Genomic DNA, 144,179 nt, shown 5'->3' on the forward strand with positions numbered 1-144,179 from the left:
GTACCCTCAGACCAACAACATGCTACCTGGACTGTCTCACACCAGTGTTCCGAGTCAAATGAACAACATTGCTTTAGGAAGAACTAAACCTCGCTTAGTTCATTAAAGCAACAGAAATTGCCCTAAGTGGTTGCAATGGCTATTCTTGTTGTCAACTTGAGTAAACTAGAATTAACTAATAACAGTATAAAAATACTGCAAGTTACTGGGTGCACCTGTGAGGGAATTTTTTTCTTAATTGAATTATTTGAAATGGGAAGACACACCTTAATCCAGATCTCTTGAGGTGGGAAGATCTACCTTTAGTTTGAACCACACCTTCCGGTGGCAGCCTGTATAAACGGCATGGAAGAAAGAAGCCTTTGCTCTTTGCCTGCTTGCCCTCCATCTCACTGGCAAGTCCACTAACATTAGTATATACTTCTGGATTCCAGAATATACTGAAGACCAGATGAGACATCCATTCTTGTCATCTGAATAACTACTCTATTCTTTTGCTTTCCATTGGTAAATTGTTGAACTAGCTGGTCCACATGTGTAAGCCACTCCAATAAACCCCCTTTCTTTATAATCACATAGATTTATTCTATTAGTTATGTTCCTCCGGAGAACCTTGACTCACAGTGGTTTAATCACATTTTTATTATAATATTTATCACATTTCTATGTTTGTATGACTAAATGTATTTATTGTACACAGAATTACTCTTTGGAAGACAGAACATATGAACTGAAGAACTAGTCCTTTGGAGTCATTTGGCTTAATTTCTGAGTAGCCTTTCTAACCACATAAACTTGAGCAATCTACTTAATTAAATTTCTGCAAAATGTCAATAGGACTTGTATTTACTTTCTATGATCAGAGAATTTGGTGGAATAGAAGAGTAAATGTCATCCAGGGGAACGGAATCAGTAGGAGATATATCCAGAATCTACATTTTTGTCCCTAAAGGGATTTATTATCAAGAAATAGAGGTTGTTATCCCCAAATTTCAATGGGATGAGTCAGCATGCTGGAGAGCCGGGGAAGTTGGAGGATATAGTCTCATCCATGTCCGAAAGCCTAAGAACTAGGGATGAGATTCCTAGCTCAAAGCCTAGACAGTACAAAAGTCTTAGTTCAAGTCTCCGAATAAAGGCAATGTCCCAGCCCTAATGCATTTAAGAAAGAAAAGATTCATCCTTAACTGAAGAGGGCTACCCTTTTTTGTTTAATTCAGGCTTTTAACTGATTGAATGAGATCCACCTACATTTTGGTGAACAATCCACCTTTCTTGGTCCACCAAAGGAATGCTAATCTAATTCAAAAACACCCTTGCAGGAATACTTAAAACACTATTGCATTTCTCTTTTAACTGATGGGGCCCTAGTACCTTATTTTTCAAAACTCCACTAAGGAATATATATATATATATATATATATATATATATATATATATATATATATATATGGTTCTTTTTTTCGGAGCTGGGGACCGAACCCAGGGCCTTGCGCTTCCTAGGCAAGGGCTCTACCACTGAGCTAAATCCCCAACACCAGGATAATATATTTTAAAAAGTCATCTCCTTAGCCATTCTTATGTGAGTTCCCTTGATTGATCTCAGAAAATCAGTAGCTTAAACCACTACACTTTTTCTATACCATAAGTAGTGTGCTCTAGCATATTCCATCAGTGAGAGGGATACCTAATCAAAGAACACATGAAGCAGGGCGTGTGGCATCCCGGAGTACATCATACCACTGAAAATATCACATGCACAGACATAATCAATCTGGCTCCATGGCAAAGCTAGCGCGATTACCCAAGATGTCTTTTTTAAAGTTTACTGTTGTTTGATGTTTCTTGGGGACTTTGTAAGCATCTTTTCTTTGCTGCAGTTGATTTCTGTATGTATCAAACGAGTCTGTTCTTGAAGTGTGACATAATCCGTTCCAGTAAACAAGTAGGTATTGAAAGATGCTGGGATGGCCTTACCAGTCATGATCTCTATTGCTTGTTTTCAACCTATGAATCTTTTTAAGTGAAAAGTCAAGATGAGAAATGAATGCTCTGTACAGTTCTCTCAAGCTGCAGTGCCATATATCACTGAGAGTGCTGCTGCCTAGAAATTACTTCCCATAGTTCTGCTCTCTGCCTAGACTTTGCATCGCAGGCAGAAGACACCTTTCACCATAGAAAATCTTGCACTTTCAAAATTTCACTCCACTTGCTTCAAGCAATTTTAGGCAAATTAAAATCTTGAGCTTAAAGAGGTGACTCCCATAAAGGTGTTGTTAGTCTTGAGGAGCTACAAAGAGTACACATAGTGAGGTGCTTCAAAGGACAGTGTGAAAATGCCTGCAGAGATGGAGAGGACTTGGGGGAAAATGGAATGAAAGCCCAGGGGCAGAGGAGAAGAGATTCAAGAGACATGAGTAATGACCTGGACCTGGGGGCAGCATAAGGCTATTAGATGTTTATAGATAGTAGTTTAGGAATGAGGTATTAAGATGTTGTGTGACCTTCCTCTAGTGGGGTATGGTTAAAATTGCATGGCTTGAGAAAACCAACTCAGAAAGTGGTAGAGAGCATGAATTGGGCAGCCAGGAAAAGGCAGGATTCCCCAGATACCTGTTATTTCCTTTAGTGGTGTCTTGATTGGGGCTTTCTCTAAGACAAGGCTGAAGAAATAGAAAGGAGAGATGACCATCAGGGGATTTTGAGATGACCAGGGTCCTTAAGTTTCTTTTCACTAGGAATGATTAACATCGGAAATGGCATTAGATTACTGCTGTAAAAAAAATGTAAGTAAAACCACCAGTACAAGCACATATGTAATTAAAAAGTTTTAATAGCCACATTGGGGAAAGGGAAAAAGAAATTTGTACACTTAATTTCATTAATATATTTATTTAACTTAAATTTGAAAAAAAACATTTTGACATGTAGTCAACAGAACAATTATTTTTTTTTTTTTGGTTCTTTTTTTCGGAGCTGGGGACCGAACCCAGGGCCTTGCGCTTCCTAGGCAAGCGCTCTACCACTGAGCTAAATCCCCAACCCCAACAGAACAATTATTAATAATGAGTGTTAACACTAACATAAACATTGAGTAACTGGTAACTGAATTATTAATGCAGTAATTAATCATAATGAATTATTAACTTTATTTGGAATTTTTTTCTCACCAAATATTTGGAATCTAATACTTTATATTCAAAAACATATCTCAACTTAGACAAGCCACAGGTCAAATGCTAAAGAATTATGTGGACTAGTTCATGACAATTATACTGGATACAACAGACCAAGATAAACAATTACTAATGTATTTATGACTACTGCTGTTTATTTAAATGGACTATACTTGTCTATGTACCTCTTTTATATCATGTTAATTGTCCTGGCTGCTTTAAGTTCCTGAAAAGATGTGTTCTTGGTTTTGGAGTGATGCTAGGGATCCCAGCCAGTTAATAGACTACTTTAGGAGGCAATGCGCTATGATTCTAGCTTGGTTCTAGCTTGGTTCATTGTAACAGTCAGAAATGTGAATGATCTTTTCCAAACCAGAAAAGCAAATTTTCCCTGGAAAGTGGTTTGGGAATTGTTACTTTATTTAATTACACAGGGTATGCACAGACAAGAAGTCGCTATTTCAAAATTTCCCTATGTTAAGAAAGAATCACCTTCAGTGCTAAAATTCATTTTTCTTAAAGGGTGATTTTAATTCTTTTCCATCTTGGAAATGTTCCTGTTTAACCTCTTGCACATGATTTCCATCGTTCCATCTGCTCCTCTGCCCTGGTACTTGGTATTTTTACTATTTGCACATGCCCAAAGATAAATTTAGAACTGCCCTAAAAGATGTCTTGGAGGGTTTTATATGTGCTTGCGCATTGAGTAGAAGACACCCAAGGAAACTAACTGAGGAAATGGTTGTGGTAATAAAAAGAGAGCGAGTAAATACTGCTTAAACATCCCATCAGGATTTTATTACCTTACTTACTTGCTGTTGCTATAACTGGATGCTACCCACTGAGAAACTTATAAAGAACAGAAGGTGATTTAGCCTATATTCTAGAGCCTGAAAAGTCCAGGTGAGTGGTGCAGACATCTGATATGGATAGTTTGCTACAATATAACATGGTGGAGGGCACCATGTCACCTGGTGAGACACCATAAGCATGCTAACTTGAGCTCTGTCCTTTATATGATGTTTACTGAGGGGGCTCCACTCTCATAATTGTATCTAATCCTGATTATTCCATAGTATTCACATCCAATTACATTTAACATATAAATTTGAGGAATCAGTTTCCAACTATATACATCTGGGGGACATATCCTGGCCATAGCAGTTATGAAGCCACCCAGCAACTAGCAGGAAGCTGTTTCCAATGGGGGCTAATGATCTACTGCTACTTAACAATCTCAGTGGGCACATGAGTCTCAGAGGGGCAAACATACTGTGCAAGCTCATAAATGAGGTACAGCTTAGATTTGAAGTAATGTCATTCTTAAGCTATTATCTACATTCTCATGGTCTTACCACATTTGTCTCTACCAGGAGATCTAACTAACTCATGAGAGAAAAAATGAATTAAAATGTGGTTGGAGAGATTAAGAATTTGTCAGTATGTCATACTTGAATGCACAGCCTATATTTAGATACTATGTTTAGCAATCAAATATATGAAAATAAAAAGCTGTACATTTTATATGGCAATAGTCAGAACATAGATTTTAGTGACTTCAGGGCCATTATGTGGAAGACCAAAACAGAAACACTGAGAACCAAGAGATATTTCTCATGTGAGGAAAGGAAGCAGAAGTCTACACAGAAGGAAGGGTCTTAAGTAGCTGCTAAAACAAGTTGAAAAGAGAGTGGAAAACCTTTTTTGTTTGTGGTTTAGAGAAACTTACAACTCACCGTGAGTTAATGTATTTCAGAAGCATACTATATTAATGCTATAACTCAGTCTGCATTTATGAATTTTTTTATGGAAACAGGAGCTTTGATACTTTGGAATTAAGAAAAATAATTTGGGAGTTTCCTAGGCAGAAACTAAAAGGAAAGGAGTGTGAATAGAGACAGAAGTTTTGCTTTTCATAGCTGCTAGAGAACCATCAGCCACAGAAAGATCAGGAATAAAATGTTTAAGGTTAACACAGTTCAATACAGATAAAGGAACAGACATGAAAAGAAGGGTGGATATGAATAAAAGCTATATGAAATGGAAAGAAAGTTAGTGTTTTCAGGAAGTTTAAGTTTGCTTATAAACAAATGATGTGGACCAAAAAGCAAATATGACTGGGTCTTTGCAATTTAATTGAAAGGACATATTTTATTATCATAAGTGATTACTGAAATTATTTTTGCTTTCAACAATTTATGGTTTAATGAGTCCCAGTTATGCTTGGGAATGGTTTCTGTGTCTCATTGATTATTTCAAATTAGAGAAATTGAACACACAATCTCTCACTGTTTAAATGATAGATTTCTCAGACCTGGGAACTTAGATTCAGAATTTTGAATAGACATGGGGTGAAGTGACAAGAGGTAGATTCTCAGAATGATCTGTGTATTCCAGTCACAACTGCTCTGAGCAATCTCTGTTATAGATTACTGGAGAGGAGGAGACATCAGAGAAAGGGTTTCCTGTTGGAGGGAGCCATGAGTTCTGGAAAGTGACACATGGCCTCTGCTTAGCTACAGTTTTAGGCTCTCTTTATCTCCCTGTTGTTTAGTACAGTACTGGAGCTAACGGCATACCTCTTAAGGTTATTTCTTTTGAACAAAAGAGAAATTTTGTGGATTAGTGTCTTGAAAATGGGTAAAATTTTTCTAGTTCTCTAGTCATAAGGACCCACATAAAAGGAGAGACTCCCAACAATAGAGAAAAGATGAGTCAGTTGGCAGTACCATCAGTTGTAAACTTCTCGGCTTCCTAGAGTGAGATCAGCTTTCCCCAGGGACCCAGGACAAGGCAGACTCAACATGATGAGCACAGCAGAACTCAGGACTGGCAAGCTACCAGGAGACACCTTTCCCCTTGAACACAATCCAATTTCCTTCCAGGAAAAAAATCCTGATTAAGGCAATCTGGGATGATATTTCCTCAATCATTTTTCTCTTCCATTCTAGACTGGAGAATATGTGCTTTGTGAGAAAAAAGAAAGTCTAAAATAGTCTCTCAGAGAGTGTATTGATTATTTTTTTATAGCTCTGACATATAGCTGAGACAACTCAGAGGAGGATGGGATCATGTCTGAGAGATGATCTTGTGTATTATATGGATACGTCAGCTGTCAGTTGAAAATCTGTGGTCAACGTGGTCAACAGTTTAGGCAGGAAATAGAAGGTGGGGCATCTGGGAGTAGAAAGAATTCTGGGATAGAGACAGGTGTGGGAAGATCTGCCTGGGAAGTTATGAGGAGACGGACTCGTGGTACCTGAACACAAATAACCAGTCATGTGACAGAATATAGATTAAAATAAATGAGCTGTCTTAAATTATGATTCTAGTCAGATAAGAGCCTAGCATATGGCCAAGTTATTTGTAAATATATTTTAATTCTGAGTTTTATTTCTGGGAGCATGGGGCTAGGAGAAAAAACCAAGCATAATGTCTACACACAGTTTGAGAAGTTTCTGCCATGACCACTGGTTTTGATGATTCTGGGCTATAGCAAAGTAGAACATCATGGTGGTAAGACCATGTGACAGAGGGTGCTCATCTCAGAGTGGGCAGGAAATAGAGAAAATGGTAAGGTCAAAAGTTCACCCTAAGGACCTACTTCCTCCAGAAAGAATCTGTTTCACGGGGTTTCCATCACTTCCCAATGCAATGCCCAACCAACGTTCAAGTCTTGAACACATTGAGGCCACATTGGGACACCCTCTGTTTAAACCATAGCTTCTGGAAAGGTGGTGATTCAGAGGTGCTACCCTGGAGAATTCATAACCCTGAGGCTATGAGCACCAGCTTTAAAGAGGGCCATTCACTCATTGAACATGTTTACTCATGGCTAACATATGCCACCTGCTCTGCCAGAGCCCAGGAGACCGTGATAAACAGCACAGCTCCAGGCTTTGCCTATGGGAACTCGCTCAGGGGAGGCCGATGTCCCACAGCATTGTTGTCCAGTGAGTTAGCTGAGCAGAGCCCCTGGAAAGTAATCGGTTAATCAACCAGAACCATGAAGCTTGGATCATAGAAGCACCTGAAATATCAGAATCTGCTTCTAAAGACCGAGAGTAACATCTGATGGTTAGCTTCATGTGTAGAATCCTATAGTGCATGCAGATAGGAGAGACAGTGGAGAGGAGGATGAGAAACTTCACCTTTAAATAATAAGATGCAACACATTTAAAAAAGCTTTTTTTTTGTTCTCTATTCAGACAGGCATAAATATCAGGTAGAATCAAAGGCCATTTACGAACTGGCATTTGGAAATCTTGATTCAGATATAACACCAATTTCTTGAGACATCATTTTCTAAGCTGTTAGTTGAGCTCTATTTATTTTGCTTGGGGCATGGAGCTGGAACCAGATTTTTCTTTTTCTTTTTCTTTTTTCAGATTTCTAAGCTTTTTTTATTTGAAGAAATAAGAACATTGCAGACAAAATTTTCTTTATCGTTTAGTGTATCCTGCTGCTATTTGCCTAAGATGGGGGAAAGGGGTTTTGCAAGGCTATTGTGTTTGTTGATTTTGATTTTAGTAAGAATGTTATGATTTTATACCAGAAACATCAGATTGTAGGAAATTTTATATGCATGCATAATATATTAATATATATGATTTATTGTAACACACCATGTCTTATATTTCATTAATGATATGTACATTGTGATTTTTTCTGGTGCTTCCTTTTACTTAGTGATTGTTCTGTTACCCCAAGTTTATGGCCTTCTCAGAGAAATGATAAAATATCTCTAAGAGAAAAACTACCAACTCAAGCCTTACTCTAGATTTTGAACTTTGAAATTCTTGCCTGTACTTGAGAGGCAAAAAGGGAAGAATATGGCTTGTGTATGCCTCTAGTAAGGAGAGCACAAGTGGCTCACCCGAGAAGTAGGTCGAATGAAGAGCCTTTTCCCTAAGAGGCACAGTGAGAAAGGAAATAGGTAGAGCCAATGAAGCCAGAGATAGGACATATTCTCAGTGGCTATAGGAAAATCCACTTTGGTATGACAAAGAACACGTCAAGATAATATAGTACGAAAAGTTCTAGTCACCAAAGGGGGGCTGCAGGTAGCTTAATTTCCACTGCCCTAATGTTGGGGAGAAGCTATAGGCTGAGCCTGCAGGGCCATAAGAACACAGAATTCTTGAGAGTGGGTTGGATCTAAGGGCTCCTGCCATCGGGAAGTGTGTTTGAGACATGTTTGGTAGAACAATAGTCTGTGATCTAATGAGATTAAAGACTGCCAATGGATGCTTCATACGTTTCCCCAGGCTATACACAGCGCTGTGGTGCTGCATAATCCCTTTGGAATTTATATGTCACCTAAGGACAGGAAGAAGATTGCTGATTAAATTGGATTTTCACCCTTCAGTAGAATGGAGCTGAAAGTAGAAATTGAATTCTGCTTTTAGGAAAATAAAATATTTCTTTCTAATAAAGTTTTGGCCTAAAGTTTGCACTTACCATGGTAGCTTTCTTTATGTGTGCACAGGAGTGGGGTTTGAGGTAAAATATGTTTAAGGAGTGAGGGGTCATTGTCCCTGACGTTCTTCCTACCTTTGTAAGCTGTGATCCTTATAGTAGGAGGCCTTTGACCCTGGGCATTCTCTTGGCTTACCTAACACTGTCCACTGACATCTGTTATTGCTTGCCATTGTGTTCAAAAACAACCGTGACGGCTGAATTAAACCTAGAAACTGTCTGAGGATACTATCATCCTTGGGTAACTCCCATTTTACAGAAGATGCGAATTGGGACAATTCTACCAGGTTCTGAATGCGCTTCCTTTGTGATGTTCCAGCTGTTTTGCTGATAGGATTCACAATCTTTATCAGTCAGGAAACAAATCGAAAGCACAGGAAAGGCACAGAAAGAAGGGAGAGATACAAGCAGGGATACAAGGCTCGAGGTTTCAGTTAGGAAGAAGGCAAAACTATACTTCCATTTCACTAACCTGCCCTCTCCTCCTGGGCGCCAGGGGAGGGGTGGGGGGTGGGAGGGATTGTTTTTTTTTCATGTGGAACTGAGTCAAATCTATGTTTCTTGTAGATACTTTGGTGCAGATGCAGAAGCACAGTATTGTCTGGGGAATTGAGAATTGGATTTGTTTTTAGAAGCTTTTTTTCCTTTGCCAAGTTAAGTGCACCCCCCCCCCCGGAACCCCTGTTCTTCTTGTTCTGAGCTGTTTGCTGGCTGCTTAGCCACCTTTGTTAAGTGGCAGGCAGAGAGCAGTGCAAGGTCACCATTTCTATACCCAGAGCAACTGAAGTAATTATTTGGATGACAGCAAGAAACATTCTGTCGTCATTCGATTCCTTATCCGCCCTACTATTTTTTTATTGTTGAGGAAAGCCCTCAGTGACAAGCCTTTGCAACCTCACTCAGAAACCCCAGCAGGTGTGTTCTCTCTGGGGACTGCCTGCTACTCTCCCTGTCAACTTAAGTGGAAACTGCTTGTGCTGTGGCCAAACTGAAATGGAGACCTGTGGACAGCCTTCCTCACTACTCACAGCCACAGGGGAAATCAGCCCTGGTTTGTTTGTCTCAGGTAGCTGCCTGTCTGCAAACCAACACCACAGCACGCCTTAGAACAATTTAGAGCAGTCGATAGTAAGTACTGGGAACGGGGTGGGGGGAGGGGGATGTGTGTCCCTGGGGATGTGTGTCCAGGCAGCAAGTCTGCAGGAAGGAGCCCAGTCAGCACTCAAGCCCTGGCGATTAGCTCCTCAGTTGGGAGAGCAGTAAAATAGACTGGAATGAGCAGAGAGCCTAGGGTGTGGCAGCAGCCAACACAAAGGAGCACAGGGGCTGGGGCTGCAGCAGCCCTCTGTCTGCAGCATTTGCTTTTCTTCCTCTTTACCTGTCGTTTCCCATGCTGTTGCTGTCCATTAAATATTTTTCATGTGCATGAGTAAATATTCAGGAAGAAACAGTTGATTCGATATAAAATCGCTTTAATAACAAGCTGAATAGCATTAACATAGGGCACTAGTTGATTTGTTTTTTCTCCCCTTTTCTCAGATGTATTGTTTTTGTATTATTAGTTATTAAAATTATTTTGTTATTAATTAATATCAATATTTTATTAATAACACATCCATGATGGCCCATCACAAACTTCTCCCATAAAATATGTAAGCGTCCACAATTCTGTCCTACAGAATTGAGAGTTTCTAGGAATGCACTCACTTGCTGAAGAAAAAGGATGTCTAAAGTGTACACTATGCATTGAGATACAACTGATGCTCTCTCCTTGGTACAGGGGTCCACATACAGGATCTGAGTGAAGGTACTTGGTTTGTTCCCTATGCATGATCTGATGGCCTTGGCAGAACCATGTTCCTTCAGTAAGGAGAGCACTACATGGAAATAGTCCAGGAAGGAAGCAAGGTCTAGAACATAATGAGGTTGAGCTCTTATTGCTTGGATGATAAAGCCAGTTCCAAGAAGGGAGCAAAGTGATTTCATGGGAGCTGGTACTCCTTGAATTGGAGCTCCGGGAGCTCCTATCAGTCATTAAGGTTCTCCAAACTAGAGTACACAGCCCATGACCTCCATTTACACCCAGCCAAAGCCTGGTCAAAGAAATACTCCTATATGCTTTCCACCTGGCATGGGGTGGCAGGCCGGGCTTGAAGTGTGCAAGAAGAGATGACAGCATCAGTTGATGTTTTCCCATACAGGAGGAAAAGAGTTTTGCAGAAAAGAAAGAAAGGATCTGGGGAAGCTAAGCTCCCCACAGGGATCTGAGAGTGAAGCCTAATGGTGGAGGATGTGCTGAACATGTGGGTACCCTGTGTTCCATCCATCTCTCCAAGAGAACGTGTTGTGCTGGGAAGGCAGGGTCAGGGCCAAAAATTCCCAGGTAGAAAGTTTCTTCCAAAAGTGTAGAGAACAATTACCTGATGCCTTTTTATAGTTTAAGGAAGCAAGTTGATTACATAAAAGGACAACCCTTTAAAGTATTTTATATTGTTTTGCTTGTTTATTTATTAGTGCATATTAACTACATAAAATAGTGGGTTTTATCGTGACTTTTCTATACCAGCATGTAACACATTGGTCATGTCTACTCCTGGACTACTTAGTTCTCCTTTAGGATGCTGTGATGGCTGAGATTGGTTGTCACCTGACTAGAAGAAGACATACTTGATGCTAGTGAAACATACCTTTATGTGCCTGTAAGGATGCTTTTAAGGAAGAATGATATGTAGACAGTGACTGGAGGGGAAAGGCCTGCTCTGAATGTGGGAATCTGGATGCAAATGGCAGCGAGGAAGGCAGCATGGGAATACTAACCCCTTTCTTACTGCGGGAGTGTGCATGTGATTGCTTCCATGTCTGCTGAAATTCAGTTGCAACTTGTTCTGCTTATTAATGTGAACTCCATACCAGTGAATCCCCATGGATTTTCTAAGCTCAAAACATCAGACTGGGCCTGCTGAAGCTTCCTTCTTCTTGAATTGAGCAGCCACCACTTTTGCCACTTCTTCCACATGCCCATGGCCATTGTTGCAGCTACTAATCCAACAAGCCCCCTTCGTTATCTATATTTGTATGTATAACTCTATGTATAGCTGTATGCATATGTACATCTAAACCATCTATTTCTATCTATAATGGTATCACCTATATCTATCATCTGTTTGTCTGTCTGTCTATCTATCTATCTATCTATCTATCTATCTATCTATCTATCTATCTATCTATCTGTCAACTACCATCTCTCTATGTTGTTGGCTTGTGTTCATCTAGAGAACCCTGACTGATATACTCACCTGACCTTTCATAAAAGGTTATTTATGCTTCTATTGGAGTGCAAAATCAGTCCTCAGGTGTGAAAGGGAACTACCAAGAAGCCAGAAAAGTGAGGTTTCAGGGCCTCTTGGTCTCTGGATTACTCAGCAGAGGGAAAAATACCAGAGTGAGCCATGTCCCTTCAACAGCTTTGTCTTAAAAGATGAGGTTGCTGATATGCAGTGATGGATTCTGGTTTGCTCCTTCAGGGAAAAGGGACAAAGACTACAGAAAAGCGTGTTGAAGCCTATGTGTGCCACACTCATCTCACAGGCTTTCTAACCAAAGAGGCCAGTGCAATAGTGCAAACCAGAATTTGTCTTGCTATTTCTTTTCAAGGAGTTGGAAGCAAGTATCATCTATCTGCTTCCGTTTAAATTATAGCATATGTGATACCCTTAAATGATGCTCCACATATCCCCAAATAGAATATTAGATGACAAAATTAGACTACTTTTTTTGCAAGCTGTTAGAATTTCATTAGGCAGCTTTCTGTTTACTTCATACTTCTCACCAGAGATTGGGTATGTGACCTTATTTTCAATTCTATTAGTCCCTCATTTGTGAGCACTTAGGCCAGCACATTTCTCAGTCTCTCTTTGCTGCTGTTTTGCTTTCCTGATAGGAAGCCACATCTGTTATGTGTATCATGTAATTATGTATGACACTGCTTGGAGATTGTGGGTTTACTTGACAGGAGCACACCGATATGTTATCCTGCATGCACAAATGGAAGCATGAGATCAGTGTCTTGTTAAAGTCTAGTTCTTCCTTGCAATTAATCTTCTGTTTAAATAGTTGATATTTCCTTACTAATTATATTGAGTTAATTTGTCACTCGGAGCCTTTTCTCAAGGTGAACTGAGTTCATATTCATGCTCTGATTTTGTTTATAAAGTAGCTTGCTATTTATGGTCCATACCATAAAGTACTACTTTGATTTATTTGAATTTGAACTCACCCGTCCAGCTTGCAGAGAAAAACCAATAGTACAGCTTCTGAAAATTCACCTAACGCACACATCCATTTGGCTCATGTGGGCGCACATTTTATCTCGTCATTATATCTTTAATAATATGCAAAAGGCTTCAATATTTCTGATTGCATTCCACATTTTCTAGGTTCTTGAATATAATTTAGTCAATGATTATTAGAACAGTGAACATACGATTATTTTCTCTATAAGTAAGTGGGCTGTATTTCAAATCAATCTGATGAGGCTCCATTTAGGATGTTTAGACATTCTACCAGAAGAATATATAAGCTATTCTATTTGTGTAGTAGACCTTTTTTTGTAACACTGAAATGCCTCAGAGGGCATCACAACCTAGGAATCCATGAGGGCATTAGGGAATCTTAAAGGGACCAAGAGCAATTTTATTTTGAGTGTGAGTATTTGTCTGAATCCTGTAGTTTAACTTACCCTGGTTCCTTCACATGTCTTTTAGAGCAAGAAGCCAGTAGAGTTGAGAGATGATGTATCCATTTCTGTGAGTTTCTGATGGTGTCGTCCTGCTGTGAGGCAAAAAGTGAGAGAAGGTAAGTCGGACCCAGCACTCCTATGTTAGCCATCCCAAACAATAGTCTTTTGGTTCTGAACTGACCTTGATTGATTGTGTAGGAGGATAGGAGTCAGGAAAAAGAATAATCTACAACAGTCTTCATGTGAATTAAATGGTCAAGGACTATAAGAATGTATAAGGTGGTAAGTAATTTAAATAATTTTTCCTGATTCTACTTGCAGAATGGTAAAATCTTCTTTGGGAGGTTGGGAGTTTAAGGTCCAGTGAGGTGGAACACTGGAGAGAAAAAATAAGCTCAAATACATGAGAGTGATTTGTAAAGTCTATTGGGAAGACCAAACAGAACTGCTGTTATTATTCTGTCTAATTTCTTTCTTAATAATCTTCATACGTTTGTGGTTTTCTGATTCACATTAAACTCAAAGGCAATATTCTCTAGTTGATTTTCAGTGTAATTGAATTTTTATAAAGAGCAAGATTGCATAGTTACTTTGCATTTTAATAAAATGAAAGGTCTCAAATTCTTAATGTATTGCATGCAAAAGCAGTATAATTTCTTTGGAAATTTATGACTATGATCTTAAGGTATAATTTGAATAGCTCAGTTCTTTTAATGTCATAAGAACTTTGCATTATTTTGAAAAGGATCATTTGAAATCTCACTTTGGTCTTGTAAGCAATAAAACCCATTCTTCCTTAACTGTGTAGATATTATACTCTGCTAATTCAGAATACCTAGTTTCTGTAAATTACTGTTAATTGAGTTTTTCTTTAAAAATTAGTTGTGTTGTGAAAATTACAATTTAATGAAATGTGGATGGAAGTGCATAGAACCTATATACATTCGTTATTTAGCTTGAGTGATTTTTCCCACATTTGTGAGTTCGAAATCTTCAGAGTAAAAGGTTATACACCAAAGGCCACTGTATTATTGTTGTTATAGCAAAGAATAATACATAATATAAAGCACCATAAAGATGGGAACAACTTCTTCCAATATAGTCAATGCCTGACATAGTGCTAGTGACTATGAAGACTTCAGACCATCACCTTTTTATAGTTGTCAGCCTCACGCTTTCTGCTCGTGATCATTGGTATGAACAGGCTGTTTTAGTTTTGCATGAAAGTTACTGAGAGATGGGCTCACACCTTTCCTCTATTCCAGCCAGGGATGGGAGTTGCTCCCTGGCACATTTGTCAGTGGGCAGAAATCGTCCAAGTTTTTCAGTTGAAGAGATGCTATTGACATTTCAGAAATCAGATATAAGGTCTTCAATGCATATTTACCCTTGGATTTCTTTCCGCTTCCTCGCTGGATGTGTTAGAAGAAAGTCCTGAATTTCTGAGTTGATAGAAATGGATTTGTTAACACCGAGGTCATCTAAGTTGTCCTTTGTTAACCCATTTGCCATACCACCATCACTGAATGTGGATACAGTTGTGTTCTAGGGAGAGCAGACTTCTCTACATGGCTCTGCTTGACATTGCTCCTACTATAATGCTGATCTTTAACCTCCCCATGGGTGCTTAAGGAACTTTTCCTGTGCCACTTCTAATGAACTAGAGACATTCATGCAGGACACCAGAGTCTCTATTTCCAGAGAATAGGGAGTATATATTAAAACAATTTAGTTGTGGACACAAATTTCTAAAGGAGCAGGGAAATACTTTCATGGATATGAAATCTTTCCTTTATCATTTTTAGTGTAAGTGTATTTTCAGGTTAGTTATCTGCTCCTTACTCAGGGTGTAGCTTGTGTTCCAGACTTCCTTCTTCGGAAGTTTGTGTTCAGTTCTCCCAGTTTTCTGTCTCTTTGAATGTCATTTCATTTGTTCACACAACTACACACTGTAGCCAAGTCCAAGATTTCCTGTCATTCAGGAAAGTGTTTTCCCAAGCAGATCTATGGAAATGCAATATCAAAAGATCACTGAAGATATTTTCTGGGTGTGTGTTTCTATGGGCAAATTATTTTGGTTTGTTTTTTACTAGTCTTCTAAAGAGCTTTCAAGCGACAATGACAGAACAGTGATAGAAGTAATGACGAGAATAGTATTTCCCCAACTTATTTCAATAGTTATTTTCTCCACTGGAAGAATTTTAACCACAGTCAGATGAAAAGTCGCATGGAAGATTTACAGTTTTGATAGAGTCTATGGCTATAATTTAGGCATCCTATTTTTGCTCAATGGCTGAAATATTAAGTCAATAAAAATATTGTTAAGGAACTTACATTTATCCCACAAGAAGTTTGAAATTTTCTCAGTAGAGTTGGGGAGATAGCTCAGTGGAAAGAACTTGTTTTAGACCACAATATTGACATTAAAAAAAGCTGAATGTGGTCACACATGCCTACAAGCCTAGAACTATATGGATGGACACAGGGGGATCTCTAGGGCTTATGACAATTTAGATCCAGGTTCAGTAAAAGACCCTGCCTCAAAACAATGATGTAGAAAGTGATAAAGCAGGACAATTTTCTTCCTTCATTACCCTCTGTGTATGTATGACATAAGTGTACACACTAGTACATACATGTGTACATATATCATAGACATTAAATGCATCACACTCAAACATTCTCTCTATCAATGTCTAGCTCAAACACTCTCTCTCTCTCTCTCTCTCTCTCTCTCTCTCTCTCTCTCTCTGCAAAAATTGAAAGTACCTGCAAAATCAAGGTCTCTTAGAAATGTCATTGTGTGTTTCTAAGAAAGCCAGACAAAGCATTATCTCCTATAATATTGCTATTTATCTATGAAACTCTACATTATCTAAAAGTAAATCTCAAAGGATTAGAGAATACATGGAATACTTTTGGAAAATTACATAATGACCAAGGAAACTGAAACAAATCATCGATGTAATTATGGGATTGCAGGAAACTGGATCTAGGGAGGTCATGTTACCTGAGGTCAGTTTATTTCTACTGTCCAGAACCTTTTCTATGTATTACTTGTCCCAAAGCCCCATTTCCTCTCATTTTTGTTTAGTAATAGAAGACTTAAAATGGAGCAAGATTTATTCTATGTCTGAATGTAGAGAGAAAAACAGTCTGTGTAATGTTACATATATGAGATTAGCCAATAAAGCAATGCATGTGTTTCTATTTTTCATTCTTTATAAACATCATGAAAACCTTTGTGCTTATCAGTATGCTCAGAACTTTGAGTAGCTTTACTTGAGAAGATTTTAGTTAAAGTCTTCTTGATTTCTACGGTATAAATGAGAAACTTCTTTGGGCTGCAGTATTTTATTATCTGCAAAATGGAGAATAAGAATTTCTATAAGAAGTGGGGCTGGAGAAAGGGATCAATTGGTTAACTGCTTTGAGTTTAATTCCCAAAACCAGTATTTTAAGAAGCCAGGTGTGGTGTTGAACATTTGTAATTCCTGCACTGAGGAGGTAAAGCCAAATGGGTATGTGGGACTCATTGATCAACAAGCCAAGTCCAATGGGTAACTCCAGGATCCTGTGCCAAAAATAAAGTAGACAGCGCTCATGAAGAATATCAGTCAAGATTGTTCTCTGGCTGACACACACACACACACACACACACACACACACACACACACACACCTGCATGCACAGAATACATAGAACTGTAAATATGTCTTATGTGAATCTGCACTATGTAGTCGAGTCTCTCTGTTGTGGTAGATGTGTATAAATCTCTGCTTGCTTGCTATTCTAATTGCCATTTCCATTCAAGAAGGTTCTAGTCCAGAGATTAAAAATTAAAAAGTCAAGGTAAGAGGCAGTACGGAAGTGAGGCTGCACACTGACCGGTGGACCAAGAGGAATTGCTGACCTAAACACAGCTGATTTATTTTTTCTTGTCTGCATCGTGTGCTTTAACAAAACCATTTTCATAGAAAGATGCTGCAAGTTTGACCAAATTATGTTCCATCTTAAGACTTAGGGTAAAGGTCTGGAATATTAAATGTTGATTTGTGAAAATAAATTCTGTTAAAATAGCCTAGTTGCTTCAAAAAGCAAAAACAGTACAATCCTGCATAAAATTTGCAGAAGTACATTATGACTGTTATTTTTATGAGCATCTATTACAATTGTAATTTAACATGGCACACACACCATGTATATGCCCTATGTGTCACCAAAAGGCTTTTTATCACTTGACTTGAATTACTCAAGAACAGGTTTGCTTGTTTGTTTCTTGGTGGTGGTGGTGGTGGTGGTAAGACAGACTTCTCTTAAACAATTCCTATTTAACATAAGATCCTCCTTCTTCTGCCCTTGAAAGAGCAGACTGCCATTTTGTACAAATAGTCGTATGTCAGACACTAGCCTGGAGTTGACAGTCCATAAGAAAATGTGAACCCCTGTCCTGCAATTACAATGAACCAACTGTTGGGGATAGCTTGACTTGATTAGGGAAGGATATTGAAGAAGAGGAGGCTCTAATTCATTTACCCACCATCCAGCTATGAAGGCCAAGAACACACTGTGGCAGAGGTTGAGTGGGGGATGCTGTAAGCTATAATCAATTACTCACCACATAGCACTGAAAACTAACTTTCTCTTACACAAGTTTTACAATAAATTTTAAGTATAGTGGTATTTGAAACTGAATGTAAATATTTTGCTTCATATATATTATTTTGATCAAATTAATCAAGGTTAAGACATTTAATGAGATTATTTTACATTTCATATGTGATCACATTATTTCAATTAAAATTAGGATGAAACCTGAGCATGGCTACATCTGTGTTATTTTTTAAAATATATGTGAATTACTTAAGTGATTTTTGAGGCTTATTTAAACTCTATTCTTTGAAAGCTTTTGATGCAAAGCTTGTGATAAAATTGTCTTTGTAGACCCTATGTTTTATGTATACTATAAACTACATGATAATTCTGTGACATTTTATTTTTCATTTCAGAATATTAGTAACAAATTTTATGACCCCAATAGCATAAGAAATAATCCTAGGAATGACACATGAAGTATATTAAATCAAAGAGTTTCAGTTCAGAACAAAAAACTATCACCAGCATGGACAGAATGAGAGAATATATTTCCCAGCTATGTTTCAGATCAAAGGATCATACTACAATATATAAAGAGCAGTAAAAACCAACAAACAAACAAACAAACAAATATCAACAACAACCTCCTCAGTCTTGCAACAATAATGAGCCTATTTGAACTATATAGAAAGTTCCCCAAAGAAGAAACATAAATAACCAATAACTATTTTAAATGTTTAACATCCTTACTCATCAAAGAGATGAAAATTAAATTTACTTTTAGATTATATTTCACCATAGCCACAAGATTAATATCAGGAATACAACCAGCAAATGCTGGTAAGAATGTGTGAGAAGAGGAATTCTTATATACTGCTGGCAGTCATATAACCTGATGCAGCCACTGAGCAAATCACTACAGAAGCTTCTCCAAAAACAAAAATTATAATTATTATATGACCCAGTTATACTACTCCAGGGTAAATACAGGGCAGACAGTAAGTTCTACCACAGCAATACTTGCCACCTGTGTTTAAGGCTGCACCATTCAAAACAGCTACAAAATCAGACCAATTTAGATGCCCGTCAACAGATCATAGATAAAGACAGTCAGGTATACCCACAGTGGGATTTCATTCAGTCATAAAGAAGAATGAATTTGTGTCATTGACATTGATTGAAATGGAAACTATTGTGTTACACAAAATAAGTCAGACTCATGCAAACAAATACCACATATGAGGAAACTGGATTATATATATATATATATGTATATATATGTATATATATTTACATTCTACATATTATTTAAATACAATATTTACATTCTATATAATTTAATCTCATGTGTGTTTTATGCACATGTGCATGAGTAGAGTATATATATATGCACAACTGTGTTGGGATGTAGGCCATGAAACTAGAAAGAGGACTGTCTAATGGAAAGGAGTCTTTAAGGGGAATAAGAGGGCAATAGACAATATGCGACTTTTCCTGTTGGAGAAGTGGTGAGGTAGCAGAGGTGTGGGGGAGTGGGGAAGGATGGTCAAGAAGAATAGGCAGTTATGAAGATATCACAATGAAACCCATTACTCTGCACACTAATGGAAATACTAAAAAGAGAAATGTTTGGTTGGTGTTCCTTTTATTCACTAATGCTCTATAAATCAGAGTCGTTGGAGGCTAGAAAGGATAGCATGCATAGTTCTTCCTAAAGTGTGCATAACAGCACACTCCTATTTTGAACTAGACTACAGGTATTTTCAAAAGGGCATTACAAGCAGTAAAATTAATTATGCTGGACTATGCTGACTTGTCTTTGAAGCATTTTGCTCTGTCATGCTCTGCCCTTTGTTGCTGTTATTTGTGTTTTATGAGCTATTGTGGTTGTCATGGTTTACCATCTAGAGGCTGGGTTTTATATTGTGTGCCTTTTCCAGAAGAAAACATGAATATAAACCTTGTGTGGTGATTCAGAAAGAAAACATACTAGAGAGCCAATAAAAGCTCCCCGAATGTAAACTATGTGTTACCATGACTTCGATTTTAGCCTTTTCGTACTATCGTCAGGGAGTGGTCACCTCGGGTGACCTTGCTCTTGCTCTAATCGACTGCTACCTTGATAAAGAGTGTTCAGGGAATTAAGCACCTCCACCCTGTAGCATATTTTCTTTTTTGGTAGATATCCTTCTGTCAAAATGTACAAACATTCCACCTCCTTCAGAATCATTTCAGCTCTTATTTAACCTTCAAAGAAGATGTTTGAAATACAAGGAGAGAATGAAAATTGTTAAGGTCATGAGGACTGGATCGTGTATGACTGAGCTCAACGTTAAGACAGCTGGCCGCAGTGGTCCATACTGCCTTGATGATCTGTTGTTTTTAAGTCAATAACAGTAGTGTGACTTAGAAAAATAATATTCCCTTGCCTGTTTCTATTGTTTTAGACTCTTAACACATGAATGTCTGATTTGTAATCTTGTAAGCAGCAAGGGTCTTTAAATGAGATTGATTAAGCATTTCTTTTCATTTTTCTTTCCTAAAGCCTTCCCTCCAGGAGAGCTGTCAGAAATGGAATATTATTACTGAGGCTGCCAGTGGCTTCCATTAACTGGGCTGCACCTTGAGGTTTGCTAATGAGTCTAGGAGGTGTTTGCTGACATTGTTGATGACTTGAAAGCATGCTTTAATGATCTCTTTCCATTGATTGTGGATGCTTTCCTCATGCTCTGCTGGAACTATGCTGTATCCGTATTTTTCACTTGGAAATTTTCCTTTGTAAGTTTGTCTGTTTGCTTGACATTTTGTTGTTGCTAGTCATTCTGCTTTGGCAGGCAGCTAGGGTCAATTCGCTTTGCTGCATTTTATTTGGGGGAAGATGATTTATAGGTCTTTATATTGAGTTAAACTCCTCCCTTTCCCAGTATATTGCGGGTAAAAGCCCCTGATGCTGCAGTGGTTGCTAAGTTACTCTTTCAGAAGGAACAGCATGGTCTTGGATCACCTCTAAGTGCATCTTGTAATAGCAATGCAATGCCCTCCTTTTATTCAGGGGTTAGGCTACTGTTATTTATAAATATTTTGTACTGTTGGATGCAGTTTAGTGTTTGGCCATGTGAACTCGTTATTGTATCAAGCACTAAGTGACTCCCAATATACAAGCGGGTTTCCCCTTTGTGGTTACTTTGCGTGTTTATAATTCAGCAATACTTGGCAGAGATCTCATATCTTTTAAGCTTACACAACATCTGAGTCACCTCAGGTTTTGTCCAACACTGTAACGGAAGCCCACAGGGGAGAGTATACTCCTCTGGTCTTCCGTAGATACATATCACCAGGTATCACAACCTTCCTGTCAGCTAGCGAGCTGTGTCACCATAAGCAGGTTTCCTGTAAAGCGTGCACCATAGACTCTCAGGTTTCTCAGTGGTAAGTTACTGTTCATTTTCCTAGGCATGCACAAGCCTGCAGTGGGAAGTGTTGCATGTGTGTAGAAATGAACAAATACCGAGTGAGGGCTGACCTTTCCCCTGCTGTTGCTCTCTGCACAGAAAGATGGAAAAGGATTGTAATATAGCAGTTTGTACATATAACCAGAGCTTGATGATTGCATGGATTTGTTCACAGGGTCACTTTTCAGTCAGTCTTGGACCCCCTTTTATAGTATTGAATGCTGCCTGAAGGAAGACAGCAGGTATCACCTTCCCACCTCTATTTGCTATTCTATCTGTCCAGCCAGTTACGGTGGCAGGGACTCAGTCAGAAGGGGGCCAACCCTGCACTATTGGGAGGCCAAAGCACAGCAGAAGAATGAGGCGGGGCAGTGGAAGGCAGTGAGTGTATGATGACGGACCAGCCAGAGCAGAGGGAGGATGGAAACACCATAATGAAAGCCATCACGTTTAGCAAGAGCTTTGAAAGAACTAATTTAAAAAGAGAGCAATTCTTTTTTTCAGAAGTAAAGACTATGAATAAAGAGACCGTGTGTGATTGGGTAATTGTCAAGACAGGACTCACCCTCCTGCTTTAGCTTATTGTGGCTTTTAGACCTGTTACATCAGTAACTTTCATCATTATCTTTTTCAAAACCCTGACAAAATCTGCTCAAAGGAGAAAGGGTCTATTTTGGCTTACGGCATGTGGCAATTAAGTCCACTAAGGGCAGAGGCTGTGGTAGTGAGAGATGCCTCTGCAGCAGGCTGGTGTTGCTGAACACCTTGCCTCTAGGTGGAACTGGAAGTGAAGAAAGGAAAATGGCGCCACTCAGCTGGCTTTCTTTTTCTCTTTTTGTTCAGGTTAGGACAACATCCCAGAGAGTAGTAACACCCACAGATGGGACAGCTGATTCTCTCCTAATTTTCTCTGGAAAAAACACATTAAGTTTTCCTTAACTTGATTTGACCAGTAGTTACAATACTCATCATACCAGTTAGTGCACAAAGAAATGATCTTTCTCCCTTTGGACCCTTAGTCATCTGACTATTATTGGACATCCACAACTCTTTATCCTGTAAAGAGAATGAAAACAACAAAACAAAACTAACAAATAAAAATGATAGGAACAAGGTTTTTGTTCAAATTTGTGGAAATAATAACTGCTGGGTGATGTGTGCGTGATTGAACACAGACAGTATGTTATGTTGCTCTTTGCTCCAGGCCAGCAATGGAGTGTTGACACTATGCCCCATTGAAGACGGGGCAGCTTTTGTCAGGATTTGTGCTGGAGTCTGGGAACAGCCCCAGATTTGACAGGATATCCATCATTGTTAGCAATTCTCAGAACTTTCCCTTTGGAATTTATTTGCTTCTAAACTTCTGCCTAGGACATGCTTTTGCGTATCCTTCCACTTTCTCAGTGGGGTTTCTGTGCCTTAATAAATGTCTTCCAAACCACAGAGGTCACATACTCTTGACCCTCTTCCTATTTGTCCTCTCTATGACCTTTCAACTGCTAGATGTGTTTGGTGCACAAAAGAGCATTTCAAAGTAAATTCCCAATAGCTCCATTTTTACATGTCTCAAGCAAACATAAGCTGGTACTGAAAATCATCACATAATTTCAATTAATGTTGCACACCAAGAAGGCTTGCTAGTAGCATAAATACTTATGACTTCTTAGGTGTATGAAAGCGACCTAAAATTGCTTTTGATCTGCTAAAAATAATGTAGAATTATTTAGGAAGTTTCAAAAGCTGTTGCACTCCAACATTTCTTTAGCACCTTTAAAAAAAGAAGAAGAAAAAAAGGAAGACTCATATATAGCTATGTGCCACATACTGACATATGGACCAACAGTAGGTTGTGTATGTGATGGTGGTCCTGTGAAGCTCTGATGTAGGGCATTGCTCATGTGTCCAAGTGGATATGGATTTAAATCAATATACTGAGTTATCAGTCATGCAAAAATATGCCAATACAGTGATATAAATTATTTGATATTAGTCAAATGTGGTGGTAGATGCATTTAATCCTAGTACTCAGGTGGCAGAGGCAGACTGATCTCTGAGTTCAAGGCCAGCCTGGTCTATGTAGTGAGTTCTAGGCCAGCCAGAGCTGTATAGTAATAACCTGTTTCAAAATAAAATAAAATGAAATAAAAGTACATTAGATGTTATAAAAACATATATAATAATATTTAATATATTATAATATATTATAATAATATTTTACTAAAGTCTGTACTTCCTCTGCTATATTAGTCACTTTTACATTCCTCTGACAAAATAACTGACAAAGATAACTTAAGAAAACAATGATTGATTTTGGCTAACAGTTTAAGATCATAAAGCACCCCAGCAGAGAAGGTATATGGGAAAATAGGTCTAAGCGTGAAAGGAAGAACATGAAGGCAGCTAGTCTCAGCACCTCCACAGGTAGGCAGCAGATAGCGATGTCTGCTCATACTTAGTTACACTTCTGATGCAGTCTGGGACATCAGACCATGGGCTGGTGCCAACACACACAAGGTGAGTCTTCCCTCCTCAGTTTAGCCTCTCTGGAAACTCATTTATACCTCTTGGGTGATGCTAAGCCACAAACCAAATGGACAATGAAGATCACTGTGAACCCCAACACTTTAGTCTTGGTTTCTCAAAAGGCTAATGCATAACTTAGTGTTTGGTTATAAGAGTCCCTTAAGTCAAACCATTCGAATTAACATATTTTCAATATTCAATGGTAAGGAATACACTCTTAATCCACAAATGAGGAATGGGGATATAGCAAGACAATTAATACCAAGACAAACCCAAGAGTGAGACTATCAAGTGCTTCAACTCTATGACTGACATCTGGTATTATCTCGATCTAAAAACCTTGGATGATTATAAATATTGTCAAATGACAAGGAAGGATAACACAGGTCTTGTTTATACCAATGTTTTCTGAGTAGTTGTTACAGAGTATTCAGTGAGGGTGCTGAAAAGAAAAACAACATTAAATGTTTAGTTATCCTATTAAAAAACGGCTTCAGAGCTAAACAAAGAATTTACAGCTGAGGAATGCCGAATGGCTGAGAAACACCTAAAGAAATGTTCAACATCTTTAATCATAAGGGAAATGCAAATCAAAGCAACCCTGAGATTTCACCTCACACCAGTGAGAATGGCTAAGATCAAAAACTTAGGTGACAGCAAATGCTGGCCAGGATGTGGAGAAAGAGGAACACTCCTCCATTGTTGGTGGGATTGCAGACTGGTACAACCATTCTGGAAATCAGTCTGGAAGTTCCTCAGAAAATTGGATACTGAACTACCTGAGGACCCAGCTGAACCTCTCTTGGGCATATACCCAAAATATGCCCCAACATATAACAAAGACACGTGCTCCACTATGTTCATAGTAGCCTTATTTATAATAGCCAGAAGCTGGAAAGAACCCAGATGCCCTTCAACAGAGGAATGGATACAGAAAATGTGGTACATTTACACAATGGAATATTACTCAGCTATCAAAAACAATGACTTTATGAAAATCATAGGCAAATGGAGGGAACTGGAAAATATCATCCTGAGTGAGGTAACCCAATCACAGAAAAACACACATGGTATGCACTCATTGATAAGTGGTTATTAGTCCAAATGCTTGAATTGCCCTGATGCACAGAACACATGAAACTCAAGATGGATAATCAAAATGTGAATATTTCACTCCTTCTTTAAAAGGGGAACAAGAATACCCTTGGCAGGGAATAGAGAGGCAAAGATTAAAACAGAGACAGAAGGAACACCCATTCAGAGCCTGCCCCACATGTGGCCAATACATATACAGCCATCAAACTAGATAAGATGGATGAAGCAAAGAAGTGCAGGCCGACAGGAACCAGATGTGGATCTGTCCTGAGAGACACACCAGAATACGGCAAATACATAGACGGATGCCAGTAGCAAACCACTGAACTGAGAATGGGACCCCTGTTGTAGGAATCAGTGAAAGGACTGAAAGAGCTTGAAGGGGCTTGAGACCCCATATGTACAACAATGCCAACCAACCAGAGCTTCCAGCGACTAAGCCACTACCTAAAGACTATACATGGACTGACCTTGGACTCTGACCTCATAGGTAGCATTGAATAGCCTAGTAAGAGCACCAGTGGAAAGGGAAGTCCTTGGTCCTGCTAAGATGAACCCCCAGTGAATGTGATTGTTGGGGGGAGGGCGGTAATGGGGGGAGAATGGGGAGGGGAACACCCATATAGAAGGAGAGGGGGAGGGGTTAGGGGGATGTTTGCCCGGAAACCGGGAAAGGGAATAACAATTGAAATGTAAATAAGAAATACTCAAGTTAATAAAGAGAAAAAATGTTTAGTTATTGCAGGCTAAAAGCTTAGCTTTACTATTTTTACTGAAAATGAACCATATGGACTCTCAGTTTAGTCTTACCCCCTCTCCTCACTCTGACTTTTTTTCTTGGGTGAATATACTTTATTGTTAGTTTTGGGAGATGCTAATGAGACAATGGAGATAAGAGTATAATTCAGTGAGTTGGATAACATTTGCATTTGTGAAAAGTTCAGAAGCTTCTCTCTTAGGTCATCTATGTGATATCAAGATTTTTGACTAATGGCAAATATGGTGTTATGCTTAAAATTTGGAAAAAAATCAATCCATTAAACTATGAAGTCTTATGACTCCTTTATTAAGTAGTAAGGTTCTATTTTTTCATTGTGTTTCTTTTATCATTTCATGTATTCAACATCTATGGAAAAACTTTTATTTTGCTTCAGTAGCATCTTTACCAGGAACTTGGGTGGGAAACCCATATGAGTAAGTAGTATAGCCTCAGGGTTTACTTTGGTTCTTCTGTGAGAGCAGTGTAATTAAAATGTTTTCCTTAACCATTTCTGAATGCCTTATTTAAGACATAGCTCAGTCCTAGTTTTAAATTATCCTTTATTTTTGCTGTACATGTTTTAAGTGCGTGTGGATCTGTGCCAGACCGAAGCGTACGTGTGAAAGACAGGAAACAACTTGTAGAGTCCATTTTCTTCACATTTTTGAGGCAGTTCTCTCTTTTTTTCTTTTGCCCTGTGTCATCCATGCTAGCTGGCTCTTGAACTTCCAGGTAAGTCTTTTATATCTTCCTGCTGTCTCAGTGGAAGTCCCGAGGCTGCATATGCACACCACTGCGTCTGTCTTTTTGTGGTTTCAAAGGAGACTCTGATCCTCAGCCTACAGGAACTACTTTTATTTGGAGCCATCTCATTAACCATTTTGGAATTCTTTTAAAACGTAAAATAAACATGAAAGAGTAATATAAAATGTATTATTTATAGACAGAACAAATGTGAAAGAGTATTATGAAATGTATACAATTACTTATGTGTATAAAAGTACGAGAAGGAAACTGCCTTTGACTGTCTGCCTACTGGTCCTTCAGGTAGTGTGAGAAGCTGGTAGATGCCATTTCTTCTGATTAGTTTGAATTTAGCTTTAATGTTTCAGCAATTCAGTGCAGTTAATGAATGGCTTTAACTGTTTATTTCCATACTTTAAGTAAGTACAAAGCTCCACACACTTTATGAACCAGGCATTCCTCTAATCATGTTACATTTACTAATCCTGTGATGAATTCTCAGAACAATGTTGTAGTAATCGTTGCCTTTCTCCCATTTCATAGATCTGAGGAAAATGAAACAGACTAAGGACTAGACTACAAGCTACAGAAACAAAATTATTCTTTCCTTGTTCTTGGCTTTTCTTTATTTTCAAACATTTCATTATATATATGTGGCGATAACATCTATTTTAAATGATAGTATGATGATTAACTTAAAACAGAACTCTTCAAAGGAAAAATATGTAAAGATTAGACTAAAAAGCCATATTTACATAAATCAGTTCACAATCCTATTTTGAAGAAAATCAGATTTTAAACCTTAACGAGTCATACAATGAACAAACCTACGAATGAGAGCTGCATTAAAATACTGCAGGGAGCAGCGAGCCTTACGTTACATTAGGAGAAACATTACTGGTGAATTAAATTGTAAACTACCAGTGCCATTCAGAAACCGATTTTATTTTTATTGCGGTACAGATTAGATTATTAAGCAGAGGTCTTGTTCAGCCATGAAATGTGGACGGGTGGTTTAATAGTATGCAGGTAGATAACCTTTCTAATTAAGCAGAGGGTGGTCACTACAATGAATTTAAAGATAAAAAAAACTGCCAGAGCCTTATAATGCTGCATTTTAAGTGGCATCCATCTTCATCCTTTTCAACTGCTTGCTCTAACAGAAATAGGATTAATTTTGTGTTGTGGGAAACAAAATAAGGCAAACATAGAATAAGTTAAGGTGTCACCTTGTCTGCTGTCTTGCAGTAGGCTTATGTACGAAAGGAAATGGTATAGTATAATATCAGACTATAAATTAGGATTTTCAATACATTTATTACAGATCTCAAGCCATTTACTAAAATCTGCAAATCTAAGGCTTACCATAAAAAAGAAAGCCTAAAAGTAGAAAAAGGGAGATTAAAATCCTTAGCTTTTAACAACCGTCTAGTACAGTAGTTCTCAGTGAGGGTGATTTAGCTCAGAAGGGGATGTTCAGTCCTGTCTGTAGATGCTTCTGCTGTTGCTTGAGGTTCACGTTGCTTTGTCATCAGTGTGTATAGGCCAAGGATGACGCTAACCATGTTATCCACAACAAAGGATTGCATTATTCTGGACCACAGTGATGGGAAGATTAAGAAGGTTCAGTTTAGAGATTTTTGAAGAATTTGCAGTTAAAACTACACTCTTTAAATTATTTAGCTCAATTTCCCCTGTACGAGTTTTGGGGAAGAAGTGAGCAAACAATCAATTAGTGTATCAGTGATGGACCAAAGGAATGATTTCATTAAAATTCAGTGAACCAGTAAGGTTACTGCCATTACTTGCAAGGCCATGAGTGACTCAAAGTAGCTACATCACCAAAAATCACGGCTCATGGAAGCTACAACCCTGGAGCTCTCTGTATAACTTCCCAGCTGATGCTACCCTTTCTTTCCCTAGCAACTGTTACTGCATGATTTTTCTTGACAAGGGATTTTTTGATCCTGTGAACTTCTGGAGCTTCCAGGAAATTGTAAATTGCCAGGAGCCAGTCCCGATGGGTCTTCTTTCTTGTTCTTAGCTCTTCTTGAGGCAGTGGAGGGGGAAGTGCATTGGTAGAGATAAGACTTGGTCTTATAAGATAGTGAGGGTTGCTGTATAATAATAAAAACATTTACCTATCTAAGTCTAAGTTACTTTGCTGATCTGCCTGAGTCCCTTTGAGGCCTGAAACTGCAGACCCTAGCATTGATCATCCCATCCTAAAACATCAGAGTATTAAGTAAAGGATTAATTGCTAGAGCCTTTTATCCAGATACCTTTCACTTGTCAGGCTAGAGAGAAATTTGTGGCAGTAAACTACTGAATCAGAAGAGACTCATGCTTACAGAAGGAAATACTTTTACACAAGAAAATATGGATTAAACGTACATAAATTCATATATAGGTTCATGCATATAATTTCTTAAATCTCCATTCGAACCAGCTGTGCCTACCTTTCATACTATCTCATAATTACATACCCCCCACATCCACACTTAAATATGTATATGGAGCAAAAGACCAAGAACCAGTGGAGAAAGAACAACTCATTCATTCTGGATGTAAAATGAGCTCCAATCTTTATTGCGTAGAGAAAGAAAAAGCTTCTATCCCTTTATTGCTAGATGAATTAAACACAGGTCTGTAAGGAGAAAGCTTTGTTTTCTTTAATAAGACTAAAGCCTTGTTATTAAGAAAACACCTGCTTTGTCCCATGGTAAGGAGAAGCCTTTTTGCTCCTTCTGCTCTCCACAGCTTCTTCTCTTTTCTTCTTTCCTTCTGCATTCTGTATATTGCTCTCTTAGTTTTTTTAAGTTGCCTTATAATTTCTAGGTTATTCCACTCTGAATTTTCCTTTTAATCTTGCTCTCTCCTCCTGCTCTGATGTCACAATAATGCCCTTACTCAATATCATTACTACCAATGCTATGCCTTTACTTCTGAGGTCTTCTTGAGTTCTGTTCTGTCTAAAACGTTCTTCTCAGCTCAGTTCTGTCTAAAAGGTGCTGTGTCTAAAAACAGTGTCCTTAGCTCTGTTCTGATTTCTTTCTTTGTCCTCAGCATTTATACATCTTTCAGGATACATGATCACATGGTAAAAGTTTTGCCACAAGTTTACACATAAATCCAAACCATAAATTGAATAAGAAGTTTAAAACAGAGAATGTTTACATGCATAGCTATTAAGAGTAATTATCTGCCTAAACATTTACCACCTATTACCAGCTCTGCAGATTCACAGAGTTAAAAAAACTCTTATAACCAAGGTATTAATGAAGATTTGTGTAGATAAACCCAGTCAATATTTCATTTTCTGTCCTATTATCTATAATAAATCATTAGTTCCCCTTTTATGAGCTTTGTTTAATGATTTTACAACCTTTTGGAATAATGTGCTTTAAGTTGCAGAATGCCTGCTTACTATCTCAGAAGCAATTAACTCATGACACTAAAGACTAGCAGAGTTCTCAATGCAGTTTTGATTATCAGAGAGAAACTAATAACAGTCCCATTATAAAAGAACTTAATAAATACTGTTACAATTTTGGGAATTCTTATAGGATCCTTGTTAAGAATTAAGAAGTCATCTATTTGTGTTTACAGTATCATTACAAGACAGTGCATCTTTGTTGTTCTGTATAGATCTGCTCAAAAGAGTGGGCTAATACCTAGTGATTATTCTATATGTGTAGTAATAACAGGAAAAGTATATTAATAGCAGGAATCGTTCCTAAAGTGAATTTCTCCTAGGTCTTACTTATTAGAGGTCCGTCATTGATTTTAGATCCAAGGAAGACCATCTCAGGAAAATTTCCTGCTAGTTTTTAGTTTTTCTTATGATGGCTCCTGGGAGTAAATTTTCCTGAGTTTTGCAAGCTTCATTTACTTCTTGAGTCTTTTTTTTTATTGGATTTTTTATTTACTTTTCAAATGTTATTCCCTTTCCAGGTTCTCCATCCATAAGCCCCCTATCCCATCTCCCTCCTCATTCTTCTGTAAGGGTGTTCCCCTTCCCAAACCACCCCCTCTTCTCACCTTCCCGGCCTGACATTCTCCTACACTGCAGGGTCCAGCCATGGCAGGACCAATGACTTCTCTCATCAGTGCCCAACAAGGCCATCCTCTGCTACATAGGTAGCTAGAGCCATGGGTCTGTCCATGTATACTCTTTGGGTAGTGGTTTAGTCCCTGGGATCTCTGGTTGGTTTGTATTATGGTTCTTATGGAGTTGCAAGTTCCTTGAGCTCCTTCAATCTTCTGACTCCTCCAATAGGGACCCTGTTCTCAGTTCAATGGTTTGCTACTAGCATTCACTTCTGTATTCATCATGCTCTGGCTGAGCCTCTCAGGAAACAGCTATATCAGGCTCCTGTCAGCATGTGCTTCTTGACTTATTGTCTAGGTTTGGTGGAGATATATATAGGCTGGATCCCTGGTGGGCAGGCTCTGAATGGTCATTCCTTCCAGTTTTACTTCCTGAGTTTTATAAGTCTCATTAAAGGCAGGAATGCGTAGATTTAGAAAAAAAATATCTGTATCCCAACATATGTACCATATGCATGTACAGTACCAGTAACAGTTTTGTACAAAAGTTAATCAATGAAGATGTGTAGATATGATTGATATTTTATAGCGAAAGGCATTTTATACAAATTTGTAACAGAAATGAGAGTCAGGTTTCAGTTATTAGAAGACAGATTCCTAAATTGACTTTTCTAACCACCCTGATGGACTTCCAGAATTTTCAATTAGACTAAGTTTCCTAGTAGAACACTTTTTTGGAAAGAATTTTAAAGAGTTCTTATTCCCTCAGAAAGTAAAGTTTATACTATCAAAAAATTGTTGAAAAATTCCGTGGTATTTAAAAAACCAATTATATAATTATATAAAGGATAATTTTTATTGCCCTGGAAAATTAATAAAATGAACAGCTAGAAGGAGGTGATTTTAGGTAGGACATATGGAGATAGAAACCTTTGATGGGTTTAGGGTATCTTAGAATTGTTTAAATCTGGATTTCATCTACCATGGTAAGTTTTTATTAGCTTAGGACAGCAAAGCAGAGTTTTAACTGATTGTTGCTGAGTTAACGCCTGTTATCTGGACCCCTGCGCTCCTCATTGTGGGCCATCTTTATCTCAAAGAGACACATGGCAGTGGAAACATTTCTAATTATGATCCAAAGACCAAATAATTGTGCCAGGAAATGTTACAGATTCTTTTTTTGTAGCAGAGAAACAATGCCATCGATAAGTGTGCGTGTATTAACTACAGAAGCCCAACTTCATGTAGTGACCAGAACATCAGAAAGGACAACTGCCATTGACAAGCACAACACTTTGTAAGGATAAGAGGCCGTATGGGGTTAGTGTTGTCCTTTCTTCCAGTCAGGACTTCACTTGTGTGAAGAGGAAGAGAGCAAGGCAATGATGATTTGGAAAATTTCATGTCTGAAATAACAGAGTGAACAGTTCCTGAGATGAAATGTTTCCCCAACACTGTGATAGAGACTGACAATGGAGACCATGTGGTGAAGGAAAATAAAAAATTAGATTTTAGAGTTTTAGGTCTTTGCAATTCAAATATGCTACAGGTGTGTGTACAAGACACCATATAGCATAGAGGCTGACAGTGTCTTAAAGAGGAGGGAGATGCTCTTTTGGTTTGTAGCCTGTTTTTTTTTTAATCAATTTTGGGGTTTGAATAAATAGTAGTAAAAACACTTAATTTCATGCATATTGAAATCTTTCTTTAGTTTACAGAGAAACATTCAGACTTTCTGTTAACCTTCTGCAGTGCCAACCCTAAGATTTCTTTTGCTACCATACTTGGGATTCTCTCTTTACCTCCAAGAGATCCATTACATTTCTTTCAGATATCCAGATATAGCTTGAATTTTTGTCTTGGTAGAAATGGCATACTTTTCTGCAAGGTCTTATTCCCAAGGTTGACTGAGTGCAACCTAGACAACGTTTCTCACTCTGCAGAAGTTACTCTCCTCATCAAAGAGCACACCCCATTATTAAAGAGTGCATTCCTATGGTCAGTGGAGAAACATATTTTATACTTATCTTGTTTGGACAGCATATAATCTGGGTAAATATTATGCATCTGATCTTAATGTGAGTTGGTAGAAATTGTTCTAGGGATTTGTGTTATGCATTTGGTCAATTGACAAGTATTCAGGAAACGTAAATCAAAACCAGTGTTATGCAATAGCTCATTAAGAGAGGTGTAGTCTGCAAAGATTGTTTGCTGGAGGATCTGTAGTCTCCATGGATATTCTGTCTGATAGGAGTGACTTTATTTACCTGTGATAAAGAGCTTACTTCTGGGAGATGGGACAGCTACATGAACAGGATTAACCGAATATCAATTACAGCTCTGGGCTCCAAAAGCTTGAATTGGTATTTCTAATTCACATATTTGTTGTATACAGTACTAGTGAAGCAACACATCTGCTATTGTTGGGGTAACAGATTCTCGGGTTTTCGTATCTTTTCTAGACTCTTCTTCTAGTCTTACTTCTGTATTCTCCCTATGGCTGATTCTAATGTATGTTTTTTACCAAGTAAAAACTAACCATGACAAGACGGATGATCAAAATGTGAATGCTTCACTCCTTCTTTAAATGAGGAAAAAGAATACCCTTGGCAGGGAAGGGAGAGGCAAAGATTAAAACAGAGACTGAAGGAACACCCATTCAGAGCCTGCCCCACATGTGGCCCATACATATACAGCCACCCAATTAGACAAGATGGATGAAGCAAAGAAGTGCAGACCGACAGGAGCCGGATGTAGATCGCTCCTGAGAGACACAGCCAGAATACAGCAAATATAGAGGCGAATGCCAGCAGCAAACCACTGAACTGAGAATAGGTCCCCTATTGAAGGAATCAGAGAAAGAACTGGAAGAGCTTGAAGGGGCTCGAGACCCCAAAAGTACAACAATGCCAAGCAACCAGAGCTTCCAGGGACTAAGCCACTACCTAAAGACTATACATGGACTGACCCTGGACTCTGACCCCATAGGTAGCAATGAATATCCTAGTAAGAGCACCAGTGGAAGGGGAAGCCCTGGGTCCTGCTAAGACTGAACCCCCAGTGAACTAGTCTATGGGGGGAGGGCAGCAATGGGGGGAGGGTTGGGAGGGGAACACCCATAAGGAAGGGGAGGGGGGAGGGGGATGTTTGCCCGGAAACCGGGAAAGGGAATAACACTCGAAATGTATATAAGAAATACTCAAGTTAATAAAAAAAAATGCATGAAAAAAAAAACTAACCATGAACAATACAACATTTAGTGAGTTCTATGTTTCTCTCTTGAAATACTGAATCTTAGGGTGTTTTTTGAAACCATCCACCAACTAATACTTTTATATAGTAATTACTGTCAGTAATGAGAATATGAGCACACAGACTGTATTCCCTCAGACTTTGTAGTGAACCAAATAGAAATCACATATTCCTTAGAGATAGTCATGAATGTTCCAACCTGTCTTTTTCTGGGTATATTATGTTAGGTATATAAAAATGTGTAAATTGTTGTATTAAGTAACTAAAAGGGAGATTATTTGCTAATGTAGTTATAACCTTAACATTGTTACTGGTGAACATATATTTTAAGTGAAAGTTTTATCTCTGAAATTAGAAAGACAAAGCTACCTAGCTCATATTGGGTGGTATTTTATGTAGAGTTCACTCATTGAACTTACTTGTTATCTTTCAATATAACAATGCAATCTATATTGCAATAGTACAAGTCAGTCAAAATTTCAAACCCATTTGAACTGATATAAAAATGTACAACTGACTGGTTTCTTATATACAACAGAACATAAAGTGTCATAATTTGAAAGTTGTGGAAGTATAAGTTAAAAACACTGGCAGACTTGGTGTCTGGTGGACATCTGCTTCTTGGCACCTGGATGAGGTTTTCTCATCATTTCTTCACATGGTAGAAGGGACAAGGAATTTCTATAAGCTTCATGTATCAGAGAACTGACTCCATTCATAAGGAATGCAGCATAACTCACTGAGCATAGTCAATTTTAAAGGATTTTTCTAGGATTACCATTTTCATCTTTATACTTTACATTATATTTCCTTGACTAATGTGATTATTATTCACATACAACAGTTGCAGAATGTTTTGAGACTGAATGTCATAAAAGCCTCAGTGATAAGAGGAAGTCTTCAGGCATAGGAGAGGAAGGAATATTCAGCCAACTTCTGTATTAAGTGTCACGTGAAAATGGAAAGTGTTAATTAATAGGAGACAGTAATTAAATGACTGGTGAGAAGAGCCCCTGCAGTAATTGATTAAGAAGATAGGTTTGAGGTCAATGCTCATACTTTCATACATTCACAAAATCACACAACTGTAAGGCCTTTTAAAACCACTTAATATTTCTAGTCATTTTTCCTGTTTCATTTTAAATTATAGAATAATGAAAATTCATCATTAGGAGAAAGGTACAGCAGCAAAAATGCGGGAATTGGAGAGTTGTTGCTGTGTCAATCAAATCTGAGACAGGTGGTGACAAGGCATGAAGATGAGTTGCATCTTCGTGCTATAAATGCAGTACTGGTGGTTTAGTGTGTATCTTAGTAGAGTAAGCCAATTATGTGTATTTTAAACAAGAAACTACTGGAAGTTCTTGATTTACCTGAATATTTTAGATGCTTTAAAATTATGCTTCACCTGTGTATACCTCAGTGTTCATATTTCATGAATATACTAGATTGGGGTATACATCTCCATTAATTAAGACATCTCCCACATTCATAAAAACTGATGGATGTTGACAGTATTGATCCTGCGACTATTGTCAATATAGAATCTAACTTATGAGGGTTTATTAGTACAGCCTTATTACTTTACTAATGAAAACTTCAAGTTACCAAAAAATGAACTCCCATCTTAATACAAACAACTAATCAGGAGCAGTGCTCATTTAGTAAGCTCAAAGCTACTGTCTCTACCAGTCTGCACTTCATGTCTGTTCTAGTTGGGAAATTGTTGCACAGTGTTTCCGTTTACTTCTGAGAACATTTTCTACATTGTTGCTCACAATATGTATAAAAAAACTAATTTTTCTTTTCTAAACTCTCAGAAAAATTATATGAATTCTTTTGTAATTTGACTTTTTTACTTCATTTGAATTTAATGAACACTTTTTATCACAGTTTTAGTAGGAATGCCCCCATAGGCTCATGCTGGAATTCCTGGTCATTAGGACATGGTGCTACTTGAGAGGAATTAGGAGGTGCCTTGTTGAAGGGAGAGTGTCACTGAGGGTAGACTTTGGAGTTTTAAAAGGTCTACCAAGGACTAATGTCTCTCTCTTCTTGATGTTTGCAGACCTATTTATAGAACGCTCAGATACTGCTCTGGCATCATATCTGCTTGAATGCTGCTTCTTGCCATTCTAGTAATGTACCAAACCTCTGATACTATAACCAAGTCACAGGTAAATGTTTTCCTTTGCTTAAATTACTGTAGTAGTGGTTTCACTTTTCAGCAATAGAACACTGAGTAAGACAATGAAAGACTATGAATAGTATCTTACCTGAGCCACTTGCTAATTAAGACACTTTTCAAGATCAAGAAATGGGAAAGTAGATTCTAATAGTTACCCTATGTCTATGCTTATGTAGATATAAAGTATCTGTACCTTAGATTATTTTTAATTGTTTTTAAATAATATAATATTTTGTTAATTCTTTGAAACGTTCATGTAAATTGTTGCATTCACTTTCTCCCACCCCCTAGTTCTTCTGAAACCACCCATATCCCCTTAATCTTTTCTCACAGTCTTCTAACTCCTGTCCCATTTTTCCTTTCAATCCTGTTTCTTTAATTCACATAGGCAACAAAAATATCAACTGTATACCTAATACTTATCCAATAACACTATGCCTTTTTCCAAAGACAGTATACATTGTCCTTCTTTGAAGGCAGTGTTTCGTTTGATACTTCCCATGGTCCATTGACCCATAAAGGTATGGTCTTCGGTATGTCCAATATACAGCACTCAAATTTCCATGATTATCATATAGTTATAATTCTAGTTCAGAAAAGGGGATATTGGTATGTACTATTGTTGCATTGTCTGTCTGTCTGTCTGTCTATCTGTCTGTGATTTAAGCTCTCTATGGAAGAATTTCAAGTTTGTTCCTCTAGAAATAGTTGTAGATGGTAAATTTTATACAACTTAGTGGAAGCTAACCTCCAGAGAAACCTGTAAGGAACAAAGTAGGGAGCAGCAGGAAGGCAGCAAAAGAAAGAGGAAGTCTATTTAATAGTAGCCTGGGCACTTGGGAGTATGAACAGCAAGCTGGAACTACCTTATCTTAAAGCTGAATAGTGAGGGGGTGAGGCTTGAATGGTTACTTATATTCCTGGTCTTTCCGTGTTGGTGGCCACAGAGTTCTATGTAATTGTTTTGCTCTCTGTGGATCACAGAAAGCAATTCCCTGGTGAAGGTCACATCTGTGAGCTGGTAGCAGCCAAGAATGCAGCTTTAGGCCCTGGAAAAAGAGATCAAGGTAGGTACCAAGCACAGTCCATAGCAAGTACCTTTGGAGAAGCTTTGCCTTCCTTAGCTCCTGATTCTGTCTTCTAGACATAGATTCTGTTTGTTGAGTTCCTCTTCTACTGTTTCTAAGGTTGGCTGTGGAAAAGGTGTCTTTTGAGGAGGGGTTTGTTTCTCAGCATTTTAAGAACTAGTGTGCCATTAACAGGCCATTTAGAGCCATTGCTTAATGGGCACTGAATCCAGACCTTATTGTAGAGGTATACCAGCTGTGATGCCCTCATGCCGGGGGTTAGCTTTAGAGATTTTCTAGGAGACATCCCAGAGTGGAACCTGGAGGCACGGACTAAGACGACAACAAGGTACCCATTGGGTGATGAGGATGTTATCGAACTATTTGTACCAGTGTACAAGAAGCAGTTCAATAACAAATTATAAACGCATAGCCAGGCTAGATGTCCAGGTCATCACATGGATGACCTGAGCTTAGGTTTTGCTGCATGACTGCTAGAGCCTGAGGAGGGGTTATGAAAACCACTTTCTAGTGGGGAGTCACCGAAGGGTCGAAGTCCTATTTTGTATGTTGGCTAGGAAGCTGGTCATATGGACCGTGAACTGCCAACCCCTAAACCCACAGAGGTTGGCTGAACCTCCCTGGGGGATGGGACAGTTTGCCGACTGGAGGGTAAACCTTACCATTCTGCTGATGCTTGTGGGAGAAAGTCCTGGTAGCAGGAATAGTGGTTTTGTGAGGCTGGTGGACCTGTCTAAATGAGGTTCAGCCTGTGGGGATTAACCCATGTGGCAGCAGCTAGCCCAAGTGGTGGAGGTCTGTGTGCCCTGCAGTGGTGGTGGCTGCTGTAGTGGTCTGTGGCAGCGGTGGTAGAAAAGCGGTGTGGTGGTGTTGGTGGAGGCGGGAGAGGCGGCGGCGATGGCGGCGGCGGTGGTGGTGGTGTTCAGTTGGTTGTGGTCACCACCGGTGGTGACTATGGCTGCAGCGGCACACCTGGGTATCGCTAGCGATTCCTGAGTCTCAGCACCAAATGTGTTAGAAGGAGGCTCCTATCTGGACAGATCACACCAGGCCCGCAAGAAGTTTATTTGGGGGAAAGCAGGAAGAGAAGAGTAAGAAGAAGGGGACAAAAGGGGCAAGGGGATTGGGGTCTCTGTCTTTTATCTGGGCTGTGATGTAATCGCGTGCACCACCACACACAGGTGAGATGCATGCCAGGAATGTGTGGTGGTTACACAGGAGGGTCCTTGTCGCCATCATCACTGGATTCGGAGGCAACCGTAAAGCTGTTTCTAATGTCAACACCTGTAACATGAGATTGACTGGTTTCATTTACTGATCTTGTCAATAACACTATATTCCATCAGAATGCTAATGGGGATTTCATCCTTTGCTTATGACACTCATTGAACTCCACACCATTCACTACAAAATCAAATCCAAGGACCCACACCTCTGTAGCTCACTTTATTTTCCTTCCTCTAAGCTGTTTTGACTAAATTATATCAGATCAATGAATAAGCACCAGGAAATTGTAGTAGTAATGGTAGCATATTTTTAATTGAGCGCTTTCTGTTACTTTGTTATTCTAAAGACTTTACAACAAATCTATGGGAAACTTTTAAAAAGTCTCTTTTAAAAAAGACTGAGATGTATGATGCTATCATAAAATTAGGAGAAAGTTTATTCTTCAAAAATTAGACTTCTTAGTTTCAGTGATCACTTTCTTGATTTTCAAAATAATTGTTTTCTATTCAATTATTAAATGAACAAATGGATGAGCTTTCTTATTCTCCATATCTGACCGGCTTGTTCTCTACCCAAATCAAGTAAATGTCAGTTTGGCCACTTAAAAAGAAATTAGCTTTATTTGAAAGTCTCTCATCATGATAAATATTCCTTAACTGAATTTTCATTTAGGGCTATTTTTGTCTCTAGTGTCTTATTCCCCCTTCTTATTCCCAAGATTGCAACTAATTCATGGCCAAGACCACCTATCAGTGTCCTGTGGCCTGGGCTGACCCTAAGGATATAAAATGATTGTGTTTCTCTTTGTTCTTGTGAATCTCATGCCAGGGATTATTGAAATGAGAACTCACCATCCTGCCACTCTAGACAGTGGCTGACCCTAATGGCTGAAACCTGCCCCTTTTTCATCAGAGTTCTCTACTCTCTGGCTTCAGGACATTAATTAGACTCCCACATGTTGATGTCACAAAGGCTCATTCTGACACCAGGATGGATGGTGGATTTTCCTGGTTTCCACTCCTTTGTGCCATATCATATAAAATTACTTCATAAATTTTTTGTAGTGTGTGTTGTTGTTTCTTTCACACTTCTCTGTCCCCCTTTCAGAGACACAGATTACCTTTTCACAGGTATATTTTTTGGTAAGCTGTCTTGCCAGGTAGACTGTTCTCAACATGTTTCTCATGGTGCACTGCATATAATAGCGAAGTCATGTTCTCGGACCTTTAAGTTTTATGGCTTAGCTTTGTTTTTGTCAGGATCTCATGTGTCCTAAACTGGCATTGAAGTGTTGATCCTTCTATCTTTATCTTCAGGGCTCTGGGATTTCTTAAATGCACTGCTGCCTAGCATACATGATACTATGCATGGGCCTCATGCATGCTGAGCAAGCATTCTTCCCGCCAAGCTATATCTCCAGCCCCGTCTTCCCAGGTGCCTCTTTCATGAATTTCTTTGTGTCACTGCAGGTGGACTTGGAGTTTTCAAATGCTCAAGTCAGACTCAGTGTCTCACTCTCTTTCTCCTGAAAACTCTCAATTCCTTCTCCAGCACCATGTCTGCCCATGTCTGCCCATGTCTGCCCATGTGCTGCCATGTTTTCTGCTGTGATGATGATGGACTAAACCTCTGTACTGTAAGTCAGCTCCAGTGAAATGTTTTTCTTTATAGGAGTTACCATGGTGTCTCTTCACACCAATAGAAACATTAACTAATGGAAAAGTAGGCATTAGATGGAGAAGAGGGTAAAAAGTTAGGGAATAACAGAGAATATGGGGAAGGATAACTCATGCTAATGGCCTACTGAGATTCCATATCAAAATTTACTACATAGAGATATTGAGAAAAAAGAATTTAAATATAGTTACCATGAAATAGGGGATACAACACATTGCCCGAAGGAGACATCATATACTAAAGAATAAAACACTCAGAAGCATAAATAAGTTACATTTTTCTTATTTTGGCCAAAGGGGTTCTATATACCTATCCGATATTTCAAGCTATTGATGATACTATTGACTACCATCTACAAACTGACAATAAGATCCTATTGCTAAGGAAAGCATATGCATATATAATCCAATGTGGAGAAATTGAGCTGTTTCTCAGTTAGAAGCTTCACCCCTATTGACTAGTTGTGGTGGTTTGAATATGCTTGGCCTAGAGAGTGGCACTATTAGGAGGTATAGCCTTGTTGGAGGAAGTGTGCCACTGTGAGGGCGTGCTTTGAGAGATCTTTCTCCTAGCTGACTCAAAGACAGTCTCCCCTTTTGCCTTTGGAACAAGATGTAGAACTCTCAGATCTTCCAGTGCAATGCCTGCCTGGATGCTGTCATGCTTCCTGCCTTGATGAAAATGGATTGAACCTCAGGACCTGTAAGCTAATCCCAATTAAATGTCCTTTATAAACATTGCCTTGGTCATGGTGTCCCTTCACAGCAATGCAAATCCTAACTAAGACAAAAGTTACCAGAGACTCAGGTACTGCTGTGAAAGGCCTGACCATGCTTTTATTTGGAGAAATGTTGATTTTGTGACTTTGAATTTGGAAAGCAGCAGAATGCTTTAGGTGGGGTTTAATGGGCTATCCTAGTAGGAATGTGGAAGACTTTGTTGCTGAGAGTGATTTGAACTGTGAAAGCTTGACTCTAGAGATTTCAGTGGACACAGATTTCAGTATGTGGCTTAGAGACTGTTTTGTGTTATATTGGTGAAGAATGTGGCTGTTGTTTGCCCTTGTCTGAGGAGTCTACCTGAGGCTAGGGTAAAGAGATTTACATTAATTCCATTGACAAAGGAAGTCCCCCCAAAAAACCCATTAGAGATTCTGCTCTCTGATTTAGTCTCATGAAGAACATTTTGATTAAGCAAAGCAAGCTTCAAAAGGAAAAGTATAGAAGGTATGGTTCAAAGAATAAAGGGGCACTAAGAAGTAGAATGGAGCTGAATCCTATGTTCCAGGAGGTAATCAGATTAAGGGAGTGATGACCTTGAGGCACGACCACACCTAGTTAAGCTTATTGTGTATGTGCTTGCAGTTGAAAAGGGGATAGTTACAGCATGCAAGGCATTGTTACCTCATTTTTGTTTTCATTTGGACTTTTAATCTGAATTCAGAAAATGGAAGTCGCCTCTGTGATCTAGATCTTGAAGCAGGAAGACATAGGCTTTTGATGCAGATCTTGAGGCATAGTAGCCATGAAAAGCTTCGGCTTAGTCATGATGGTACATATCTTTAATTCCAGGAGAAAAGGCTAGATCTCTGAGTTCAAGCCAGCCTGGTACAGATTGAGTTCCAGGTAAATAAAGGCTTAGGTCCAGGCATGGGAGTACATGTCTTAATCCCAGAAGTCAGGAGACAGCGGCATGCAGATGTCAGAGTTCAAGGTCAGTTTACAGAGCAAGTTCCAGGACAGCCAAGCTTAGGTAATGAAGGATGTAATAGAACAAGGTGGGCCGTATGCAGCCCCAGTAAGTGGCAGAACTTAGCAGCTTCGACCATATGGCTTTAGAGTCAAGGATAAAAGGAATTACTGGGACAGTTGCTACTGGTTAACTAGAGCTAAGAAATTAGTTGTGATTAAGAAGAAACCAGCATCACTGAGGTAAAATCTTCTGGGAAGTATTTTCTGAGAGCACAAAGAAGCTTTGTTCTAGAGATAGATGAGGCTGTACCTCATACTGCAGCTGGATTTAGTAATGTGCAAGAATCACTCAGGTGGTACTGGTTTTGAAGGCATGAAAGGATCAATGAGAGCAGCTGTAGCTTTGCACTGTATAAGGCCAGGGGAAGCCATGGATGAAGGTGCAGCCTCAATTGTGGTTCACAGCCCAGTACTGAAGGGGTCATGTAGAGAAGTTGAGACTTGGCACCATGAAGGAAGCCTATGAGAGGCTATTGGTATTGGTGATGCCTAGTGGCAGTAGAAGATTATAGGAAATCAGAGATGCCAGTAACATGGCTTGGTCACCAAGAATAGCAGCAGCAGTGGGGTAGACTCAACCAGATCTTAGAGTGCTACAAAGGGTAGAGCTGGAGAAGTGACCCAAGTTCTTTGGAGAATCGCAGAAGATCACATGTGGATTCCAGACATTGAAACAAGAAGCTGTAACATTGAAGTTGCCTTGTATTCCCCAAAATGTTAGAGATGCCAGAGCTGTGGGATACATGCCTAGGAAAGCTGCTAACACAGTGGAAGCAGCCAAAGAGAAAGAATTGTGTTATAGTCAACAAAGCTGAAAGGATTTGGAGATCTGATGAGCATAGGACATGGAAATGCAGAGTTTGGAGTTTGCCCAGCTGGTTTTCTGTCTTGCCTTGGTCCAGTATTTCCTCACCGTATTTTGGAATGGTAATGTATATCTTCATCATGTTGGAGACCTATGATCTGTTTTTTGATTGTGATTTCTTAGGGGATTACAGTTAAGAGATTTTATGAATCGCAGAAGAGATTCTGAACTTTGGACTTTTACATTATTGAGACTGTTATTATAGACTATAGGACTTTTAAGGTTGGAATAAGTCTGTTTTATGTTATTCTGTGGCTAGGTAAGGCCTCCCTTGACTCATGTGTTTGAACAATCCTATGAGGGCTAGGGAGGTTTGAAAACTCTTGGTTCAAGGAGTAGCACCATTAGGGGGTGTGGCCTTGTAGAAAGAAGTGTGTTTCTGTAGGATTGTCCTTTATAAGAGTTGCCTTGGTCATAACGTCTCTTCTCACCAATGGAAACCTTAACTATGACACTGGAAGGTGCTATGTGAATCATCAGAGGGAGAAATGATCATCAATCACACCCAACTGCAAACCCTGTGAGTTGCAATAGCCATCTCCCTGCAATATATACTCATTGGTACAATAGTGGCAGAATTGTTCTCTATGTAAATAACTAACTTTTGATTGGAGTTAAGATACGAAATGAAATTCATACCTGACAGTGTTTAAGAGGCCAAGAGCTGGAGATTAGGTATGTCATGGACCCTAGAGGAAAACCTATTATTCTACTAGGTGAAATGATAGTAAACAACTTCTAATTACATATTTTATGTTCACATATTAACACATTGCTCAACTTTTATCAGAGGAATTTCTTGTATTAGATGTTAATTAACACAGAAGCTTGCAACTGGATAATGTGGACAGAGTGAGTGACTTTGGAACAATCTGACCTAAATGTGATTTATTATCACACTTTCCACTTCAAAGCTCAGGGATCTATGTAGAAGAAGATGTGGAAAGAAGAGATAAAAGGTGGTAAATAACTAAAAAAAGAAAAAACCAAACCAGACTCAACTAGGCTAATGTGCTTGTGAATTCACAGAGCATGAGACAACATGGATGAGACTTGAAAGTTCAAGACAGGTCAAAAGTCCCAGGATGGGGAAAGGGAAGTGGGCACACACTTCTACCCCTAAGAAGCTCTTTGTAATTGATAGCTTCTGAGAGAGTGAAAATCATTTTTCTTCAATGGAGTGACACTGGGTATATCAGCCATACCACATGGCCTTCTGCTCAGGAGTAGCTGGCCAAAACAAAATAGGCGAAACAGGGTTTTTTCTCCTTTTTTAAAAAATTTTTCATTAGATATATTTCTTTACATACATTTCAAATGTTATTCCCCTTCCCAGTTTCTTGTCCATAAGCCCCATCCCCTCCCCTGCGCAAACCCCATGTGGGTATTCCCCCATACATCGCCCTTACTGCCCCCCGATATTCTCCCGCTCTGGGGGTCCAACCTTGGCAGGACCAAGGGCTTCCCCTTCCCCTGGTGCCCCAACAAGGCTATTCTCTGCTACATATACAGTTGGACCCCTGGGTCAGTCCATGTATAGTCTTTTTGTAGTGGTTTAGTCCCTGGAAGCTCTGGTTGGTTGGCATTGTTGTTCTTATTGGGTTGCAGCTCCATTAACTCTTTCAATTCTTCCTCTAATTCCACCCAAGGGGGTCCTGTTCTCAGTTCAGTGGTTTGCTGCTAGCATTGACCTCTGTATTGGACATGCTCTGATGTGCCTCTCAGGAGAGATCTATATCCACTCACTTTCAGCACGCATTTTTTAGCTTCATCAATCTTATCTAGTTTTGGTGGCTGTATATATATGGGCCACATGTAGAGCAGGCCCTGAATGGCCATTCCTTCAGTTACTGCACTAAACTTTGCTTCCATATCCCCTTTATGGATATTTTTCCCTTTTAAGGAGGAGTGGGAGCATCTGCACTTTGGTCATCATTCTTCTTGAGTTTCCTGTGGTCTGTGGATTACATTTTGGGTAATTCGAGTTTTTGGGCGAATGTCCACTTATCAATGAGTGCATATCAAGTGTGTTTTTCTGTGATTGGGTTACTTCACTCAGGATGATATTTTCTAGTTCATTCCGTTTGCCTCTGAATTTCATGAAATCATTGTTTTTGATAGCTTAGTAGTACTCCATTGTGAAGATGTACCACATTTTCTGTATCCATTCCTCTGTTGAAGGGCACCTGGGCTCTTTCCAGTTTCTGGCTATTATAAATAAGGCTGCTATGAACATAGTGGAGCATGTGTCTTTGTTGTATGTTGGAGTATCTTTTGGGTATATGCCCAAGAGAGGTATAGCTGGGTCTTCAGGTAGTGCAATGTCCAATTATCTGAGGAACCTCCAAACTGATTTCCAGAGTGGTTGTACCAGTTTGCAGTCCCACCAACAATGGAGGAGTATTCCTCTTTCTTTACATCCTTGCCAGCATTTGCTGTCACCTGAGTTTTTGGTCTTAGCCATTCTGACTGATGTGAGGTGAAATCTCAGGGTTGTTTTGATTTGCACCTCCCTGGTGACTAAGGATGTTGAACATTTCTTTAGATGCTTTTTGGCCATTCGATAATCCTCAGCTGTGAATGTTTTGTTAAGCTCTGTACCCCATTTTTTAAAAATTATTTAATTTTTTTATTTATTTTTTATTAACTTGAGTATTTCTTTTTTTTCTCTTAAATCCGGTTTATTTGTATTTATATTATTAAAGCACGCGCTCTTCGTGATTCCTGGATGCCATCCATATTATCAACATAAATACGGCCACCTTCTTCCCATTTTCGTCAGAATCGAGCGGAATCCTTAATTTTAGCAACGCCTATATTATTCTTTGTCTTCGGTGACCCTTTCTTTTTTTTTTAATATATTATTTTATTAACTTGAGTATTTCTTATATACATTTCAAGTGTTATTCCCTTTCCCGGTATCCGGGCAAACATCCCCCTCCCCCCTCCCCTTCCTTATGGGTGTTCCCCTCCCAACCCTCCCCCCATTGCCGCCCTCCCCCCACCAGTCTAGTTCACTGGGGGTTCAGTCTTAGCAGGACCCAGGGCTTCCCCTTCCACTGGTGCTCTAACTAGGATATGCATTGCTACCTATGAGGTCAGAGTCCAGGGTCAGTCCATGTATAGTCTTTGGGTAGGGGCTTAGTCCCTGGAAGCTCTGGTTGCTTGGCATTGTTGTACATATGGGGTCTCGAGCCCCTTCAAGCTCTTCCAGGTCTTTCTCTGATTCCTTCAAAGGGGGTCCTATTCTCAGTTCAGTGGTTTGCTGCTGGCATTTGCCTCTGTATTTGCTGTATTCTGGCTGTGTCTCTCAGGAGCGATCTACATCCGGCTCCTGTCGGTCTGCACTTCTTTGCTTCATCCATCTTGTCTAATTGGGTGGCTGTATATGTATGGGCCACATGTGGGGCAGGCTCTGAATGGGTGTTCCTTCAGTCTCTGTTTTAATCTTTGCCTCTCTATTCCCTGCCAAGGGTATTCTTGTTCCCCTTTTAAAGAAGGAGTGAAGCATTCACATTTTGATCATACGACTTGAGTTTCATTTGTTCTAGGCATCTAGGGTAATTCAAGCATTTGGGCTAATAGCCACTTATCAATGAGTGCATACCATGTATGTCTTTCTGTGTTTGGGTTAGCTCACTCAGGATGATGTTTTCCAGTTCCAACCATTTGCCTACGAATTTCATAAAGTCGTCGTTTTTGATAGCTGAGTAATATTCCATTGTGTAGATGTACCACATTTTCTGTATCCATTCCTCTGTTGAAGGGCATCTGGGTTCTTTCCAGCTTCTGGCTATTATAAATAAGGCTGCAATGAACATAGTGGAGCACGTGTCTTTGTTATATGTTGGGGCATCTTTTGGGTATATGCCCAAGAGAGGTATAGCTGGATCCTCAGGCAGTTCAATGTCCAATTTTCTGAGGATCCTCCAGATTGATTTCCAGAATGGTTGTACCAGTTTGCAATCCCACCAACAATGGAGGAGTGTTCCTCTTTCTCCACATCCTCGCCAGCATCTGTTGTCCCCTGAGTTTTTGATCTTAGCCATTCTCACTGGTGTGAGGTGAAATCTCAGGGTTGTTTTGATTTGCATTTCCCTTATGACTAAAGATGTTGAACATTTCTTTAGGTGTTTCTCCGCCATTCGGCATTCCTCAGCTGTGAATTCTTTGTTTAGCTCTGAACCCCATTTTTTAATAGGGTTATTTGTTTCCCTACGGTCTAACTTCTTGAGTTCTTTGTATATTTTGGATATAAGGCCTCTATCTGTTGTAGGATTGGTAAAGATCTTTTCCCAATCTGTTGGTTGCCGTTTTGTCCTAACCACAGTGTCCTTTGCCTTACAGAAGCTTTGCAGTTTTATGAGATCCCATTTGTCGATTCTTGATCTTAGAGCGTAAGCCATTGGTGTTTTGTTCAGGAAATTTTTTCCAGTGCCCATGTGTTCCAGATGCTTCCCTAGTTTTTCTTCTATTAGTTTGAGTGTGTCTGCTTTGATGTGGAGGTCCTTGACCCACTTGGACTTAAGCTTTGTACAGGGTGATAAGCATGGATCGATCTGCATTCCTCTACATGTTGCCCTCCAGTTGAACCAGCACCATTTGCTGAAAATGCTGTCTTTTTTCCATTGGATGGTTTTGACTCCTTTGTCAAAAATCAAGTGACCATAGGTGTGTGGGTTCATTTCTGGGTCTTCAATTCTATTCCATTGGTCTATCTGTCTGTCTCTGTACCAATACCATGCAGTTTTTATGACTATTGCTCTGTAATACTGCTTGAGTTCAGGGATAGTGATTCCCCCTGAAGTCCTTTTATTGTTGAGGATAGCTTTAGCTATCCTGGGTTTTTTGTTATTCCAGATGAATTTGCAAATTGTTCTGTCTAACTCTTTGAAGAACTGGATTGGTATTTTGATGGGGATTGCATTGAATCTGTAGATCGCTTTAGGTAAAATGGCCATTTTTACTATATTAATCCTGCCAATCCATGAGTATGGGAGATCTTTCCATTTTCTGAGGTCTTCTTCAATTTCCTTCTTCAATGTCTTGAAGTTCTTATTGTACAGATCTTTTACTTGCTTTGTTAAAGTCACACCGAGGTACTTTATATTATTTGGGTCTATTATGAAGGGTGTCGTTTCCCTAATTTCTTTCTCGGCTTGTTTCTCTTTTGTATAGAGGAAGGCAACTGATTTATTTGAGTTAATTTTATACCCAGCCACTTTGCTGAAGTTATTTATCAGCTTTAGTAGTTCTCTGGTGGAACTTTTGGGATCACTTAAATATGTTATCATATCATCTGCAAATAGTGATATTTTGACTTCTTCTTTTCCGATCTGTATCCCCTTGACCTCCTTTTGTTGTCTGATTGCTCTGGCTAGAACTTCAAGAACTATATTGAATAAGTAGGGAGAGAGTGGGCAGCCTTCTCTAGTCCCTGATTTTAGTGGGATTGCTTCAAGTTTCTCTCCATTTAGTTTTTTTTTTATTTTTTTTATTAACTTGAGTATTTCTTATATACATTTCGAATGTTATTCCCTTTCCCGGTTTCCGGGCAAACATCCCCCTCCCCCCTCCCCTTCCTTATGGGTGTTCCCCTCCCAACCCTCCCCCCATTGCCGCCCTCCCCCCACCAGTCTAGTTCACTGGGGGTTCAGTCTTAGCAGGACCCAGGGCTTCCCCTTCCACTGGTGCTCTAACTAGGATATGCATTGCTACCTATGAGGTCAGAGTCCAGGGTCAGTCCATGTATAGTCTTTGGGTAGGGGCTTAGTCCCTGGAAGCTCTGGTTGCTTGGCATTGTTGTACATATGGGGTCTCGAGCCCCTTCAAGCTCTTCCAGGTCTTTCTCTGATTCCTTCAAAGGGGGTCCTATTCTCAGTTCAGTGGTTTGCTGCTGGCATTTGCCTCTGTATTTGCTGTATTCTGGCTGTGTCTCTCAGGAGCGATCTACATCCGGCTCCTGTCGGTCTGCACTTCTTTGCTTCATCCATCTTGTCTAATTGGGTGGCTGTATATGTATGGGCCACATGTGGGGCAGGCTCTGAATGGGTGTTCCTTCAGTCTCTGTTTTAATCTTTGCCTCTCTATTCCCTGCCAAGGGTATTCTTGTTCCCCTTTTAAAGAAGGAGTGAAGCATTCACATTTTGATCATACGACTTGAGTTTCATTTGTTCTAGGCATCTAGGGTAATTCAAGCATTTGGGCTAATAGCCACTTATCAATGAGTGCATACCATGTATGTCTTTCTGTGTTTGGGTTAGCTCACTCAGGATGATGTTTTCCAGTTCCAACCATTTGCCTACGAATTTCATAAAGTCGTCGTTTTTGATAGCTGAGTAATATTCCATTGTGTAGATGTACCACATTTTCTGTATCCATTCCTCTGTTGAAGGGCATCTGGGTTCTTTCCAGCTTCTGGCTATTATAAATAAGGCTGCAATGAACATAGTGGAGCACGTGTCTTTGTTATATGTTGGGGCATCTTTTGGGTATATGCCCAAGAGAGGTATAGCTGGATCCTCAGGCAGTTCAATGTCCAATTTTCTGAGGATCCTCCAGATTGATTTCCAGAATGGTTGTACCAGTTTGCAATCCCACCAACAATGGAGGAGTGTTCCTCTTTCTCCACATCCTCGCCAGCATCTGTTGTCCCCTGAGTTTTTGATCTTAGCCATTCTCACTGGTGTGAGGTGAAATCTCAGGGTTGTTTTGATTTGCATTTCCCTTATGACTAAAGATGTTGAACATTTCTTTAGGTGTTTCTCCGCCATTCGGCATTCCTCAGCTGTGAATTCTTTGTTTAGCTCTGAACCCCATTTTTTAATAGGGTTATTTGTTTCCCTACGGTCTAACTTCTTGAGTTCTTTGTATATTTTGGATATAAGGCCTCTATCTGTTGTAGGATTGGTAAAGATCTTTTCCCAATCTGTTGGTTGCCGTTTTGTCCTAACCACAGTGTCCTTTGCCTTACAGAAGCTTTGCAGTTTTATGAGATCCCATTTGTCGATTCTTGATCTTAGAGCGTAAGCCATTGGTGTTTTGTTCAGGAAATTTTTTCCAGTGCCCATGTGTTCCAGATGCTTCCCTAGTTTTTCTTCTATTAGTTTGAGTGTGTCTGCTTTGATGTGGAGGTCCTTGACCCACTTGGACTTAAGCTTTGTACAGGGTGATAAGCATGGATCGATCTGCATTCCTCTACATGTTGCCCTCCAGTTGAACCAGCACCATTTGCTGAAAATGCTGTCTTTTTTCCATTGGATGGTTTTGACTCCTTTGTCAAAAATCAAGTGACCATAGGTGTGTGGGTTCATTTCTGGGTCTTCAATTCTATTCCATTGGTCTATCTGTCTGTCTCTGTACCAATACCATGCAGTTTTTATGACTATTGCTCTGTAATACTGCTTGAGTTCAGGGATAGTGATTCCCCCTGAAGTCCTTTTATTGTTGAGGATAGCTTTAGCTATCCTGGGTTTTTTGTTATTCCAGATGAATTTGCAAATTGTTCTGTCTAACTCTTTGAAGAACTGGATTGGTATTTTGATGGGGATTGCATTGAATCTGTAGATCGCTTTAGGTAAAATGGCCATTTTTACTATATTAATCCTGCCAATCCATGAGTATGGGAGATCTTTCCATTTTCTGAGGTCTTCTTCAATTTCCTTCTTCAATGTCTTGAAGTTCTTATTGTACAGATCTTTTACTTGCTTTGTTAAAGTCACACCGAGGTACTTTATATTATTTGGGTCTATTATGAAGGGTGTCGTTTCCCTAATTTCTTTCTCGGCTTGTTTCTCTTTTGTATAGAGGAAGGCAACTGATTTATTTGAGTTAATTTTATACCCAGCCACTTTGCTGAAGTTATTTATCAGCTTTAGTAGTTCTCTGGTGGAACTTTTGGGATCACTTAAATATGTTATCATATCATCTGCAAATAGTGATATTTTGACTTCTTCTTTTCCGATCTGTATCCCCTTGACCTCCTTTTGTTGTCTGATTGCTCTGGCTAGAACTTCAAGAACTATATTGAATAAGTAGGGAGAGAGTGGGCAGCCTTCTCTAGTCCCTGATTTTAGTGGGATTGCTTCAAGTTTCTCTCCATTTAGTTTTTTTTTATTTTTTTATTAACTTGAGTATTTCTTATATACATTTCGAATGTTATTCCCTTTCCCGGTTTCCGGGCAAACATCCCCCTCCCCCCTCCCCTTCCTTATGGGTGTTCCCCTCCCAACCCTCCCCCCATTGCCGCCCTCCCCCCACCAGTCTAGTTCACTGGGGGTTCAGTCTTAGCAGGACCCAGGGCTTCCCCTTCCACTGGTGCTCTAACTAGGATATGCATTGCTACCTATGAGGTCAGAGTCCAGGGTCAGTCCATGTATAGTCTTTGGGTAGGGGCTTAGTCCCTGGAAGCTCTGGTTGCTTGGCATTGTTGTACATATGGGGTCTCGAGCCCCTTCAAGCTCTTCCAGGTCTTTCTCTGATTCCTTCAAAGGGGGTCCTATTCTCAGTTCAGTGGTTTGCTGCTGGCATTTGCCTCTGTATTTGCTGTATTCTGGCTGTGTCTCTCAGGAGCGATCTACATCCGGCTCCTGTCGGTCTGCACTTCTTTGCTTCATCCATCTTGTCTAATTGGGTGGCTGTATATGTATGGGCCACATGTGGGGCAGGCTCTGAATGGGTGTTCCTTCAGTCTCTGTTTTAATCTTTGCCTCTCTATTCCCTGCCAAGGGTATTCTTGTTCCCCTTTTAAAGAAGGAGTGAAGCATTCACATTTTGATCATACGACTTGAGTTTCATTTGTTCTAGGCATCTAGGGTAATTCAAGCATTTGGGCTAATAGCCACTTATCAATGAGTGCATACCATGTATGTCTTTCTGTGTTTGGGTTAGCTCACTCAGGATGATGTTTTCCAGTTCCAACCATTTGCCTACGAATTTCATAAAGTCGTCGTTTTTGATAGCTGAGTAATATTCCATTGTGTAGATGTACCACATTTTCTGTATCCATTCCTCTGTTGAAGGGCATCTGGGTTCTTTCCAGCTTCTGGCTATTATAAATAAGGCTGCAATGAACATAGTGGAGCACGTGTCTTTGTTATATGTTGGGGCATCTTTTGGGTATATGCCCAAGAGAGGTATAGCTGGATCCTCAGGCAGTTCAATGTCCAATTTTCTGAGGATCCTCCAGATTGATTTCCAGAATGGTTGTACCAGTTTGCAATCCCACCAACAATGGAGGAGTGTTCCTCTTTCTCCACATCCTCGCCAGCATCTGTTGTCCCCTGAGTTTTTGATCTTAGCCATTCTCACTGGTGTGAGGTGAAATCTCAGGGTTGTTTTGATTTGCATTTCCCTTATGACTAAAGATGTTGAACATTTCTTTAGGTGTTTCTCCGCCATTCGGCATTCCTCAGCTGTGAATTCTTTGTTTAGCTCTGAACCCCATTTTTTAATAGGGTTATTTGTTTCCCTACGGTCTAACTTCTTGAGTTCTTTGTATATTTTGGATATAAGGCCTCTATCTGTTGTAGGATTGGTAAAGATCTTTTCCCAATCTGTTGGTTGCCGTTTTGTCCTAACCACAGTGTCCTTTGCCTTACAGAAGCTTTGCAGTTTTATGAGATCCCATTTGTCGATTCTTGATCTTAGAGCGTAAGCCATTGGTGTTTTGTTCAGGAAATTTTTTCCAGTGCCCATGTGTTCCAGATGCTTCCCTAGTTTTTCTTCTATTAGTTTGAGTGTGTCTGCTTTGATGTGGAGGTCCTTGACCCACTTGGACTTAAGCTTTGTACAGGGTGATAAGCATGGATCGATCTGCATTCCTCTACATGTTGCCCTCCAGTTGAACCAGCACCATTTGCTGAAAATGCTGTCTTTTTTCCATTGGATGGTTTTGACTCCTTTGTCAAAAATCAAGTGACCATAGGTGTGTGGGTTCATTTCTGGGTCTTCAATTCTATTCCATTGGTCTATCTGTCTGTCTCTGTACCAATACCATGCAGTTTTTATGACTATTGCTCTGTAATACTGCTTGAGTTCAGGGATAGTGATTCCCCCTGAAGTCCTTTTATTGTTGAGGATAGCTTTAGCTATCCTGGGTTTTTTGTTATTCCAGATGAATTTGCAAATTGTTCTGTCTAACTCTTTGAAGAACTGGATTGGTATTTTGATGGGGATTGCATTGAATCTGTAGATCGCTTTAGGTAAAATGGCCATTTTTACTATATTAATCCTGCCAATCCATGAGTATGGGAGATCTTTCCATTTTCTGAGGTCTTCTTCAATTTCCTTCTTCAATGTCTTGAAGTTCTTATTGTACAGATCTTTTACTTGCTTTGTTAAAGTCACACCGAGGTACTTTATATTATTTGGGTCTATTATGAAGGGTGTCGTTTCCCTAATTTCTTTCTCGGCTTGTTTCTCTTTTGTATAGAGGAAGGCAACTGATTTATTTGAGTTAATTTTATACCCAGCCACTTTGCTGAAGTTATTTATCAGCTTTAGTAGTTCTCTGGTGGAACTTTTGGGATCACTTAAATATGTTATCATATCATCTGCAAATAGTGATATTTTGACTTCTTCTTTTCCGATCTGTATCCCCTTAACCTCCTTTTGTTGTCTGATTGCTCTGGCTAGAACTTCAAGAACTATATTGAATAAGTAGGGAGAGAGTGGGCAGCCTTCTCTAGTCCCTGATTTTAGTGGGATTGCTTCAAGTTTCTCTCCATTTAGTTTTTTTTTTTTATTTTTTTTATTAACTTGAGTATTTCTTATATACATTTCGAATGTTATTCCCTTTCCCGGTTTCCGGGCAAACATCCCCCTCCCCCCTCCCCTTCCTTATGGGTGTTCCCCTCCCAACCCTCCCCCCATTGCCACCCTCCCCCCATAGACTAGTTCACTGGGGGTTCAGTCTTAGCAGGACTCAGGGCTTCCCCTTCCACTGGTGTTCTTACTAGGATATTCATTGCTACATATGGGGTCAGAGTCCAAGGTCAGTCCATGTATAGTCTTTAGGTAGTGGCTTAGTCCCTGGAAGCTCTGGTTGCTTGGCATTGTTGTACATATGGGGTCTCGAGCCCCTTAAAGCTCTTCCAGTTCTTTCTCTGATTCCTTCAACAGGGGACCTATTCTCAGTTCAGTGGTTTGCTGCTGGCATTCGCCTCTGTATTTGCTGTATTCTGGCTGTGTCTCTCAGGAGCGATCTACATCCGGCTCCTGTCGGTCTGCACTTCTTTGCTTCATCCATCATGTCAAATTGGGTGGCTGTATATGTATGGGCCACATGTGGGGCAGGCTCTGAATGGGTGTTCCTTCAGTCTCTGTTTTAATCTTTGCCTTTCCCTTCCCTGCCAAGGGTATTCTTGTTCCCCTTTTAAAGAAGGAGTGAAGCATTCACATTTTGATCATATGACTTGAGTTTAATTTGTTCTAGTCATCTAGGGTAATTCAAGCATTTGGGCTAATAGCCACTTATCAATGAGTGCATACCATGTATGTGTTTCTGTGATTGGGTTAGCTCACTCAGGATGATGTTTTCCAGATCCAACCATTTGCCTACGAATTTCATAAAGTCGTTGTTTTTGATAGCTGAGTAATATTCCATTGTGTAGATGTACCACATTTTCTGTATCCATTCCTCTGTTGAAGGGCATCTGGGTTCTTTCCAGCTTCTGGCTATTATAAATAAGGCTGCGATGAACATAGTGGAGCACGTGTCTCTTTTATATGTTGAGGCATATTTTGGGTATATGCCCAAGAGAGGTATAGCTGGATCCTCAGGCAGTTCAATGTCCAATTTTCTGAGTAACCTCCAGACTGATTTCCAGAATGGTTTTACCAGTCTGCAATCCCACCAACAATGGAGGAGTGTTCCTCTTTCTCCACATCCTCGCCAGCATCTGATGTCACCTGAGTTTTAGATCTTAGCCATTCTCACTGGTGTGAGGTGAAATCTCAGGGTTGTTTCGATTTGCATTTCCCTTATGACTAAAGATGCTGAACATTTCTTTAGGTGTTTCTCAGCCATTCGGCATTCCTCAGCTGTGAATTCTTTGTTTAGCTCTGAACCCCATTTTTTAATAGGGTTATTCGTTTCCCTGTGGTCTAACTTCTTGAGTTCTTTGTATATTTTGGATATAAGGCCTCTATCTGTTGTAGGATTGGTAAAGATCTTTTCCCAATCTCTTGGTTGCCGTTTTGTCCTAACCACAGTGTCCTTTGCCTTACAGAAGCTTTGCAGTTTTATGAGATCCCATTTGTCGATTCTTGATCTTAGAGCGTAAGCCATTGGTGTTTTTTTTTGGAAATTTTTTCCAGTGCCCATGTGTTCCAGATGCTTCCCTAGTTTTTCTTCTTTTAGTTTGAGTGTGTCTGCTTTGATGTGGAGGTCCTTGATCCACTTGGACTTAAGCTTTGTACAGGGTGATAAGCATGGATCGATCTGCATTCTTCTACATGTTGCCCTCCAGTTGAACCAGCACCATTTGCTGAAAATGCTATCTTTTTTCCATTGGATGGTTTTGGCTCCTTTGTCAAAAATCAAGTGACCATAGGTGTGTGGGTTCATTTCTGGGTCTTCAATTCTATTCCATTGGTCTATCTGTCTGTCTCTGTACCAATACCATGCAGTTTTTATGACCATTGCTCTGTAATACTGCTTGAGTTCAGGGATAGTGATTCCCCCTGAAGTCCTTTTATTGTTGAGGATAGCTTTAGCTATCCTGGGTTTTTTGTTATTCCAGATGAATTTGCAAATTGTTCTGTCTAACTCTTTGAAGAATTGGATTGGTATTTTGATGGGGATTGCATTGAATCTGTAGATCGCTTTTGGTAAAATGGCCATTTTTACTATATTAATCCTGCCAATCCAGGAGCATGGGAGATCTTTCCATCTTCTGAGGTCTTCTTCAATTTCCTTCTTCAGTGTCTTGAAGTTCTTATTGTACAGATCTTTTACTTGCTTTGTTAAAGTCACACCGAGGTACTTTATATTATTTGGGTCTATTATGAAGGGTGTCGTTTTCCTAATTTCTTTCTCGGCTTGTTTCTCTTTTGTATAGAGGAAGGCAACTGATTTATTTGAGTTAATTTTATACCCAGCCACTTTGCTGAAGTTGTTTATCAGCTTTAGTAGTTCTCTGGTGGAACTTTTGGGATCACTTAAATATGTTATCATATCATCTGCAAATAGTGATATTTTGACTTCTTCTTTTCCGATCTGTATCCCCTTGATCTCCTTTTGTTGTCTGATTGCTCTGGCTAGAACTTCAAGAACTATATTGAATAAGTAGGGAGAGAGTGCGCAGCCTTGTCTAGTCCCTGATTTTAGTGGGATTGCTTCAAGTTTCTCTCCATTTAGTTTAATGTTAGCAACTGGTTTGCTGTATATGGCTTTTACTATGTTCAGGTATGGGCCTTGAATTCCTATTCTTTCCAGGACTTTTATCATGAAGGGGTGTTGAATTTTGTCAAATGCTTTCTCAGCGTCTAATGAAATGATCATGTGGTTTTGTTCTTTCAGTTTGTTTATATAATGGATCACGTTGATGGTTTTCTGTATATTAAACCATCCCTGCATGCCTGGGGGGAAGCCTACTTGGTCACGGTGGATGATTGTTTTGATGTGCTCTTGGATTCGGTTTGCCAGAATTTTGTTGAGTATTTTTGCGTCGATATTCATAAGGGAAATTGGTCTGAAGTTCTCTTTCTTTGTTGTGTCTCTGTGTGGTTTAGGTATAAGAGTAATTGTGGCTTCGTAGAAGGAATTCGGTAGTGCTCCATCTGTTTCAATTTTGTGGAATAGTTTGGATAATACTGGTATGAGGTCTTCTATGAAGGTCTGATAGAATTCTGCACTAAACCCGTCTGGACCTGGGCTCTTTTTGGTTGGGAGACCTTTAATGATTGCTTCTATTTCCTTAGGAGTTATGGGGTTGTTTAACTGGTTTATCTGTTCCTGATTTAACTTTGGTACCTGGTATCTGTCTAGGAAATTGTCCATTTCCTGAAGATTTTCAAATTTTGTTGAATATAGGTTTTTAATAGTAAGATCTGATGATTTTTTGAATTTCCTCTGAATCTGTTGTTATGTCTCCCTTTTCATTTCTAATTTTGTTAATTTGGATGCACTCTGTGTGTCCTCTCGTTAGTCTGGCTAAGGGTTTATCTGTCTTGTTGTTTTTCTCAAAGAACCAACGTTTGGTTCTGTTGATTCTTTCTATGGTCCTTTTTGTTTCTACTTGGTTGATTTCAGCTCTGAGTTTGATTATTTCCTGCCTTCTACTCCTCCTGGGTGTATTTGCTTCTTTTTGTTCTAGAGCTTTTAGGTGTGCTGTCAAGCTGCTGACATATGCTCTTTCCTGTTTCTTTCTGCAGGCACACAGCGCTATGAGTGTTCCTCTTAGCACAGCTTTCATTGTGTCCCATAAGTTTGGGTATGTTGTACCTTCATTTTCATTAAATTCTAAAAAGTTTTTTTTTCTTTTCTTTTTTTTTTATTAACTTGAGTGTTTCTTATTTACATTTCGAGTGTTATTCCCTTTCCGGGTTTCTAGGAAAAAATCCCCCTAATCCCTCCCCCTCCCCTTCTTTATGAGTGTTCCCCTCCCCACCCTCCCCCCATTACTGCCCTCCCCCCAACAATCACGTTCACTGGGGGTTCAGTCTTAGCAGGACCAAGGGCTTCCCCTTCCACTGGTGATCTTACTAGAATATTCATTGCTACCTATGAGGTCAGAGTCCAGAGTCAGTCCATGTATAGTCTTTAGGTAGTTGCTTAGTCCCTGGAAGCTCTGGTTGCTTGGCATTGTTGTACATATGGGGTCTCGAGCCCCTTCAAGCTCTTCCAGTTCTTTCTCTGATTCCTTCAACGGGGGTCCTATTCTCAGTTCAGTGGTCTGCTGCTGCCATTCGCCTCTGTATTTGCTGTATTCTGGCTGTGTCTCTCAGGAGCGATATACATCCGGCTCCTGTCGGCCTGTACTTCTTTGCTGCATTCATCTTGTCTAATTGGATGGCTGTATATGTATGGGCCACATGTGGGGCAGGCTCTGAATGGTGTTCCTTCTGTGTCTGTTTTAATCTTTGCCTCTCTATTCCCTGCCAAGGGTATTCTTGTTCCCCTTTTAAAGAAGGAGTGAAGCATTCACATTTTGATCATCTGTCTTGAGTTTCATTTGTTCTAGGCATCTAGGGTAATTCAAGCATTTGGGCTAATACCCACTTATCAGTGAGTGCATACCATGTATGTCTTTCTGTGTTTGGGTTAGCTCACTCAGGATGATATTTTCCAGTTCCAACCATTTGCCTACGAATTTCACAAAGTCGTTGTTTTTGAGAGCTGAGTAATATTCCATTGTGTAGATGTACCACATTTTCTGTATCCATTCCTCTGTTGAAGGGCATCTGGGTTCTTTCCAGCTTCTGGCTATTATAAATAAGGCTGCAATGAACATAGTGGAGCACGTGTCTTTGTTATATGTTGGGGCATCTCTTGGGTATATGCCCAAGAGAGGTATAGCTGGATCCTCAGGCAGTTCAATGTCCAATTTTCTGAGGATCCTCCAGACTGATTTCCAGAGTGGTTGTACCAGTTTGCAATCCCACCAACAGTGGAGGAGTGTTCCTCTTTCTCCACATCCCCGCCAGCATCTGTTGTCCCCTGAGTTTTGATCTTAGCCATTCTCACTGGTGTGAGGTGAAATCTCAGGGTTGTTTTGATTTGCATTTCCCTTATGACTAAAGATGTTGAACATTTCTTTAGGTGTTTCTCAGCCATTCAGCATTCCTCAGCTTTGAATACTTTGTTTAGCTCTGAGCCCCATTTTTTAATAGGGTTATTTGTTTCCCTGCGGTCTAACTTCTTGAGTTCTTTGTATATTTTGGATATAAGGCCTCTATCTGTTGTAGGATTGGTAAAGATCTTTTCCCAATCTGTTGGTTGCCGTTTTGTCCTAACCACAGTGTCCTTTGCCTTACAGAAGCTTTGCAGTTTTATGAGATCCCATTTGTCGATTCTTGATCTTAGAGCGTAAGCCATTGGTGTTTTGTTCAGGAAATTTTTTCCAGTGCCCATGTGTTCCAGATGCTTCCCTAGTTTTTCTTCTATTAGTTTGAGTGTGTCTGCTTTGATGTGGAGGTCCTTGACCCACTTGGACTTAAGCTTTGTACAGGGTGATAAGCATGGATCGGTCTGCATTCCTCTACATGTTGCCCTCCAGTTGAACCAGCACCATTTGCTGAAAATGCTGTCTTTTTTCCATTGGATGGTTTTGACTCCTTTGTCAAAAATCAAGTGACCATAGGTATGTGGGTTCATTTCTGGGTCTTCAATTCTATTCCATTGGTCTATCTGTGTGTCTCTGTACCAATACCATGCAGTTTTTATGACTATTGCTCTGTAATACTGCTTGAGTTCAGGGATAGTGATTCCCCCTGAAGCCCTTTATTGTTGAGGATAGCTTTAGCTATCCTGGGTTTTTTGTTATTCCAGATGAATTTGCAAATTGTTCTGTCTAACTCTTTGAAGAACTGGATTGGTATTTTGATGGGGATTGCATTGAATCTGTAGATCGCTTTTGGTAAAATGGCCATTTTTACTATATTAATCCTGCCAATCCATGAGTATGGGAGATCTTTCCATCTTCTGAGGTCTTCTTCAATTTCCTTCTTCAATGTCTTGAAGTTCTTATTGTACAGATCTTTTACTTGCTTTGTTAAAGTCACTCCGAGGTACTTTATATTATTTGGGTCTATTATGAAGGGTGTCGTTTCCTTATTTCTTTCTCGGCTTGTTTCTCTTTTGTATAGAAGAAGGCAACCGATTTATTTGAGTTAATTTTATACCCAGCCACTTTGCTGAAGTTGTTTATCAGCTTTAGTATTTCTCTGGTGGAACTTTTGGGATCACTTAAATATACTATCATATCATCTGCAAATAGTGATAGTTTGACTTCTTCTTTTCCGATCTGTATCCCCTTGACCTCCTTTTGTTGTCTGATTGCTCTGGCTAGAACTTCAAGAACTATATTGAATAAGTAGGGAGAGAGTGGGCAGCCTTGTCTAGTTCCTGATTTTAGTGGGATTGCTTCAAGTTTCTCTCCATTTAGTTTTTTTTTTATTTTTTTTATTAACTTGAGTATTTCTTATATACATTTCGAATGTTATTCCCTTTCCCGGTTTCCGGGCAAACATCCCCCTCCCCCCTCCCCTTCCTTATGGGTGTTCCCCTCCCAACCCTCCCCCCATTGCCGCCCTCCCCCCACCAGTCTAGTTCACTGGGGGTTCAGTCTTAGCAGGACCCAGGGCTTCCCCTTCCACTGGTGCTCTAACTAGGATATGCATTGCTACCTATGAGGTCAGAGTCCAGGGTCAGTCCATGTATAGTCTTTGGGTAGGGGCTTAGTCCCTGGAAGCTCTGGTTGCTTGGCATTGTTGTACATATGGGGTCTCGAGCCCCTTCAAGCTCTTCCAGTTCTTTCTCTGATTCCTTCAAAGGGGGTCCTATTCTCAGTTCAGTGGTTTGCTGCTGGCATTTGCCTCTGTATTTGCTGTATTCTGGCTGTGTCTCTCAGGAGCGATCTACATCCGGCTCCTGTCGGTCTGCACTTCTTTGCTTCATCCATCTTGTCAAATTGGGTGGCTGTATATGTATGGGCCACATGTGGGGCAGGCTCTGAATGGGTGTTCCTTCAGTCTCTGTTTTAATCTTTGCCTCTCCCTTCCCTGCCAAGGGTATTCTTTTTCCTCATTTAAAGAAGGAGTGAAGCATTCACATCTTGATCATCCTTCTTGAGTTTCGTTTTTTCTAGGGATCTAGGGTAATTCAAGCATTTGGGCTAATAGCCACTTATCAATGAGTGCATACCATGTATGTGTTTCTGTGATTGGGTTAGCTCACTCAGGATGATATTTTCCAGATCCAACCATTTGCCTACGAATTTCATAAAGTCGTCGTTTTTGATAGCTGAGTAATATTCCATTGTGTAGATGTACCACATTTTCTGTATCCATTCCTCTGTTTAAGGGCATCTGGGTCCTTTCCAGCTTCTGGCTATTATAAATAAGGCTGCAATGAACATAGTGGAGCATGTTTCTTTTTTATATGTTGAGGCATATTTTGGGTATATGCCCAAGAGAGGTATAGCTGGATCCTCAGGCAGTTCAATGTCCAATTTTCTGAGGAACCTCCAGACTGATTTCCAGAATGGTTTTACAGTCTGCAATCCCACCAACAATGGAGGAGTGTTCCTCTTTCTCCACATCCTCGCCAGCATCTGTTGTCCCCTGAGTTTTTGATCTTAGCCATTCTCACTGGTGTGAGGTGAAATCTCAGGGTTGTTTTGATTTGCATTTCCCTTATGACTAAAGATGTTGAACATTTCTTTAGGTGTTTCTCCGCCATTCGGCATTCCTCAGCTGTGAATTCTTTGTTTAGCTCTGAACCCCATTTTTTAATAGGGTTATTTGTTTCCCTACGGTCTAACTTCTTGAGTTCTTTGTATATTTTGGATATAAGGCCTCTATCTGTTGTAGGATTGGTAAAGATCTTTTCCCAATCTGTTGGTTGCCGTTTTGTCCTAACCACAGTGTCCTTTGCCTTACAGAAGCTTTGCAGTTTTATGAGATCCCATTTGTCGATTCTTGATCTTAGAGCGTAAGCCATTGGTGTTTTGTTCAGGAAATTTTTTCCAGTGCCCATGTGTTCCAGATGCTTCCCTAGTTTTTCTTCTATTAGTTTGAGTGTGTCTGCTTTGATGTGGAGGTCCTTGACCCACTTGGACTTAAGCTTTGTACAGGGTGATAAGCATGGATCGATCTGCATTCCTCTACATGTTGCCCTCCAGTTGAACCAGCACCATTTGCTGAAAATGCTGTCTTTTTTCCATTGGATGGTTTTGACTCCTTTGTCAAAAATCAAGTGACCATAGGTGTGTGGGTTCATTTCTGGGTCTTCAATTCTATTCCATTGGTCTATCTGTCTGTCTCTGTACCAATACCATGCAGTTTTTATGACTATTGCTCTGTAATACTGCTTGAGTTCAGGGATAGTGATTCCCCCTGAAGTCCTTTTATTGTTGAGGATAGCTTTAGCTATCCTGGGTTTTTTGTTATTCCAGATGAATTTGCAAATTGTTCTGTCTAACTCTTTGAAGAACTGGATTGGTATTTTGATGGGGATTGCATTGAATCTGTAGATCGCTTTAGGTAAAATGGCCATTTTTACTATATTAATCCTGCCAATCCATGAGTATGGGAGATCTTTCCATTTTCTGAGGTCTTCTTCAATTTCCTTCTTCAATGTCTTGAAGTTCTTATTGTACAGATCTTTTACTTGCTTTGTTAAAGTCACACCGAGGTACTTTATATTATTTGGGTCTATTATGAAGGGTGTCGTTTCCCTAATTTCTTTCTCGGCTTGTTTCTCTTTTGTATAGAGGAAGGCAACTGATTTATTTGAGTTAATTTTATACCCAGCCACTTTGCTGAAGTTATTTATCAGCTTTAGTAGTTCTCTGGTGGAACTTTTGGGATCACTTAAATATGTTATCATATCATCTGCAAATAGTGATATTTTGACTTCTTCTTTTCCGATCTGTATCCCCTTGACCTCCTTTTGTTGTCTGATTGCTCTGGCTAGAACTTCAAGAACTATATTGAATAAGTAGGGAGAGAGTGGGCAGCCTTCTCTAGTCCCTGATTTTAGTGGGATTGCTTCAAGTTTCTCTCCATTTAGTTTTTTTTTTATTTTTTTTATTAACTTGAGTATTTCTTATATACATTTCGAATGTTATTCCCTTTCCCGGTTTCCGGGCAAACATCCCCCTCCCCCCTCCCCTTCCTTATGGGTGTTCCCCTCCCAACCCTCCCCCCATTGCCGCCCTCCCCCCACCAGTCTAGTTCACTGGGGGTTCAGTCTTAGCAGGACCCAGGGCTTCCCCTTCCACTGGTGCTCTAACTAGGATATGCATTGCTACCTATGAGGTCAGAGTCCAGGGTCAGTCCATGTATAGTCTTTGGGTAGGGGCTTAGTCCCTGGAAGCTCTGGTTGCTTGGCATTGTTGTACATATGGGGTCTCGAGCCCCTTCAAGCTCTTCCAGGTCTTTCTCTGATTCCTTCAAAGGGGGTCCTATTCTCAGTTCAGTGGTTTGCTGCTGGCATTTGCCTCTGTATTTGCTGTATTCTGGCTGTGTCTCTCAGGAGCGATCTACATCCGGCTCCTGTCGGTCTGCACTTCTTTGCTTCATCCATCTTGTCTAATTGGGTGGCTGTATATGTATGGGCCACATGTGGGGCAGGCTCTGAATGGGTGTTCCTTCAGTCTCTGTTTTAATCTTTGCCTCTCTATTCCCTGCCAAGGGTATTCTTGTTCCCCTTTTAAAGAAGGAGTGAAGCATTCACATTTTGATCATACGACTTGAGTTTCATTTGTTCTAGGCATCTAGGGTAATTCAAGCATTTGGGCTAATAGCCACTTATCAATGAGTGCATACCATGTATGTCTTTCTGTGTTTGGGTTAGCTCACTCAGGATGATGTTTTCCAGTTCCAACCATTTGCCTACGAATTTCATAAAGTCGTCGTTTTTGATAGCTGAGTAATATTCCATTGTGTAGATGTACCACATTTTCTGTATCCATTCCTCTGTTGAAGGGCATCTGGGTTCTTTCCAGCTTCTGGCTATTATAAATAAGGCTGCAATGAACATAGTGGAGCACGTGTCTTTGTTATATGTTGGGGCATCTTTTGGGTATATGCCCAAGAGAGGTATAGCTGGATCCTCAGGCAGTTCAATGTCCAATTTTCTGAGGATCCTCCAGATTGATTTCCAGAATGGTTGTACCAGTTTGCAATCCCACCAACAATGGAGGAGTGTTCCTCTTTCTCCACATCCTCGCCAGCATCTGTTGTCCCCTGAGTTTTTGATCTTAGCCATTCTCACTGGTGTGAGGTGAAATCTCAGGGTTGTTTTGATTTGCATTTCCCTTATGACTAAAGATGTTGAACATTTCTTTAGGTGTTTCTCCGCCATTCGGCATTCCTCAGCTGTGAATTCTTTGTTTAGCTCTGAACCCCATTTTTTAATAGGGTTATTTGTTTCCCTACGGTCTAACTTCTTGAGTTCTTTGTATATTTTGGATATAAGGCCTCTATCTGTTGTAGGATTGGTAAAGATCTTTTCCCAATCTGTTGGTTGCCGTTTTGTCCTAACCACAGTGTCCTTTGCCTTACAGAAGCTTTGCAGTTTTATGAGATCCCATTTGTCGATTCTTGATCTTAGAGCGTAAGCCATTGGTGTTTTGTTCAGGAAATTTTTTCCAGTGCCCATGTGTTCCAGATGCTTCCCTAGTTTTTCTTCTATTAGTTTGAGTGTGTCTGCTTTGATGTGGAGGTCCTTGACCCACTTGGACTTAAGCTTTGTACAGGGTGATAAGCATGGATCGATCTGCATTCCTCTACATGTTGCCCTCCAGTTGAACCAGCACCATTTGCTGAAAATGCTGTCTTTTTTCCATTGGATGGTTTTGACTCCTTTGTCAAAAATCAAGTGACCATAGGTGTGTGGGTTCATTTCTGGGTCTTCAATTCTATTCCATTGGTCTATCTGTCTGTCTCTGTACCAATACCATGCAGTTTTTATGACTATTGCTCTGTAATACTGCTTGAGTTCAGGGATAGTGATTCCCCCTGAAGTCCTTTTATTGTTGAGGATAGCTTTAGCTATCCTGGGTTTTTTGTTATTCCAGATGAATTTGCAAATTGTTCTGTCTAACTCTTTGAAGAACTGGATTGGTATTTTGATGGGGATTGCATTGAATCTGTAGATCGCTTTAGGTAAAATGGCCATTTTTACTATATTAATCCTGCCAATCCATGAGTATGGGAGATCTTTCCATTTTCTGAGGTCTTCTTCAATTTCCTTCTTCAATGTCTTGAAGTTCTTATTGTACAGATCTTTTACTTGCTTTGTTAAAGTCACACCGAGGTACTTTATATTATTTGGGTCTATTATGAAGGGTGTCGTTTCCCTAATTTCTTTCTCGGCTTGTTTCTCTTTTGTATAGAGGAAGGCAACTGATTTATTTGAGTTAATTTTATACCCAGCCACTTTGCTGAAGTTATTTATCAGCTTTAGTAGTTCTCTGGTGGAACTTTTGGGATCACTTAAATATGTTATCATATCATCTGCAAATAGTGATATTTTGACTTCTTCTTTTCCGATCTGTATCCCCTTGACCTCCTTTTGTTGTCTGATTGCTCTGGCTAGAACTTCAAGAACTATATTGAATAAGTAGGGAGAGAGTGGGCAGCCTTCTCTAGTCCCTGATTTTAGTGGGATTGCTTCAAGTTTCTCTCCATTTAGTTTTTTTTTTATTTTTTTTATTAACTTGAGTATTTCTTATATACATTTCGAATGTTATTCCCTTTCCCGGTTTCCGGGCAAACATCCCCCTCCCCCCTCCCCTTCCTTATGGGTGTTCCCCTCCCAACCCTCCCCCCATTGCCGCCCTCCCCCCACCAGTCTAGTTCACTGGGGGTTCAGTCTTAGCAGGACCCAGGGCTTCCCCTTCCACTGGTGCTCTAACTAGGATATGCATTGCTACCTATGAGGTCAGAGTCCAGGGTCAGTCCATGTATAGTCTTTGGGTAGGGGCTTAGTCCCTGGAAGCTCTGGTTGCTTGGCATTGTTGTACATATGGGGTCTCGAGCCCCTTCAAGCTCTTCCAGGTCTTTCTCTGATTCCTTCAAAGGGGGTCCTATTCTCAGTTCAGTGGTTTGCTGCTGGCATTTGCCTCTGTATTTGCTGTATTCTGGCTGTGTCTCTCAGGAGCGATCTACATCCGGCTCCTGTCGGTCTGCACTTCTTTGCTTCATCCATCTTGTCTAATTGGGTGGCTGTATATGTATGGGCCACATGTGGGGCAGGCTCTGAATGGGTGTTCCTTCAGTCTCTGTTTTAATCTTTGCCTCTCTATTCCCTGCCAAGGGTATTCTTGTTCCCCTTTTAAAGAAGGAGTGAAGCATTCACATTTTGATCATACGACTTGAGTTTCATTTGTTCTAGGCATCTAGGGTAATTCAAGCATTTGGGCTAATAGCCACTTATCAATGAGTGCATACCATGTATGTCTTTCTGTGTTTGGGTTAGCTCACTCAGGATGATATTTTCCAGTTCCAACCATTTGCCTACGAATTTCATAAAGTCGTCGTTTTTGATAGCTGAGTAATATTCCATTGTGTAGATGTACCACATTTTCTGTATCCATTCCTCTGTTGAAGGGCATCTGGGTTCTTTCCAGCTTCTGGCTATTATAAATAAGGCTGCAATGAACATAGTGGAGCACGTGTCTTTGTTATATGTTGGGGCATCTTTTGGGTATATGCCCAAGAGAGGTATAGCTGGATCCTCAGGCAGTTCAATGTCCAATTTTCTGAGGATCCTCCAGATTGATTTCCAGAATGGTAGTACCAGTTTGCAATCCCACCAACAATGGAGGAGTGTTCCTCTTTCTCCACATCCTCGCCAGCATCTGATGTCACCTGAGTTTTTGATCTTAGCCATTCTCACTGGTGTGAGGTGAAATCTCAGGGTTGTTTCGATTTGCATTTCCCTTATGACTAAAGATGCTGAACATCTCTTTAGGTGTTTCTCAGCCATTCGGCATTCCTCAGCTGTGAATTCTTTGTTTAGCTCTGAACCCCATTTTTTAATAGGGTTATTTGTTTCCCTGCGGTCTAACTTCTTGAGTTCTTTGTATATTTTGGATATAAGGCCTCTATCTGTTGTAGGATTGGTAAAGATCTTTTCCCAATCTGTTGGTTGCCGTTTTGTCCTAACCACAGTGTCCTTTGCCTTACAGAAGCTTTGCAGTTTTGTGAGATCCCATTTGTCGATTCTTGATCTTAGAGCGTAAGCCATTGGTGTTTTGTTTTGGAAATTTTTTCCAGTGCCCATGTGTTCCAGATGCTTCCCTAGTTTTTCTTCTTTTAGTTTGAGTGTGTCTGGTTTGATGTGGAGGTCCTTGATCCACTTGGACTTAAGCTTTGTACAGAGTGATAAGCATGGATCGATCTGCATTCTTCTACATGTTGCCCTCCAGTTGAACCAGCACCATTTGCTGAAAATGCTATCTTTTTTCCATTGGATGGTTTTGGCTCCTTTGTCAAAAATCAAGTGACCATAGGTGTGTGGGTTCAGTTCTGGGTCTTCAATTCTATTCCATTGGTCTATCTGTCTGTCTCTGTACCAATACCATGCAGTTTTTATGACGATTGCTCTGTAATACTGCTTGAGTTCAGGGATAGTGATTCCCCCTGAAGTCCTTTTATTGTTGAGGATAGCTTTAGCTCTCCTGGGTTTTTTGTTATTCCAGATGAATTTGCAAATTTTCTGTCTAACTCTTTGAAGAACTGGATTGGTATTTTGATGGGGATTGCATTGAATCTGTAGATCGCTTTTGGTAAAATGGCCATTTTTACTATATTAATCCTGCCAATCCATGAGCATGGGAGATCTTTCCATCTTCTGAGGTCTTCTTCAATTTCCTTCTTCAATGTCTTGAAGTTCTTATTGTACAGATCTTTTACTTGCTTTGTTAAAGTCACTCCGAGGTACTTTATATTATTTGGGTCTATTATGAAGGGTGTCGTTTCCCTAATTTCTTTCTCGGCTTGTTTCTCTTTTGTATAGAGGAAGGCAACCGATTTATTTGAGTTAATTTTATACCCAGCCACTTTGCTGAAGTTGTTTATCAGCTTTAGTATTTCTCTGGTGGAACTTTTGGGATCACTTAAATATACTATCATATCATCTGCAAATAGTGATAGTTTGACTTCTTCTTTTCCGATCTGTATCCCGTTGACCTGCTTTTGTTGTCTGATTGCTCTGGCTAGAACTTCAAGAACTATATTGAATAAGTAGGGAGAGAGTGGGCAGCCTTGTCTAGTCCCTGATTTTAGTGGGATTGCTTCAAGTTTCTCTCCATTTAGTTTAATGTTAGCAACTGGTTTGCTGTATATGGCTTTTACTATGTTCAGGTATGGGCCTTGAATTCCTATTCTTTCCAGGACTTTTATCATGAAGGGGTGTTGAATTTTGTTAAATGCTTTCTCAGCGTCTAATGAAATGATCATGTGGTTTTGTTCTTTCAGTTTGTTTATATAATGGATCACGTTGATGGTTTTCTGTATATTAAACCATCCCTGCATGCCTGGGGTGAAGCCTACTTGGTCATGGTGGATGATTGTTTTGATGTGCTCTTGGATTCGGTTTGCCAGAATTTTGTTGAGTATTTTTGCGTCGATATTCATAAGGGAAATTGGTCTGAAGTTCTCTTTCTTTGTTGTGTCTCTGTGTGGTTTAGGTATAAGAGTAATTGTGGCTTCGTAGAAGGAATTCGGTAGTGCTCCATCTGTTTCAATTTTGTGGAATAGTTTGGATAATATTGGTATGAGGTCTTCTATGAAGGTCTGAAAGAATTCTGCACTAAACCCGTCTGGACCTGGGCTCTTTTTGGTTGGGAGACCTTTAATGATTGCTTCTATTTCCTTAGGAGTTATGGGGTTGTTTAACTGGTTTATCTGTTCCTGATTTAACTTCGGTACCTGGTATCTGTCTAGGAAATTGTCCATTTCCTGAAGATTTTCAAGTTTTGTTGAATATAGGTTTTTAATAGTAAGATCTGATGATTTTTTGAATTTCCTCTGAATCTGTTGTTATGTCTCCCTTTTCATTTCTAATTTTGTTAATTTGGATGCACTCTGTGTGTCCTCTCGTTAGTCTGGCTAAGGGTTTATCTGTCTTGTTGTTTTTCTCAAAGAACCAACTTTTGGTTCTGTTGATTCTTTCTATGGTCCTTTTTGTTTCTACTTGGTTGATTTCAGCTCTGAGTTTGATTATTTCCTGCCTTCTACTCCTCCTGGGTGTATTTGCTTCTTTTTGTTCTAGAGCTTTTAGGTGTGGTGTCAAGCTGCTGACATATGCTCTTTCCTGTTTCTTTCTGCAGGCACACAGCGCTATGAGTTTTCCTCTAAGCACAGCTTTCATTGTGTCCCATAAGTTTGGGTATGTTGTACCTTCATTTTCATTAAATTCTAAAAAGTTTTTTTTTCTTTTCTTTTTTTTTATTAACTTGAGTGTTTCTTATTTACATTTCGAGTGTTATTCCCCTTCCTGGTTTCCAGGCAAACATCCCCCTAATCCCTCCCCCTCCCCTTCTTTATGGGTGTTCCCCTACCCACCCTCCCCCCATTACTGCCCTCCCCCCAACAATCACGTTCACTGGGGGTTCAGTCTTAGCAGGACCAAGGGCTTCCCCTTCCACTGGTGATCTTACTAGAATATTCATTGCTACCTATGAGGTCAGAGTCCAGAGTCAGTCCATGTATAGTCTTTAGGTAGTGGCTTAGTCCCTGGAAGCTCTGGTTGCTTGGCATTGTTGTACATATGGGGTCTCGAGCCCCTTCAAGCTCTTCCAGGTCTTTCTCTGATTCCTTCAACGGGGGTCCTATTCTCAGTTCAGTGGTCTGCTGCTGCCATTCGCCTCTCTATTTGCTGTATTCTGGCTGTGTCTCTCAGGAGCGATCTACATCCGGCTCCTGTCGGCCTGCACTTCTTTGCTGCATTCATCTTGTCTAATTGGATGGCTGTATATGTATGGGCCACATGTGGGGCAGGCTCTGAATGGTATTCCTTCTGTGTCTGTTTTAATCTTTGCCTCTCTATTCACTGCCAAGGGTATTCTTGTTCCCCTTTTAAAGAAGGAGTGAAGCATTCACATTTTGATCATCTGTCTTGAGTTTCATTTGTTCTAGGCATCTAGGGTAATTCAAGCATTTGGGCTAATAGCCACTTATCAGTGAGTGCATACCATGTATGTCTTTCTGTGTTTGGGTTAGCTCACTCAGGATGATATTTTCCAGTTCCAACCATTTGCCTACGAATTTCATAAAGTCGTTGTTTTTGATAGCTGAGTAATATTCCATTGTGTAGATGTACCACATTTTCTGTATCCATTCCTCTGTTGAAGGGCATCTGGGTTCTTTCCAGCTTCTGGCTATTATAAATAGGGCTGCAATGGACATAGTGGAGCACGTGTCTTTTTTATATGTTGGGGCATCTCTTGGGTATATGCCCAAGAGAGGTATAGCTGGATCCTCAGGCAGTTCAATGTCCAATTTTCTGAGGATCCTCCAGACTGATTTCCAGAGTGGTTGTACCAGTTTGCAATCCCACCAACAATGGAGGAGTGTTCCTCTTTCTCCACATCCTCGCCAGCATCTGTTGTCCTCTGACTTTTTGATCTTAGCCATTCTCACTGGTGTGAGGTGAAATCTCAGGGTTGTTTTGATTTGCATTTCCCTTATGACTAAAGATGTTGAACATTTCTTTAGGTGTTTCTCAGCCATTCGGCATTCCTCAGCTGTGAATTCTTTGTTTAGCTCTGAACCCCATTTTTTAATAGGGTTATTTGTTTCCCTGCGGTCTAACTTCTTGAGTTCTTTGTATATTTTGGATATAAGGCCTCTATCTGTTGTAGGATTGGTAAAGATCTTTTCCCAATCTGTTGGTTGCCGTTTTGTCCTAACCACAGTGTCCTTTGCCTTACAGAAGCTTTGCCGTTTTATGAGATCCCATTTGTCGATTCTTGATCTTAGAGCGTAAGCCATTGGTGTTTTGTTTTGGAAATTTTTTCCAGTGCCCATGTGTTCCAGATGCTTCCCTAGTTTTTCTTCTATTAGTTTGAGTGTGTCTGGTTTGATGTGGAGGTCCTTGATCCACTTGGACTTAAGCTTTGTACAGGGTGATAAGCATGGATCGATCTGCATTCTTCTACATGTTGACCTCCAGTTGAACCAGCACCATTTGCTGAAAATGCTATCTGTTTTCCATTGGATGGTTTTGACTCCTTTGTCAAAAATCAAGTGACCATAGGTATGTGGGTTCATTTCTGGGTCTTCAATTCTATTCCATTGGTCTATCTGTGTGTCTCTGTACCAATACCATGCAGTTTTTATGACTATTGCTCTGTAATACTGCTTGAGTTCAGGGATAGTGATTCCCCCTGAAGCCCTTTATTGTTGAGGATAGCTTTAGCTATCCTGGGTTTTTTGTTATTCCAGATGAATTTGCAAATTGTTCTGTCTAACTCTGTGAAGAACTGGATTGGTATTTTGATGGGGATTGCATTGAATCTGTAGATAGCTTTTGGTAAAATGGCCATTTTTACTATATTAATCCTGCTAATCCAGGATCATGGGAGATCTTTCCATCTTCTGAGGTCTTCTTCAATTTCCTTCTTCAGTGTCTTGAAGTTCTTATTGTACAGATCTTTTACTTGCTTTGTTAAAGTCACTCCGAGGTACTTTATATTATTTGGGTCTATTATGAAGGGTGTCGTTTCCCTAATTTCTTTCTCGGCTTATTTCTCTTTTGTATAGAGCAAGGCAACTGATTTATTTGAGTTAATTTTATACCCAGCCACTTTGCTGAAGTTGTTTATCAGCTTTAGTAGTTCTCTGGAGGAACTTTTGGGATCACTTAAATATACTATCATATCATCTGCAAATAGTGATATTTTGACTTCTTCTTTTCTTATCTGTATCCCCTTGACCTTTTTGTTGTCTGATTGCTCTGGCTAGAACTTCAAGAATTATATTGAATAAGTAGGGAGAGAGTGGGCAGCCTTGTCTAGTCCCTGATTTTAGTGGGATTGCTTCAAGTTTCTCTCCATTTAGTTTAATGTTAGCAACTGGTTTGCTGTATATGGCTTTTACTATGTTCAGGTATGGGCCTTGAATTCCTATTCTTTCCACGACTTTTATCATGAAGGGGTGTTGAATTTTGTCAAATGCTTTCTCAGCGTCTAATGAAATGATCATGTGGTTTTGTTCTTTCAGTTTGTTTATATAATGGATCACGGTGATGGTTTTCCGTATATTAAACCATCCCTGCATGCCTGGGATGAAGCCTACTTGGTCATGGTGGATGATTGTTTTGATGTGCTCTTAAATTCGGTTTGCCAGAATTTTGTTGAGTATTTTTGCGTCGATATTCATAAGGGAAATTGGTCTGAAATTCTCTCTTTGTTGTGTCTTTGTGTGGTTTAGGTATAAGAGTAATTGTGGCTTCGTAGAAGGTATTCGGTAGTGATCCATCTTTTTCAATTTTGTGCAATAGTTTGGATAATATTGGTGTGAGGTCTTCTATGAAGGTTTGATAGAATTCTGCACTAAACCTGTCTGGACCTGGGCTCTTTTTGGTTGGGAGACCATTAATGACTGCTTCTACTTCCTTAGGAGTTATGGGGTTGTTTAACTGGTTTATCTGTTCCTGATTTAACTTCGGTACCTGATATCTGTCTAGGAAATTGTCCATTTCCTGAAGATTTTCAAGTTTTGTTGAATATAGGTTTTTATAGTAAGATCTGATGATTTTTTGAATTTCCTCTGAATCTGTTGTTATGTCTCCCTTTTCATTTCTGATTTTGTTAATTTGGACGCACTCTCTGTGACCTCTCGTTAGTCTGGCTAAGGGTTTATCTATCTTGTTGATTTTCTCAAAGAACCAACTTTTGGTTCTGTTGATTCTTTCTATGGTCCTTTTTGTTTCTACTTGGTTGATTTCAGCTCTGAGTTTGATTATTTCCTGCCTTCTACTCCTCCTGGGTGTATTTGCTTCTTTTTGTTCTAGAGCTTTTAGGTGTGCTGTCAAGCTGCTGACATATGCTCTTTCCTGTTTCTTTCTGCAGGCTCTCAGCGCTATGAGTTTTCCTCTTAGCACAGCTTTCATTGTGTCCCATAAGTTTGGGTATGTTGTACCTTCATTTTCATTAAATTCTAAAAAGTTTTTAATTTCTTTCTTTATTTCTTCCTTGACCAGGTTACCATTGAGTAGAGCATTGTTCAATTTCCACGTATATGTGGGCATTCTTCCCTTATCATTATTGAAGACCAGTTTTAGGCCGTGGTGGTCTGATAGCACGCATGGGATTATTTCTATCTTTCTGTACCTGTTGAGGCCCGTTTTTTGACCAATTATATGGTCAATTTTGGAGAAAGTACCATGAGGAGCTGAGAAGAAGGTATATCCTTTTACTTTAGGATAGAATGTTCTATAAATATCCGTTAAGTCCATTTGGCTCATGACTTCTCTTAGTCTGTCTACGTCTCTGTTTAATTTCTTTTTCCATGATCTCTCCATTGATGAGAGTGGGGTGTTGAAATCTCCCACTATTATTGTGTGAGGTGCAATGTGTGTTTTGAGCTTTAGTAAGGTTTCTTTTACATATGTAGGTGCCCTTGTATTTGGGGCATAGGTATTTAGGATTGAGAGTTCATCTTGGTGGATTTTTCCTTTGATGAATATGAAGTGTCCTTCCTTATCTTTTTTTGATGACTTTTAGTTGAAAATTGATTTTATTTGATATTAGAATGGCTACTCCAGCTTGCTTCTTCTGACCATTTGCTTGGAAAGTTGTTTTCCAGCCTTTCACTCTGAGGTAGTGTCTGTCTTTGTCTCTGAGGTGTGTTTCCTGTAGGCAGCAGAATGCAGGGTCCTCGTTGCGTATCCAGTTTGTTAATCTATTTCTTTTTTCTTGGGGAGTTGAGGCCATTGATGTTGAGAGATATTAAGGAATAGTGATTATTGCTTCCCGTTATATTCATATTTGGATGTGAGGTTATGTTTGTGTGCTTTCATTCTCTTTGTTTTGTTGCCAAGACGATTAGTTTCTTGCTTCTTCTAGGGTATAGCTTGCCTCCTTATGTTGGGCTTTACCATTTATTATCCTTTGTAGTGCTGGATTTGTAGAAAGATATTGTGTAAATTTGGTTTTGTCATGGAATATCTTGGTTTCTCCATCTATGTTAATTGAGAGTTTTGCAGGATACAGTAACCTGGGCTGGCATTTGTGTTCTTTTAGGGTCTGTATGACATCAGTCCAGGGTCTTCTGGCCTACATAGTTTCTGGCGAGAAGTCTGGTGTGATTCTGATAGGTCTCCCTTTATATGTTACTTGACCTTTTTCCCTTACTGCTTTTAATATTCTTTCTTTATTTTGTGCGTTTGGTGTTTTGACAATTATGTGACGGGAGGTGTTTCTTTTCTGGTCCAATCTATTTGGAGTTCTGTAGGCTTCTTGTATGTCTATGGGTATCTCTTTTTTTAGGTTAGGGAAGTTTTCTTCTATGATTTTGTTGAAGATATTTACTGGTCCTTTGAGCTGGGAGTCTTCACTCTCTTCTATACCTATTATCCTTAGATTTGATCTTCTCATTGAGTCCTGGATTTCCTGTATGTTTTGGACCAGTAGCTTTTTCCGCTTTACATTATCTTTGACAGTTGAGTCAATGATTTCTATGGAATCTTCTGCTCCTGAGATTCTCTCTTCCATTTCTTGTATTCTGTTGGTGAAGCTTGTATCTACAGCTCCTTGTCTCTTCTTTTGGTTTTCTATATCCAGGGTTGTTTCCATGTGTTCTTTCTTGATTGCTTCTATTTCCATTTTTAATTCCTTCAACTGTTTGATTGTGTTTTCCTGGAATTCTTTCAGGGATTTTTGTGTCTCCTCTCTATGGGCTTCTACTTGTTTATATTTTCCTGGAATTCTTTCAGGGATTTCTGTGATTCCTTCCTGTAGGCTTCTACTTGTTTATTAATGTTTTCCTGTGTTTCTCTAAGGGAGTTCTTCACGTCTTTCTTGAAGTCCTCCAGCATCATGATCAAATATGATTTTGAAACTAGATCTTGCTTTTCTGGTGTGTTTGGATATTCCATGTTTGTTTTGGTGGGAGAATTGGGCTCCGATGATGCCATGTAGTCTTGGTTTCTGTTGCTTGTGTTCCTGCGCTTGCCTCTCGCCATCAGATTATCTCTAGTGTTACTTTGTTCTGCTATTTCTGACAGTGGCTAGACTGTCCTATAAGCCTGTGTGTCAGGAGTGCTGTAGACCTGTTTTCCTCTCTTTCAGTCAGTTATGGGGACAGAGTTTTCTGCTTTCGGGCGTGTAGTTTTTCCTCTCTACAGGTCTTCAGCTGTTCCTGTGGGCCTGTGTCTTGAGTTCACCAGGCAGGTCACTTGCAGCAGAAAAGTTGGTCTTACCTGTGGTCCTGAGGCTCAAGTTCGCTTGTGGGGTGCTGCCCTCGGGCTCTCTGTGGCAGCAGCAACCAGGAAGATCTGCGTCGCCCTTTCCGGGAGCTTCAGTGCATCAGGGTTCCAGATGGCCTTTGGTGTTTTCCTCTGGCGTCCGAGATGTATGTGCAGAGAGCAGTCTCTTCTGTTTTCCCAGGCTTGTCTGCCTCTCTGAAGTCTTAGCTCTCCCTCCCACGGGATTTGGGTGCAGAGAACTGTTTATCTGGTCTGTTTCCTTCAGGTTCCGGCGGTGTCTCAGGCAGGGTTCCTGCCTCTCCTGGGCCCTCCCCCATGGGAGCCCAGAGGCCTTATACAGTTTCCTCTTGTGCCAGGGATGTGGGCAGGGGTTGGCAGTGTTGGTGGTCTCCTCCGCTCTGCAGCCTCAGGAGTGCCCACCTGACCAGGCAGTTGGTTCTCTCTCTCACGGGGTCTGGCTCTGTACCCCATTTTTAAATAGGGTTATTTGGCTCTCCAGAATTTAACTTCTTTTTTTTCTTTTTCTTTTTTCTTTTTTTTTTTTTTTTCGGAGCTGGGGACTGAACCCAGGGCCTTGCGCCTGCTAGGCAAGCACTCTACCACTGAGCTAAATCCCCAACCCCTAACTTCTTGAGTTCTTTGTACATTTTGGGTATTAGCCTTCTATCAGATGTAGGATTGGTAAAGACCTTTGCCAAGTCTGTTCCTTGTTGTTTAGTCCTAATGACAGTGTCTTTTGCCTTACAGTTTTGCTTTGCAGTTTTATAAGGTCCCATTTGTCAATTCTAAATCTTAGAGCATGAGCCATTGGTGTTTTGTTCAGGAAATTTTCCCCAGTGCCCATGTGTTCGAGACTCTTCCAGCTTTTTCTTCTATTAGTTTGAGTGTATCTGGTTTGATGTGGAGGTCCTTGATCCACTTGGACTTAAGCTTTGTACAGGGTGATAAGAATGCATTGATCTGCAATCTTCTATATGCTGACCTTAGTTGAACCAGCCCCACTTTTTGAAAATGCTATCTTTTTTTCCATTGGATAGTTTTAGCTCCTTTGTCATAAATCAAGGGACTATAGGGGTGTGGGTTCATTTCTGGGTCTTCAATTCTGTACCACTGATCTATCTGCCTGTTTCTGTACCAATACCATACAGGTTTTATGACTATTGCTCTGTAATTCTGCTTAAAGTCAGGGATGGTCATTTCCCCAGAAGATCTTTTATTGTTGAGAAACTTTTTATAGTTTTCGCTATCCTTTTTTTTTTGTTATTCCAAATGAATTTGCAAATTGATTTTCGATGTCTATGAAGAATTGAGTAAGAATTTTGAGGGGGATTGCATTGAATCTGTAGATTGCTTTTGGCAAACTGGCCATCTTTACTATATTAATCCTGCCAATCCATGAGCATGGAAGTTCTTTCCATCTTCTGAGCTCTTTCTCAATTTCTTTCTTCAGGGACTTGAAGTTCTTATACAGATCTTTCATTTGCTTGGTTAAAGTCACACCAAGGTATTTTATATTATTTGGGACTATTGTGAAGGGTGTCGTTTCCCAGATTTCTTTCTCAGTCTGTTTATCCTTTGAGTAGAGGAAGGCTACTGATTTGTTTGAGTTAATTTTATATACCAACACATTGCTGAAGGTGTTTATCAGGTTAAGTAGTTCTCTGGTGGAACTTCTGGGGTCACTTAAGTACACTATCATGTCATTTGCAAATAGTGATATTTTAATTTCTTCCTTTCCAATTTATATCCCTTTGACCTCTTTTTGTTGTCTGACTGCTCTGTCTAAGACTTTGAGTACTATATTGAATAAGTAGGGAGAGAGTGGGCAGCCTTGTCTAGTCCCTGATTTAGTGGGATTGCTTCAAGTTTCTCTCCGTTTAGTTTGATGTTAGTTACTGGTTTGCAGTATATTGCTTTTACTCTGTTTAGATATGGGCCTTGAATTCCTGATCTTTCCAGGATTTTTACCATGAAAGGGTGTTGAATTTTGTCAAATGCTTTCTCAGCATCTAATGAAATGATCATGTGGTTCTTATCTTTCAGTTTATTTATATAGTGGATTACATTGATGGATTTTTATATATTAAACCATCCCTGCATACCTGGGATGAAGCCTACTTGATCATGATGGATGGTCCTTTTGATATGTCCTTGGATTCGGTTTGCCAGTATTTTATTGAGTATTTTTGCGTCAATATTCATAAGGGAATTTGGTCTGAAGGTCTCTTTCTTTGTTGAGTTGGTATAAGAGTAATTGTGGCTCCATAGAAGGAATTTGATAGTGCTCCGTCTGTTTCTATTTTGTGGACTAGTTTGGACTGAATTGATATGAGATCTTCTATGAAGGTTTGATAGAATTCTGCACTAAAGCCATCTGGTCCTGGGCTCTTTTTGGTTGGGAGACTTTTAATAACTGCTTCTATTTCTTTAGCAGTTATGGGGTTGTTTAGATGGTTATTTGTTCCTGATTTAACTTTGGTACCTGGTATCTGTCTAGAAAATTGTCCATTTCCTCCAGATTTTCCAGTTTTCTTGAATATAGACTTTGGTAGTAGGATCTGATGATTTTTTTTTAATTTCTTCAGATTCTGTAGTTATGTCTCCCTTTTCATTTCTGATTTTGTTCATTTGGACACACTCTCTGTGACCTCTCATTAGTCTGGCTAAGGGTTTATTTATCTTGTTGATTTTCCCAAATAATCAGCTCCTTGTTTTGTTGATTCTTTGGATAGTCCTTTCCGTTTCTACTTGGTTGATTTCAGCCCTGAGTTTGATTATTTCCTGCCTTCTACTCCTCTTGGGTTTATTTATTTCTTTTTGTTCTAGAACTTTTAAGTATGCTGTCAAGCTGCCAACATATGCTCTCTCCTGTTTCCTTTTGCAGGCATTCAGAACTATGAGTTTTCCTCTTTGTACGGCTTTCATTGTGTCCCATATGTTTGGGAATGTTGTATCTTCATTTTCATTAAATTCTAAGAAGTCTTTCATTTTTTTTTCATTTCTTTCTTGACCAGGTTCTCATCGAGTAGAGCATTTTTCAACTTCCATGTATATGTGGGCTTTCTGTCATATTTTTATTGAAAACCAGTCTTAGTGCATGGTGATATGATAGGATGCATGGAATTATTTCTATCTTGCTATATCTGTTGAGGCATGTTTTGTGACCGATTATATAGTCAATTTTGGAGAAGGTTTCATGAGTTCCAAAAGTATATCCTTTTGAATTAGGATGAAATGTTCTATAAGTATCTGTTAAATCCATTTGGTTCATAACTTCTGTTAGTTTCTCTATGTCTCTGATTAATTTCTGTTTCCATGATCTGTCTGTTGATAAGAGTGTGGTGTTGAAATGTCGTATTGTTTTTGTGTGAGGTTCAATGTGTGCTTTGAGCTTTAGTAAGGTTTCTCTTATGAATGTAGGTGCCCTTGCATTTGGAGCTTAGATATTTAGATATTTAGTATTGAGAGTTCATCGTGGTGGATTTTTCCTTTGATGAGTATGAAGTGTCCTTCCATATCTTTTTTAATGACTTTTGGTTGAAAGTCAATGTTATTTGATATTAAAATGGCAACTCCAGCTTTTTTCTTCAGACCATTTGCTTGGAAAGTTGTTTTCCAGCCATTTATTCTGAGGTGGTGTCTGTCTTTGCCTCTGAGGTTTGTTTCCTGCATGCAGCAAAATGCTAGGTCCTCTTTACATATCCATTCTGTTACTCTATGTCTTTTTATTAGGGAATTGAATCCTTTGATATTGAAAGATATTAAGGAATAGTGATTGTCACTTCCAGTTATTCTCGTTGTTAGAGGTGGAATTATGTTCCTTTGTCTTTCTTTTGGTTTCATTGCAAGGAAATTATATTCTTGCTCTCTGTATGGTGTAGCTTCTCTCCTTGTGTTGGAGTTTTCCATCTATTACCTTTGTAGGGCTGGATTTGTAGAAAGATATCATGTAAATTTGGTTTTGTCATGGAATATCTTGGTTTCTCCATCTATGTTAATTGAGAGCTTTGCTGAATACAGTAGCCTGGGTTGGCATTTGTGTTCTCTTAGGATCTGTATGACATCTATCCAGGATTTTCTGGCTTTCATAGTCTCTGGTGAGAAGTCTGGTGTAATTCTTATAGGTCTGCCTTTATATGCCACTTGACATTTTCCTCTTACTGCTTCTAATATTATTTCCTTGTTTTGTGCATTTGGTGTTTTAACTATTATGTGACAGGAGGAATTTCTCTTCTGGTCCAATCTATTTGGAATTCTGTAGGCTTCTTGTATGTTTATGGGCATCTCTTTCCTTAGGTTAGGGAAGTTTTCTTCTATAATTTTGTTGAATATATTTACTGTCCATTTAAGTTGAGAGTCTTCACTTTCTTCTTTATCTATTATCCTTATGTTTGATCTTCTCATTGTGTCCTGAATTTCCAGTATGTTTTGGGCTAAGAGCTTTTCATGCTTTACATTATCTTTGACAGTTGTGTGGATGTTTTCTGTGGTATCTTCTGCCCCTGAGATTCTCTCTGCTACCACTTATATTCTGTTAGTGATGCTTGTGTCTATGGCTCCTTGTCTCTTACTTTGGTTTTCTATATCTAGGGTTGTCTCCTTTTGTGCTTTCTTTATTGTTTCTATTTCCATTTTCAATTCATTTACCTGTTTGGTTCTGTTTTCCTATAATTCTTTCAGGGATTTTTGTGTTTCCTCTCTAATGACTTCTACTTGTTTACTTGTGTTTCCCAGCATTTCTTTAAGGGAGTTCTTTATGTCTTTCTTAAAGTCCTCCATTATTGTAAAAAAATGTGATTTTAAATTTAATCTTGCTTTACTGCCGTGTTTTGATATCCAGTATTTTCTTTGGTGGGAGAACTGGGCTCTGATGTTGCGTAGTAGTCTTGGTTTTCTGTGCTTGCTTTTAGCCATTGGGTTGTCTCTGGTATTTGCTTGTCTTGCTGTATCTGAGAATTTCTTGACCCTGCTGTAGGCCTCTGTGTCAGCACTCCTGTAGAACTGTTTTCCTGTTTTCTGTCAGCTTTTTCTGAGAACAGGTGCTCTGATTTCAGGTGTGTGGGCACCACTAGAGACTGTCTTCCTGCTCTAGGTGTGGGCAGGAATCAAAGGGTCCTGCCCCTGATATCTTGTAGGTCCTTGCACCCAGCAGGCACAATAGGCACTAGGTGATTCCCTCTTGGGTCTAGACTGTGGGCAGAGGGTAATCCCCTCTGACTTCTCAGGAGTGTCCACACTTCTGAGGGTCCAGCTCTCTTCCCCACGGGATTTGGGTGCCGTAACCTCTTTGGCCAGTTCAGTTCAGGCCTAGGCACAGACCAGAACCATGGGTACCAGCGGCTGTCTCTTCTTATATCCCTATGTCCAGAGGCACTCACTGTGCAGTTTCCCCTTGGAGCAGGGATGTGGGCAGAGGTGTGCAGAGGTGGCAGTCTGTCCTGCGGTCTCAGGATGTCTGCACTCCTGGGTTGGCCAAACAGATTTTATGGTGTGTATGTATATACATATGCTCTTTTGGTTTTGTTTTGTTTAAAAGAGTGGAAGAACACAAAGTTGGGTGGAGCTGTGTAGAGATGGAAAGGGGAAAGAATGTGATCACAGTATATTGTATGAGAAAATTGTCAACATGGAAAAAGAATTTTATAAAGACCCTAGTTCTGCTGTGTAAAAAAATATTAAAAGATGTATATTTTTCTGTGTATGAGAAAAAGAACAATAAGGTAAGAGTATGACCAGTTTTTCAGACTTAAATGACAGGAATAACTTATAAAGCTTCCAGAGAACCCTATATTCTTCAACCTTAAGGCCAGATTATAACTTTATCAAATAGGGTGGGGTTTGGCTTGGCTTTATTTTTGAGAAATAAGTCTAGTAATTGACTAATAATTGTAGTTTCAAACCTAAGCGTAGGAGTGTTTAGTCTTTCCTTTGTTTAAATAAATATATTGTTTATTTTAGTCTCTTTAAAACCATCATAAAATAGCACACACTAGCCAACTGACTCAGAGCTGAGCCATCTTCTCATATAATTAAAGAGGAATTCAAAAGAAGAAAAAAAAAGCCAGTGCTCATAGTCTCTTGCTAATCCCTCATTCTGTTTTAAACCTCTTTTTAGGAAAGTCACGCCACGCCACAGTATGACTCATTTATTGCTCATCTTTCAAGAAAATATGTTAATCTTTTGTTGTCTCCTAAGAAGGATTTGATTGCTTTAGTTAGAAAATAATAACATATACGTCTCCACCCACAGGAATACTTCTGTGTAATAGATTCCAATTTTAATTGTTTGCTCTGTGTTGTTCTTTCCTTCCTCCCTCCCTCCTTTGCTTCTTTTTTTAAATCTTTTAAATTTTATTTATTTTTAAATTTTATTTTTCTTGGAGATTGTATGTATTCATATTCTATGAGGACGCTCCCCCTTCCACTACAACCTCAACTCCCTGGCATTACCGTACATCGGGGAAATGAGCATTCTCAGGACCAAGGGCTTTTCCCCCTTTGATCGTAGACAATGCCGTCCTCTGCTTCATATGTGGCTGGAGTCATGGATCCTCCATCTGTACTCATTGGTTGGTGGTTTAGTCACTGGGAGCTCTGGTGAGGTCTAGTTGGTTGCTATTGTTCTTCCTATGGTGTGGCAAACCCCTTCAGCTCTTTCAGTCTTTTCTCTAACTCCTCCATTGGGGTCCTCTTGTTCATTCCAATGGGTAGCTGCAAGTATCCTCATCTGTGTTAGTAGGTTTCTGGCAGAGCCTCTCAGGAGACACCCATATCTGGCTCTTCTTGGCATCATTAATAGTGACTGCCTTTGAAGGCTGCATATAGCATGGATCCCCAGGGGGTACAGTCTGGATGGCTTTCTCTTTAGTCCCTGTCCTACTCTTTGTTCCTGTATTTCCTCCTGAGAGTATTTTGTTATCCCTTCTAAGAAGGAATGAATCATCCACATTTTGGTCTTCCTTCCTCTTGGGCTTCATATGATCTGTAAATTTTTCTTATGTATTCCAAAATATTGGGGTAATGCCCACTTATCAGTGAGTGTGTACTTTTGTGACTAGGTTACCTCACTCAGGATGATATTTTCTAGTTTCATCATTTGCCTAAGAATTTCTTGTATTCATTGCTTTTAATAGCTGAGTATACTCCATGGTATAAATGGACCATATTTTCTGAATCCATTCCCCTGTGGAAGGACATCTGGGTTCTTTCCAGCTTCTGGCTATTATAAATAAGGCTTCTATGAATATAGTGGAGCATGTGTCCTTGCTGTATGTTGGAGCATCTCTTGGGTGTATGCCCAGGAGTGGTGTAGCTGGGTCCTCAGGTAGTACTATGTCCAATGCTCTAAGGAACCACCAGACTGATTTCAACAGTGCTTGTACCAGCTAGCAATTCCACCAACAATGCAAGACTGTTCTACTTTCTCCATATCCTCATCAACATCGACTGTCATTGTATTAGTTTTGATCTTAGCCATTCTGACTGGTGTGAGGTAGGTTTTGTAGTGGAATACCTTGTTTACTCCATCTATTTTAATTGAGAGTTTTGCTGGACATAGTAGCCTGTGCTGGCATTTTTGTTCTCTTAGGAACTGTATGACATCTGTCTAGGATTTTCTATCTTTCATAGTCTCTGGTGAGAAATATGGTGTAATTCTGATAGGTCTTCCTTTATATGCCACTTGACATTTTTCCCTTACTGCTTTTAATATTCTTTGTTTTGTGTATTTTGTGTTTTGACTATTATGTGACAGTAGGAATTTCTTTTCTGGTCCAATCTGTTTCAAGTTCTGGAGACTTTTTGTATATTTATGGGCATCTCTTTCTTTAGGTTAAGAAAGTTTTTTTTTCTATAATTTTGTTGATGATATTTACTGGTCATTTAAGTTGGGAATCTTGGTTCTTTTCTTTATTATCCTTAGGTTTGATCTTCTCATTGTGTTCTGCATTTCCTGAAGGTTTTGTGCTAGGAGCTTTTTGCATTTTAGTTTATCTTTGATGATCATGTCAATGTTTTCTATGGTATCTTCTGCCCTTTCAGATTCTCTCTTCGATCTCTTGTATTCTGTTGGTGATTCTTTGGTCTATGTCTCCTGATCTCTTTCCTAGCTTTTCTATCTGCAGGGTGGTCTCCCTTTGTGATTTCTTTATTGTTTCTATTTCCATTTTTATGTCCTGGATGATTTTGTTCAATTCCTTTTCCTCTTTGGTTGTGTTTTCCTGTAATTCTTTAAGAGATTTTTATGTTTCCTCTTTAAGGGCTTCTACTTGGTTACCTTTGCTATCCTGTCTTTCTTTAAGGGAGTTATTTATGTCCTACCTAAAATCCTCTATCATCATCATGAGATATGATTTTAAATCCAAATCTTGCTTTTCCAGTGTGTTTGGATATCCAGTATTTGCGTTGGTGGGAGAACTGGGCTCTGATGATGCCAAGTAGTCTTGGTTTCTGTTGCTCAGCTTCTTACACTTGTCTCTTGCCATCTGGTTATCTCTGATGTTAGTTGGTCTTGTCTCTGACTGAAGCTTGTTCTTCCTGTGGGCCTGTCAACCTGTGAGCCTGTGATCTTTAGAATGAGGACACTTCTGGCAGACCAGCTCTCTGCCAGCAGGTTTTTGGGTCTGAGAGCTGTGGACAACCCCAACTGTGGATGCAGATGGAGACAGGAAGGCTACCTGTCTGCTCCGGAGACCTCTTGGCAGGTCTCTCTTTGGACAGTCAGTTGAGAGAAAGTGGGAACCTACCTTTGGGCTATGGGCTTAGGAGGGAAAGTACTCCTGGTATACCAGCTCTCTTCAGGCAGGTCTTGTGTCTAAGGGTTGTGGAACAGCCCCACCTCTGGGCACAGATGGAGCCCTTCATTTTTTTTTCTCTCTCTTTTTTTTTCTTTATTAATTTGAGTATTTCTTATTTACATTTCGAGTGTTATTCCCTTTCCCGGTTTCCCGGGCCAACATCCCCTTAGCCCCTCCCCCTCCCCTTCTTTATGTGTGTTCCCCTCCCCATCCTTCCCCCATTTCCACCCTCCCCCCAACAATCACGCTCACTGGGGGTTCAGTCTTAGCAGGATCAAGGGCTGCCCCTCCCTCTGATGATCTTACTAGGATATTCACTGCTACCTATGAGGTCAGAGTCCAGGGTCAGTCCATGTATAGTCTTTGGGTAGTGGCTTAGTCCCTGGAAGCTCTGGTTGCTTGGCATTGTTGTTCATATGGGGTCTCAAGCCCCTTCAAGCTCTTCCAGTTCTTTCTCTGATTCCTTCAATGGGAGTCCTGTTCTCAGTTCAGTGGTTTGCTGCTGGCATTCGCCTCTGTATTTGCTGTATTCTGGCTGTGTCTCTCAGGAGAGATCTACATCCGGAAGCCCTTCATTCTTTAAGAAATATTTTTTTTCCCTTTCTTCTTCCCACTCTCCACTGCCTCCAGCTGTCCTAGCAGCACTCTCCTTTCCCTGGTTTTATTTTTTATAATTTAGAATTCCATCAAAGCTATTAAAAATGAGCGGATATTTTCTGAAGCACAATCTTGTTTTGGTTTAGAATATTCTGTGTATTTTTCCATAGATTTCTATATTTTATGATTGTAATGATACCATTTTGTATATGGTACTCATTTCCAAATTAATGCATGTTGACAGGTAAAGCATTGTGAAGTTGACATTACTGAAATGCTTGAAATTATTGTTCTTTTTCAAAATTAAAACAAACAAGCAAACATTGGAAATTTAATATGTCTTAGACCAGTGTGCTTAGTAAAATAATAGAATGGATCCCAAACAGTTTGACTGTATTTACTTGGGGTTATCCAAACACAAAAGACAGAACTGGTATCAGTCTTTTGTCCCCTAAAATACAATTCTCTCTTTCTAAACACATAAACAAATATGTGAAACCTGTTTTCTTTCATAAACTATGTACATATATTTTTGATTTATCAAACATTTCAGTTGGAGTGTTCTAAAATTGGCAGTTTCTATGTTGCTCTGCAGGGGCTTTATTTATAGCTTTGGGGGCAAGGAATTTCAATCATTATAGAATGTAATCTTACAATATAAGAAAATTTCAAAATTAATTACTTTGTTCATTGTATTGAAGAACCAAAAATATATTAAGTTATTGAATTACATCATATATTTTGCCTTGGTGGGAACAGAATGACATGGTTCCTGCCCCTGAGACAGGACCAGTGGACATACCCCTCCAAGAATGTTGATGATTGCCCTGGGTTTAAGGATTGTTTGCATAATTATGTACATATTTTACATTCCTACTTTAAGGAATGTCCTCCCTGTTTTCATTAATAACTCCGTGGTAATGAGACAGCAAATGTCCAGGAGGTGAAGCTGTCACTAATGTCTTAGTAAAGTTGTAAATACTAGAACCTTTAGAATAGTCCTTACAGCTGTGGAAAAGAACTATAAAAGTATGAGTTCAAAATATATAATTTATCATCTATTCAAAATATAAGAATGCAATATGAATTATGAGAGGTGTCACCAATCTAAAGGAACAGAGGTAGCTATGCTATAAGCCAGCTACACTTGGTATCAAAAAGACACAAAGGCAGGCAGATTCCTGAGTTCAAGGTCATCCTGGGACATAGTGAGTCCAGATATGTACACACAGATGTGGTAGAAATGGTAACTTCAGGACAGGGTCCCACACAACTAGTTTATAGTCTATGCTTATCTGAGGCTGGCAGATCACTGAATGTTTTTGCAATGTTAAAAGAAAACGTGTGCTTGCTGTCTCTTATGAATTAAGGGGCATGGGATGCTGACTCATAGGATAATCAAAAGGGAATGTGTAGTAAATGACTGGATTAAAACTGGGCTTATACAAGGCTGGACTCCCAGTGAATGGGATTGTTGGGGGGAGGGCAGTAATGGGGGGAGGGTGGGGAGGGGAACACCCATATTAAAGGGGAGGGGGAAAGGTTAGGGGGATGTTGGCCTGGAAACCGAGAAAGGGAATGACATTTGAAATGTAAAAAAGAAATACCCAACTTAATAAAGATGAAAAAAAAAAGGACTGGGCTAATGAATCACAAGACATGAGCTATCCAAAGAAATTTTTAGAATAGCAAGGAAAAACAACTTGGAGAAGTGTCTCAACAGAATGCATACACACACACACACACACACACACACACACACACACACACACAGAGAGAGAGAGAGAGAGAGAGAGAGAGAGAGAGAGAGAGAGAGAGAGAGAGAGAGAGAGAGAGCAAAGAGAAAGAAAGCAGAGTAGAGAGAATCAGAGTGGAAAACTGTCTCCAGCAGAGCATAGGCTGCCATCTTGGACCCACAATTTGACTTCTAGCCACTTGTTTTTGCCACTCCTAGATACCCCTTTTCTCAGATCTCCTGGCCAAGCTGAGGCTGTTCCTTGACCATAATACTTGTTATGTCTAGTAGATATAAAGAAAAAAGTATAGCATGAGGCCCAAGTCCTAACTAAATTTTGGAGGTTTATTCATAAATTAGGCAAATGTTACTACTGTCTTGGGAGAGAATCTTTGCCAGAGTGAAGTTGCTAAACTCGTAACATATTCAGCATATTATTAGCACAAATATGAACCTAATATTCAGATTAGAACATGAAATTACTATTAAAGATAATATATAAAATATAATAAAACTCAAGTAATTCCTGCATCCTTTACTATCCAAGCATATCATAAACATCATAATTATGAGGGAAAAAAAGAACTGCAACCTATAACAAGATCTCTGTGTAGGTAATAGTCACCGTATTTTTTTATAATGTACCATACTCATATATTGTCTTGTTTACTATATACTACATATTATATTCAATTTTATCACTTCTGAATATCTTTATCATTGCTTTAGGAATCTAATTCACCCAAGCAAGCACTGCATCAGGAGTGAGCTCGAGTTGGGTTCTGCCTCCATGATGACAGATGCCCTGGACAGACATCAATAGACTGTCTTCAGCAACTGGGTATCAACAAGAAAGACCAGATGAAGAAGGATTCAGTGACAGCACAGGCACTTGTGAAAGTGAGCAAGGAGATAGTAAATTATTGATAGGCACTGGCCAATTGGATAGACAGGAGACTGCTCTCACTCTCATTTTAGGACGGCTAAAAATACAGCTGGGATCCAAGAGCCAAGTCAATAGATTGAGCAGACATTGTTCAGGGATCTAGCATCAGAACAACCTCTGTGCATAAGTCGGGTAAGCTGTGTTCTCAGCCTTTGATATGTTGCCCATGAAGACTTGAGCACAGACATGCTCATGCAGCATATGTGTTGGGCGGGGCTTAGCTTTCTAGGGGATTAAAGAGGTGAGGGAAACTCTTGTATCATCCTTCAATACTCAGCTCAGGAATAACTGGAACAGAACAGTTCCAACTGCTGTCTCCCAGAGGCTTTTTGGCCTTTTGTCTTTTGTGCTTTTCTCTATCACACGGTGAGTGAAATCTTTGAGAACCAGACTGCACTTCTCTTCCATGCTTCCATTCCTGGAACTTCATCATGTACTTTTGCCATATTGTGAAATATGCTTTGTGAAATATTCACTTGTGAAATATTCACAGAATGTGTTTAGTTACAGAAATTAACTTACGTAAGGCAGGAGTTACATGGAAAGATTTCTGTTTACAAAGCAGGGATGAGGACCTTTAGGTATATATTCAATATTATTTTATTTTTAATATATATGAATGTTTTGCTTGCATGTATGTCTGTGGAAGCCAGAAGAGGATGGCATGTCCCCCAGGACTAAAGTTACTCATGTTCTAAGCCACCATGTGGGTGCTGGAAGTTGACCATGATTCCTCTGTATGTTCTTAGCCACTGAACCATCTCTACAGCCCTTTGGCTATGTCATTAATAATACTGTGTTCACAAAACACAGCAATCACCCTACTCCATGCATTGTATGGTATGCCCATTCATTTTATGCTGCTTTGTTAAAAGGGAATATAGATGCACGGGATGTGAAGTTCCTAGTCTTCATCAAAAATGTTCATAACCTGTGGAAACCTGTCTCTCTGCAAGCATATGCCACCTTTGATCTTTTGCTTCACAGGTTGAGGCCCTTGGCCATGCCATATTAAGGCCACAAGTCCTGGATGGTCCTAAGCCATATGCAATATGAGAGGGCTTGTGAAGCCAACTGCCAACCAGAAAATTCTGGAACAAAATTTAAGGGAAGCGTCTCACATACCTCACCAAAGCTTTTGTTTACTAGGGAACATAATTAGTCTCACAGTTAGAACATCTTCTAAAGCTCCCTCTGCTCTTTCTTTACCACTGGAAATATTAACTTCTGAAGGTTAACATTTATTTATCTTTTTCTAAATCCACAAAGACAGATTTTTTTGAATACTACTTAAGTAGTTCAATGCATTATCTTGCCACCAAAAACATGCTTCTGAATAAGATTTTTCTTTTTAAATTGAAAAGACTAGTTAGAAAGCAGTGTGAACACCTGATCCCGTCCCCAAATTCTACTGAACAGATCAGGATAGAAAGTTATAGGAGTGAAAATGTGATTCTTTTAAAGTGAAAAAGCTGTTGGAAACGCCTTTAGGTATACATTTAATTTTAATTTTATTTTTAATATATATGAATGTTTTGGGTTGGGGATTTAGCTCAGTGGTAGAGGGCTTGCCTAGCAAGCACAAGGCCCTGGGTTCGGTCCCCAGCTCAAAAAAAAAATGAAAGTTTTGCTTGCATGTATGTCTGAAGAAGTCAGAAGAAGATGTCATGTTTCCTGGGATTGAAGTTATGGGATGAATAACATATTCCAAAATCCTTTAAGAGGCTAATAATTTTGATACTGCTATTGGGTACAGAGGCACTCAGCTTGTCCCATCTCTCTACAGAGAGCAGTTTGTTGTGGGATCACAGTCCAGCACGTTGATGCCCTATATGAATATCATCAAGAGACTTCTCAAGGAAACTTGCTTCTCCTGTTCTCCTTCAGATTGCTTAATGGATTTTGATAAAGATGTGTGTCAAATCCTAACCCGTGAGAAAAGAAAAGGCTGTTACTTTTCCTGGGTATCCCACTTATCCTTATAGAAGAAACAGAAAACAAACTGCTTTCTTCGTTAGGAGAACATTGTGGTTTCTGGAAGAAATGCTTAAAGCTATTAAAAGAAACCCGTGTGCAGAGCTTCCATTGCCAACAGACCGTGTAGTGAAGAGCATGACTTGGAAGAGTAGCTGCTACAGGCATCCAAACTCCATGCTGCCCTGTGTACACTTAGGGCTAGTGTGATAGGCTTCCTTTGTTAACTCATTATGTTAGCATTTCTGTTACTTGATATTAAAGCTTTCTTAAAGTCTTATGCAGTATAAGTTGCTAGCATGTATATAATACATTGTGTAATTTGTATAGAAATATTATTTTTTTACAGCACTGGAGTCTTGAGAGCCAAGGTCCTAATGCCATAATTGATTTTGGAGCAGGCTCTTTTCTAGGTTGCAGAGAGACAGTTTTTCACTGTGTCCCCCACAATGCAGAAAAGTAAGAGCCCACTCTGTGTCCCTTTGTAAGAGCCCACTCTTATTCTTGAAGGCTCTATCTGCATCATGACCTAGTTAGCTGTCTAATAGCCTCTTTTTAGTGTCATGAAATTAGGAATTAGAAATTTAGTAATATGAACTGATTTAAATGGGGCACAAAATGCAGTCTGTTGCAGTAAGGGATACGGAGGATGGTGGGGCACATCAAGTCTCTGCAGGGATAGGTACATCTTCCCTCACTGAGGCCAGATGAGGCAGCTCAGTTAGGGGACCAGTATTCCACACATCAGCAACAGCTTTTGGGATAGCTCGTGCTCCAGTTGCTCAGGACCCACATGAAGACCGAGCTGGACATCTGCTACATATGTGTGGGGGCAGGAGGCAGGTCCAGCCCATGCATGCTATTTGGTTGGTGGCCCTGTCTTTGAGAGCTGGCAAATGTCCCGGATAGTTGACTCTTTTGGACTTCCTGCGGAGCCCCTACTCCCTTCAGGGCCCTCAATTCTTCTGCCAGCTCTTCCATAAGACTTCCTGAGTTCCATCCAATGTTTGGCTGTGGGTCTCGGCATCTGTTTCAGTCAGCTGCTGGGTGGAGCCTCTCGGGAGACAGTTATGCTAGGCTCCTTCCTGCAAGCATAACAGAGTATCATAAATAGGAATTGGTGCTTGCCCATGGATGGGTCTCAAATTGGGCTGATTGGTTGTACATTTTCCCAATTTCTGCTCCATCCCCAGTCCCTGTATTTCTTGTAGACAGGAAAATTTGGACATTGAAAGTTTTGTGGGTGGGTTGGTGTCCCTATTTCTCCAACGGGGTTCCTGCCTAGCTACAGAATGTGACCTCTTCAGGTTCCATATCCCCAGTGCTGTGAGTCACATAGCTAAGGACACTCCCACTGATTCTTGGGCATCTCCCTTATCCCAGGACTGTCTCATCCTGGAGATTCACCCCACCTCATGCTGCAGATTTCCACTCATTCTCATGGCTCTCTGGCCATTTATCCTCACACCAGATCCTGAACCTTTAATTCCCCTCCCCATCCTCTCTAGAAACCCAATTCTCTTCCTTCCTCTGCCTCCTATGACTCTGCTACTGCTGGTCCAAGAAGTGAGTGACTACAGTGAGTTGCTGCAAACATTCATTCAAACTTTTATTTGTTTTCTATTGGCAATTATACCAATTCCTATTCAGCTGCTACTATGATTCAATCACAGAGCAATTCTGAAATGTTAGGATGAGTTGATTCTTCCTGGTATTCTTGCTAAGTTCGTAAGTGAAAAGTGGTAAGATTTAGCTGATGGTGGTTTATGACACTATGAGTTATTACTGCACATGGGACCATGTAATTAAATGTGGGTTCACAGGACAAATGGCATAGAAGTTTCTGAATGCCCAATGACAAAACAATAATTCAAAATCAGAAACACAATGAATCTGAGGAGTTTCTGATAGTGTTTGCCCATACTGTATCTAACACCTTTACAAAATATGTATACTGCACCATACATGTCACCATGGCATGAGGTGCTAACAAAGACCTGGAAAGACCTCAACTCAGATTTGATGTTCCTGATATTATGTTTCCATTTTTCACTGTACTTAAGAAAGGTTCTGCTCTTACAGGAACACAATGTTTTAATTACAGAAAATACTCAATATTTTCTTACTATAACTTAGCCTGTAACTATCAAATTTATATATCTTTGGATTGTGTTATAAGATTATATTTAAAAAATGTTCTTTGAGATGTTGGCTTGAGTTTAATTTAAAAGTTTAAAATGATTTTGACTTGCAATTAGGATAGAGCTTTTCCAAGGATTTTTGAAAAAAAAAACTAAACATATTTCTGCTGTTTTGTATGATGTAGTTATTCCAAGCAATGTTCTCCATATTGATGATTATAAAATGTAAATATCAATCAATTCTGAAAACAAAGAAGATATTCTGTATCTGAAGTATCAAATAATAGACAAGATTCAGTTTTTTATGTAAAAATAAACAAGTGCACCCATCTTGTAACTATATAAATGTTCAAAATGTGTAAGATGTATAACAATATCATCTTACAATGAACATCTTCATGATTTATTATTCTAAAATGTTGGACTTGTAACTTTATTTTAGATGCTTATTATCATTTCTTAGATGAAAAGAGGTTGAGGGGAAAATTTGAAAAGTTGTAACTGGACTGGAGAGACGACTGCTCAGCAGTCAGCAGTGGTCACTGCCACCTTAGAAGACCCAGATTCAGTTCCCAAAACTTACATGGCAACTTGCATCTTGCAGCTCTGGTTCTAAGAAGTCTGACACACCCTTCTGATCTCCATGGGTAAATACAGATAGATACAAACATATACATGAATAAATAATAACAAATCTTTAAAAAGTTATTGCTGGTATAAACTGTTTATACAAAAATGAAACATCGCTACTTTAAACAAAATTATTTTTTGTCTTTGAATTCTAATCAAATTCACTGACAATTATAAAAGTCAAATTCTCTATGTAACTCAAGCTGATTCAAATAGGGTCAAGCAGAAAATTCTCAGGTCACAACATTGGGATTCATTCAAGGGCCTTAGTCATTCTGTCTGGGAACCAGCCAGTTCTGGAGAAAAGATCAGATTATTTATGATGCCTCCCATGAAGGTAATTGTTTTCAAGGTAGAAATGACCAATTTGTGACCAACAGGGAGGGGAAAATCAGAAATTTATCACTAGGAATGTATACTTTTATATTTAAAGAACTCAAATAATCAAAACCTTAATTGTGTATTAGAAGACAAGTACTCTAAGCCTGATAGATTGTTAAGAGAACATTGCATTCCTCTGAAAATATAGTGGTAAAAACTTAAGTAACCTAAAGTAATCAGCTAAATTATTTATCTACATGGCCTGCCTATATACCACTCATGTCGAGCCTGATATTCAGAAAAGAAAGCAGGTTTTTATTTTTTATTTTATTTTATTTCATTTTGTGCAGGTCAGAACAATGCAGTAAGAAGGGAGCATTAAGAAATATACTTATGTCAGGGGGAGGCATATGGTTTGCTTTTTTTCCCCATCTTTATTAAATTGGGTATTTCTTATTTACATTTCTTTTTTTTTTTTTAATTTTTTTTTTATTAACTTGAGTATTTCTTATATACATTTCAAGTGTTATTCCCTTTCCCGGTTTCCGGGCAAAATCCCCCTCCCCCCTCCCCTTCTTTATGGGTGTTCCCCTTCCCATCCTCCCCCCATTGCCGCCCTCCCCCCATAGTCTAGTTCACTGGGGGTTCAGTCTTAGCAGGACCCAGGGCTTCCCCTTCCACTGGTGCTCTTACTAGGATATTCATTGCTACCTATGGGGTCAGAGTCCAGGGTCAGTCCATATATAGTCTTTAGGTAGTGGCTTAGTCCCTGGAAGCTCTGGTTGCTTGACATTGTTGTACTTTTGGGGTCTCGAGCCCCTTCAAGCTCTTCCAGTTCTTTCTCTGATTCCTTCAACGGGGGACCTATTCTCAGTTCAGTGGTTTGCTGCTGGCATTCGCCTCTGTATTTGCTCTATTCTGGCTGTGTCTCTCAGGAGCGATCTACATCCGGCTCCTGTCGGTCTGCACTTCTTTGCTTCATCCATCTTGTCTAATTGGGTGGCTGTATATGTATGGGCCACATGTGGGGCAGGCTCTGAATGGGTGTTCCTTCAGTCTCTGTTTTAATCTTTGCCCCTCCCTTCCCTGCCAAGGGTATTCTTTTTCCTCAAAAAATATGGAACGCTTCACGAATTTGCGTGTCATCCTTGCGCAGGGGCCATGCTAATCTTCTCTGTATCGTTCCAATTTTAGTATATGTGCTGCCGAAGCGAGCACCTTATTTACATTTCAAATGTTATTCCCTTTCATGATGTCCATGACAACATCTCCTAACCCCTCCCCCTCCCATTCTATATGGGTGTTCCCTTCCTAATCCTCCCCCCATGACTGCTCTCCCCCCAAGAATGCTGTTCACTGGGGGTCCAGCCTTGGCAGGACCAAGGGCTTCCCCTTCCACTGGTGCCCTTACTAGGCTATTCATTGCTACCTATGCAGTTGGAGCCCAGAGTCAGTCCATGTATAGTCTTTGAGTAGTGGCTTAGTCACTGGAAGCTCTGGTTGGTTGTTCATATGGGGTCTCAAGCCCCTTCAAGCTCTTTCAGTCCTTTCTCTGATCCCTTCAATGGGGGTATCGTTCTCAGTTTAGTGGTTTGCTGCTGGCATTCACCTCTGTATTTGCTGTATTCTGGCTGTGTCTCTCAGGAGAGATCTACATCTGGTTGGTGTCAGCCTGCACTTCTTTGCTTCATCCATCTTATCTAGTTTGGTGGCTGTATATGGATGGACCACATGTAGGGCAGGCTCTGAGTGCGTGTTCCTTCAGCCACTGTTCTAAACTTTGCCTCCCTATGCCCTACCAAAGATATTATTTTTCCCCTTTTAAAGAAGGAGTGAAGCATCCACATTTTGGTCATACTTCTTGAGTTTCATGTGTTCTGTGCATCGAGGGTAATTTGAACATTTGGGCTAATATCCACTTATCAATGAGTGCATGCCATGTGTGTTTTTCTGTGATTGGGTTACCTCCCTCAGGGTGATATTTTCCAGTTCCATCCATTTGCCTATGAATTTCATAAAGTCATTGCTTTTGATAGCTGAGTAGTATTCCGTTGTGTAGATGTACCACATTTTCTGTATCTATTCCTCTGTTGAAGAGCATCTGGGCTCTTTCCAGCTTCTGGCTATTATAAATAAGACTGCTATGAACATAGTGGAGCATGTGTCTTTGTTATATGTTGGGGCATCTTTTGGGTATATGCCCAAGAGAGGTATAGCTGGGTCCTCAGGTAATGCAATGCCAAATTTTCTGAGGAATCTCAGAAATTCTGGAATCAGACTGATTTCCAGAATGGTTGTACCAGTCTGCAATCCCACCAACAGTGGAGGAGTATTCCTCTTTCTCTACATCCTCACCAGCATCTGCAGTCGCCAGAGTTTTTGATCTTAGTCATTCTGACTGGGGTGAGGTGGAATTTCAGTGTTGTTTTAATTTGCATTTCCCTTATGACTAAAGATGTTGAACATTTCTTTAGGTGCTTCTCAGCCAATACACATTCCTCAGCTGTGAATTCTTTGTTTAGCTCTGAACCCCATTTTCTAATAGGGTTATTTGTCTCCCTGTAGTCTAACTTCTTGAGTTCTTTGTATATTTTGGATATAAGCCCTCTATCAGTTGCAGGATTGGTAAAGAACTTTTCCCAATCTGTTGGTTGCCATTTTGTTCTAACAACAGTGTCCTTTGCCGTACAGAAGCTTTGTAGTTTTATGAGCTCCCATTTGTTGATTCTTGATCTCAGAGCATAAGTGCTTTGATCAGGAAATTTTTCCAGTGCCAATGGGTTCAAGATTCTTCCCAATTTTACTTCTATTAGTTGGAGTGTATCTGGTTTAATATAGAGGTCCTTGATTGACTTGACTTAAGCTTTTTACAGGGTGATAAGAATGGAATGATCTACAATCTTCTACATGCTGACCTCCAGTTGAACCAGCACCATTTGCTGAAAATGCTATCTTTTTTCCATTGGATGGTTTTGGCTCCTTTGTCAAAAATCAAGTGACCATAGGTGTGTGGGTTCAATTCTGGGTCTTCAATTTTATTCCACTGGTCTATCTGTGTGTCTCTGTACCAATACCATACAGTTTTTAGCACTATTGCTCTGTAATACTGCTTGAGTTCAGAGATAGTCATTCCCTCACAAGTCCTTTTTATTGTTGAGGGTAGTTTTAGCTATCCTGGGTTTTTTGTTATTCCAGATGAATTTGCAAATTGTTCTGTCTAACTCGTTGAAGAGTTGGATTGGAATTTTGATGGGGATTGCATTGAATCTGTAGATCGCTTTTGCTAAAATGGCCATTTTTACTATATTAATCCTGCCAATCCATGAGCATGGGAGATATTTCCTTCTTCTGAGGTCTTCTTCAATTTCGTTCTTCAGAGGCTTGAAGTTCTTATTGTACAGATCTTTTACTTGCTTGGGTAAAGTCACACCAAGGTATTTTATTTATATCATTTGGGTCTATTATGAAGGGTGTCGTTTCCCTAATTTCTTTCTCAGCTTGTTTCTCTTTTGTGTAGAGGAAGGCTACTGATTTATTTGAGTTAATTTTATACCCAGCCACTTTGCTGAAGTTGTTTATCAGCTTTAGTAGTTCTCTGGTGGAACTTTTGGGATCACTTAAATATACTATCATATCATCTGCAAATAGTGATATTTTGACTTCTTCTTTTCCGATCTGTATCCCCTTGACCTCCTTTTGTTGTCTGATTGCTCTGGCTAGAACTTCAAGAACTATATTGAATAAGTAGGGAGAGAGTGAGCAGCCTTGTCTAGTCCCTGATTTTAGTGGGATTGCTTCAAGTTTCTCTCCATTTAGTTTAATGTTAGCAACTGGTTTGCTGTATATGGCTTTTACTATGTTTAGGTATGGGCCTTGAATTCCTATTCTTTCCAGGACTTTTATCATGAAGGGGTGTTGAATTTTGTCAAATGCTTTCTCAGCATCTAATGAAATGATCATGTGGTTTTGTTCTTTCAGTTTGTTTATATAATGGATCACGTTGATGGTTTTCCGTATATTAAACCATCCCTGCATGCCTGGGATGAAGCCTACTTGATCATGGTGGATGATTGTTTTGATGTGCTCTTGGATTCGGTTTGCCAGAATTTTATTGAGTATTTTTGCATCGATATTCATAAGGGAAATTGGTCTGAAGTTCTCTTTCTTTGTTGTGTCTTTGTGTGGTTTAGGTATAAGAGTAATTGTGGCTTCATAGAAGGAATTCGGTAGTGCTCCGTTTCAATTTTGTGGAATAGTTTGGATAATATTGGTATGAGGTCTTCTATGAAGTTCTGATAGAATTCTGCACTAAACCTGTCTGGACCTGGGCTCTTTTTGGTTGGGAGACCTTTAATGACTGCTTCTATTTCCTTAGGAGTTATGGGGCTGTTTAAATGGTATATCTGTTCCTGATTTAACTTTGATACCTGGTGTCTATCTAGGAAATTGTCCATTTCCACCCGATTTTCAAGTTTTGTTGAATATAGGCTTTAGTAGTAGGATCTGATGAATTTTTTTAATTTCCTCTTATTCTGTTGTTATGTCTCCCTTTTCATTTCTGATTTTGTTCATTTGGACACAGTCTCTGTGTCGTCTCGTTAGTCTGGCTAAGGGTTTATCTATCTTGCTGATTTTCTCAAAGAACCAGCTTTTGGTTCTGTTCAATCTTAGTATAGTCCCTCTTGTTTCTATTTGGCTGATTTCAGGTCTGAGTTTGATTATTTCCTGCCTTCTACTCCTCCTGGGTGTGTTTGCTCTTTAAGTTCTAGAGCTTTTATGTGTGCTGTCAAGCTCCTGATATATGCTCTCTCCTGTTTCTTTTTGCAGGCACTCAGAGCTATGAGTTTTCCTCTCTGTACTGCTTTCATTGTGTCCCATAAGTTTGGGAATGTTGTATCTTCATTTTCATTAAATTCTAAGAAGTCTTTAAATTATTTCTTTATATCTTCCTTGACGAAGTTGTCATTGAGTAGAGCATTGTTCAACGTCCATGAATATATGGATGTTCTTTCCTCATTGTTATTGAAGACCAACTTTAAAGGCAGTGGTTTGATAGGATGCATGGGATTATTCCTATATTTCTATATCTGTTGAGGCCTGATTTTTGCCTGATTATATGGTCAATTTTGGAGAAAGTACCATGAGGTGGTGAGAAGAAAGTATGTATATCTTTTCTTTTAGGAGAGAATGTTCTATAAATGTCTGTTAAGTCCATTTGGTTCATGACTTCTGTTAGTCTGTCTAAGTCTCAGTTTAATTTCTGTTTCCATGTTCTGTCCATTGATGAGAGTGGGGTGTTCAAATCTGCTACTATTATTGTGTGAGGTGCAATGTGTGCTTTGAGCTTTAGTAGGTTTCTTTTATGTATGTAGGTGCCATTGTATTTGGAGCATAGATATTTATGATTGAGAATTCATCTTGCTGGACTTTTCCTTTGATGAATATGAAATGTCCTTCCTTATCTTTTTTATGACTTTTGGTTGAAAGTCAATTTTATTTGATATTAGAATGGCAACTCCAGCTTGTTTCTTTGGACCATTTGCTTGGACAGTTGTTTTCTAGCCTTTTACTCTGAGGTAGTGCCTGTTTTTTCCTTTGTGGTGTGTTTCCTGTAGGCAGCAAAATGCTGGGTCCTCATTGCATATCCAGTTTGTTAATCTGTGTCTTTTTATTGGGGAATTGCATCCATTGATGTTTAGAGATATTAAGGAAGAGTGATTGTTGCTTCCTGTTATCTTTATCTTTGAGGTGAACTTATGTTTGTGTGTTTGTCTTCTCTTTGTTTTGTTGCAAAATGATTATTTTCTTGCTTTTTCTAGTGTGTAGCTTGCCTCCTTGTGTTGGGCTTTACCAATTATTAGCCTTTTTTGGGCTGCATTTGTAGAAAGATATTGGGTAAATTTGATTTTGTCCTGGAATATCTTGGTTTCACCCTCTATGTTAATTGAGAGTTTTGCTGGATACAGTAACCTGGGCTGGCATTTGTGTTCTCTTAGGGTCTGTATGACATCTGTCCAGGATCTCCTGGCTTTCATAGTCTCTGGTGAGAAGACTTCTGTATTTCTGTCTTAATATGTTACTTGACTGTTTTCCCTTACTTCTTTTAATATTCTTTCTTTGTTTTGTGCCCTTGGTGTTTTGAGTATTATGTGACCAGGGAGTTTCTTTTTTGGTCCAATCTATTTGGAGTTCTGAGGCTTCTTGTATGTTTATTTGCATCTCTTTCTTTAGGTTAAGGAAGTTTTCTTCTATGATTTTGTTGAAGATATTTACTGGTCCTTTGAGCTGGGAGTCTTCACTCTCTTCTATACCTATTTTCTTTAGGTTTGATCTTCTCATTGTGTCCTGGATTTCCTGTATGTTTTGGACCAGTAGCTTTTTCTGTTTTACATTATCTTTGACAGTTGTGTCAATGATTTCTATGGAATCTTCTGCTCCTGATATCTCTCTTCTACCTCTTGTATTCTGTTGGTGATTGTTGTACCTATGGCTCCTTGTCTCTTCCTTTGGTTTTCTATATCCAGGGTTGTCTTCCTTTGTGCTTTCTTTATTATTTCCATTTCCATTTTCAATTCCTTCACTTGTTTGTTTATGTTGTCCTGTAATTCTTTCAGGGATTTTTGTCTTTTCTCTCGAAGGGCTTTTACTTATGTACTTGTGCTTTTCTGCATTTCCCTGTAGGAGTTCTTTATGTCTCTCTTAAAGTCCTCCATCATCATGATCAAATGTGCTTTTAAATGTATATCTTGCTTTTTTGGTGTGCTTGGATATTCATTGTTTGATTTGGTCAGAGAATTGGTCTCTGATGATGCAATGTAGTCTTGGTTTCTGTTGCTTGTGTGTCTGCACTTGCCTCTTGCCATCTGCAGCTGCCCATATGACAAAACTTTGATGAAGTAGAAGCATCTCTTTAAGTAAAACAACAAAATGTAGAGATGGCAGAAAATGGTAGGAATATAACAGAAGCAGAAAGAGCCATTGTTTAATGCCAAAAGTATTATTCCTCACAAGTGAATTTACAACAAGAAAAACCTTCAGCATTTTTATTTGAACAAATTAATATAAATAATGACACAAAATAGTAGTGGATCATAAGATCAGGGGAATTCAAGCAGAGTTCATGAATAGATAGTATTTCAGGTGCGGTAAATCAGAAGTGTTAGATTCAAGTATTCAAATTTATGACACAGAAGATTTACTGGCATAGGTAGACACACACACACACAAACACACACACACAAAGTATACAAAACTGAATAACTGTTGGGGGAAATGAATCAAATATAACGGCTATATAAATTAGGAGCACAATCCATAATAAATGATAATAGCACAATATTTCTGAGATAAAGATATTGTAGCTAAAGAAATATGTGAAAAGTTTTCCTATATAGCTATACTCAGCAGGCAATTATATAGTGTGTAAGCATCAATGTGAATTAAAAATAAGTCCAATTTATGTTAGACCTCTAGACAAGACTAGTTTCTAGAAAACAATAGAATAAAATTTACTATTTGCCGCTATCTTTAAATAGCCAAAGTGATTTTTGTGAAGTTTTAAGAGGAGTGTGGAAATAAAATCCTCCAAAATATTTGCATTTAAGATGCTTCATTTACTGAAATTTCCTTCAGCAATGCTTCAATACAGAATCTACCCTAGAGTTTTACAATGAAGATGATGATTATAATAACATATCAAAAACTGCCTTAGATGTTCTTTTAAAAATCACAGTGCAATAGAAAGTTTATAATCTAAAAATATAAGTGAAAAAGAAAACCAATAACTTTATATTATAGGAATTACAGATAAAGGCAGCTTTGATACATATTTAATATCCCCAGCCACTAGAATTACTTAAATAGTAACAAAAATTTGGTGTTAAAACTAATCAGGTCAGCCCAGCCCTTAGCGGCTTATGACAAACAAATACTTGTTTCACCTGGTTGGGTAGGAATTCCAGAGCAGGTGATTCTGTCTCAGAGTCTCTTGAGAGGTCAAACTAAGAGTACCCCTGTCTGAAGCCTTGCTGGGAGCTAAGGTTCCACTTCCAAGATGGCGCACCAATGGCCATGAGACCGGTCTTCAGTTCTTTGCTATGTTAGGAGGCTTCAATTTCTTCACACCTGGCTCTTTCTACAGATCTACCCAAGTGTTTTGATGATGCGGCAACCAGAAGAAGATAGACTTTCACAACCACGGGATAGAAGCCAAGCACACTGCTCCCCTGGATTCTGTGTCGGAAGGGTAATACAAAGCCCAACCCACATGCAAGAGGAGGGGTATTAATCTGCACTTTCAGAAAGCAGAACTGTCAAAGACATTGTGGATGTATTTTAAGGCTGATGTATTGGTGCATTGTTTGTACTTCAAGAAATTAAAGGGTTAAAAAAATAAAAGAAGGTCAAAGACCTTTCAAACAGGAAAGGTTAATTTGCTGGCTGCGCAGAGAACGGATCCGCTTGAGAGGCTGATAGCATTCATGTCCACGGGAGAGGCTAAGATTTGAACTAACAGGAAAACAGAGAATGTAGAGGACTGTCACCAGGCTCAGGGATGGCATTATAGACAGATGGCTCTAAGTTACTGCAGCTTTTTAAAAATTGATCATTTTCCTGTACAACCTTTTCATATTGTTAAAGGCTACTGAAACTGTAAAACAAACAAACAAACAAACAAACATGTAAAATTATATTGAAAAGAGTCTGTATGGTGGAATAAGTTTTTAAAAGGTACAAACCTTTATTGGTTAGATTATACTACAGAAGCTAGTAATATTGTGGGAAAATGAGAAATTGTAAACATGTAGTTATGAAAATGAAGCAGTAACTCTCTTTAAGTAACTAAAACCAAAAACGCTACTTATTGTATTATTTTTAAATAACAGATAATTGAGTGTTTAGGATCACAAATAAAGTTAAAAATTTAAATATATGCCACCTAAGTTCCTATGGAACTTATAGAAAAATAAATTTAACTTGCATAGCCGAAACTAAAATAGAATAGAAATGTAAAACAAAACAAAAACTTCTTTTGTTTTCAGGGACAGAATCTTGTGGTTTGTGAAGTGCTGGTGATCTCTTGCTTCAGTGTACTGTTTTCTGGGATTCCACATGTGTGCTACTCTACCCAGCTCAAAAAGTTTTGAAATAAAGAAATACACGGCAGAAAGATAATAGTATACAATGAAAAATGTGTCACTTACATTTAATTGATTTTCAAATTAAATATGAAAAGTAATATGAAGTGAGACTATTTTATAAAATTGGATTTAACTCTAAAACAAAGTGCAGCCTGATCATTTTGTATGACCTTTGGTACTTCCTGTTCATTTTTAAAAATTAACTAATTAATATCCCAAATGCTGCCCCTGTCCCCCATCCACTGCTCAGAGTTCCTCATCTCTTCTCTGGAGTGTTGGCCCACTCTCTCTGTTTTCCCCCACCCTGGCACATCAAGGGTCTGCAGGGTTAGGTGCATCCTCTCTCACTGTGGCCGGACAAGCCAGCCCTGGTCCGCACATGTATGTTCTGTAGTTGATGGCTCAGTCTCTGAGAGCTGCCAAGAGTCCAGATTAGTTGACTCTGTTGGTTTTCCCGTGGAGTTCCTAGCCCCTTCAGGACCTTTACTCTTTCCCCCACGTCTTTCATAAGAGTCCCCGACTTCCATCCAAAGTTTGGCTGAGGGTATCTGTTTCAGTGATCTGCTGAGTGGAGTCTTTCAGAAGACAGTTATGCTAGGTTACTGTCTGAAGTACAACAGAGTATCATTAGTGTCAGAGATGGGTGCTTGCCCATGGGATCTGTTTGAGGTCAGGTTTGTCACTGGTCAGCCATTTCTTCAGTTATCTACTCCATTTTTGACCCTACCTTGCTTTTAGACAAGACAAATTGGGGGTCAAAAGTTTTGTGTGTGAGTTGGTGTCCCCATTCCTCCACTGGGGGTCCTGCCTGTCTACAGAAGGTAATCTCTTGTGGTTGCATGTCCCCACTGTTAGGGGACATGAAATTAGGTCACTCGAATTAACGAATTAACTCCTGGGATCCCTCCCCTTTCTCAGGTCTGGGATTTTCCTAGAGATTCTGTCTATACCGCCCACGCCCACTCCTCAGCAGGTACAGGTTTCCATTCATTCTCCTGTCTTGCTGGCTCTCTCCCCTGTTTCTCCTCACACCTGATTCTGAACCCTCAACCTCTCTTCCACCCAGTTTCCTTTCTTCCTCTGCCTCCTCTTGTCTGTGTACTGGAGGGAATTGTGGAGACCTCTGGCATGAGCAGAAAGGGCATGACCTGGGGTGGGGTGGGGAGTGCCACCACTGCCGCTGCTGCTTTGGTGCCATTTCCCAGGCAGCTACTGTTGCTCCTAGACGCTGCATTGGCTGTTCTGAGCCAAGTTGAGCTGAGATGAGCCAAGCTGAGCTGCAGGGGTGGGGTGGGGGGGGTAGGGGGTGGAAGCTGAGGAGGTGGGGAGTGGGGGGAAGGTAGCTGTTTAGCAAGCAGAGTGCAGGGGAGCTTCTGTTGGAGAAAGCTTTGGGAGAGCGCTCTTTTCTGACGGAGTTACAACTCTGTGACAAATGCTGTCAGAAGACAGAATAATTCTCACACACTTTTATTCTTTCTGGATAGGATGGGATGGGGTGGGTCTGGAAACAGGTTCTTCCGTATTGGCTCGGTCTGCGATGCCTCACCTACATGAGGAGGGACTTGTGGGCTCTGCCTCTTGCTCTGCCAGTGAGAGGTGGGCCATCTTCTTGATTGGTGGGGTGGTGTCTGACATTTCTGGAAGGAATCCAGATAGACTTAGGCTGGTCCTATGGAAAAACACAAATAAAACGCATCCTGGTTGTAAGGAGAGGGTCTGGTCCCTTTCTAATTCCATACAAGGAACCACACCATTACACTAGGATAGGAGGTTTAACTTTAGTGTGTGCCAATGGAGGGAGAAAGGAGGGTGTTTGGAGTTTCTACAGATGTTAAACACGTTTAGTGTAGTCAGAGCCATCATTAGTTGTACATTAGGAGGGTAGGTGGTTGTCTTTTGTTTTAGAAGTGGGGCTTTTAGGATTTGTTGTGTCCTTTCTATTACTCCTTGGCCTTAAGGGATGTGGGGAATCCTTGTATGGTGGGCAATTTCCTAATGTGTGCAGAAGGTTTTGAATTGAGAGCTAGTGAAGGCAGAGCCTTGCCCATGATGACAAAGGGGGAGAGCATATGGTGAATAGCCTTTTTGAGTTTTCACCTGTCTGAGCTGTAGCCCACATAAAGTGGGAGTATGTATATATGGTAAGAAAAACATATTTATGCCTACTGAATTGGGGAATATGGGTGACAGTAATTTGCCATAAGGCATTGGATTTGAGGTCTTGGGGATTGGTGCCCATCATTTGTAAAGCTTGGTGGTAATAAGGGATGCACAAGAACATATTTTTATTATTTTTTGGAGTTAAGCAAGGGTGAAGGGAAAGCTTGCATGAAACCCCTTTACATCTGTCTGTGTGTGTGTGTGTGTGTGTGTGTGTGTGTGTGTGTGTGTGTGTGTGTGATTGGTCTGCTTGCTCATGGAGGTTATCAATGTTCCTGTTGAGGCGGTTTGGTCACTGAGTGTATTTTCCTCAGATGTAGGACATGGCAGGGGACTGTGAGATCTGACTCTGACATGCTGGAGGTAGATGGGGCAGGCTCTTTCCTGTAGGAGGGTGGTAACCTGTGTGAGTAGAGGGGAGAGTGGGTTTGTGTCTAGTTTGACAAAGTGGAGCAAATTAATAGCATAGACATTGTCTGAAAGGAGGTTAGGGGACCCTTTTGCTTCATTCCATTTAAAATTCTGGGTGCACCACCCATCAGGTCATGGAGTCAGCACCCCTGGGGTTGGCATAGGGCTCCATGAGTGTACAGAAGGAACTGTAACAGCATTGTTGGGTCATATCTGGCAAGAGCCATATCTTTTAGGGTGGTATTGATAGAATTTAGAGCTTAGATTGCTTCATGGAACCATGTTCTTGGGGAGGATGGCCTTTTTTTTCTCCTTTTAGAGGTTAAAGAGGGGTTGAAAGGAAAGCCAGGGTTGAAACCAAATAAAGTTACACAAAAAGGTCTGGAGGGAGGGAAAAGTTAATTTTTAAGGCATGGAAAAGGTGGGTTTTAGGGGGCGTGTTGAGGTAAGGGAGATCTCTGTTGCAATGGACAAAATAAGTTGAATTTTGTTTGATTTTTCATTTTTGATTTTTTTAATCCTAGAGCATATAGGAAAGTATTAGATGGTCCTTAAGTTGGGAGGAAAGGTGGAAAAGTCTCCCAATATTAATATATTATTCATATAGGGTATACTTTGAGTCCTTTATCTAAATAAGGTTATAATGCAATGGCTACAGCCTCCTGACAAATGGTTGGACTGTTAGCCATTCCCTGTGGGGTGAGAGTTCATTCATACAGTGAGGCTGGGCCAGAGTTGTTAATGAGGGGTATTGAGAGCACAAAGCATTTATAGTCTTAGGGGTGGAGAGGGATAGGAAAAGAAGCAGACTTTTACATCTATTGCTAATAGGGGGACATTGGCAGGGATGGTTGAGATGTGGGGAGCCCCCTTTGGAGAGACCCCCAGACTTGCATGGTTTTGTTAAGTGCCCCTAAATCATGTAATAGTCTCCTCCCATGGGGGGCTCATTTTTATAGTGAACACAGGTGTTTCATGGACTCCAGGAGGGGTATATATGTTGTAACAGAAGCTGTTCTTTTACCAACTGTATGAGGGCTATAAGCTTCTCCCTTTATAGAGGCCACTGTGGATGGCTATATTGGAGAGAGAATCAAGGCAGGGAGTATCAAATCTTACAGTGGCCTCCAGAATTAGGGGTGATTTGGAACAAGGTTTTTAGGGTCTTCTTGGTATAACTTTCATTATAGGTAATGTTCTCTATCTTGATGTGGTCTCTTTTGATTGGGTGGTAAGCTCTACCTCTAAGACTTGTAAAATATCTCTATCTAGAGGATTGGTGGATACTTGAGCTCTATCCTGATGTGGTTTCTTTCTGATTCGGTAGTAAGCGCTATCTCTAAGACTTGTAAGATATCTCTTCCTAGAGAATTGGTGGCAACCTGAGCTACCAGGAAGCATGTGAGGCTGGTAGCTTCATCAGGGTCCTCCCACCTGTAGGCCTGTTTGGTGATGAATGTGTGAGAGGTACCTCTATGCCTAGTAGCTGGGGCCCAGGCACCAGTTGCCATTCACATGGGAACTCTTGTTGTCTTAAAATTGTCTTGTCTGCTCCTACTGTCCCTTCAGGGTCCCCAGGCCTTCAAGCCTTAGCTCAACCTAACCAGGCTTCCTCTCACAGTCCACCAACCCATATCCTATTACTATTTTACTTACCCTTCTAAATGATATTCAAGAGTCCTCATTTGGCTCTTCCTTTTTGTTTAACTTCTTTGGGTCTGTGGGGTGTATCATGGGTATTCTATACTTAATGGCTGATATCCATTTATTAGTAAGTACATGCCATGTATGTCCTTTTTGTCTGGGTTACCTTGCTTTGACACTTTCTAGTTCCATCTGTTTGCCTGCAAAATTCATGATGTCCTTGTTTTTGATAGCTAAATAGTATTCTGTTGTATAAATGAACCATATTGTTTTCTGTATCCGTTCTTTGATTGATATCTGGGTTGTTTTCAGTTTCTGGCTTTTATGAATAAGGCTCCTAGTTACATAGTGGAGCATGTGCCCTTTTGGTATGATGAAGCATCTTTTGGGTATATGCTCAGGAGCAGTATAGCTGGGTCTTCAGGTAGAACTATCCAGTTTTCCAAGAAACCACCTGACTGATTTCTAGAGTAGTTGTACAAATTTGTAATCCCACTAGCAAAGGAGGAATAGTCCCCTTTCTTCACATTCTCTACAGTCTCCACATTCTCTCAAGTGTGCTGTCTTTTGAATTTTTGATCTTAGCCATTCCAGTTGATGAAAGGTAGAATCACAGGGTTGTTTCAATTTGTATTTCCCTGATGAGTTAGAACATTGAACGTTTCTTTAACTGCTTCTTTACTATTGGCGTTTCCTCTGTTGAGAGTTTAGCTCTGTTCCCTTCTTCCTTCCTTCCTTCCTTCCTTCCTTCCTTCCTTCCTTCCTTCCTTCCTTCCTTTCTTTTTAGTGCAAATGCTAGAATGTTTAATATGTAACATACTCAGAGGGCAAGGAAATTGGTTTTGATTTTCATTTTGTCTTGTTTCTTCTTTTCTTCTCTCTTTCACGTCCTCGTGATTCTTCCATATTCAAGTTGTAACTAAAACTTGTACTTAGTAGATCATTATTATTATTTTTATCTTTTTTATTGGATATTTTTATTTACATTTCAAATGTTATTCCCTTTCTGGGTTTCCTGGTCATAAGCCCATCTCCCTCCCCTTCTTCTATGAGGGTGCTCCCTACCCCTCCTGACAGTCCCCTGCACTGGGGGTCTAGCCTTTGCAGGAATAAGGGCTTCTCACATTGGTGCCCAACAAGGTGATCCTCTGTTACATATGCAGCTGGAGCCATGGGTCTGTCCATGTGTACTCTTTGGGTAGTGGTTTAATTCCTGGGAGCTCTGATTGGTTGGTATTGCTGTTCCTATGGGGTTGAAAGCCCCTTCAGCTTCTTCAATCCTTTCTCCAACTGAGACTCCATTCTCAGTTCAATGGTTTGTTACTAGCATTTGCCTCTGTATTTGACATGCTCTGGCTGAGCCCCTCAGGAGACAGTTATATCAGACTCTTGTCAGCATGCACTTCTTGACTTCCTCAATATTATCTAGTTTTGGTGACTGTATATAAGTGGGTTGTATGCCCAGGCTTTGAATGGTCATTCCTTCAGTCTCTACTCCAAACTTTTGTACCTTACCTTCTAATTGTGTTATTTGGATTTTTGGAGTCTAGCTTCTTGAGTTCTTTATATGTTTTGGATATTAGCCCTTTATCAGATGTAGTGTTAGTGAATGTCCTTTCCCAATATGTAGGCTGAGGTTTGTCTTATTGACAGTGTCCTTTGTCTTAAAGAAGCTTTTCATTTTCCTGAGGTTTCATTTGTCAGTCATTGATCTTAGAGCCTGAACCATTGGAGTTTTATTCAAGAACGTATCTCCTTTACCAATGCATTTAAGCTTATTTCCCATTTTTCTTCTATTACTACAAAACTTGGATTTTTGTGTAGCATGATAAATATGGATCTATTCTCCCCAGGCCTGAAATCAGTCAACTAGAAACAAAGAGAACAATACCAAGAATCAACAAAACCAAGAGCTGGGTCTTCAAATCAACAAGATAGACAAACCCTTAGCTATACTAACAAAAATGCAGAAATATAGCATACCAATTAACAAAATCAGAATGAAAAGGGAGACAAAGCAACAAAAAACTGAGGAAATTAAAAAAAATCATCAGGTTTTACTATAAAAGCCTGTACTCCACAAAACAGGAAAATCTAAGTGAAATAGATGATTTTCTAGACAGATACCACTTACCAAAGGTAAATAGAGATCAGACAAATTATCTAAACTGTCTCATAACCCCTAAGGAAATAGAAGCAGTCATTAAAAGTCTCCCAAACCAAGTAAGCCCTGGGCCAGTTGGAATTAGAGCAAATTGTACCAGAATTTCAAAGAAGATCTAATACCAACACTCCTCAAATTATACCACAAAATAGAAATAGAGGAAACACCATATAATTCATTCTAGGAGGCCACAGTCACCCTGATACCTAAACCACCCAAAGACTCAATGAAGAATTAGTATTGTGGACCTATTTCACCTATGAAAGAAATAAAATCACATGATCACATTAGATCACATGATCACAAATCACATTTGTGAGGTTGAAAAGCCCTTGTCAAAAATCAGCAACCCTTCACGTGAAAAGTCTTGGAATATTTGAAATTATAGCTAGAGCAATAAGAGAACAAAAAGAGATGAAAGTGATACAAATTAGAAAGGAAGAAGTCAAGGTCTCACTATTTGTGGATGATGATATGATATGGTAGTATACTAAATTATCCCCAAAATTCTACCAGAAAACTGATAACTTCAGCAAAGTGACTGGATATAAACTTAACTCAAAGAAACTAGTAGCCCTCTTTATAAATGTGCTGAGAAAGAAATCAAGGAAATAACATCCTTCACAATAGCCACAGATAATATAAAATATCTTAGTGTAACTCTAATCAAGTATGTAAAAATCTATATGAGAAGAATTTCAAGTCCCTGAAGAAAGAAATTGAAGGAATATCAGAAGATGGAAAAGAAAGAAGTTGAAAGAATATCAGAAGACGGAAAGATACCCCATGCTCATGGATAGGTAGGGATAACAGTATAAACGGCCATATTACCAAAAGCAATCTACAGACTCAATGCAATTCCCATCAAACGCCAACACAATTCTTAACAAACCTTGAAAGAGCAATTCTCAACTTCCTATGGAAAAACTGAGGATAGCTAAAACAATCTTGAACAGTAAAAGAACTTCTGGAGGTATTACCATCCCTGATCTCAAGGTGTACTAAAAAGCAATAGTAATAAAAATTGCATGGTATTCGTATAGAAACAGACAGGTTGATCAATAGATTTGAATGAAAGACCCAGAAATAAACACACACACACCTGTGGACTCTTGATTTTTGACAAGAAGCCAAAATTATACAATGGAAAAAAGACAGCATCTTCGACTTCTCCCCATATCTTCATCAACCTCAACCTCACTCTTGGTATCTGACTCATATTGATTTCTTCTTTGCATCAGTCGAGCTGCTGGAGAGAGCAGCTGAGTTAAGGAGTACATTTTAGTCATCTGTGTGAATATTTAAACTGTATAGTAGACTATGATTGAAGGTATGAAGTAAGTAGGTAAAAATACATTTTTCAAAATACTCATAGAAATCAGGATGAACACTCATATGAGACATATTTCTTTCTGTTTTATTTTCTGTTTTCTAAAGTCAGGTTTAAATAGGGTAAACTGGACTTGACCAGGCTTAAATTCCTGATTCTTCTACCTCATCCATGAGGGTTACCGGCATATGTTATCACACAAGTTTTTTCATATCATGAATATATACATGCTAGGCATATATTCCAGCAACTGAGCTACATCTCATCCCTCAAGCACATTCTTTCAGCTAAAAATTACATGGGATATTTTATGTGAACTGATAATCCTCTGTGAAGCTTTAACAAAGTTAATACTAGCATGCCAAATAATTTAGAAAATGATATATGTATTATAAAAACATTTATAAAGTGATGTTCAGTGGAAATGAAAAGAGAAATTATTATTATGGAGTAAGTTAACTGAAAATTTCTAAGGCTATAGTAGAATTATAAGCTCCAAAACATTTATTTCATAATGTTCCTATATAAATCTATACTAGGGTTCTAATATGAATATGACAAAATTATATCAATAAATAATTTAATCATCATAAATTCAGGAATTGTGCTGGATATTTTAGAAAACATATCTCATTGAAATATCATAAGAGCTTGAAAAATTCATTAAACCAAGTTAAATTGTGAACAGCCTTAGATTTTACAAGTTAAAGTAGCTTGTCCCAGGTAAAATACTTGTGATGGCTAGTCATGATAACTTTATTGAATGGAGAAGTGCATAGGTAATTAGTAAAGCACACCTTTGCTTTTCCAGATAGAATGAACTGGGAGAACCCACATGCAGGTTCTCTCATCTCACAGCTGTAGACATATGCAGACAGACAAATCTGCTCAGGAATTACCTTATTCTGCTTCCTGACCACCAAGAGCTGTGGAACTTCTAGCATCTGTTCCCACTGTCATGATCCAGAAACAATGGAGATGGCCAGTTGTGGATTGAAACCTTTGAAATCAGGACCTAAAATAGTCTTTCTTTCTCTTAAGCTGTTTATGACAGTGAGATTGTAACATGATGCAAAGTCTAACTAATCAATACAATTTCAAAAGAATAGAGGCATTTGTATTTGCTTGAGTCTATGATCTGTACTTTTCTTCCATATTTAGATAAATATTATGTTCAAAGATGTTTAAGATTTATGTTTAAATTGTCCAGGAGCCACCTAGGATAGGCTAAAGCTAGCAAGTTATCTTCCTGGAGGTGAACCACCATTTTTTTTACATGGTCTTCGATGGGTGATCTCTATGAAGCAAGGTCCTGAAGAGACTTCTTCTCAGGATTGCTTCTTGAAGTTGATATGCCTTTCCTGTCATTATTAAATTAATATAATAATCCCTTGGCATTAGCTGACCATATTGATGAGATTTCCTGCAGATCAACATGAAGATGATCTTTCATTACTAAATGCTGTTTAGATGGATTAATGATTTTATAGGATTCCTGATTTGATTCAAATAATTTTAGGAAGAAAGTTTTAAGAGATGGTCTTAGTTCCTTTGTTAGACACAATGCAGTTAGAATCAAGAATAGAATGTGCCCACTCATATAATAAGTAAAAACTGCATAATAAGAAATATAATGAGACTTCATAATCACACTAAAAGGAGAAATAGACTTGGGTCAAATTTGTGTTCAAAGTAAAACATTTAGGTCTAAGGCTAAAGTTACAGGTGTGTACCATGACAAGGCAAGGCCATGTAAAATCTGTTGCTTTGAACTTATAACAAGCATGCAGAATGAAAAACTGCTTTGAACTTAATATCAGCATCCTTCTGCAATTCCCATTTTTTTAACATTTAATATCTGGGGTAATTTTCTAAGAACTTTTGTCTAAGAAGGTATGTAAAGGCCAAAGCTATATAAAGGAAGTTGGTGGCTTGTGGAAGCTCTGCCCCATCCATCCATCCATCCATCCATCCATCCAAATCTATATGTCTGTTTATATATATTATGAACGTACATGTGTATGAATGTAAGCCTGTATGAACACTTCTGTAGCTGATGAGATAGATGCTTTGGCCAGAGTGTGTGTGTGTGTGTGTGTGTGTGTGTGTGTGTGTATACATGTATTTCTAAAAGCTATAAAAAGCTAAAAGCAATAAATAAAAGGTGATATATCCATTTTCTGCTTCGTGCACTGGGTGTTTTTTCTGTGTGAGTCCTTTCTTTTCTAGTTTACAAAGAATTAACCAGCCAAGTGAGTAAGGGGCTCCTGGATGCCTGGCCAGAGATAGGAGATTTAGCAATAAATCCTTTACCTAATTTCTACCCTACCCCTGCCCTCCCATTAGCAATAAGTGTCAATAGGTTCAGAAGTCTTCAGGTTCTGGCCTGAAGTAACTTAAAGTCAAGATAGGTATGCTTTGTTATACAAAGCAATCCTAATCTCTTTCGAGGTCAAGACTTGTCCCCACCATTTGCTCTTTCCCCTCCAGCTACCTTCAAAAGAAAACTAGAGCTCTGAAGTTGGCCTTCCTCATAAAATATTACATTAAAGATGTTTATCTCCATAGTACAATGGAAATGTAAGTGACTAATAACAATAAAGAAATACCTCACATTCCACAGATCCAAAGAAACTGGGTAATAAGGAGGTTCCAAGGGAGGATGTGTGAATCTCCCTCAGAAGTGGAGGGAGAGAGGAAACTCCAAGAGAGGGGATGAACTGAAGTCGGTGGGCAGGCAGGTGGGGGGAACTTTGGTTACTACCTGGAGGTCTGGGATAGGGGCAGTCTATGGAGTGACTCTAGCGGAGATTCCTAGCAAAGAGAGATATAGAGACTGAAATGGCTGCTTCCTATAGCCAGACAAGACTTCCAGAGGGGAGAGGACCACATCAAATCCATTCAACTAAAATTTGTCTTGATTGTAAGAGGTGCAGGCTTAAAGATGGAGCAGAGACTGAGAGAACAGCTAACCAATGACTACCCCAACTTGAGAGCCATTCCAAGGGAGAGAGCCAACCTGACAGTGTTAATGATACTCTGCTATGCTTGAAGACAGGAACCTAGCATAGCTATCTCCTGAGAGGCTTCATCCAACACTAATGGAGGCAGATGCAGAGACCTACAGCAAAACTTCAGGCAGAGCTTGGAGGGTCTTGTGGAAGAGAAGTGAACAAGCCTGAGGGGTCAAGGACACCACAAGAAGACCTAGAGAGTTAACTGACCTGTAGAACCTGGCTCGCCAACAGGAACAAGCAGGAGCTGGACCTAAACCCCCTACACACTGTAGCAAATGTGCAGCTTGATTTTCATGCGGGTCCCCTAAATAAGTGGAGCTGGAGAGGGGACTGTTGTGGTCTCTGTTGTCTGCCGTTGGGTCTCCTTCCCCTTCCCTGGACTGCCTGGTTGAATCTTAGTGGGAGAGGATGTACCTTGTCCTTCTGGTATTAGATGTCCCAAGGTAGGGTGCTACCCAAGCAAAGCAGACAATGGGCGGAAGGGATTTGAAAGGATGGGACTGGGAAGAGGTGGGAGTGGGAGCTATGATTGGGACATAAAGTAAAAAAAAAAAAAGAAAAAATTATTGGAAGAAAAAAGAAATAGCTCTTTATTGAAATATTGTATGATAATAAAAATGATCATTATTAATGCTTCATAGTAATATTTTATTATTTATATGGAAGTAGATTATAAATAATGTATAAGTCAACAAAGTCTATTTTTATGTTTTTATTGGATATTTTATTATTTACATTTCAAATGTTATCCCTTTCTTCCCCTTCAGAACCCCCCTATCCCATCCCCCTCTCCCTGCTTCTATGAGGGTGCTGCCCCACCTGCCCACCCATTCCCTCCCTGCCTCCCTGCTCTGGGACTCCCCTATACTGGGGCATCGAGCCTCCATTTTTTGAGTAGGTTTTATGCTTAAAAATTACTTATTAGAGTCTACCCATCTGGCATTTGGTAGCATTTTGGCATATCTCAAAGAACTTACTTTAGAACAATTATGGAGACATTTGTCAAGAATTTGGATAAGAAATATTACAAATTTACAAAGATTTGTAAAGATTGATAGGCATCCTCCTCAAATGTTTTTGATATCTGTATTATTAAAATTACCCACCTATATTATTGTTTTATAATTTCTTACAATATGCTTTTATAAAGATGATTTGTATTTATCTTAATTTTCTACTTATTTAAAATGCACAATGCTTTTTCTGTCTAGATACCTGTAAAATAAAATATCTTTAAAATAATTCACTATTCATTATTCTTGTGAAGGAAATTTGAGAAAAATGTGAAGTAATCTGACTCATGATTAAAGTATTAGCTGAAGTGGAATATTGTTATATGTAGACTTTTCCCATCCTGGTGTAGTTTGCCACACAGAAACTGACCTTGCTCATTCCTTTGGAGATAACTGGATTTTCTTTTTTACTGTACCTACTTTATTTAGCTTGGAAGAGGTGAGATAGTTTTGAGGATGCCAGTAAATTGGAAAAATGTAAAAGAAATGGACGTTTTCTTAATATATACCACTTATTGAGATTAAATCAAGATCAATTTAAACAAATCAATAACCTTTAAAGAAATACAAACAGTCATGAAAAGTCACTCAACCAACAAAACAAAATAAGACAAAACAAAACAACCAAGGCCTATAAGTTCAGCTTCCTTTCCTTTCCCAAAGAACCTGTCCAGCAAGTACCTAGGAGTCGTGGACCAACTCTCCATGCAAATGAGGCATCTACAGAAACTTTAATTCTAGCCAATTATTTTCATTACCCTGAAAACTCCTTCCCAATCTCCAGGGTCCATATATAACACAGATTCACCCCAATAAAGTGTATGTATACAACCCCACTTCCGTAAAGTACTCACATAAGCTAAGATTGTCTAAGGGAGCTGTTTCATTGAAGACTTCTGGAGAAAGCCTTCATTTAAGCACTAAGATCCTGCAGCACTAAGATCCTCAGACAAGCTCTCACCCTTTCCATTGACACTCAGTTCTGTCCAGACCAGGGTCCTGCAGTACCCCACAGGTTCCAGACTCTGCTTCATCCTTCCAGCCTGGCGGGCCCTAGCATTTGGACACAGTAAGAGGGAGAAAGCAGAGGACAAGGAGCTACAGGCAGAGTCCCAAAGTGCAAACCACATTCCCCATTACTTCAGTACTCAAACTTCAAGACAGTACTTGCAGGTGAGTTCCATACCCCTTATATTTTTGGTGGTGAGCCTAGCCTTTAACGGCTGAGCCATCTCTCCAGCCCTCCATACCCCTTGTACAGAACCAGAAGCCCAAATAAACCTGAGAGTGGCCCGACTCTGGTATCTCAATACAGAAATCAACAACAACAACAACAACAACAACAACAACAACAACAACAAAACAACAAGCAGACATATATGGTGAGCAGTATTTTCAGTTCCCAGGGTAAGCAAACTGGAGTGAAATTGACACATTCCAAGATCATCATAGGTTAACTTTGTCTTTCTGGGTCTGTATCACATCAATTAGAATAATTTTTCTAATTCTGTTCATTTACGTGCCACTTAAGTTCATAGACCTTCGCATTCAAGTACATTTGACCTAGTTTTATGAATTAATGCTTTAATATTAACTTTTATTTCTCTTTCCAGTTAAACTTGTATTCTTTCCCAATATAAGTAGATGTATAGCTTTGATTTTACAATTATTCTACAGTCTTCTTATTAAAACTTTTATTATAAAGAGCCAGAAGCATCCTGACACCAGGCCAGCATTTTGTTCCAAGCTGTGAAGCATTAATTTAATAAAAACATATAGCCATATGGAAAAATAGCTATCAAATTTTATATTGTAGATGAAGTATGACCCCCTGCCCCCATGTGGCTGAAGACCCCATATGTTCCTCTCTACATATGTGCTGCACCTCTGTGAGCTAGACAATCATTTTGCTCTAATATATAATATATAATACATAGGAAGTCTACCTTCCTGTCAACTTTGATGAAGCACAAGTAGCATTCGCCGTTGCTCAATCAATGATTTGCAAAATCAATGAATGCCTCCAGGGCCAGAGTAGCACATATTTCCCTTGATGACTTGGTAATGTGCTGCCTTTCAAATGACATCGACCCAGGCCACAGCTCTTGTTACAGAATCCCAGAGGCCAATGGTCCTGATTTACCAGTGACACACAAGAATCCAGGCAACCTGTTATGAAAGCCACTAACCAATGCAGTGGTCATCTAACTAGGTTAACACTTCATTAACTTCATGAACACTTTCCTGGGTGATCAGTCAGGTTTTCCATTCTTAACAAGTGGTAATTGTTTTAACAGCTCGGATGCTCACATAGTAGAAAGTTGATTAAGGATTTATTTTCAAATTTAAGAAATGAGAGATTTTTTCAGCTGGGCATGGTAATGCATGCCTTTAATCCCAGCATTCAAGAAGCAGAGGCTCTCTGTGAGATCTCTGTGAGTTAGAGGAAAGCCTGGTCTACATAGAGAATTCCAGGATAGCTAAGGCTACACAGAGGACACCTGTCTTGAAAATAAAAATCCAAACAAACAAACATTCCCCAAGCAAAGAAGACAGTATTTCAGCAGACCAACTATACCCCAGTAACAAGTAACTAGTTTGAAAGAAAGGGGTCTTCTTGATTCATCTCTTTTCTTATAGTATCTTCCTGTCATCTGGAGGTGCCACTGAATATGAGATGGGGCTGTGTATGGCATGAGTGGAGCCTAAACTGTAACCAGCTAGTTTAATGCTGAAATGACTATAGTTACAGGATTGAGGATGTGAAATGTCAGTCAGCAAAATGACCAAAGTTGTCATAACGGAGAGAGGACTTTCTGGGGTGAAAAAATAACAACTTCTGGTCTTTCTCTGATTCTAATATAGAAATGACTCATTTCTAAAGATTTTACCAATTTTTCATGAAAATGTTCAAGAAATACAGCAGAAGGGTGACCATTGAAGTCTGGATCATCACATGACAATCCCATCCTCTATTTCAGCTGGACATTTCTAGCTTATGTACATCTCAGAATCAGTGCTATCCCTGAATCCCAAGTTATTATGTTGGAAATGCCAAGAGTTTGGAAGCACCCTGAGCAGAAACCAACTAAAAAGGACTGATGTACTAAGAGCACGTCAGATGGGAGTGGAGGCACATGGGGCTTTCAGGCAGGGGTGTTTCAGTTTACAGGGACCTTTGTTCAAGGAAAATCTACATTTGCAATAACTGCTTCTTAAAACCAGATTAAGAAAATTTGACGGCATCAGTGAAAAATTTGACAACTCTTTGAACAAGAAGCTAGTGCTAGAGCATCCTAGCAACTTTGGTACAGGATGATACTCTGCATGTTACCAATATATATATATATATATATGTGTGTGTGTATATATATATATATATATATATATACATACATATATATATATATATATATATAACACCAACTCAAACACAGACCCTCTGATCTACAATGATGTCCTGCCTGCAAGCCCTAGTGCAATGTTATAGGTGTCCAAACAATATCTATAGGATATTTTATATATTTACATTTCAAATGTTATCCACTTTCCGCCTTTCCCATGCACCAACCAATATCTATATGAGATGGGACCCATACCTGATACTCCTCAGGTGACCAAGAACCTGACACTAGATAGTCCAGGTACCTGGGAAAAATCAAATACCACTGGCCTTAAAAAATAGAAATAAAAATATAAATAAAGTGACTCTAAATGACATTCTGCCACACCTACAGATTAGTACCTTATTCAGCCATCATTAGCGAGGCTTCATACTGCAGTAGTTGTGAACAAATACCGAGGCCCTTAGTCAGACATTATGGAGAATTAGAGGCTTTAGAAAACTCATCCCCAAATGGGATGAATCATCAAATTTCTCCTTCTAGGGTTCAGTGAATCATGGGGAAGAGGAGGCAACAAAAATATCTGAGCCACAGGGGATGGAGAACACCAGGAAAGCAAGGCCTTCTAAATCAACATGCACAAAGCTTATATAAACTCAGAGGGATTAAGGCCACATGCAGAGAAAGGGTCTGTTCAAGTCTGTATCAGGTCCTCTGCATATATATTATAGCTTCCAGGGAGTGTTTTTGTAGGATTTGTTAGTGTGGGAACAAGGGTGGTCTCTATTTCTTCATCCTTCTCACGGGTTAATTTCTTTCTGTTTGTTTTGACCAATGCCTTTGTGTTAATTTTTGTTTTATCATTATATTATAGTAATTGTATTATATTATAGTATTATAATCTCTTAGAAAACTGTTGATTTTCTAATGGGAGATAGAAAAAGAGTAGATATGGATAGAAGGAGAGGTGGGGAGAAACTGGGAGGAGGGGAAATCATAATCAGGATGTATTATATGAGAAAAAACTTTAATAAATGGAAAAAAATATACAATAATAATGAAAAGACTAAAAATAAATAATTTACATGAACAGATATCTCAAATGATTTATGTTAAATAAGCTAGATATAAAAGCTCCAGAGTATTTTGAAAACACAACACAAATATGGACAGAGGCAAGTTATGCTGAAAGAGTAGACAATGTCCAGGAGGCAGACCAGACAGAAAGGACTATTTCAAACTTTCTGGTTTATAAAGGTTTTAGCTATCTAGTGTGCTTCAAAGATTTTGTTTTATTTTTAATTATGTTCAAAATGTACATGTCTGGATGTGGTTATGTGTTCATGAACACAGATGTTTGTCAGTGCTAGAAGGGCCTTTGAACCTGGAGGCAGGGAGATTGTGAACTGCCTGCTGTGGTAGCTGGGGACAGAACACAGCTCCTCTACAGTCTGTGCTGTCCCCACCGAGTCATTTCTTCTTCCTCACTTGTTCAGTGAGAGAAGATAATTTCACACGAGCACATGACTGTCAAAAAGTAGCCAAGCAAGCATATCAGGTATGTGAAGTTTTTCTTCTGTTCTTTTATTTCACCTACAAAACAAACAAAGCAAACAAAAACCAGTAGTTAGGAGCCGCCAGCTACTGCTTGAGTAAACTTGCAGACACTACCTCACAAGGGCTCATCAGCTTTCTCCGCTAACTCATCTGTCACTTTTTCTTCGGAGATACTGTTAAAGTATGTTTTCCTCAACATCGGCATCCCTCTCTGATTCATGGTACCCACATGTAGATATGGTAAACAATCATCCAGCTACTATAGTCTCCTTTCTGGCTCCATAGCTGCGGATTCTGACATTTAGCCTGGCTCTTGCAAAGCCTTTATTCAATTCTGCCCCAAATGGCCATTGCCAGTTTATGGGCGTCTTCTTGTGTAGTGTTATTGAGTATGGCAGCTAGGGTTCAAATCTTCCCTTTACCTACGTGGATTTTAATTTTGTTAAAGAACAGTCCAGGGCTTCAGCTTTCATTTATAGAAGTTGTAACATTTGGATTCTTAGTATCAATCTTATAGGGTTTCATACACATTAAATGTGTATATGGCTTATAACAGAATTGATATTTCCTGTGATACATGTGTGTTAAATATTAGTAGTTAAATATTCTTATTTCTCCTTCTATGGAATTATTATTTCCCTCTCTCAGCTCAAATCCTTTTAATACATTGTCATAGCTCAACTCCTCCACTCTCCCAAGAAGAGCTTGTGAATCAGCATATATCACACATGCTTTCAGAACCTTTCATACATAAAATATGTTAGAGTGACTTCTTATTGCTAATGATGTAATTGTTAGTTAATGGATCTCCCCTACACTATGTATAAGCCTTTCTGTGTCAGGAATCTTACTCATCTCAAAACATAATTTCACAGAGTGCGTGCGTGCGTGCGTGTGTGTGTGTGTGTGTGTGTGTGTGTGTGTGTGTGTGTGTGTGTGTGCGCGCATGCATTTCAGAAGATAATTTGTAAGAGTTGGTTTTCTTTCCTACCATGTTCAGATTCAGGTTGTATGAAGTGTCAAATAGTATCCAGAGTATAGAAAAGGCTTTGGCAGTAAACATGTTTATCTGGCTCATTTTTCTTTTCCACGAATTGTGAACTAGTTCATAATTTTTTAATAAATGTTGAGCAAATGCACGAGTAATTTGTGACTTAGTCCAGTTTAATTATTCAACTTCACAGCATTACACTGCAAGAATGACTCTTCACTATGCCCTAAAGGCACAGGTTACAGAAGATTGATCATGCTGTGGAAAGGTAGACTAAACCACAGGCAGGTAATAACTGCTTGAAGAATTTTCAGAGGAAATGATTGGGGTGAACCACATACAATAGAATATGACCTAATAAACTTTGGCTTTAGATCTATTAGTCAGCTTCTCATTTATATTACTGGGATGCTTTTAAACCTCTAACACAGAGAAATGCACAAGAAAGCTCCACAAATGCCCAGCCACATTGTCTCAAAGGCCACTCCTCAGCTCATGTTCACCACTAGACTCCCAGTGTCTGTGCTGTAAAGGAGCCAGGGAAGGAGAGATAGTTTGACAGGAATGCTGACGCTTTGACGTAGCTACTGGTCTTCCTAACGGAAATTGCAAAGTGATGAATTGCAGGGGCCTCAGAGGTGGTGGACCAACAACCTTCTGGGTTTTTAAAGAGAAAACATTTCAAATCTGGTGAGATATATGTGTAAGTAAGAGAGAAAGACAAAGGGTACAGGCTAATTTTTCTTGGGACAAAACATCTAAGCAAAAGTAACCTTGGTTAGACAAGTTAGACAAGAAAGGGGAAGAGAAGGGAAAACTGGGATCCATGTAAAATCTAGGGACACTGGAAAGTCATCAAACTGTAATACTAAGCAAATTATAGCATCTACACTGAGCTTACTGTGAAAGATTAAAAAAATTATTTGAATTTCTTGGCCAATAAATGCTCAGCAGATGCACCCTAGCCTTTTAGTTTTTCAATTATATGATAAATGTTTATTCATTTTTGTGGGAATAAGCACTATATTAAGCATAAAATTCAATTATTGTACACATTATAGTATTTGACATGTAATCATCTAAAGTGTGTTCTCACATTGGGTGACTTTTGTATATATATACATATATATACATATATAATACACACATAAAAATATATGCACCCTGCATATTCAAACAAATTATATTTGAATGATACCTAGTGTTTTGTTTTTCACACATGATTTCAGCTCTCCTTATCTAGCTTTACTATTGTAGGTGAAATATGTAATCTTACCAATTGCTTTATCTACTTGTTATGTCATATGTAGATGATAAAACAAAGATAATGTATTGGCCAAATTCCCTGAAATCCTTGCCTATGATTGTAAAGTGAGTGACTAAGGAAGGATTTCAACCTGAACAATATACACAGATTTGTCTTTTAACCATGCTGATATTACTTCCTACATAAGGTAAATTTCATCCCTACTCATGAATGAAAAAAAATCAAGGCAAAAGATTATATGTTAACTGAGTTAAACCCGATGTTTAGCCAGAACTTGTGGCTTCTCATCCCTGTGTATCTTGTTTTAAGTATATGTCGTGATTTGAAGCTGAGTGTCCCCCATGGACTCATGTTCTGAATGTGTGTTCTGCAGCTGGTAGCACTATTTTAGAGGGCTTTGGGCCTAGTTTCAGTTGGTCGTTAGTTCCTGTCATGCTTTCTCTACTTCCTTTTGGGTCATGATGAGAACATCTCCCAACATCCATGAACTGAGCTACTCTGCCAGGCATGCCTTCCAAAGTCCCCTCTGTCAGGTATTTTGGTCACACCAATGCAAAGTAACTAATACCATTTCTTCTCAATAATGCTTGTGTCAGTAAGTAAATGTACCAATAAAGTTATTTTTCTTTTCAATAGTTAGGTTGGCAACACAGTGTTGAATTAGCATCTTCTTTCATGCATCTTTAGGGTGCACTTACATTGGTGGAGTGACATGGAGAGGTATGAGAGTTTTACACACAGTTCAAATCTTACTCAGAGGAGTGCAGGAGCACAACATTGTTTAATTCTTAAATGCACGGCACTAGTTTATGTTTAGGTTATTATTAGTAGACCAGGAGCATCTTCACTTTTCACACTGTTTGCATTTATTTGTAGCATAAATTTCCTGATTGCAGTCAACTGAGGAATGGTCTTATTGGCTCATGGCAGCATGCCATGTTTAGGAACTGATGTGGGTCACCTTACCTTTGAGTTAGAGAGCACCCCCAAGCTGTGAAAATATAGCTAGAGCCAGTGCTTAAATAAAGCAGAGAAAGGTACTATTAATTTTGACCTTGGAAACTTAGCTCTTAGATTTTATTTTGTCACATTAATGAGATAATTTCAAAGCACTGATTTCTAACTTCTATGAAAAATGTGTTTTGAGTTAATGAGAAGATTGCGTGTTTTGAAAACAGTGAATAAAGGGAACACTGCTTACTGCAGCAGCATCTCCAGACAATTTTACAAGTTCAGGATTCTTTTTGTCCTTGTTCTGATTACATATGTGACAACACTATTGAAGAAATATCCACTGGATGGGATATGGAAGCAAAGTTTAGAATAGTGACTCAAGGAATGGCCATTCAGAGCCTGCTCCACATGTGGCCCATATATATACAGCCACCAATACTAGATAAGATTGATGAAGTTAAAAAATGCATGCTGAAAGGGACCGGATATAGATCTCTCCTGAGAGACACATTCGGAGCATGTCCAGTACAGAGGTCAATGCTAGCAGCAAACCACCGAACTGAGAACAGGACCCCCTTGGGGGGAATTAGAGGAAGGATTGAAAGAGTTGAAGGAGCTTGCAACCCCATAAAAACAACGATGCCAAACAACCAGAGCTTCCAGGGACTAAACCACTACCGAAAGACTATACATGAACTGACCCAGGGCTCCAACTGCATATGTAGCAGAGAATAGCCTTGTTGGGGCACCAGTGGAAGGGGAAGCTCTTGGTCTTGCCAAGGTTGGACCCCCAGTGCAGGGGAATATGGGGGGCACTAAGGGGGTGGTATGGGGAGAATACCTCTATGGGGGAAGGGAAGGGGAGGGAATGTGGGCTTATGGACAGGAAACCAGGAAGGGGAATAACATTTAAAATGTACGTAAAGAAATATATAATGAAAAATTTAAAAAAGAAAGATCTATGTATTTGAAAGACAGCAAGGAGGGAATATGGAAGAGCTTAGAGGGAGGAAAGGGAATGGAGAAATGATGTAATGATATTTCAATCTCAGAAAATAAAAGAAGTACCTTTTCTTTAAAAAAAATCCATGATTTTCAAATTTAATTTTTTGTTCCACATAACCCAAACTACTTTATAGGGCTAGGGTTTATATGCTCAAAGAAAGAGTAGATGAATTTAATGCCTCTGGCTTTATTTCCCTTGGAATACACAACAAAACAGATCGATTTCCTATTGCTGCTGCAGCAAGACTCTTTATGACAAACTATCACAACACGTACGCTTAACCGACAGGCCTCCGGAATGGGTTCTCAGTACTGACAATGTAAGAACTCACAACTCTGTGGTTTTATATTTCTACAAATCAGACATCTGAAGTAGGCATCACAGGCTAAGACTCCATTGTTATCTCTTCCTTCAGAAATCTTTTGGGGGAAAGAAATCTTTTATTCTCCCTTTTACCTCATTGGCTTATTGACCTCTACCACCATTGTCAAAATTAGCAGTGTTTCCTTTTCAAGTTTCTTTCTGACTCAGCTGCCTTTCTCTTTGAGGTTTAAATGCTCAAGTGGACACACTAGACTACCCTGGATAAATAAGACTACTCTCCAATCTTAACATCTGTAAGCACATCTACAAAGCTCTATGTCACATATATTCATTACTTTTGTTGTGGTCAAATACCTAGAAAGAGCAACTCTATTTTAATTAATTTATATATACTGAGTTAGAGGAAAGCATCCGGAAAGAGTAGACCTATATGACATCAATGAAATACAGAGTACTCTAGTGTCTGTAAAATGTGGAGGAAGTAGAGACTGTTTTAGCCCTGAGAATCATTTAAAGAGGGATTTCATGCATATATAGTAATTAAAAAAAAAGCATCACACAGTATATTTAAAGAACTAAGACATTTGTAAGGAGACATATTCAACTCATCAAAAATTTTAGTATGAAGGAAGAAATCCTGCGCCTTTTCTGTGTCCAATAGAAAGGATGATGGCGGTGCCTGAGGTTTGCCCTGGCTGCAGGAGCAAGCAACTGGAGTTGTTAGAATAACACTGGACATATCTCTCCAGTTACTTACTGTAACAGTAATTTTAAAAGGTGTATAGTTTTTCTCTCCCCAGCTAGCTCCCAAAATGAACGAGATTGAGACTACTAGATTTGTTTAATCAAGATTTACTACTTATTACCTGGGCAGTCATAGATTTAATTTAGTCCTTTAAGTTAATCACTTTACTGCCCAACCAAAATCCTTGAGATACTCACATTTTAGTATTGGTCTGGCTTTCTGGGTTTCAGATATGTTTCCCCATGATGTCCCCTCTCACTATCCTCATTGCTGAATTTCTCTTACTCTTCTCTCTCTCTGACTCCTAAAGCAGATAGCAGTCCTGCCCTATATCTCTTCTGCTCAGCCATTGACTGATCAGCTTTTATTGATATGATAGAAAATAAATTGTAAACATTGTTTACATAAACTAGAAAACGAAGCTATTTGGAATAAGTATTACAATGCCATCTCCAGATTTCAACAAGATAGGAGGGCAAGATAGAAACCAGCATTTGAATAGCACAAGGATACTCTTTAAACAGTGCACAAAACATGATGCCTACAGCTTACCTTCTGTTTCAGTATTCTAAATTTTCAAACATAAAACATCTAGATTTTTGTCAAAGAAATTATGGAAACTGTGTTCCCATTTTTTAGAACCACTAAAAGGGGAAGAAATGAGAAAATAAGTTATTGACCTATGAAGTCACTGGCTTATTGGGTAAAGGCTCTTGTCTTGTGAGATTGGTGATCCAGTTAAATCCCTGGAATCCAATTAAAGCAAAATGAGAGAACTGACTCCCAAAAGTCATCCTCTGACAAATAAACGTGACAATATGTGTCTTCTTCATGTCAACCCCTTTACAAATAAAAAGTTAAATTCAATGAGTTCTGTTTTTCTGTTCAGGACATTGAGGATATCTTGCAAATGGTGGGTTCCTAGATACCATTTCAAATATCATAAACTATGTAGATTACTTTTCTTTATTACTATCTATGTGATTATTTTATTAGGACCACAGAAATGAGAAAACTGGTGCTTTTTCTGTTCTGGAGCTAGAATGGCACATGACAAATGATTAAAATCTAAAACAAGAGTTTGGGAGATAGCTCACTGAATAAGAACACTTGTTGCCTAGATGTGAAGACCTGAGTTTAAATCCAAAACCAACAGAAAAACCAAACATGGCCAAAACTGTAACCCATATAACCCTGAAACTCCATGTGTGTCAGGATGAGAAAAGGGGATGCTGGGCTTGCTGACCTCCAGTCTTACTCCAGAGTCAGTGAGAGTCCCTTTCTCAAATAAATGGAATAGAAAGTGATAGAATAGGATACCAATGTTCGTCTATGCCCAGGCATAGACAGGCGTGTGTGTACACTGTAGACAAGTTCATGCACAGTCACTCAATTAGTTAAATAGCAGACACAAAGAGGAAGAAGACAAATGGGAGGAAAATGAGCATATCGTGTTGTAGCATCAACAAGATGTATTTAATGGCAGATAAGCATGGTAAAGGAGAACTCTGTCATGGACAGCCAGGGAATAACAAGAACAATTAACATAAGGTAGGACATAAAATTTGAAGAATGACCAATGTTAGCTAATTAATATTCTTTAATTACATGGGTAGTTTGAGTATTTATGAAAATGGCTTATGTACTTTTAAATTGAATTCTGCTAATGTACAAACTAGAAGAAGTAGAGTGCATTTATTTGCAAAGAATGAATAAAGTGTTTATTCCTGCAGTATGTTTGTAGGCTTATACAATGGAGTTTTAGTATTAGTTCAAGATAAAAGAACTAAAATAACAGTAAGAATCTTCCTGCAAAATACCCTGGAAGGATGCTTTAGTACTAATGAAGGTGATGAGGGAAGAGATGTTTGAAAAATCATCAAACTGCACTTACCCAGACTTGAATTATTTTTGAGACAGGGTTTCGTATAACCCACACTGGCCTTTATTTGAAGAGAATCTGAGGTGGGTCTTGAACTCCCGATCTTTCTGCCTCAGCCTTTGCTAGGACAGGATTCCAGGCATATACTACCACACCAAGTGTGCCTTTACTTTCAACAACATTCTTGGCAGTGTTATTTAATTATTTTCTTTCTTTTCTTTTAAAAATAGTTCCTCTTGACACTGCTGGTTAGAGTGATACAATGTCCATGATAATAATGGAGTATAGAAAGTAACTCTCTAGTAAACCATGCATACACCACCACCACCACCACCACCACCACCAACAACAACAACAACAACAACAAAAACAACAACAACATCAACATCAACAACTACTGAGATTTGCGCTGTTGTTCAACTTATATGGTAAAAAATGATCACCAAAGCTTATTTCCGGCTACCAGAGTGATTCAATCAATTGCAGGATTTAGAAGAGAACTGTAGAGTTTTCTCCAGTCAGCACCAGCACTGTTTTCTGAGGTACTGATGATTTTGCTTTTTGGCACTTGTTTGTAGAATAGTTAGATCACCCTGGAAACACTTTTTTCTTTCATTCTCTGAGCTTCTGAAGTTCCTGGAGTGGAGACAAGGGAGTGCACAAAACACAATGGACAAAAGTCCATTTTATGTTTGAAGCATTGGACAGAGGGAATGTGGACTACTTCATGCCTCTAGTAAGAACAACCCAAGATGGAACTTAAAGTGCAAAGGTGGTAACACAGTTAAAGTAAAAAAAAAAAAAATAGAAAAGGCAGAGAGAGTCACTAGCCACACCACAGAACTGGTTTCTGCAGGTAACAGAAGTGAGAGCATAGGAAGGAAACAAACAGAAAGAGCCTCGATGACAGCGTAGTTCTGTGAATGCACTGGCCACGAGCTTTCTGGAAAAAAAGAACAAGAAAAAAACCCAGAACAACAATTAGTCATTTGGCGAGGTTTTCATATGCTGGAATTGTCCATATCTGGTTTCAATATGTCTCCCATGGATACAGCAGGTTTATTTTTTCTCCCGTTGGCAGATATTTGTGGTGTGCAGTCTTTGAAGGGGCATTTGATTGGCATTCCACTGTGGCTGATAAATTTCCCTCTTTTATGATGTAAAATTTATAAACTCCATGGGGCAGTGATTACTACCTGGATATATTGGCAGCACTTAGAATAATAAGTGGCATATAGTGAGAGCTTCATAAATATTCATTGAAATAATTAGCTGCAGCTCATATCGCCAAAGCCCTAATCATTCATTCATACAGATGTTTATAAACAATTATTGAGCACAATTTTGCTTTAAGTCATTGCAATTTAGAGATAAGACATATTAATTCTCCTTGAAAAAGTTCATTATGAATTCTTAAGGAAACAGTGTCACCAGAGATTCCTTTAATGTGGTTTGAAGATTATAACAGATTCGTGTGTATTCAAGTAAGATACTTCATATTGGAAATGGCTTTATCTAGCTTTTAATCCTTTAACAATTTTGTGAGATGAAGAGATAACATATTTTTCTGAAATGAAGAGAAAAGAATCATGCTTATGAATTGTGCACATGACCAGAAGCCCAAGCTGACCAATTAATGGACATTGTAGAGACTTTCAGGAGAGACTGAAGTTCACTACCAACATATGTGCTTCACCCAGCTAGAAAGCCTCCAAACACCACCAAGCTGCATTTCTCCTGCAGCCCTGGTTCAGATCAACCTGCATTTATAGTTATTCATAAATCAGCTGGTCAAGGGAAGGTGCGTGCTTGTTAACTGTATAGTGGTGTACTGTGTCTTGATACTTCTTTTTGGTCTCCTTGGTGCTAAAATGTCACATTTGACGGACATGATTCTTAAAATGTTTCCTGTAAAAGTTTGATTGTAGCTAGTGAACTATCAGGGATCTCTTTCTCATTCTGTTTTAGCCCACTGTCCCTACTGTGGGCTTCCACTCCTGGATTTCAAGGTGTTCTGTGGTGATGGGTTAGTGGGTCCTTATCTCAAGACAGCTGGACAGCACAGCATCTCAAAACCAGATTCACAGCAAGATCTGAGGCCTCAATTCAATAGAGGAAAACAAGTTATTGTAACACTGTGCCATCTTTTACTAGGGCTACTGGTACTTCTATTTTTATTTGATAATAGTGTTTATTCAGTTGTTCAAATAATAGCCAATATGTGCTTCCTATATTGAGAGAAAGTTGAATTCTAGAAAACATACAGAAAATAAAGCTGACGTTAAAATTTTATGTTCAGAAAACAATGTTTTGGAGTCAGAGTTGTATGGGAAAGCAAATGTACCTGGAGAAGTGACAAACAGTGCAGACACAGAAAAGAAAGAAGATCAAAGGAATATGCCATTGTGTACAAAACTGATTATCAACTGTCAGGCCAGGCTGTCTGATCGTCATCCCCCCGAGTGCTGAAGGCTCTCAGAATGATGGGAGAACTTGAAGGAGATTAAGGCTAGCAGCAAGTATGTGGGTCTGCTTCAGAAGAGGAACAATGACTGAGTGAGAGGCTCTCAGATGAACATACCAAAGAAAGGAGAGGGCTTGCCAGCACTGGACAGCATGACTTTCCAAATGATTCTGAGATACCAGGGAGTAATGATCAAGGAGCAGTGATTGACATCAGCCAGAAACTCAAATTGTATCACATGACCATAGAAACAAATGAATACCCCATCGCCACATCAAAGGACTGGAGGAAAGCCACATGCTTCCTATAAGATTTGGCATCAAAAGTAAGGCTAGAAAGCCAGACCTTGGATATTAATTGGAGGCCTAAGGTGACTTAGTAACTAAAAGTAGGGAAAAAATTCAATTTTAACTGTCTTGTTCCTATTCATGGACCACATTTCTTGAGTCCTTATGACATTTAGAAATATAGACTTTTAGACATTAGACTCTATTATACATTGTGGCTGCACATATATTGTAGGCTCATCTTGCTTTCTTCTTATGGACAAACACTGGGGGAAATTACACGGTGTCAAGTAGAAACAGGATGGCAAGCCCCACGGGAACAGCAATGAGCTCATTGATGGTGTGTTCCTTTTGGAGGGCTGTGAGATAATTATGCATTTTCCTTTTTTGAAGAAAAAGATGTGAAAATGATATAGCTATAGTCAATGTTTTGATACATTTTGCGAAACAATTATTCTCTCTGCATTAGTCATGGAAGGAAATTATTGAAAATGCTCTGCTGCCAGTGTTAGAGGGTAAAATAATTTCACCAAGCATTCAGTGGCACCCAGAAAGGCACAGCAGCTTCTAAGGAAAAGTATAAAATGTGGGAATGTTTGAATCACCTTCTTAAATGAATTAGGTATGACTCTTTGGTGATGCTCTTCCCATTAGGGATAAGATCTCCCTTTTCTGTCATCGTGTGTTCAGCTGTCCCTCTCCCACAGCAATGCCTTACCCAGCACTTCCCATGTAAGTGTTGCAGACATCCATTTCCACTCAGTTGGAATCTTCCCTACTTTGTATTCAATATTTTCCAATACACAATTTCCATTTCTCTCAGGGAGCTTTCAGTTAGTTAAGCTCGAAAGAAAATTTCCAGAAACTGAAGATTTGTGAGAATAGGGTAATGCTTTCTAAATTAGAACCTGCTGGTGCTTATCTAATGCATATATGGCAATTCTTTTAATTATCACATAGAGCATTTCTCTGTTTTAAAGGGTACAAAGTCAAAGCCTCTTAATTATAGTCGGAAAATCATTGACACAGCTTAGACAGCAAGAAATCAATCAAAACATTTGCTGAAACTTTTCTACAGCGTTCAGTTCCAGGTCCCTGCTAATTGGCCTCAGCGTAGGAGAAAAGCTTGGTTATAGGACCTAGACAATAGCACATTTTAGACAGACTGGAGATGCAGGGTTCTCATCACCATGGAGACATAGAAAGAAAGGACACAGTGTCATGATCTTTGAGGACTCCCAATACAAAAGACATGAATCAGAATGCTGGATCTTGTTCTCTGTCACCATTATGAAGTACATATTCACCTAGGCAAAATTCTCATTAAAGGAAGGGAGATTTTGAAAGACCCCCAGACTTGGGGAGACTCTCGCTCCAGTCACGGGTTGAGGTACCCCCAGGAAACACGAGAAGCCGGTCTTGATGTAATCAACAAGAGGCAGTTTTATTTACGAGATCTCGGGCTGACACGTATCTCACACAGGAGATTGAGTCAAGCCCCGAGCCTCTCTAGGCAGGAGCTTATATAGGGAAAACCAGGGGTTTCGTGTGAATACACATAATTGGCTAATACAAAGAGTGCACAGTTACTTTTGGCACGGAGTTACATCAACAAAGCATACGTGTAATCTAGCATCTCAGCAATGTGGGCAGGGCAACTCATCTCACTGCAGCAGGGGGATGACCCATCCTCAGGGAGTGAAGGAAGGGGAGCGGGTGGCTCCAGATGGCCAGTGTCCTTGGGAGTTGATAGTCGGGCCAGTGAGCCCTATCTCAAATTCTCTCAGGCATGTCTGGACTTTGTTCATGACTAACTTTTAGAAGTTTTAACCCTTCAATTTAAAGATCTGATTGAAGATCAGGCAAAGAGGTGATTTCTCAGGGTGCAAGTACAATATAAAAATGGCTGCTTACCTGGCATAACTGTGTTGATTTTCTTTATAAGTACCCTTTCCTCTAAAATTCACCTTCCTCTACATATGGGATATAGCACCCTAAACATAATGTAAGCATCAAATATAAAGTCCAGTAAATTGAATTAAATAATTAGGTTAGTATTTAAGAACAGCCAAATGAAATTTCTTCATGTTTTCTGAGATATAGAGCTAACCTTGTACAGGTTTTGATAATAATGGTAACTAATGTGAGGTTCTTTTGAAAATTAAATTTATCAATAAGCAAAGGCCCTAAATGCACTGAAAAAGACATGCTGCTTACTTTGGTGGTTGGAAATATGAACTTACGCACTGGAATATAGTGAGCTGCTTTCAAATTAAATTTTTTTTTTGCAGATGGCCTAGGTGACCTAAGATGATGTTGACATATAGACATATACAAAGAATTAACACATGTGGATGAGATTAGGCTCTATAGAAAGCTTATCTATATATCTCTTATATTAAAGAAAGATATGGTAGAAAGTGAAATCATTAACACTGTCCAAAATGATACACATCACACTCTGGTGGTATAACATCATCTATACAGACAATTGAGAAACAAAGAAGGACAGATCTTAACACTAAGAGTAAGGAAATCAACCAGTTTAAGCCTTTCTGCATCTTAAGACTATTTATTAAAATGAAAAAAGCATCTAAGTAAGGCTGAAGTGACCATAGAGTGGCTCCTCAAAAATTTCATCTTGGCAAGGTAGGTCTCTTGAACATGGATCTCTGCTCTCTGTAATCTCTGGAATTTTATGAAGTGCAGTGTGTGAGCATTCACTCAAGTTAGATGCAGTAGTCAGTTAGCTCTCTTACTCAATCAGTACAGTGATCTTAATAATCTCAGGCCTTGGGCTGCAAATGACAGCATCCCTGGGTCTCACATAAGTGGGCTCTGTTCATTCTTCTGTGAATTACCCTATCTCTGGGAGGAATAACATAAGTTTTGTCACAAAAAAGATTCTAAGAAACCATGTCAATCCATGAACAATAAAATAAACACCCATCAAGAAGGCATTTTTCAAGCTTATATTTAACATCACACTGAATGGAGGAAAACGTAGTGTTCCTACTGAGATCAGGAACCTGTGAAGATAACCATTCTCTCCATTTCTAGCACAATATAATACATGAAGTCTTAACTAGAGCAATGTAACACAGTGAAGAAATAAACGTGAAACAAATAGGAAAGGAAGCAGTCAAACTATTCCCCTTTACAGATGATATGGTTCTATACACAAAAGATCCTAAAGAACCAAATCTCTTAGAGCAGATAACATATTTAACAAAATGGACAGCTACAAAAATTAACACTGAAAATGAGTATCTTTCATATATACTAATTACAAACATACCAAAAAGAAGTCAGTGAAACAATCACATTCATCACACACACACACACACACACACACACACACACACACACACACACACACCCCACAAGGGAATAAACCTAACCAAGGGAAGGAACTAACACTGCAGTAAAAATCTTTGAACAATGAATAAGGAATTTGAGGAAGACATAGAAGTTGGAAAGAATTTGCATGTTTAGGTATTAATAAGAATTAATCTTATGAAAATATCAATCCTACTAATTGCAACCCAAGAATTCAATGATTTAGTCACAATTAAGAGTTGCAAAGCCATTCACCATATATGTATCTCCTGCTGAAAAGGTATTTGGATGCATATACCTTGGATACCATTGCATTGAACCAAAAGAATACTTGAGGTATACCATTACACTAAATTTAGAAGTATACTATAGAGACATAGCGATAAAACAGCAACAGCTGCACACAACACAAAAACAGCAAGATATGCGTGGTAGTTTCAATGTGCCTGGGCTCCATAGGCTTATATGTTTGAATATTTGGTTTCCAGTTGGTAGAACTACTACATAAGGATGGTTAGGGGGTGTGGTTTGTTAGAGGAAGTGTGTCACTGGGATCAGGCTTTGAGGTTTCAAAGCCTATGCTGTTCCTTGTTTGCTTTCTGTGCTTCATGCTTGTAGATTAGGATAGGAGAGTTCAGTTGTCAGTCGAGAGCCATTATTGCCTGCCTGATGCTATGGTCTTGTTGATCATGGGCTCTAAATCTCTAAAACTATAAGGCCTCAAATTAAACAACTCTTTTTTGATACGTTGTCTTGATCATAGTGCCTTATTACGACAATCAAAAATAACTTAGCCATTTTTCTCCACAGATATAGAAAAATCCCAAAATTTATTTTGGCTGTTCAAAGTACTAATGATAGCCAAATCCAGTCTGAACGAAAAGAATATCTTGGGCGGGATCGACACATACATTTAAAAGAAAATGCAGAGTCATAGTCATAAGAAAAGCATAGTACTGGTACAAAAACAACATAGACCAATGGAATAGAATTGATAACCCAGATAGATATAAGTCCATGCAATCACAGTTACCTGATACTTCTATAGAGGTAAAAAATAAAATTAGAGAAAGACAGACTCTTCAACAAATGATACTACAGAAACTGGAATTCAGCATGTAAGTAAAATGGAACTAGAGTTTTATCTCTTACTTTGTACGTTCATGAGCTGCAAGTAAATCAAGGTTCTCAAAAGACTTAATACCAACATAGGTAAAAAATAAAATAAGGAGTATGTTTCATTTTATAGCTACAGGTAAGGATTTTCTGGACAAAAATCCAGTAAAACAAAAAGTAAGCCAAACTATCAACCATCAGGGTGTCATGAAACTTAAAACGTTTTTATAAAGTCCATCAATGGAAGGAGTGAAATGAATGAATTGGCAGTGCATAGATTGGGAGAAAAATCTTTACTTGCACCTTACCAAACAGAGGATTAGTGTTTAGACTATACAAGGAGCTTTTAAAATTAACACTAAAAAGTTAAATAGCTCAATTTTTTTTAAAGGACGTGGAACTGAACAGAAAATTTTCAAAAGAAGAAATATAAATTGCTAGGAAACTCTCAAAAGTAGTTAATACCTTTAGTCATTAAAGAATCGCAGAGCCTTTCTGCTGGCTCAGACTGCTAGCTAGTCTGCTCCCTGGAAGATTCATATCCTGAGCCATACAAGAAGGTCTGGTGCACTCAGAGCATTTGGTATAAACCCTTCTGAAGTCCCAAAGCTGCCTCTGGGAGCCCAGTGGACTCAGGGACCCATCACCACCCAAAACTCCCACCCGCTGAATACCACTCCCCTTCTGCCTGGTCCTTTCTTCTGGGACACTTATCAGCTAGTCTGCTCCCTAGAAGACCCCATATCTTGAGGCATACCTGAAGAACCACTGCACTCAGAGCATTCGATACCACACCCTGAGGCAACCTAGGAGCTCTGCTGCACTCAGGGTTTCTGGCACCACAGCCAGAGACATCCCAGGAGATCCACTGTGCCCAGGACACCACAACTTGAAGGCATCCCAGAAGTTTCTCTCTACACAGGGCAACTGGGGAGCAGACACTGCAGTCTGAAGACCACCAAAGGGCTCTGTGGCATGTAGGGCAACTGACTCAAAAGACTGAAAACCTTCCTGGAGTTCTGCTGCACACAGGGAAACAGAAACCACAGTCCATAGTATCCTGCTCCCCACAGAAAACAGCTTCACACAGGACAACAGCTTGACTGCTCCTCTGAAGACCCAACAGTCTGAAGACTTCCTAAGATATCTACTGCAGCCAGAGCTTCTTTGCCCCTCTGAAGATCTTCCAATTGGAACACCCCTATAGGAGGTCTGCTATAGCCAGTGCTGCAGGCCTACCAGGAGACCTGAAGCAACCCAGGGACAAAAGAGGTAGACTACAGAGTCACCCAGACCAACAAACACCAGAGATAACCAGATGATGAGAGGCAATAGCAAGACCATAAGCAACATAAGCCAATATACATGGGCATCATCAGAACCCAGTTCTACCAAAACAGCAAGCCCCAAATACACCAACACACCTGAAAATCAGGAAGCTGATGTAAAATCCTACCTCATGAAGGTAATAGAGTCCTTTAAGGAGGATAAAATAACTCACTGAAAGAAATACAGGAAAATACAGGTAAACAGGTAGAAGCCCTTAAAGAGGAAACTAATAAATCCCTTAAAGAAATACAGGAAAACACAATCGAGCAGGTGAAGGAGTTGCATAAAGCAGTCCAAGACCTAAAGTGAAAGTAGAAACAATAAAGAAAACACAAAGGGAGGCAAACCAGGAAATGGAAAAAAGAGGTAAGAAATTACAGATGTATCACCCACAGAATAGAAGAGATAGAAGAGAGAATCACAGGTGTAGAAGATACCATAGAAGACATTGATACAACTGTCAAAGAAAATTCAAAATATAAAACACTCCTATCCAAAACATCCAGGAAATTCAGGACACAATGAAAAGACCAAAGCTACGAATAATTGGAATAGAGAAGAATGAAGATTCCCAGCTCAAAGGATCAGAAAATATCTTCAACAAAAATCATAAAAGAAAACTTTCCTAACCTAAAGAAAGAGGTGGCTTAAGTACAAGATGGTACAAGAAGCCTATGGGACACCAAACAAATAGGACCAGAAAAAGAAAACCCTTTCATCAAATAATAATCAAATAATAATAATCAAAACACTAAATGCACAGAACAAAGAAAGAAAATTAAAAGCTCCAAGGGAAAACGGCTAACATACAAATGTAGACCTATCAGAATTATACCAGACTTCTCAACAGAGACTGTAAAACCCAGAAGAGCCTGCTGAGAGGTCATACAGACTCTAAGAGAACACAAATGCCATCCCAAACTACTATACCAAGAAAAACTCTCAATCAACATAGATAGAGAAACCAAAATATTCCAGGACAAAACCACATTTAAACAGTATCTACCAATCCAGCCCTACAGAGGTTCCTAGAAAGAATATGCCAACACAAGGAAGGTACCTACACCAAAGAAAAGACAAGATATTAAGCATATCACAACAAAGCAAAATGGGGAGAACCATAAGCACATAAAACCACCTACAAAAACAAATAACCCAGCTATACCAATCTTGGGTATAGACCCAAGGGGCATGTGTTTCATTATGTTCACAGTAGCCTTGTTTGTGATAGCCAGAAACTGGAAACCACTCACATGTTCCAAGACAGAAAAATGGATTCAGAAATTGTGGTTCATTTACACAATGGAATACTACTCAGCTTTTAAGAATGAGGACATCCTGAAGCTTTCAGGCAAATGGATAAAAGTAGAAAATATCATCTCGAGACACAAGGTAACTCAGACCCAAAAGGACATGCATAGTATGTACTCTCTAATAAATGGACATTAACCCCCCTCCAAAAAAAGTGCAGAATACCTAAGATGCAGTTCACAGAACTCAAAAAGGTTAACAAGCTGAAGGGCCCAAGTGATGCTGCCGCACTTGGGAGGGAGAAGAAAGCAACCATAACAGACGAGAGAGAGACAGACAGACAGAGAGGGGTGGGAGCTGGGAGGGAAAGAGGTTGGGGTAGGGGAGAGGGGAACATGATTTGGTATTGGGTGGGGAACTGAAGTCCTGAGAGCCAGCAGAAAGAATGGAAACCAGCAACTTCGCAGAGAAAAAGTTTAGGAGGATCCTCCAAAATGTACCAGAGACTCGGGAAGAGAAAGCCTTTCAGGACTCAAAGAGAGAGACCCTAGACGAAATACCCTACAGTGGGGAGAGTGAACTTGTAGAGCCCACCTTCACCAATAAGATAGGGCATCAAGTGAGGAATGGGGTTGCTATCTTACAGTCAAAACTCTGACTCATAATACTTCTTGTCTGAAAGAACTGTGGGGGCAGAAATGAAGAAGAACCTGAGGAAAAGAAGGTCCAGCAACAGGCCCAAAACTGTTTCTAGCTTAAGGGAAAGACACAGGCCTGACACTACTACTGAGGCTATGGAATGCTCACAAAAAGAGAACTATCATGACTGCCCTTCAAAAACCCAAAAAGCAGCTGAAAGGGTCAGATGCTGATATTTGCACCCAAACAATGGACAGAGGTTGCGGACCAATGTGGTTGAATTAGGGAAAAGCTGGAAGAAGCTGAGGAGGAGGGTGACCCTGTGGGAGGACCAGCAGTCTCAATTAACTGAGATCTCTTAGATACTGGATCACCAATGAGGCAGCACACACCAGCTGATATGAGGGCCCCAATACATATACAGCAGAGGACTCCTGGTCTGGGTTCAGTGAGAGAATATGCACCTAACCTTCAAGAGACTGGAGGCCTCAGGGTGTTTAGAGGTCTGGTGGGGTGGGTATAGTGGGGACAACTTCGTGGAGACAGGGTGGGCAGCTTGGAGGAGGTGTGGGATGTGGAACAGTAGGAGGGTGGAATGGGAAGGGAATACTATCTGGAGTGTAAGAAAACCAAAATAAAATAAATAAGTAAAGAAAGAAAGAAAGAAGGAAGGAAGGAAGGAAGGAAGGAAGGAAGGAAGGAAGGAAGAAAGAAAAGAATCTCAGATTAAAATACTTTAAGTTCTATTTTGCTTCAGTCAGAATGGTCATTATCAGGAATTCAAATGACCAATTCTGATTTGGATGGTACCCTCTTGGTATAAGTGTAATTTAGTGTAACCATTCTTGACATTAATTAGGAAATTTCACAAAGAGCTAGAAATAAAACTGCTGTATGACCCAGTTATACCAGGTCTTGGCTTATACTGAAGGCACTTTATATCCTACTATAGTATACTTGTATATCCACGTAACAGCTTTGCCGTTATTCTCTTCATAGCTAGGTGGTAGAATCAGTCCAGATGTTCAACAACAGAGTGAATAAAAAATACATACACACAACAGAAATTTTTTAATCTGAAGAAAGAAATGCCTATAAATATGCTGGAAGTACACAGAACACCAAACAGATTAGATTAGACACATAATAATCAAAATGCAAGACATACAGTTCGAAGAAAAGTTGCAAGGGGAGAAGACCAAGTAACATAAAAGCAGACCTATTGAAATTACACCTGACTACTTGATGGGGACCCTAAAAACCAGAAGGACCTGTACTGGTGTTCTGAAGACTCTTATAGACCACAGATATCACAAAAGACTACTATACCCAGAAAAGGTTTTAATCACCATGGATAGAGAAAACCATAAATCAAATTTATAAAATCAAATTTAAACCATATTTACCCAGCCCTACAGAAGGTACTGGAAAAAAAATCCACGAAAACAAAGGAAATACATAATCTCTCCAGCAAAACCCAAAGAAGGGAAACACATAAATACACACATGCACTCACAAACACAAACACACACATACACACAAACCCACCACTACCACCACCAAAAAAGTAATGCAATAGAAATTATTAGTCATTGATATCTCTCAATATCAAAGGACTAAATTCCCCAATAAGAAGACACATACTAACATACTAACAGATTGTATGTGAAAACAGGATCCACTCTTCTGCTGCATATAAGAAACATACATCAATATCAAAGATAGACATTATCTCAGAGTAAAGGGCTTTGGAAAGATTTTCTAAGCAAATTAACATAAGAAACAAGCTGCAGCAATGAGTAGCCTAGTAAGGGCACCAGCGGAAGGGGAAGCCCTTGGTCCTGCCAAGACTGAATCCCCAGTGAATGGAATTCTTGGGGGCAGGACGGTAATGGGAGGAGGATTGGGAAGGGATCACCCATGTAGAATGGGAGGGGAGGGGTTAAGGGAATGTTGGCATGGAAACAGGAAACCGGGAAAGGGAATAACATTTGAAAAGTAAATAAGAAATACCCAATTTAATCAAGATGGAAAAAATTAAAAAAAAGCAAGCTGCAGTAGCCATGATAATATCTAACAAAAGAACTTCAAACAAAATTAATCATAAAAGACAGGGAAGGACACTTTATCAATGTAAAGATTCATCAAGATGTAAAGGCAAGACTATTAAAGCTTAAATCATACATTGACCCTCACACACTGGTAGTGAGAGACTTCAAAATTTCACTCTCACCAATAGGCAGTTCATCCAACCAAAAACTAAACAGATAAAAGCTGAATGAAATGGACCTGACATATCTATAGTCAAATATAAATATAATATATAACTGTATAATATATAATACATTTATAATATATATTTATAATATATAAATCATTGTAAATATATAGTAAATAGTAAATATCTATAGCAAATGTATATTTTACCCAAACACAAAAGAATATGCCTTCTTCTCAGCATCTTACAGAACATTCTCCAAAATTTGCTACCTACTTGATCACAAAGCAAGTCTCAATGGATGCCTAAAAATTGAAATAAACCTCTGCATCTTATCAGAACATCACAACTTAAAACTTGTCTTCAACAACAACTAAAACAAGAGAGCCTATGAATAAAGAAAGCATCTTCTACAAATGGTATAGGTCTAACTGGATGTCTGCGTAAAGAAGAATGCAAGTTGATCCGTATCTATTACCCTGTACCAAATGCAAATGTAAATGCATAAGAGATCACAACATAAAACCAGATAATTGAACCTAATAGAAGATAAAATGGGGAACAGCCTTGAACTCATTAGCACAGGAGGCGACTTCCTGAACAGTGTACTGAGAGTACAGGCCTCAAGAACAATAATAAATGAGATCTCTTGAAACCCCAAATAGTCATTAGGACAAAATGACAGTCTACCGAATGGGAAAAGACTTTCACCAACTTCATATCTGACAGAGGTCTAATTTCCCAAATATATAAAGAACTTGAGAAACTATACATCAATAAAATAAACCCAATTTTATGGATATCCTCAGTTTATGTTGTTATGCCTCCTTTTTCATTTCTGATTTTGTTAATTTGGATACTGTCTCTGTCTTTTAGTTAGTTTGTCTAAGGGTTTGTCTATTTTGTTGATTTTCTTAAAGAACCACCAACCAAAGAACATTCAGAGGCTGGATGTAGGCCCTACACACTTTGTAGCAGATGCTTAATCTTCATGTGGGTCCCCTCAAAATTGGAGCAGGGACCGTCTTTGGCTGTTGACTGGCATTGGATCCCCTTCCCCTGCCTGAACTGCTTAGTTGGGACTCAGTTGAGAGAAGATTCTTAGTCCTGTTGGGACTAGATGACCCAGGGTAGGGTGCTACCCACCAGGGGCTTCCATTTCTCTGAGAAGGGGAAGGGCAGTGCAAGGAGGGGTTTCTGAAGGTGGGACTTGGGGCAGTCGAGGGAGAGTGGCTGCAACTAGAATGTAATATGAATAAAGAGAATACATTATAACAGAGAAGGCATAGTATGAAAAATGAAGGGAGTTATACACTAAAATGGTATATTTACATACTGGAGTATTACTCAACCATTAAAGAAATAAAATCTTGAAATTTAGGGTAAATGGATGGAACTAGGAAAAATATTATCCTAAGTGAGGTAACCCAGAAAGACATGTATTTGTTTGTAGGTGGATGTTAGCTTTTACGTCTCTAGTAACAAAACTAAAAATTTGAAGAACCAAAGAGGTTAGGTATAGAATAAGCATAGGGTGTGTGTGGGAGATGGATCTCCCTAGGAAATAGAAATAGGATCCATAGTTATGGAAGGATTCGAGAAGAGTGGAATGGGAGAATCAAGTGGAGACTGGGAGGGCAAGGGGGATCACATAGGGAAGACAGAGAGAGATAATTAAAATTAACTGGCATTGAGGAGTAGTATGGAAATCTAATTCAATAGATGCTTCTTAAAATGTATATGTTCAGGAAGGCGATCTAGTTTTTTTTTTTTTTTTTTTTTTTCCAGAGCTGGGGGTCGAACCCAGGGCCTTGCGCCTGCTAGGCAAGCGCTCTACCGCTGAGCTAAATCCCCAACCAGGAAGGCGATCTAAATGAAAAGGACAAATGATGGGAGAGACTGAGACAACTGGTTGTCTCTCATCATCAAATATAGGTTCCAGAACTGGGATTGGGTTAGATCTATATGGATTTTTGGCCAAAGGGTCCTCACAGAAACCACTAAACACCTGACTATTCCCAAGACTATAGGTTGCTCTTCACAAACTGATCTCAATACCCATTGCTAAAAGTATCACCTAAGATATACCCTTGGCAGGGAACGGAGAGGCAAAGATTAAAACAGAGACTGAAGGAACACCCATTCAGAGCCTGCCCCACATGTGGCCCATACATATACAGCCACCCAATTAGACAAGATGGATGAAGCAAAGAAGTGCAGACCGACAGGAGCCGGATGTAGATCGCTCCTGAGAGACACAGCCAGAATACAGCAAATACAGAGGCGAATGCCAGCAGCAAACCACTGAACTGAGAATAGGTCCCCCGTTGAAGGAATCAGAGAAAGAACTGGAAGAGCTTGAAGGGGCTCGAGACCCCATATGTACAACAATGTCAAGCAACCAGAGCTTCCAGGGACTAAGCCACTACCTAAAGACTATACATGGACTGACTCTGGACTCTGACCCCATAGGTAGCAATGAATATCCTAGTAAGAGCACCAGTGGAAGGGGAAGCCCTGGGTCCTGCTAAGACTGAACCCCCAGTGAACTAGACTGGTGGGGGGAGGGCGGCAATGGGGGGAGGGTTGGGAGGGGAACACCCATAAGGAAGGAGAGGGGGGAGGGGGATGTTTGCCCGGAAACCGGGAAAGGGAATAACACTCGAAATGTATATAAGAAATACTCAAGTTAATAAAAAAAATTAAAAAAAAAAGATATCACCAGGTATCTCCTGGTGCCTACATAATTTCACACCTATATTGTCTTCGGTCCAGGAAAGTATTCTGCAGTTACCAAAGAAGAATTAGAAATACAACAAGCCAGCCACAAAACCTAGGGCAATGTTGGCACAAACTAGTGGGAATTCCAAACTATTATCTGATTGGACATAATGTCCACTACATAAGAAGGAACCTATATACAAAACTTCTTAGATGACCAAAATCCAGGGACCTAGAGTAAAACCAGATCTAGTCATCTAAAAAAGCAAACAAACAAACAAAAAACAAGACAAAACAGCAACAGTTACAACAACAACAACAACAACAACAGCAGCAGCAACAACAAAAAACCCACAAAACAATAAAATGACTTGTAATTACATTCTGCTATACTCATAGGTCAGTGCCTTACTCAGCCATCATCAGAGAGATTTCTTTCTTCAGGAGTTAGGAACAAGTTCAGAGACCTACAGATAGACCTACAGTGGACCCGATGTGATGGGAGGTGGCAGGAACTGGGAAGAACAGAAGGGAAGTTGTAATCAGGATATATTTTATGAGAAACAAAGTCTATATTCTTCCTTCTTTTCTATCTTCTTTCTTTCTTCTTTCTTTGTTCTTTCTTTTCTCCTTTCTTTCTTTCCTCCTTTCTTTCTTTCTTTCTTTCTTTCTTTCTTTCTTTCTTCTTTCCTTCCTTCCTTTTTTTCTTTCTTTCTTTCTTTCTTTCTTTCTTTCTTTCTTTCTTTCTTTCTTTCTTCTTTCCTTCCTTCCTTCCTTCCTTTCTTTCTTTCTTTCTTTCTTTCTTTCTTTCTTTCTTTCTTTCTTTCTTCACTTTACATTCTGATTGTAGTCCCCTCCCTCTTTTCCCAGTTCCACCCTTACAAGCCCCTCATCTCCTCAGAGAAAGGGAAGCTCCCATTGGTACCAAACTACCCTGGCACATTAAGTCACTGCAAAACTAGGCAAATTCTGTACCACTGAGGCAGCTCAGCAAGGGGAAGGGGATCCAAAGGCAGGAAACAGTGTCAGAGACAGCTCCCAGTCCAATTATTAGGGGACCCACATCAAGACCAAGCCGCATATCTGCTACAGATGTGTAGGGTCCAGCCCAGGCATGCTCTTTGGCTAGTGGTTCAGTTGCTGTGATTCCCTCATGGGCCCAGGCTAGTTGACCTGTAGGTCTCCATGTGGTGTCCTCAAATCCTCCAGCTCCCTCAATCCTATCATCCACTCTTCCACAAGACTCTCTGAGCTCTGCCTAATGTTTGTTTGTGGGTCTCTGCACCTGTTGTCATCAGCTGCTGGATGAAGGCTCACAGAAGACAGTTATACTAGGCTCCTGTCTGCAAGTGTAGCAGAATATCATTAATAGTGTCAGGGTTTGGCTCTCTCCCATGTGATGGGTTTCAAGCTGGGCCAATCATTAGTTGGCCATTTCCTCAATCTCCGTTCTTCTCCTTCTTCTCCTCTTCCTCCTCCTCCTCTTCCTCTTCCTCCTCCTCCTCTTCCTCCTCCTCTTCCTCCTCCTCCTTCTTCCTCTCCTTCTTCCTCTTCCTCTTCCTCTTCTTCCTCTTCCTCTTCCTCCTCTTCCTCTTCCTCCTCTTCCTCTTCCTCTTCCTCTTCCTCTTCCTCCTCCTCCTCCTCCTCCTCCTCCTCCTCCTCTTCTTCTTCTTCTTCTTCTTCTTCTTCTTCTTCTTCTTCTCCTTCTCCTTCTCCTTCTCCTTCTCCTTCTCCTTCTCCTTCTCCTTCTCCTTCTCCTTCTCCTTCTCCTTCTCCTTCTCCTTCTCCTTCTCCTTCTCCTTCTCCTTCTCCTTCTTCTTCTTCTTCTTCTTCTTCTTCTTCTTCTTCTTCTTCTTCTTCTTCTTCTTCTTCTTCTTCTTCTTCTTCTTTTTTTCTTTCACTGCACATCTTGTAGGCAGGCCCAATTTGGGACTGAAGGTTTTGTTGATAGCTTGGTGTCCTCCTTCCTCCACTGAAAGTCCTGCCTGGCTACAGGAGGTGGTCATTTCAGACTATATTCGTAGCTACTAGGAGTCTCAAGTGTTCAACTTGCAATCTCTTCAACTACTAAAGGGAAAGAACCTGAAGGGAAGAAAGATTCAGCTGCAGGTGCATTGAAATTGGAGACACGGGAAAGCAGTTTTCATTCTGATCACTGTGAACACTTACACAGCTCAGGTTGGCTGCTTGATGTAAAGCATGTTTTTCTGATTCAGAGATAATGAGTTCACAAATATTAGGAAATATAGTAATTAGAAAAATTAGGAATGTAGTAAGGCTTGTGTATATTTTAATAATAAACAAGACATTGTATGGCTTCAAGACTCTCCTCTCTGGTTTGATGAGACCATGTGGCAGTGCCTACCTCCAGAAGTTGCTTTGTCTCATTCATTTAGTGTCAGGGGATTGTACAGCTCCCTGTATTCATTCTTCACTCTCCTCAGTGAGCTACTCAGTGAACTAGATTGCATTGATTTTAGATATTCAATCTATTTTATATTTTAAATAAAAGAATTTCTTTTATCCTTATCTTCACATTTTCCACAGTTTGCGGATAATACCCATTGTTTAATGGGACAAGGTGGGCATACGACTGGAATACATTATTAAAATAAATTTTAAACAGTTTTTGTTTTCTTCTTGTATCAATGGAGTCAAGAACTTTCTCCATGATTGGCAAGTACACAACCACTAGGCTATTTCTCCAGCCTTTGATTTTATGAACCAGGTCTAGCTGTACATACAGGCTTGCTTTGGACTTGATGTTTTCCTCCTTCAAATTGTCCAATGCTGAGATACAGCCCTGTGTTACCAAACCTGGTTATGAAAAGCATTAAAAACCTAAATTGTAATAGACTTAAAAGCCATTTATACATGAAGAAAATATGTACTTTGTTAACACAAAGATATGTTCATCAGAATATAAGTATTTTTTATACATGTTGGAATTCTCAAAGTAGCCTAAGACTAGATAACACTTATAAATGTAAAAAATGTTGATTTATTCAGACTTGCTGAGAAACAAGATACATGGGGATTAAAATAAAACCTGGGGTTTGCAGTGCAGATGGGTGAAATCTAGTTGGGTGAAACTATTAGATTCTAATGAAGACAAGAAAACATGGGGAAAGAAGCATGCAGGCTGGCAGAATTATTCCAGCAGGTTGAGCTGCAACCTGGAGAACAATGAACATCACTATGGAAACCAGACTCTTAGAGGACAATACTTGGTTTCAAGATTTATTTCATTTTTATTTATTTATTTCATTTTTGCCATGAGGTTACAGTAACTACAGACCTTCATAAGATAAAAGGAAAAATAAAATCAGGGAACTTGAATATTTTCTGTAAAAGTCCTATTTAAACTATTTTATCAGGCCAATGTAATTGCGTCTTCATATATATGGGCTCTGCCTTCATGAATTCAACCAATTACAGATGGGAATATGTGAAAAGGGTACCTGAGCTGAACACGTTAGACTTGTTCTTGTCATTATCTCCCATAACACAGCATGATGACACATAGCATTTATGTTGTGCTGGTATCATAAGCAATCAAGATGTGCTTTGCAGTGTGGAGGAGTCGGCAGAGGTTCCATGTAAGTAGTCTATCATCATAAGCGAGGCACTTGAGCCTTCCTGGATTTGTGCATGTTGGTGGCCTGAAGCCTACATCTCATACATATGCTGAGATGTTTAGAAAGATTAAATTAGCCATTTTTTTCTACTATCCCAGGTTTGGATACACTTGACAAAGATAACAGTGGTCTCACGAATTGAAGGATAGCTGTTGGTGCATGACAATGTAAATCTGTTTCCAACCTTGATGCGTTTTGCCAACTACTCCTCTTTCTCTCCATTTAGTGGTCAGCATGAGGTGAGGATAAAGCAGACAATAGTGAAGACTGTGTAAAGAATATAGATGGAACTCTTTTCCTTCAACAAATTCCCCACTACCAT

The 144,179-nt window shown here is 39.4% G+C and overlaps 1 long non-coding RNA gene and 1 other non-coding gene across 2 annotated transcripts; one reads left to right on the plus strand and one right to left on the minus strand.

The window, feature by feature from the left end:
- The first annotated feature begins 9,344 nt into the window (after positions 1-9,344).
- LOC108349981 (uncharacterized) lies at positions 9,345-101,191 on the plus strand. The gene is made up of 4 exons (XR_015674349.1): positions 9,345-9,782; positions 13,418-13,508; positions 35,933-36,075; positions 100,010-101,191. It is a non-coding gene; the product is annotated as an uncharacterized LOC108349981 (long non-coding RNA).
- LOC148006674 (U6 spliceosomal RNA) lies at positions 93,018-93,124 on the minus strand. Its single transcript, XR_015679563.1, has one exon. It is a non-coding gene; the product is annotated as a U6 spliceosomal RNA (small nuclear RNA).
- Positions 101,192-144,179: the final 42,988 nt, after the last annotated feature.

This window comes from Rattus norvegicus, chromosome 2, assembly GCF_021556685.1.
Source record: "Rattus norvegicus strain SHRSP/BbbUtx chromosome 2, alternate assembly SHRSP_T2T, whole genome shotgun sequence".
Lineage (NCBI taxonomy): Eukaryota > Metazoa > Chordata > Mammalia > Rodentia > Muridae > Rattus > Rattus norvegicus.